The 144,179-nt window shown below is 36.2% G+C and overlaps 13 protein-coding genes across 24 annotated transcripts in view; 9 read left to right on the top strand and 4 right to left on the bottom strand.

Moving 5' to 3' along the window:
* Positions 1–1,343, top strand: part of RB195_025907 (uncharacterized protein) — a gene marked incomplete at both ends in the record, with an annotated part of 4,183 nt that extends 2,840 nt beyond the window's left edge. The window contains 7 exons of the mRNA XM_064214248.1: positions 1–97; positions 168–313; positions 387–470; positions 605–705; positions 872–1,037; positions 1,099–1,209; positions 1,299–1,343. The exon at positions 1–97 is cut by the window's left edge and continues 29 nt beyond it. Of these exons, the coding sequence (XP_064070129.1) occupies positions 1–97; positions 168–313; positions 387–470; positions 605–705; positions 872–1,037; positions 1,099–1,209; positions 1,299–1,343 (750 nt within the window). The remainder of the gene's footprint in view (positions 98–167; positions 314–386; positions 471–604; positions 706–871; positions 1,038–1,098; positions 1,210–1,298) is intronic.
* Positions 1,344–24,641: 23,298 nt separating this feature from the next.
* RB195_025906 (uncharacterized protein) lies at positions 24,642–43,689 on the top strand (the record flags this gene model as incomplete). 2 transcript variants are annotated; one of them, XM_064214247.1, is made up of 13 exons in its annotated part: positions 24,642–24,669; positions 31,104–31,237; positions 33,159–33,317; positions 33,398–33,489; positions 34,567–34,730; positions 35,243–35,440; positions 38,553–38,637; positions 38,695–38,819; positions 39,625–39,750; positions 40,133–40,188; positions 40,255–40,290; positions 42,649–42,706; positions 43,505–43,689. In XM_064214247.1, the coding sequence occupies 13 exons, from the start codon at positions 24,642–24,644 to the stop codon at positions 43,687–43,689; spliced, it is 1,446 nt and encodes a 481-aa protein (XP_064070127.1). The 2 variants fall into 2 exon arrangements, with proteins under 2 accessions (XP_064070127.1, XP_064070128.1); XM_064214246.1 differs by lacking the exons at positions 42,649–42,706; positions 43,505–43,689 and having other exon boundaries at positions 40,255–40,326.
* Positions 43,690–50,953: 7,264 nt separating this feature from the next.
* Positions 50,954–56,217, top strand: RB195_025905 (uncharacterized protein; the record flags this gene model as incomplete). Of its 2 annotated transcripts, XM_064214245.1 has the most annotated exons (14): positions 50,954–50,971; positions 51,038–51,115; positions 51,438–51,491; positions 51,897–51,994; positions 52,054–52,183; positions 52,298–52,445; positions 53,093–53,234; positions 53,536–53,623; positions 53,684–53,809; positions 53,867–53,999; positions 54,055–54,206; positions 56,022–56,060; positions 56,138–56,150; positions 56,213–56,217. In XM_064214245.1, the coding sequence occupies 14 exons, from the start codon at positions 50,954–50,956 to the stop codon at positions 56,215–56,217; spliced, it is 1,224 nt and encodes a 407-aa protein (XP_064070125.1). The 2 variants fall into 2 exon arrangements, with proteins under 2 accessions (XP_064070125.1, XP_064070126.1); XM_064214244.1 differs by lacking the exon at positions 56,213–56,217 and having other exon boundaries at positions 56,022–56,144.
* A 623-nt stretch (positions 56,218–56,840) lies between these two features.
* Positions 56,841–65,183, bottom strand: RB195_025904 (uncharacterized protein; the record flags this gene model as incomplete). 2 transcript variants are annotated; one of them, XM_064214243.1, is made up of 7 exons in its annotated part: positions 56,841–56,884; positions 58,131–58,152; positions 58,206–58,217; positions 60,131–60,241; positions 60,607–60,735; positions 62,083–62,130; positions 65,124–65,183. In XM_064214243.1, 7 exons carry the CDS (start codon positions 65,181–65,183, stop codon positions 56,841–56,843), a joined length of 426 nt encoding a protein of 141 aa, XP_064070124.1. The 2 variants fall into 2 exon arrangements, with proteins under 2 accessions (XP_064070124.1, XP_013309537.2); XM_013454083.2 differs by lacking the exon at positions 56,841–56,884 and having other exon boundaries at positions 58,134–58,217.
* An 11,898-nt stretch (positions 65,184–77,081) lies between these two features.
* Positions 77,082–104,728, bottom strand: RB195_025903 (uncharacterized protein; the record flags this gene model as incomplete). 4 transcript variants are annotated; one of them, XM_064214241.1, is made up of 22 exons in its annotated part: positions 77,082–78,196; positions 78,695–78,824; positions 79,161–79,246; positions 80,142–80,250; positions 80,793–80,846; positions 81,042–81,126; positions 81,534–81,708; positions 82,676–82,802; positions 84,047–84,160; positions 85,868–85,946; positions 86,462–86,640; positions 95,214–95,334; positions 95,875–96,039; positions 98,205–98,302; positions 98,662–98,764; positions 101,437–101,522; positions 101,588–101,683; positions 101,763–101,858; positions 101,941–102,012; positions 102,310–102,419; positions 104,489–104,588; positions 104,657–104,728. In XM_064214241.1, 22 exons carry the CDS (start codon positions 104,726–104,728, stop codon positions 77,082–77,084), a joined length of 3,372 nt encoding a protein of 1,123 aa, XP_064070121.1. The 4 variants fall into 4 exon arrangements, with proteins under 4 accessions (XP_064070121.1, XP_064070123.1, XP_013309535.2 ...); XM_064214242.1 differs by lacking the exons at positions 95,214–95,334; positions 95,875–96,039; positions 98,205–98,302; ... (6 more) ...; positions 104,489–104,588; positions 104,657–104,728 and adding exons at positions 87,537–87,741; positions 88,434–88,824; positions 89,825–90,602; XM_064214240.1 differs by lacking the exons at positions 77,082–78,196; positions 78,695–78,824; positions 79,161–79,246; ... (6 more) ...; positions 85,868–85,946; positions 86,462–86,640 and adding an exon at positions 90,725–90,739.
* A 286-nt stretch (positions 104,729–105,014) lies between these two features.
* Positions 105,015–113,932, top strand: RB195_025902 (uncharacterized protein; the record flags this gene model as incomplete). 2 transcript variants are annotated; one of them, XM_064214239.1, is made up of 11 exons in its annotated part: positions 105,015–105,104; positions 108,327–108,610; positions 109,857–109,993; positions 110,519–110,663; positions 110,719–110,845; positions 111,506–111,620; positions 112,055–112,165; positions 112,303–112,462; positions 113,255–113,403; positions 113,675–113,741; positions 113,803–113,932. In XM_064214239.1, the coding sequence occupies 11 exons, from the start codon at positions 105,015–105,017 to the stop codon at positions 113,930–113,932; spliced, it is 1,515 nt and encodes a 504-aa protein (XP_064070120.1). The 2 variants fall into 2 exon arrangements, with proteins under 2 accessions (XP_064070120.1, XP_013309533.2); XM_013454079.2 differs by lacking the exon at positions 105,015–105,104 and having other exon boundaries at positions 108,549–108,610.
* A 987-nt stretch (positions 113,933–114,919) lies between these two features.
* Positions 114,920–123,128, top strand: RB195_025901 (uncharacterized protein; the record flags this gene model as incomplete). 2 transcript variants are annotated; one of them, XM_064214237.1, is made up of 23 exons in its annotated part: positions 114,920–114,982; positions 115,178–115,214; positions 115,283–115,371; positions 116,039–116,142; positions 116,209–116,292; positions 117,644–117,765; positions 117,888–118,013; positions 118,163–118,309; positions 118,776–118,897; positions 118,974–119,171; positions 119,237–119,344; positions 119,445–119,537; positions 119,610–119,741; positions 120,165–120,296; positions 120,811–120,938; positions 121,014–121,113; positions 121,528–121,606; positions 121,819–121,914; positions 122,091–122,185; positions 122,314–122,405; positions 122,466–122,604; positions 122,814–122,915; positions 122,994–123,128. In XM_064214237.1, the coding sequence occupies 23 exons, from the start codon at positions 114,920–114,922 to the stop codon at positions 123,126–123,128; spliced, it is 2,523 nt and encodes an 840-aa protein (XP_064070118.1). The 2 variants fall into 2 exon arrangements, with proteins under 2 accessions (XP_064070118.1, XP_064070119.1); XM_064214238.1 differs by having other exon boundaries at positions 114,966–114,982; positions 115,135–115,214.
* A 610-nt stretch (positions 123,129–123,738) lies between these two features.
* On the bottom strand, positions 123,739–128,570 carry RB195_025900 (uncharacterized protein; the record flags this gene model as incomplete). 2 transcript variants are annotated; one of them, XM_064214236.1, is made up of 5 exons in its annotated part: positions 123,739–123,840; positions 124,117–124,242; positions 125,426–125,524; positions 127,700–127,848; positions 128,324–128,570. In XM_064214236.1, 5 exons carry the CDS (start codon positions 128,568–128,570, stop codon positions 123,739–123,741), a joined length of 723 nt encoding a protein of 240 aa, XP_064070117.1. The 2 variants fall into 2 exon arrangements, with proteins under 2 accessions (XP_064070117.1, XP_013309531.2); XM_013454077.2 differs by having other exon boundaries at positions 128,324–128,399.
* A 3,101-nt stretch (positions 128,571–131,671) lies between these two features.
* On the top strand, positions 131,672–132,262 carry RB195_025899 (uncharacterized protein; the record flags this gene model as incomplete). The annotated part of the gene is made up of 1 exon (XM_064214235.1): positions 131,672–132,262. The coding sequence occupies one exon, from the start codon at positions 131,672–131,674 to the stop codon at positions 132,260–132,262; it is 591 nt and encodes a 196-aa protein (XP_064070116.1).
* Positions 132,263–132,532: 270 nt separating this feature from the next.
* RB195_025898 (uncharacterized protein) lies at positions 132,533–133,451 on the top strand (the record flags this gene model as incomplete). Of its 2 annotated transcripts, XM_064214234.1 has the most annotated exons (2): positions 132,533–133,218; positions 133,286–133,451. In XM_064214234.1, the coding sequence occupies 2 exons, from the start codon at positions 132,533–132,535 to the stop codon at positions 133,449–133,451; spliced, it is 852 nt and encodes a 283-aa protein (XP_064070114.1). The 2 variants fall into 2 exon arrangements, with proteins under 2 accessions (XP_064070114.1, XP_064070115.1); XM_064214233.1 differs by lacking the exon at positions 133,286–133,451 and having other exon boundaries at positions 132,533–133,219.
* Positions 133,452–133,591: 140 nt separating this feature from the next.
* RB195_025897 (uncharacterized protein) lies at positions 133,592–134,134 on the top strand (the record flags this gene model as incomplete). Its single annotated transcript, XM_064214232.1, has 1 exon — positions 133,592–134,134. One exon carries the CDS (start codon positions 133,592–133,594, stop codon positions 134,132–134,134), a length of 543 nt encoding a protein of 180 aa, XP_064070113.1.
* A 63-nt stretch (positions 134,135–134,197) lies between these two features.
* On the top strand, positions 134,198–134,449 carry RB195_025896 (uncharacterized protein; the record flags this gene model as incomplete). The annotated part of the gene is made up of 1 exon (XM_064214231.1): positions 134,198–134,449. One exon carries the CDS (start codon positions 134,198–134,200, stop codon positions 134,447–134,449), a length of 252 nt encoding a protein of 83 aa, XP_064070112.1.
* Positions 134,450–138,164: 3,715 nt separating this feature from the next.
* RB195_025895 (uncharacterized protein) overlaps positions 138,165–144,179 on the bottom strand; it is a gene marked incomplete at both ends in the record, with an annotated part of 8,611 nt that continues 2,596 nt past the window's right edge. Inside the window, 9 exons of one of the 2 annotated variants that reach the window (XM_064214229.1) lie at positions 138,165–138,235; positions 138,981–139,142; positions 139,200–139,349; positions 140,922–140,994; positions 141,080–141,172; positions 141,305–141,435; positions 143,071–143,094; positions 143,641–143,785; positions 144,067–144,179. The exon at positions 144,067–144,179 is cut by the window's right edge and continues 12 nt beyond it. In XM_064214229.1, the coding sequence (XP_064070110.1) occupies positions 138,165–138,235; positions 138,981–139,142; positions 139,200–139,349; positions 140,922–140,994; positions 141,080–141,172; positions 141,305–141,435; positions 143,071–143,094; positions 143,641–143,785; positions 144,067–144,179 (962 nt within the window). The remainder of the gene's footprint in view (positions 138,236–138,980; positions 139,143–139,199; positions 139,350–140,921; positions 140,995–141,079; positions 141,173–141,304; positions 141,436–143,070; positions 143,095–143,640; positions 143,786–144,066) is intronic. The other variant, XM_064214230.1, reaches the window with a different exon arrangement.

Below are 144,179 nucleotides of genomic sequence, written 5' to 3'. Positions count from 1 at the left end.
AAAGGTCCTATATTTGCATTGAAATGGAATGCCAAAGGAGATTATATTCTCTCAGCTGGGGTAGACAAGTCAACCATAGTTTGGGATGCAGTGAAAGGTTTGCTTTGCTTTTTCGAAATTCTCTCTTACCAGCTTTCTTTTGTTTATCTGTAATCTTTGTTGTTAAGGTCAACAAGTGCAACAGTTCCACTTTCATACTGCATCTGCGCTGGACGTAGATTGGATTACAAACGATACATTTGCATCGTGTTCTACGGATAAGTCAATCCACGTCAGTCGTTTGGGTTGCGACAAACCTATTCGTACCTATCTCGTAAGTAGCTCAATTTTTTTTTCGGTGGTATCCCACTTGCTACATGATTAGCTGTGATTAAATGTCAATTTAGGGTCATCGAAATGAAGTAAATGCTATCAAGTACGATCAACATTCGAATAGGTTGGCTTCGTGTTCGGATGACATGTCGTTAAAGGTGATCACATTTTCACTATTACTACAGTACTGCAATTCTCAAGTTTTTCTCTATTGTTTCGATGAATTACTATTTTACTTGAACTTGAATTACTATTAGAATTATTTTGCATTGTCAGCTTCTTTCTTCTTTAGATTTGGTCTCTCCAAGAGGATCAACCCGTGTATGACTGGAAGGCGCACGAAAAGGAAATCTATACGATCAGATGGAGTCCTCTAGGACATATGCTTGCTAGGTAAGTGATAGAAGGTAAACTCGTAAGAAGATAATTAGTAAAAAAAAAAACATAATTCTGTTTTCTACTGTAAAAGCTGCGTAGGGTTTCGAACTTCGTTAAATCTTCGTAGTCATTATGTAGCTTATGATGTAGCCTTAATTCCTCTGCTATATTGGTTCTCTAGTGCTTCATTTGATCACACCGTACGTCTCTGGGATGTTCGTCGTGGAGAACTTGTTAGGACCCTTTCGCGTCACAACGATCCAGTGTATTCTGTTTCCTTCTCCCCTGATGGCCGATATGTTGCATCGGGATGTTTCGATCGATCTGTGTTCATCTGGGATATACAGGTTCAACCTACCCTTCTATTTTATATCTGCTGATTCTCTCTCTTTAAGTGAATTTTTCCAGACCGGTAAACTACTTCAAAGTTATGTAGGGGAGAAACGTAAAGGTGGTATTTTTGAAGTGAGTTGGAATTCCCGAGGTGAAAAAGTAGCAGCAAGTGCCAGTGACGGAACAGTGAGTTTAAATCTATTCATATATTTCCGTACCTCCGTTCCCTTTCGATTAGTGATTCTCAAAAACATGTGAATAATGACTAATTAAAGGTGATTCTCCTGGATGTGCGTCATATCAAAAACCGTCTTGCCTAGTCTTCTATACCAATCCGTCATAAATTAGGTGGTCGCGAGTTCGAAAGTTCCTCAGAGTCAGTCGTCCTGTTTTCTCCGTATGTTGGTGAAAATTTCGCTGGTTCTTTTCCTGAGACCTCCCTTCTCCATCAAGATCTAGCGCTCATCCGTGAATCTTGCGAGCAAATGTTCTGTGAATGTTTTATTCAAAAGTCACATTGTTGTCATGGTTTTAGACATTGTTTATTTATTTGTTTTGAACTTTAATTTATTCGATATATGCGTATAGATTTAGCCTTTGAGCTCGAGCCTGGCGTGTTGTCAGCGTTTTTATCGGGTTATTCTGTATAACTTACATGTTCTTCTTAAATTGCTGTGGGTTAGTAGTATGCAAACCTGTCATGTCGTATCTCTTGTTGCAAATTTTGATTATTTACGACTAGTTCATGCTCGTGTTCATATTTTTGTTTTAACTGATTTATTTGAAATTAAGCCCGCGTTATTTTGTAGTTTTATAATGAAATCGTGTCTCATAGTTACTTTCAGTCGTACCTTTCATTCATTATTGTCCTTTTTTTAGAACATGAGACCCAGCAGAACTAGACTCAGTGCAGATGTCATTCATTGTACGATTTTTGTTCACCTTCTCATCTTTCCTATATCTTACTGGACTATTTGAGTGTTGGTTGTGTTACTAACGTACTGGCACTTTTACATCCTTTTCCTATTTTCAACTTTTTTGTGTTCGACTATTCGTTTTCTTCCCGTTTTTTTTTTCTGATGGTCTTCTGTCAAAATAGTTCATGTCATAATGGGTTTCCAAAATGCCTATGATGTATCTTGAGCTCAGCTCTAGATTCCTGTGAATTCTATCTAATCTAAATAAAAAGGAAAACATTGATCAACATCTGGATTGCCTTCGTTGTTATCTCACAAATGGTAATGGATGTCAGACGTTCGTTCACGCATCCATTAATTTTTCACAGCTTAGAGGATTCACACTCCACGAAGTAACATTGTTTTCCAACTCGGGACACGCAACCTCCTGCTCTGCTCCAATCGAACCAGCATCGCTTCTAACCGGTTGAACACATTCTGCGCCGAATAGATGTATGAGGGGAATGGGTGGTGCACCGTGTTTCGACCAGAATTCTTAAAGGCATCACCTCACGAATCTGAGGTGGTACAAATTTCAGGTTTAGTGTTCGTATAGAGGAGAGGTGGGTGATTTCGTCCATTTCTTGCTAATTTGCGTAAAAAACGGCCCGGAAGATACGGCTTCAGGCGTTCTGGCGCACTATTTTCTACAGGGAGTTCGTATGGAGCGCGCTAGCCTTATACGACGCCGCATCTTCCGGTCCGTTTTTTACGGCAGTTAGGAAGAAATGGACGGAATCACTCCCTTTTGCATAGTCTACTATCCCTTATAAGAATACACTACCTGAAATCCACCTCAGATTCGTGGTGTGATGCCTTTAAGAAACGCGGCGGTGTAGCGTAGTTGGTAAGAGGGTCCGCAGTGGCTGCTCGATGTCAATCGAATTTTCGAATCCTCCCTAGTGCAAACCAAGCTTTTCATCCCATCCTCAGTTGGCAAATCGGCTGGCGCTCCCAAGTCATTGTAAGGCTGAACACGCGATCATAAACCGCAAACGAAGTCTGAGTTGAAGTTGAGCGCGTAGGCAGATCCCCTGAGGGATTGATGAACGCTGTGCACTTTATTCTTTATCCTTTATCCGAGAAAAAGGCTTGGAATAGAAGCTGAAGGGACTTCCAAGGTCTAAAATCCGTGCAATGTGGTTTTCAATGGGAGTTGAAACGCCTCTTTTATAGGTATTCAGAGGCTGCTGCTTGATATGAAGGGATCTGATGCTGCCCTTTTTTAGATGTGCAGGTATCTTTGGGAAGTCGTCAACATATAGTTAAGAAGGAAAACAAAGTTTCACAACCTTCACTTGCAATAGTGCTCGAATTAGAAAGAGTGGTGTGAATTCCAGTCATGATATTTTTCTGGATTCACTTGATTTACTGTACTAGCAGGTGTTGAATCAAAAATGGGCAACAATTATCGAATGGTTGACATTGTTTTTCAGAATTGCTCGAAACCGCATTCGTAACTTTTTTCACAGGAAGAAGTAAGTTATGGAACGCTGTAAATGCGTTGGGTCCAACCATCCTTGTGATCTGTTGGTACACCTCGGATTCTTTCCATGATATCCGGGTGGTGAGGCAAGTGATAAAAATCACTTGCGTAAGATTTTGGTACCTGATCGTTATAAGTTGTTTTCGAGTCACTTTTTTTTGGGAAACTCGTGACATGTTTGATTTAATGCTTGACTGATTTTGTTATGGAAATGTGTTTTCATAAATTTCTTTTCATTGATCCTTGGAATTATTTGTGACAAAACTACTATTCGTTGCATTTATTCGCCCATTCTTTTTCCAACCATTTTTTTTTCATTGTGTGAAAATTAAAAAAAGACTTGTGCTCAGTCATTTTATATGTATAAAGTGTAACAGTTTTGTCAGTGTTATTGCTTCAAGATTACTGTAGAATGAGAGAAGAGAGAGAGAGACTTAGTCTGCCCTATACTAACGATAGGCTCCTTTTTTTTGGCGGAAGGCAGTCAAGATATATTTCTTGAAGCTATATGATCATTTCTGAGGTTCTGGATTTTCATATCCGAGCAGAAGCTACTATGAGGAAAATGGTGGTCTAAATTTCCGCATAAACTGCAGTAATCCTTGAACCAATCAACCAACGTCGAAGCGTTCCTCTATCTTAACGAAAACAGGACGATTGCTGAATGTTCACGATGTTTCTGCTTGCCGAAGTATAATTTCTAGGAGAATGTGCATAAATTGTAATTTGACTAAATATATATATATATATATATTCGTAAAATGTAAACCCTCGATTTACTCGTACAGCTTAGCTTTTTTTCTGAAAGATAACGGAGGTAGTAGGTAGGTCAAGGTATAACTTTGGTGGTTCAGCTGATAAGTTATTATTTATGCTTATCGTAAGTTACAAAATTAAGAAAAGGCCGACCAAATGCCAAAATGGAATAGTAACCTGTGGACTTTGTTTTTATTTCTCTGGTTCTGAAATATTCCTATATTGAATGTCCTGAATATCTACGAATGTGCTATAAACATGTATTTCCGTCTAATTTTACTAGTTAACCCTTTGGATTACAGTCTATCCAGACATATTGAACACCAACAACTCCAGCACTTTTTCATTACAAACGCTGTCCTAATCCTAAGTCACGTATTTTATAATGTAGAAAATACAGTTATTGTAATACTATTTATTTGTTGTAAATATCATTACTAGCTAACTTTAGTTCACATAATAGTAACAAGATCAGTTGTTTATAATATGAAATTTCTCAGAGTATGTTATTTTTGAAAGCAGTCATCCATTCGAGGTTTTCCAGGAAAATTATCACAAACATTCGCTAGTTTCTCGTCATTTTCCCTTTTCGTGTCTGTTTGAACATACGACACAATCTGTTTTCTTTCATTTTCGTAATATGCGAAGTAAAAAAAAAACAAGCAGAAAAGTAGAAATGCAGTGCAGAAAATTGCAAAATTGCTGGAAAAATGTGTTTTATTTTTTTTTGTCTGGAAGTGCTGAAATGAGCTGAACAAACGTGTGGCCGCAACGAGAAAAGTTAATTTAAGGAACGTATTTTAAATTTTCCCCACGTACATCGGCAAAAGAGTTGGAAGGCTTAGATAAATCGCTTAACCATCTACTACTATGTATTGTGATTGGAACACACGATTTGATTTGGAACAAATCGATTTCTTTTAAATCAGAAATTCCTGAACTATTCGAATAATTCTTTTAGCTTATAATGTCCAAAAAAACGTCTCGAAGTTTGGCTTAGTTGTATAATACTTGGTTTTTTTTTAAAATCCATACAACTCAATGGTATTGTTGAGTCATAAGGCAAATATTATCTCCTCATAATATTTGCTAGCGTTAGTTGCTTCTGAAATCTACTATTTTCATCATTTCTGTACAAAACTGCTAACTTTGTCGGTAATCTAGTGATGAAAGCCTTTATTTATCATTCTTTCTGGATTTGGAATTCTGTTACTGTTAGATGGAATTGTTACTTTTGAGAAGCAGAGTTAGAGTAGTGAGTAGTTAGAATAGTAAGTAGTGCGTCATGTTATCCTTAAAAGAACTCTAAATTTTGGTTTTTCCTCATTAATTCCATTTTTAAAGATTATAAGTGTTAAAAACGGTGCAGAAGCACAGAAATATTAAACTGGTTCAAAAAAAGAATTGTCTGTCGCAAAAAATTACTGGTATATGAAGCTACATATCGTAAAAGAACGCTGTATTTTGTTAATAAAACACTTAATGTTGTTCTATTTCGTTTGTTGTGATTTTGTTTTTTTTTTCTCGACATAAACTGCTTATTAACATATTTTTTTATTCGAGAAGATTTCAATTTGTCGTAACATTATGCCAGAAAAATTCGTTGGAATTGTTTTTCCTGTAGTGGCCATTGCTGATTCCATTTCCGAATCTTAGCGAAAAACACAAAGAGAAGCGAATTTCTTCTCGGTAATGAACATGAATAGCATCGAGAGCAGTAATATTCTACGGATTTAGTCAGCTTCGTGGAATTCGCCGGCGGCGGTAGCGTTGTAATTGTCGCCTTCTCATGCATAATAGACTTCTGGACAGTGACGCAAATTCTTTGCAGAATCTCATTACACTACATGGAATCGGCTGTGTTCTTACTTGACAAATTAGTGTTTGAACAGATGTACTTTCTCATGGGTTTTCTTTAAGAGAAAAACCCATGAGCAAAACTTTTCCTAAACATTCATCTCATTTCTGTTCTCTTCAAGATGTCTATGGTTACGGTAGAAGTTCTTCGTTGCTATTTCTCTCTCAAAAAAAAAATATCTAGCTGGAATTATAGCAAAAAATGCAAATATAGAATTTTGCAGCATTTTGGCCTATCTCAACAGAAACTAGAAATATATTGAAACTTTTCCTTCTTAAAATTTCGAACTTATTAACAAAAAGTACAGTCTTCCTGTGCTATGCTGACATGTAATTAAAGTATGCAATCATGTCCAGAGATCATTTTTTTAAATCCACGATGCCCTTCAAGGAACATCAAGAATGTAGCGTCTCGCTTATATTCATACGCTTTCCCTTCGTCTTGATTTTTTTTTTACTTTCAGTATTCTCGCGTTTTTGTAAACAATTTTTTAACAACCATATGTATGTGTTCGGTTAACAAGGACAATCAAGGAAAAAAGAAAAATAGAAAGAAGTGAACCTCAATATACTATACCGCATTTCGTGACGATTATTCTTTTTCTCTTCTTCATTGCAGCGGCCAGGGATTATTTTTTTAAAAACAGTTTTTCATTGTCCTCAACTGATGTCAATATTACAAAATTTCAAAATTTGAATGCTCCTAAGAATTGTTGTAGGGAATTGTAGGGTGAATTGTTTGCTTCTTTCATGAAGTCCGCATTCGTTGCCACGAATATCTCAAACACTTGAAATACTATGTACACATTGATGTTTTTTTTTGAAGGAATTTTAGCGAGGAGAAATATGTTTTTTCAAAAAAAAATTCAGTCAGGAGAAATAATGATATTCTTCAAAGAAGTGTGCCGAATGTTTGCTTTTTGTTTATCGTTGCAACTTTTGGGTCATTTACTAGGGACTTTCCGAACTATCATCTCGTTCATTCATCTGATATTCCGGGAAACAAATGTCCATATCATCGTTTTTTTTCCGTGCGGGAAGTTGCTTTGGGAACTCTCCGTGCAGCTAAGCGAGTCTTTTTTTATCTGGTTAACTCACTTTCATCTTTTCACATCGCTGCTGTCTTGATCTGTGAGGACTGTAGACAGTCTCCACCATAGATTATTTTCTGCTCCCTTCTGCCTTACAGCCATTGTACGTGACTGGACTGAGTGCATGGTTAAATACGCCGATCGATAGTGTTTAACGCTATCGATCAATAACTGTGGGAGCCTATAATTACAGTGGATTTCCCACTGGAGCAAGAATTTGTGTAATTCCGGATAAAAGAAGCCTGAGAGTTGGACTATTAAATAATTTGCAAAAATCAACGAATCTGCTCTGCTCATTTATCACCTCAACGTAGTTCTTTACCACGTGGCACTGAACTAGAAAGTATAAACACTCGCGATTTACATAAAAACGAGGAAATGTAGGAAAATATGGAAGTTCCCAGTGAATTATTAATCTTATTACTACTTTTTTCATTTCGAAAAAGTGCTTCACAGTTGTCAGGTAGCTGAGCGGCAAATGTTATATTGAACTGAACGATTTACGAAGTGTAGTGTCCGTCGTCAATCTGGGTAAAAACTGCAATAAAATTTCTTGTACCTCATATGCAGCAATACAGAAGCATTATATTCAGAAACCTTGCTTTATTCAAGCAGTTACTAAAAAAGTCGAATACAATTTTGTTTTCTTCTTCTTTGAAAACTTATCTGAACAGTTTTGGCAACTGTTGCAGTTCAATTGAGATGAAGTTGCTCGAATACTGACCAAAAACTGTGGATTTCTGTAAATTAGCCTGTTTTCTGTAATAAAAATCTTTCTTTCTTTCTACTCATTCTAACCGAACGAAGTCGAATTTGTATCAACTTCCAGCTCCTCCAACATCCAGTGAATCAGTAAAAATGTTTGTGGACAGAACTTTGGTTCTTTCCTGAACCTTTAGTAAACATCTCGACCAGCTATCACCTCTATCATCTTTAGATGTGGTCATAGAGAATTTTTATGTCTATTAACGATCATGGCACAACAGCTGTAGCTTGTGTTTTCCGTACTGCTTTGAAGATAAAAGTATTGATTATTATATTTCCGTTTGCTACGTATTCCTTTAGTTACCATTTTTTTTTAAGAACAAGTAATGACGATTTTCTGGTGTATCTCTAGTAACAGTAGAACTTTTATATCTGATATTGTGCTTCCGGATCAATAATTTAGTAATCAACTCGTGAAAGCCGATTTTTTGTTGTTTGAATGTTGTTGACTACCGCGACACTGCATATTTGATATGATGACAGTCCATGGACAACCAATCAACCCTTTGGATTCATCGTTTACTCATATCTTACTTATATTTCACATTACTTCCCAAAGCTATGCAATATTCGTGTCAATCTGTTTAAATATCAACTGTTCAATCCTAGAAGAAAAAACAGGAATGTATTGAAAAAGAAATATTCCCATTGCTGCAAATTGAATATTGTTTTTTTTTCTCGTGTGAAATCGTACAAGAATTTTCCAATGCTAGAAACATTTCTACTTCTAGCACCGATCTTATTTTTCTCTTATGATCGAGATTTTCGCTTGTACACGCTTACGTTTTGCTTTTATTCAAAATTACTGTTTCCAGGAATAGAAATAATGAGATTCTACTTGCCACGAAACTGTATAGCTTCACTTTCCTTATAGAGTATTCTCTTATAAATATGTTGTTCCTATATGTTATATGCCACCTTTTAAAAACAGGTCCGTCTGAAGAAAAAAATTGTGATGAAAGAAATTTTGTCTAGACGACTGGACTTTACAGCTCATTACATTTTCACAGAAAAAAAACGATATCGTTGCTAATAACATTGCTGTTGATATATTTGGTGTAATTTCTTCTGCTTATAACGTTGCAGAGCGATAATAATTATTTTCGAATATTTTCTGAAGTATTTTATGGTCTAGGAATTAGTATTGGATTGAAATACGTTGTGCAAGAGATTGTATGTGGATGTTTCATCATATCCTACTATTTTCATCCGGTCTTGACCGATCTTGATGATTTTATCGTTTTCCCTTTCATTTTTCCTTTTTTTTTTCTCTTTTTTTTTGTAGTAAGGGGACAGACAAAAGGATACTGCCAACCATTGATTTTGGCCCACATCAGACCGACCTCCCACTTCGATTTATTTTGATCTACCAACCTCATATGTATGAAGATCAATGTTTGGTAAATTGAGTACACCATGTGGTGTGATGCTTCCAGAAAGTTGAGAATAAGTACTACAATGAGGTGTAGACTTATCCGGACGGAATTTATATGTGCCAATATTATCCCTACAAAACAACCTTTTGACTGATCAAAACCCGATCGATATATGGTGACGGTGATCGCATTGAACATCCACTTCTCTCGAAACGTTCCACCTCAATTTAGCTAATGTTCTGCTGCTATCGTTACTTATGCAAATTAGTTTGCTTTATGTTCTCATTCCGGAGAAGGCGACGAGTATCTTATTCTTGGTATATATTTTTTGAAAAATATCCTTTCATTCGCAGTACAGCTATATCTTTTTTCATCGGTATCTTGACGATACATTCTTTTTTTTTTCTACTGAATTTCCTTCTTTTTTCCCTTCTCTTTGTGCGAGAATCTTTCTATTCATTGTGATCGCTTTTATTCTAGCCAAACAACAGAGCTCAGTTTTTGCTTTTGCCCTTCTGCAAATTTAATTGTGACGACGCAGCCGGTCCTACAGTATCATCTGCAATATAATCACAGCCTAATTTCAGCTGCATTTGCCTTTTTACGAGTTCAAATAGTGAATTCAAAATTAAATAGTGATTTGTGGGCAACACTTACGGACAAAACCATTCAAATGGGTTATTACGGTTTTCTAAATGATGGTGCTACATGTTATAACGTGCACTAGTTGAACATAAATCAAATAGACATAGGTTTTATACGCTTTGATTAAATTTCGTTGAAAAATAAATGTAACATTATTATTTTGCATGAGTTTTACGCCTGCAATATTTTAGATCAAAGTCAATATAAGCACAGGTAATTGTTTTTGCATACACATCTAGCAAAGAAGGTGCAATTGAAATTGAATCCAATGCAACGCGGTTAATCGATTAAACATAAGTACGGATACTGTTAAAATTATTCTCATTTTGTGGAAAATGTTCTATAGCAACTAGAACAACTTAAACAGTACTAGAATTTATCAGCAGAGTTTATTTTTCACGAAATGAATATAATTAAGGTGATTAATTACGTGGAAGTCTTAATTAAGTCGAAATTGGTCGTCGCTGAATCAAGTCACGCTCATCCTGTCACATCCTCGTGGTGCGTTGCAGAGAAAAATTCAAACTCGTCCAACCTCATTGAATTGCACGCAATGGAAAAAATCGTGCATGTCATGAAACATTCACCATTTCACATAGTTGCTTCCATTTATTTGCTTATTTCTATTCGAGTTGATTTTTTTTCTGGAATGCTAACTTTCCCAGAAATGGACAAGCACTAGCTCATTTTCGTTTTAATTAAATGTCTCTCCTTAACTCGATGTTTTCTCGAATTTTTACTGTTCTCATCAATTTCTCTTTATATTTCCGTTTCAGCTTTGATATTGTTTTAAATCAATATGTCTTATATTGTCAATTTCTTTTCTTTAACGGAGATTAAATTGAATGACTGGAGTAAAGTAGTTTGAAGTAAGTTAAATTGGAAGAACTTTTCTTCTTCAGAGGTGAAATCTCTTATTCGTGACTGGATCGACGCTAGAAAATTTCTTATAAAGGAATGTAGATTTCCAGGATGGCCCTTGTTTGCAGGTACAACGACGTGAAAATGTCCACTTATGTACCTGAGAGTTTCACACCGGACTTTTGTGCTTTCCTCATCTGGTGTGAATCTTTCTCAAAATATTAGGTTATACAAAAAAAAGAAAGAAAAAAGTGGAGATCACCAACAGATTTTTTGATTACCAGATTTTTTTCTCCTGATGAACACGTTACTAATCTTTTGTACTTAATTTAACTTAATTACTTACTATACTATCAATACTTAATTACTAATTTTCCACTACTTAATTTTACTTAATTTTAATTACTGCTACCTAATTGTTCTTAATTTGCAGTCTAAAAAATTATCTCTTCAAAGGTACGTTACGAACATGACGATTTTAAGATCAAAGGCGAGATGTAGATCACAAGTTCAATTCTCTCTAGTAATCCAGAAAAGATGTGTTCAGTAGCTTTGTGTGATTTCGCCTCCCGATATCCCCTAACGATGCAACTTATCACGCGATAGAATGTGAGGAAGTGGGTAAGTCCGTCGTCGCGATTCAGCTAATGCGGATCAGAGAAACAGTGCACTAATTTGCGCAATCGTTGACGCGTTGACGAGTATTGGCTATGGCGTAAAAAGTTGTACCGTTTGGCAAAAAGATCACAAGGATCACAGAAGAATTTTTCACATGCTTTTTTCCTGAATTACTAGGGAACACTAACATGCTCATATTTTTGAACTATACTCCACTTCTGTATTTTCGTGGCAAGATTCTAGCACCGTAAGTAACGTTGCGTCTAGGACGGTGCCAAATTTTTATACGTGATTCAAAGATGTAAATCCTGGTCTTCAGATCCGGGATTTCTAAGTGCACTCTATAGCACCGAAGATCTCAAGCGTTCGCGATAAAATCCCTACTAAGATCGAGTCGAAATCCAAATCTTTCCTCTACTTGCCCTCCCTCTTGTCCTCATCTCATCTTTTTTTCCTGGTAAAGAATGACATGGCGAACTAATTGGCGCAGCTAGTATCGAGTGCTCTCATTGCCCGTTGCCTTCACGGACACTTAATGTCTCAGGGATAAGCAAATTATCTTCACCAGCGATTGATTCTCGGACTCTTTGGTGTTCCAGTATCACGGATCCATTCACAAGTTTGTTCTCACAAGAAATCCACACATATGACGCTTTGGTGCGAGGAAAAAAAGTAGTTCCTCTAGTTCTCCCACCCTACAATAAAGCTAGCAAAATTTCCCAAATCACAAAACATGCTGTAAAGATTTTGTTAATTAATTCGGCTTTCTTCAGAAAATTCTACTGGTAGTTCAGTTTCTCACCAACAAGACGTTTTTTTTATTATGGCTACTATTGTATGCTACAAAAAGAAGCTTTGTCAGCCATATTTTTATTTTTTTTTCAGAACGAAGCTCTTTCCCTATTTCACCAATATAGATCTCTGATGTTCCAGAAATATTCATAATTTTCTTGATTCTCACGCAGAAGAAGGCTTCTCTGCAAAGAACAATAGATATAAATCATCACCGGATAAATGATGTAGGACTGCATCCTGAAATTTTTTTTGTAACGTCATCTACAGCTGCGTCACTAGTTTAATATTTTTGGCGGAATTTCCAGTAAGCAAAATCTTTCCCTGATATATACAGCAAAAAAAAAATCAGCGTTTGTAAGTGTAAAGGAACCGAATGAAATGAAAGCCAATCTTATGTTCGCACTAAGAAACAGTGCACTATTTTTAACTACCAACTATAAATCAAATTATTATTTCTTACTAAAAATTATGTCAGAGGTTTACTTTGTTGTAAATTATTTCTGTTTAGTTTCTACAAAGCATAAACTTAAAAAAAAAACTTAAAAAGCAGAATTGTTTATTTGCAAACATTACAGTTCTTTCTTCAAATTCAAATTTATTTTCTTATTTAAGCTGTCTTCCAAGTCAATATTTTCTAGGAAGGAAGAAATTAAAATTTTAACCTTATTTGGTGCAGTATTACTATATAGGATAATAGTATTAGTAACCTGGTAAAGGATAGAGAATCTGCAGTCTGTTTTGGCACTGTTTCAGGAAAGATCTACAGCCCGACAGTTGATTCCCAATGGATTACCTGGCTTTCTCTTTAAATATTCAAAAATATGAGTTTCTTTTAAGAAACAGTATTATTCCAGGCTGAATATATAGTATATATATATATATATATATATATATATATACAGTATTTGGTTACTGATGTATTTTTATTTTTGCACCAATATTCCCTTAACTTCATCGACTTCCGTGTCACAGAAAATCTTTAATCTCCGTTGTTTTTATTCAGAGCATATGTATTCATTTCCGCATCTTTGATTCTTAAAAGGAGGAAATCTACGCGGATATTACTCTATAGAAACTTCATAGAGAGCTATTATCTCATGCATTCGAGACTTATAGAATGATCTTTTCGTCTTTTTCCATGTAACGTGGATATTCTGTACAATCAAATCTTTTTAGCACTTCCTTTAGTCTTTTTTGGTTTTTTTAGTCTCTGCTACTTGTTTTTTTTTGCGAGTTTTCAAGATTTTGTTTTATGTAAGCAATTTCATGGATACGGAGGTGAGATCAACTTAAAGTGAATCAAAAATAGTTTTTTTTTCCAAACAATCTGGAACAGAGAAGAAAAGTTTGGTGTAGTATAAGGAAAGGAGAAAGTTCAAATAACAGTCCTGTGGTAACGTTTTTGTACATTTTATTCAAAATTTTGACAGATGCTTAAAAATATGTGGAAGTACAGTGCAGCCAGCTTGTTTGTGCTTGAAACAGCAAGAAAATTGTAAGGAAACACATAATATGTATGTGTCCCAAAAATTTGGATTTTTTTTTGGGAAAACATAAATTGGGAAGAAAATTTGCATTTGGTATTTCACGTGATGCACATTGAGTTTGTCAATTTTTCCTTTTTTTCTGAACTCATTTACTGTTGCAATCCAATTTTTCTCTTTTTTTTATGATTGAAGATTGAATCTCTTTCCTAAAATACACATCCAAGGTTATTACGGGATACTTCATCCTCCCACAATTTTTCCTAACAAAGCTTTGCTAAGGAGGATATGCCAAAGATTCATTCACTTCATCAGGATTTAACTCCCTAAGGAAATGTGGTGAACACGTCGCTCTCTTCGGCACTATTCTTCAATCGTTGAGTTTGAGCGAAAGTTAAACGTCAATGGAACATTCTTGAAAAGAATTGCAAATGCCGTTTCATGACGTTATTTCGGCTGAATCTCCAACCTTTTTCTCCTGGGAATTGACTGTGGATAAAGTGTGGTTTTGTCTTCTTTCTAAATATGGATTCAGGCTACAAAAAAGCGCTTGCGTTGGGAATTTTCATGACTGAAAAATGCGATGTTATCCTGATTCAATAAGATGAGCTGATAACGTTGCTGCTTCGCTGCTCATCTTTTGATACATGAATTTTTTATTTCTCAATGCTTGGAGCAATTAAGGATGTGTACGAGATCGCTAGCTTAGCCACACTCTCCGTCCAAAGAATCACTGCCTTGCTAAAGCGTCTGTTTGCTTGTTCCGTGATCGTTAGCCTTGTTGATACTATTGCTAGCTTAGTACTGGTACGCAATGGTACAAAATTTATTATATACATAGTGGAAATCTTACCAATTGCTCATCAATTGGTACCAATCATACCACACAACTTCATTTTTAAGTTAAAAAATTTGTTCTACTAAAAATTCATTGTATTGAGCCAATTCCGAGATCATAAAGTAACTAGTTCCTAACTAACACTTATTTTTTTAAAACCTAATTCTAAGACTCTAACTGGGTCACATGAAAACTTCTTCTAATTGGATTTCCCCAAAAAATCAAGTGTTTCTGTTTTTTTCTGTCTTTAGTCGATGTGGGACGAGACGGTTTAGCGTAGTTGGTAAGAAACTTCGCTGCGAACGGATAGTCGATGGTTCGAAACCGCCCTAGTGCTAACCAACCCATTCATGCCCCAAGGGTCAATAAGTTGGTACCAGACTTGTTTGAGAGGAAGAAAACTGGCTTAACCCATTGATTTTCTCCTACAGGTCATTGTGTAGGATAGGTACCTCGTAAACCTTCAACGATTCTGAATTGAAGTAAACGCGTTGCCACATCCAGACGGATTGATAACTTTGATCTTTTAGGTTGAAGTGGGAGACTATCAGCAAAAATATTTGATGCAGATCGTGGAAAACTCCAGAAAATCTAATCTATCTAATTAGATTTCTCCTTATAACCTCTGACCATACAGCACATTTATCGTCACAGCTTGATAAGGTACGTAATTCAATGTGTGGTACCAGCACAGTTAAAGAAACTTATCCAGAATCTTCTGTGAAAAGTTTTTAACTCTGAGAAGTAGCCCATCTACATTTAGTTGTATCGCGAGTCTCTGTGAGTTAAAAATTTGGTCCTCTATTGTACCATTTAGAAAATATACTTGTCTCATGAGGGTTTCCAGAAGCAGTCCACGAAGCGGATCATGCTTTTCGTTAACTCCCTACTGCATGGGTTTGGATGTTGGCGAAGCTTATAAGCATAGCTTTTTTTTGAAAATTTGCATTAATTGTTATTTTTCTAAGAGAGTAGGGAAAGATATTGAATGAAAGAAAAAGGCCAGAGTGTGGAAATTCTTTTTCTTTCATTCCTTTCTTAATTTTCTTTTTAAGATTTCTTAATTCTTTTCTGAAATATCAGAGGCTTAGTTCTCTACAAATTTCGTGGAAACCCTTATCTCTATTTTCATCTTAATAATACGAACGTTTCTCTCTGCTTCATAGCACTTATATGAATTTATAATGGTCCCATCAGGATCATTTTAATACCCTCGGAAAGTTTTATTTTATCGAGTGCCATCAGCTGTTTTGGCACGAAATCCATATGATACAGATACATTAATATGTGGCCGCTAACGGGTTGGTATAAATGCGATTGAATAGCATTTCACGCAACACAATGTTAAACTTTTTAGAGTTAATCTTTTTAGAGTTAATTTTCTTTGCGTCAAGCAAGGTTTAATATCCCATTATAATTTCCCTTGAGAGATATGCTCAAAGATTGCTCATCTATTTTGATATCATTAATTTTCTTGTTGAATAAAGGCTTAAATAGGTCCACGTACCTGTGGTTTTTTTTTGAATTTGAAAAAAAAAACAGGAAAATGTGTAATTTTTTTGCTGATAATTGTGGACACGACTAATTCAGAGGAAATTATTATGTCAAAAATATTCTTACCATTAAATTGTCAACTAGTAGTCAATAGTATACACGTGAAAGCTGTTATTCAATAATTTCAATCATAATTAAATATCGAGTTAAAGATATGGTTGAGCCGAAGTTTTTACTTGATGTGTACACATTTTGGGTGCTTTGTAGTGATAGTAATAACAAGTTTACTAAAAAAACTAAGTGATTTTTTCTTGTTTTTGCGTTATTTCTAAACTAATCCTATCTCATTATGAACAAAGGAGTAGTTTTTAGTAAACATGTTTTTGTGAAATGATATTCATATGACGTTGTTGCTATGCAAATAATGGTCTTTTCATGCGAAACGAAATGCCATTCTATTTTTTTCAGTTATTTACATAATAAAATGGCTAATAATAGGAAGGCTTTATCTCCTTTGAAAAACCTGCAATTTTGCAAAGGTGGTTCGTTCGTAGTATCTCGCCTTATTTAAATCTTATTCTGTCAGAATTATGTTATAATACCGTAACCGATGTGGTTCTGACACTTTTTAGAAGAATGTAGGCTGTGAGAAGACTTATATATCTGTATGTATCTTTTGATCTGAAATATCTGTATGTAAATTTTGATTTTAAATTCTATTATTGTATAATGGGACAGAGGATCATTCCGGCAAGAATAGGTTTTTTTTGTGCTTCTTTTACCAGTTTTTCTTTGTTTTTAAATGATATAGAGTGTTTTCATACTTTTTTTAAAGGTAACTCTACTAATTCCAACTAAAAATTTGTCTAAGTGAGGATTTATACAGTATTCGGATAACCGCCGTGTTAAATAATTTTTGATTGAGCGATGTGTCACGCTTTCTTTTTTTTTCTTAAAGTTTAAGAGGTGCACAAATCAGTTTTGGAAGAATTCTACCTCACAAAAAAACAAGGACAAGTTTTGATGGATATAGCAACTTTTAAAGGAACACCGACACTACTAGTTACCTTTTTTAATTCTAAGCAAATTCTTAGTGAAATAAACATATATAATTCTCCTTATCCTCACACTTACTTTCTTTTCTAGTAAAGCTTGCCAGCGTTCTGTGTTGCTTTGTATTGTGTTTATAATATATACAGAAAGGTGAGGTTTTTTTAAAACTCTTCCATGTCTTGAGGATTTCGTGACTCAGATTGGGACTTTCCGCAAAGGTTTCAGTGAACTATCGACAACCGCTTCGAAAGTGAGTATTCAACCTCATGAAATTTCCCCATCAAGGTTTTTTTTCTCTTCACTTCTTCAGTACGGTTTCATAACATATGAAAAAGCAAAGAAAGAAAAATCAGTAATGTTCACGCATCCTTTCAATTTTCCTTGGATATCCATCCCTCCACAATGTTATTTCCATCCAGAACCTTCATTATAGCTTTCAGCCCTTGAAAAGGATTAGAGCTTCCCAATTCTTAACCGTGCTACTACCGCCCATTTCTATGCAAATATTGTTTTTTTAAAATCATAACACTCTGTCCCAGGAAAAAAATACGTATTTTTTTGTGACGATGTCGACATGAAAGCGAGATTTTACATAGTCTTCGTCCAGAATTGCTACTTTCAGGCAAGTTATTTCGTTATGTAATAGAATGACTGCATGTACGTGATCACATGTAGATGTTCTCCTCATCTTTCTATGACTGATTTTAAATGCTATACTAGGAAAACAATAGGCGACATACGCAATTACCTCCTATTGCTTCCGTACAATTCCTGAAACGATCACAATTCCATAGTTTCTTCACATATGAATTCCTTAGACGTCGACTAACGGCTTATATCCTCACCGTGTGTGTGTCGAATTTTATTTGAATGCGCTCCATCGAAGCGGATCCGAGATTTTTGATCTTTCTCCTTTTTGCGCCACATTGAACTTGTTAAAGTTCACATCAACCAAAAGTGAGCTGAGCTGACATCCACTATGAGCCGCTGATGTAGAAATCCATAAAATCCCATCAGGCTTGAAAGTCCTCTTTAAAATGTTCGTTTAGTATTTCTAGATTTCTATTTCTGAATACTGTTGGCTGCTTTCGAATCATCACAGGGTGCAGTTCAGAGAATTTCTAATGGAAAATCTTTTCTTCCCTGTGAAATCTACATAGAAAATGCTTTAAAAATTGAGAACTTTACTCACATATTCTATTTATTCATTGCTAGTATTTGCTATCCTGAGGGAAAGAGTTGACGTGGAAGAGCAGACCAATGGAAGATTTTAATTTTCTGCTTCTGTAAACATTTCATTCTTGGAACAAAACGCTGCAACATATTGAAACGCAACTGGTAATTTTTGTCACTGGTGTGGTGAATTTCATGTTTAGTATTCAAGTGAATTTCATTCAATTTCTCAATGTACTCACTTCTAACATAGTGGTAATCGATAGAGGAAATGATTTAATTTTTAACGGTCTTCATAGGTTTGAGTCTGAAGGTGTAGCTAAAGTTCTTATTTGAAGTCCTTTTAAAATTTCACAAAATTTCACGAACTTTCTCAATTCTTCAGCCTCCGTTAGTGACATGAGAATGCATTGCATTACTCACAAATGCGATGACAAAAAATAATGACAGGATTATTTAATTTCGGTACTCATGTCAAAAATTCCCATCTTTCTATAGAGCATTTTAACCATTTAAAATTCTTTAGTTATCAAAATAAGACAGAGGAAAATGAAAGCTAAAGAGCAGTAAGAAATGAAAAATGAGGGCAAGTGAGAAGATGTGTGTCCAGAGGGAAAAGTCCTCGAATCATTCCATCATTGTCCAAGTTTTTTAAAATCTTTTTTTATACATTCCAGTAAGTGTAAACGGTTTTTCCCTCTATTTCAGTTTAGTTTTTGATTGATGGCCTTGCACATTTCTGCTGCATATCCAGAACGCCCAAACAAAGCCATTTTTGAATTCCACATTTGAGGAACGCTAAAATTTTACCCGGTACCATATCGATGTAAATAAATAAATAAATAAATAAATATATATGCGAACTAAACGCAGATTTTTTTCTGGGCTAAATTCCATAATGTATCTTGGTTTCGTGAAGGGTCCGGATATCGGGCTGCAGCGACATTATGACGTTTAACCTTTCTATTTTTGAAGGTATAAAATGTCCTTTTCTAAAAATACTGCTTCTTCTGGAACAAAAAAAGTGGATAAAGTTTCCTTGGTTATATGAAACCTTAATGGTATTTACTCATTTCATTAATGTGCATACGAGTACGGTATATCAAGTTGCAGTAGATCTTCGAAAATTTTTTGTTTACATGTTTCTATGCTACCGTAATAAGAGTGGAAATTAATTATGCAGTGTGAAAACGGTGAAGTGATGCATGTTATTTTTTTTTTCTTGAGAAAAAATCTACTTGAATTTTTCTAGACCGTGCGTGTGTGCGAGTAATCAGCCTCACTCTCTATTCATCACTAATACATATCTTGCTTTGTTTTGTGACGCGAGACCTCATTTCCTCACGCTATCCACACATTGTGTTCAGCATACATTCGACCACGTTGTAAATAAACGCCCATGGGCTTGTTTGATCATCAACTTCTGTGTTGTTGCTGTTCTGAACTTTATTAAATGTTTTTTTTTCTATAAGGGAAATAAAGGAAGGTATAAGCAGTTCAATTCATGAAATATGTTCGACGTGATTGAAATATGATTGACAATAAATGCTCAACTTAAACGTATATTTTTAAATGAAAATAACCGAGACAAATATGTTCGACTGACGTGGGACAGCATTAAATGTTTGTCCCATCACTTCAATGGTGTCAACACATGGAACTGATGACGCATGAATATCTTTGGAAAGGCTCGTATATAAAATAGTAGAAATTTTAACTAATAAAATAATTATAAATAACAGCAATAATTTAAATAAAATAATAGAAATTTAACAAAAAAAGATATGGATTGAGGATAACCTCAAGCTCCAGTCATGCCAGAGTTTCGTTTCTGCTGATCCACAAAATCTTTCACGATTGTTTGCTGCTAAGATTTTGGGAATTCTCAATGCTGGTTTTATAAAGCTTGTCCTCAGCTGCATTTTCAATTTTTTATATTTTTCAATTAGCTATAATATTATCCATTAACATTGTGGATATCACAGTTCTGGAATGGACTAAAAATGATGATGGTCACACTTCTGCTCTTTGCTCTACTCCATAATCGTGGTCGTTCTCTTCCCTCATCTATATGGAACTCATCACTCACGTTATTTTACTTCTTGCCTTTCTAAAATTTGTTATCCAGGAATTTCTTTTGAAGGTCTATTATAGTTTGGGATTCATGTGTAGTGTGAAGAACTTTGGATAGAGGAGTTATAATTGGATTATTTTGGAGTAGTATTTTTAGTTTTTGCACTGTTTTTTCTGCCACTGCTATTCTTTTTGGGGAAAAATCAGCTCTTAGTAAAAATCCAGTTGAGAGCGTAATTACTGTGGACATGATTAAAGGTACCTAATTATTATTTGAATATTCATCGTCAAAAGTGTGCTATCATTAAGTAAATAAGCCCCGCCCATCGTCCCTTGTTAACATGGCCACGCCCACAAAGGATATAATTTAAACTACATCTACTCGTTATAATTCCCTGATATTTTTTATGTCTCGTCTCACTTTCAAATATTTGTTTTAAAATTACATCCACGAAAATCAATATTCATAAGGGGGAATGTTTTTTTTCATGACATTTTTCGTGGTCCTGTATTGTTACTTCGACTTACGTGAAATTTAAATTTTCTGCCATCCACCATTGTCGCATTTCTGGAATTTCCAAGAAAGTTTGTTTGTTGGTCTTTTGGTGTACCTCCTGCGCATAGATATTGATTTGGTCAACAATCTTCGTATGGTCAATTTTCCTCAAAAACTCATAATTGATCAGTAATGCAGATCAACGTCCGGAAAAAAGAATAGGTTACAATTAATCGTTCTACGTATGTAGACTGAATAATTACAGTAATTATAATCATTACAACCTAACTCTGTTTTCGAATAAAATTATGGGGAATAACTGAGGCGTATAACCAACTTGTAATAATAATCTGGCAGTAAATACATAATTATAAATAACAGGAACATCTAGAACTGAACCTGTACTTGTACAGGGATCGTTCTATGCTTTTTTTTGATAAATTTAATGTTTGTGTATAGCAATTCGTATCCTGTACTACTTATGTCTCGTATTCTTCGAAAACATCAATTTTTGTGTAGTTACGGACTATTTGTGACTCCTCTGAATTTTTTCTTAAGTAAAGGACCGTCTTCTTTACGTCTTTTTCCTACTTTCAGTCGAAGTGCTGAGTTAATTTAACGGTTACATTACTCCAACGTCCACCCTAAGGTTTTCGGGAAGAGATCAAAATGATCGGTGACTAGCATCCATAAGAAACATTGCGCAAAATGTCGTAAATGTTTTTGGATTCTGGAGTCGAAATCTTCGTAGTATGAGAGACAAGAACGCCGTATTATTATTTGTGAGTTAAACAAAAACAATACTTTCTTACTTCATACATCCATGAATCAAATCGGGTGAGAATTTAAGAAAATATTTTCACACCGTCTACCTGCCTTCACTACTACCGTTCTAGATCATTATTAAGATGTTGAAGCCGAATATATTTTTAGAATTTTTGTTTCCTTCACGAATGGATTTTTTTCGTCCAGAAATCGTTCAAACACATACTAATAAAAATCGCAGGAATGAGAAAAAAATCAATAAATCAGTAATTTTATGTGGTTGCTTTAAACAATTTTTTGATTTCTCATGAAATATGAGGATGTGAGTTACTGAGCACTACTTCTGCTAACCTCAACCCATGCTGAGTTCCACCTGTTGCTTTTTGGGGAATATTCGACAGTATCTTGCTCTTTTCTCAGCGGTAGAACAATTTTTGGATAGATTTCAAAGAGAGGAATCTGATAATGTAGAAGTTTTTTTTTCTGAAATTTTTATTCTACAATAAGTTAGAAGCGAGCTACAAGGCCCTACGGTGCCGCACAGTCAATTACCTCAGTTTTTCAGTGTTTATGCATAGTTTTGTATGGATGGATGTATATTCCTCGATTTTGATGGAATCAATAGGATGATTCAGCTGTTCTAAAGATAAACATGTAAATAATCCTCCAGTTGCTTGAAGACTTTCTTTGTTTTTCTTATTTCCGTAGTGCTTCGGATCTGCTACGTGGCTCCATATGCTTTCAATGTAATGCGAACGTTCTATAAATCCTAATAGTCGCGATCCCCATCTGCGCCCTATCGTTACTGAAACAATTTCAAAGGTTTTTTTTCGCAAGAATTTTCAATACAATTTCCTTCTTTCGAATATTCCCAGTTTATTTTTGTTTTGTTCCGTGTCTCCTCTTTACTGTGTTGAGCTACTTCGGATTTTGATGAGTAAAAGAAAAAAAAAGTAAGCAGTACTGTCTTCCTTAAATAAGGTGGTAACAGAGGAGGTAGAAATTCTATAAAACTCTAGAACTCTATAAAAATTCAATTGTAATCTTTTGCCTTCTAGATTTAAAATTTTTCTGATCTTGTAGAATTGAACTGCACCGACATATTTAGGCTACTTTCTCCGTTATGAGAACATCTATGCGCTGGGAGAGAGAAAAGAAGAATGTGATCCTTGTTTGATTCCCTAATTTCTACTTATTCCGTCCATTACCCATTCCTGAAATTCGGAATCATTTTGATCCCGTCTCTTAACATTTGCGTAGTCTTGCGTAAAACAATCTAATTTTTATATTTGTCTTTACTAAAAACGTTTAAGATTCATGAACATTTATGGACAATTCTATGATGATATCTCTATGAAAGTGGTACCTCGCCTTCGTCTACTAACTCCGCCCTCATAAAAATGTGCATAGGTAATGATTGTGTGAAAACCACATATACACTCATCAAAAATAATGCTTTTCTCCTCGAATTTCTTTGTGCATGCGATAATTGGAATCCTTTTATGCTCCGGTTTGTTGTTCACAATATTCGTTGGGAATCCTCGCTAAATGAAGTTTAGTCCGGAAACTTTTTTGCTCTTCTAGAAGAAGAGCCGAGTAAATTTATTACTATTTACGCGCACTGTTCCAAGTGTTGATTTGTACTATTCTCAGGAAATCTTTTCATTTGTAACTCCAACCCTGGATATTTGACGGTTTGATTGAAAACGAACCCAAGGAATGGCTGTTGATGGTACACATTTCGATAAAGCACTTTTTAGCGGTTGAATCTTTGCCTCAAATTGTGAAAAAAATAATTTTCACTTCTTATTGTTCTGTACTAAATTTTGTTACTTATTTAATTATTTTTTGTAAGCACTGCTCTAAAAATGTAGACGAAACTTCTGAACAGGTCACTCACTAATTACGCTTATTTTTTTTTATTTCGCCTGTGTTTTTCACCGCTTTCATTCTCTTAATCCTAATGTATCAATGAACATCCTGAAGTTTTTCAAGTTGTGGAACTATATGTGCAATCACACATTTATTTTCCAGAAACTCGAATAATACGTCTTATAGAGAAAAACATGGAATATTCCTACATTACTTCAAATATATTAGTTGGATCGTCCTCGTCGAAACTTTCCTCTTAAGTAGATTGTGCCAGGTGCAAATTTCGAGCCATAAAGTTTTTTTTTCATCGCACATTGAAGTCTTATCGTCTTCTTTTTATCGCTACACTGATAGAAAAAAAATCTCCTGAATTCGTACTCGGTTTTGAGTGACAACGAATGAATGTGAACTAAGCAAGTATTAATAGCTGGGTACACGTTTCTTGTTGATTGTTCTGACTCCTCCGTAATTGACGTTAAGGACTACGTCTAAGCACCAGATCGCTATCACCAGAATAATAGAGTGTTTCAGTTTCGGTTTCGACGTCATTCAACTCTATCGCATTTCTCATCGCTGCACAATTTTCCATTAAATGATTGAATACGTTCATTAGGATACTTTTAAAAATGTTTTATAGGTGCTCTTTTTGTATCCATGAATTCATTACATTCTAATTCATCGCCCATCTCATCATTTGACGTTTCTTTTGTAGATAAAATGTCTATAAATAAGTAAACGCCTACACTTTATTTACATAACATCATTTTCCAGTCTTTTTTCCGCTACATCATTCCTCTCATGTGGGGTCTTCATCATTGCTGTAAAGTTCGCAATTTTTGTTTTAAAGTGTAAAGTAGTAACTTTTTTGCTAATGATCCTGAATGGTAATGCTCGCTGCTACCCTTATAACACAGCGCAAACCTATTTCACTCCTTAATTAAACTCCTGTAAACTTCCGTAGCTATCCATAGAATTCAGCCGGTATTTTAGTGAATTTTCCATCAAAAGTCATCGGAAAACATCCAAAATCTGTAGCGCCGACAGCGACTTTTAGAAGGAGATTAATTTACAGTTAAGATGAAACATTTTTTTTCCCGTGAAAGATGAGCTTTTGACATTTTAGATGAGGCGAACGAACTTTTTCGCTGCCCGCCCGGAAATGAAATGAATCCCTTCCGTAATGCGAAGAAAGGTTCGTTTTTATTAGATAAAATAAAAATGCGACTTTTCATGATACTTTCAAAATATCACACAAAAGCACAACATATCAACATTTCATTCCATGATATATCTTCCACGGCTATCGATCCCACTTCGTCAACGTCCACGCAGAAAGTGGATGCGTTTCTTGTAGAACTGAGCCGACTTCGTGTCAAAAAATTTGCTCACCCACGCATTACGCGCTTCGTTGAAGTTGTTGAACTTCTTCTCTGCCAGTGTGCGATGATCAATCGAATGGATCCAATCCACTGCTGTTGACGCGTAATTACTCGCTTTGTTTTTGAAAACTGCATTTTATTTCGATATTCAGTAATGAAAGTGCATTAGAAAAGGTCCATAAAAATGTCATTCCTCCATTTTTGTCACGTCATTAGCATTCCATTCATACATACATTTTGTGCGTTCAGCTCTGTAAGGAGAGAATTCTGGCAGCGTATGAATTAGACGTACACAGCTGCCTCTCTCTTTCGCCCTTATTATAATTGAGAAAAAAATGGAGAAAATCGTCATGTTTCGTCAGATCCTGTAATTGAGTAAAACATTTCCATTGCTCTCCTCCCACCACACCACACAAATAAGCGATCTCCGGAGATTGCGCACGTGCTTTTAGGCGTCAGATTACACGATATCGTTGCGCACGTACATATATGAATAATTAGATGATGAGGCGCTGAATATATAGTTTACAGAACATCAATAAGTAAGATAAGAACCCAACAAATCATGAGGTGTTCTATTCTATGAGAGCGAAATTTTCTTCATATGGTTTTTTTTACCTAAGACAAGCTAATTTTCCGACAACTCATGACGTAGTTCTCGGATATGCACACGAAAGTATGAAAATAACCTGGAGCCGGGCATAAAATTGGATTATTTTTAGATGAATATTTTCGATTTTGCTTTGAAAAATATACTATCCCACACTACTGTAACGAGTAATAATTTAAAGAAGCAAAGCGGATAGCAAGGAGTAATCCAGAAAGAATCTATTAGTATTTACAAACCAACGTATTATTCCTATAATACTAATCGTTTCTAGTATCTATATAGTAACCCTGGCCATCGCAATAGCTTATACAATATCCTGGAAACAAAATCGAGCATTCATGTGGGACTTCCAAAAAAAAAACAAAAAAACACTCATCGCATGGTGAGAAAGTGTTGGACTCCTTTTTGCAATTATTCACCCAAGCATGAGGGAGAATTCTTCATTGGAAATACGATAATCAAAGAGATCTAAAGAATTCGAGTATATTTCGACCAATCAACAAAACTAACAAATTTATTTTTTATTTTTCTATTTAAATGCATGGTTAAATAAGACCAACTTCTTTTTTCTTATCATATATCTTATTATTCCGGAGGGTACAGCGCAGCCGGCAAGAGGTTTGGCTGCGACTGGACCATTAAAGGTATCACCCCACGAATCTGAGGTGGTACGGATTTCAGGTGGAGTATTCTCATACGGGATAGTAGATTATGGAGAGGGTGGTGATTTCGTCCATTTCTTCCAAATTATCCTAAAAAACGGCCCGGAAGATGCGGCCCCGCACAAGGCTGGCGCGCTCTAATCGAACTCCTTGTAGAAAATAGCGAGCCGGAACGCTCGAAGCCGTATCTTCCGGGACCGTTTTTTACGGCAATTAGGAAGAAATGGGCGGAATCACCCCCCCCCCCCCCTCCTCTTCATAAACTACTATCCCATAAACGAATACTCCACCTGGAATCCGTACCACCTCAGATTCGTGGGATGATGCCTTTAACGGTATCGAAGCACCCCTAGTTTAATCTGAACGAACCTTTCATTCCTCCATAGCATTAAGTTGATGTCTTCCCATCTGGGAGGACGAAAACACTGATAGGACACATCGGCTAACGTCTTCAAGTCATTATACACGCTACACACTTCAAACGATAACCTCAAACGTTTCTGAATACAAGTGAACGCGTTGGCGCATCCCATGCGGATTGATTGAAGCTGTGCATTTTATACTTCTTTCTTTAGTAATGTTCATTTCGCAAGAGGCACAGGAATGATTTCCCAGAAGATGGCGAAAGGATTTTTTTCCCTTCGAAACGAACGGACGTTGATATCTATTCGATTTCCCATCTAGGGCTCAAATTTTCTCCATTGTCTCAGGGTGCTTTTTCCAAAGTCGAGAATACAGATTTTGCCGCAAAATTCGTGTAATTTGCTGCTGTAGGAAAAATTTCTTGTGCACACTTGTGCATTTTTCTTTAATTTCTTTAAATTCTCACTTTGATGAGTTTGATATTTGCTTGGAATAACCTTCAATTACTCGAAATAAAGACGTTTCAGTCATTATTTGTTTGTTAATTAATATCGCTAACTAACAGGAACACTGTTAGCGTAATCCCGCTCTGTCTCCACGACAAAGCTGTTGTAGTTTTTTTTTTGAAATATTTTTAAAATACGATTCTATTGTAGACAGAGAGCTCCCATACAATATCTTTTCTAGCACTTTACCCTCAGTTCCGAAGTTTTGTTCAGAACTCCAATTCAATTTAGAAGGATAGAAAAAAGAGAAAAGTTTCTGGCTTATCAATCCATGTGAAATGCACTATCGCGTTTTTGCTTCAATTCGCAATCGTTGAGGTTTTGGAGCGCGTGTTGAGCTAAAAAATGATTCGCGAGGCCGAGCCGATGTGTCAAGTCAGTGTTTCTATCCTCACAGACAAATCTGGTACCAATTTATCAATTTCGGAGGGGCAGAAGGGTTGGTTGGCTGTGGGACGGTTTTGAACCATCGACCCTGTGGGTCCAGCGGACCTCTAGTCGACTAATCCAACTGTATGGTCAGCCGATGGTTTGAAATTGTCCTAGGCTTTTCCGACCAAGCTTTTCATCCGTACTGAGTCGATAAATTGCTACCAGACTTGTCTGGGAGGATAAAACACTGAATTGACTGTTCGGTTAGCCTCTACAAGACATTGTATGAGTTACACACGAGTTCGTTGACGGGGGTTGGGGTGGGGGGTTTGCGCATCACAAGTGGATTCATTAATGCCAAACGCATTGCACTTACCTTTTTTAATGCTGTTGCGAGTCTCATTTATCTAAATCTAAAAAGATTTTTTTACTGGATTGTCGTTCCTACTAAGTGGTTTCATAAGGTTAGACTAGAAAAAATAACGTGTTTCTTCTTCGTTATCTTCATTTTTATCCTTTCCTTCATCCTCCTCTCTTTTATCCCTCCTGTACATAAAACAGAGAAGTCTTTAACATAGATATCAAATTTTCTGGAAGAGAAGAAACGGTTGATATGAAGGTTTGCTGATTACATTTTGTCACTGAAAAGATTTCACTTTTCGCCAAAGTGGGCTTTTCCTGTTTCTGTGAGCCAAAATTTTCGCGCAAAGACGCAAAAAAAAAATGTTTCTAAAGATTATACACACCCATTTACTCTAAATATCCTCAAATAGACAAATAATATAAACAGTAGCTATTTACTCTTATCTTCGTCAAGTAACAGAATTTTTTAACTGCCTTTGAATTCTGTGGATTTTGTGCTTCGTTTTTCAGTGATTTTCTTTATGTTTAATTTTCGGAATCTCTCCATTCGTCAAACGGGAAATTTCTATTTGTGAGTATGCGAACCGGAATAAAAAAAAAACAGTGTGTCCGTGACAAGGAAACGTATGCGGACAGCAACAAACCTCCCATTGCTATCAAACACTTTAGCAACAGATTTGACTCTTTTAGGAACTCACAAGTTCTAAAACTCTCCGAAAAAAAGTTTTTTTTTGAAGTTCAAGAATTCCCATTCTTTCACTAAAAACTCTGCTTTCTTTCTGTTGTTTTGAACGATTTTTATGGATTCGTAAACAAAAAAGAACAGGAACTCGTAAGAATTTATGTATACGTTGGCCATATAGATTTGCATAATTACTGATATGTCATACTCAGAACTAGTTATAACTAGTTATTGGTTGTCTCATCCATTCCGCCCTTTCTCATTCTTTAATGTAGAGTATCTTGACCTTATTTAACGTGAGTTAACGAGTTCATCCAGCTATTATTAGCATTCCACAAACACTATTTTACTTCTTTCATCTCACGTGTTTCCAGCGGATCCATGCTTATTCGTTTTCGTTCTAGGATTAGTATTGTCTTATGACTTCCAAACAATTCCATTAAAGAGAGTATTACACCATTTGTGATTATTAACAGATCCAGAGTTTTTTTTTCTTACTCTGTTGTGTTTTCTTAGCTTAGTTATTTTAATCCTCATCTTGCGTAGTTGTGGCCCCAATACAGCATTTCATAAAAATTCAAGTTTCAGGGAAAAGTGACTTTGAGAACGGGCTATTATGTTATATGAAGTCCCTTCGCATTAAATTAATATTAATAGAATAAAAGTTATAATTTAATATTACGAAACTAAAAAAATAAAGTAGACGAAATAATTTAGAAAAACAATTCTTAAATAAATGACCAACTCCGATATCCTGGATAAAAAAGTAACCTATCCTACATTTAGAAGAGAAAGGATAGGGTAACGCTTGTTCGGAATGTTTGGAAGTATGTGCACACGGATATGAGTGATTCTGGTCTTCGGTGTTCCTCAATGAAGTGTGTGTACGGTCATTTGTTGGTAAAAATTTGGTAAATTTGTTAAGTGTGAATGTTCTACACTTATAAACGATTATTATTGGATCAGATCTAGTGCAGTCGCTGCTGAAAAAATATTGTACAATCTATCCAAATATTGAAAAAATTCCATGAAGTAGATAATTAAATACCTTAAATTTTGTCGTTGAAGAATTTCTAGTAGTAATAACATTAAACTGAGTAGTAGAAATGAAATGACCAGATGATTTCTTTCCATAATCAAAAAATCTCCAAGAATCGTTCGTAGCAATCCTTAAATGCTTATTTCACGTAAATGCGGAGATAAAGCAATTGTGTAGCATCTGTCCATTGTCCAGAAAAATTACATACACATTATGCTATGGATTGTCACGCTTAACACAAAATTTAAAAATAAATTTATTTCAGAAATAGTATCTTTCACACTGTGTATCTCGTGAAAAAGAAATTCCATGATTATAGAACAACAGTTATGGTATTCGAATAGTTTCTCTTCGAGAGCTTTTCCAGAAACTTCTTGTTCATCGAAAAACTATGCATTCTATTGCATTGGAAATTCTATACTGTGTCAAGTGTGGTGGGCTTATATTAATTTCAAATTTTAATAACGTACACTTTCCATCCTGTTACATTCACGTTATAATATTACTATTCGTCGTCTCAGAAGAACATCATTATAATTTTATTATTATACTCATATTTTTCATCAGAATATTGAAAAAACATCAGCTACATACCTGTACTTATGGATTCTTCTTTTAAAAAAACAATCTAAGCAAACTTCTATGGAGGCACTTCAATTCTCTCTTGTTTCGCCAAACTTTAAGAATTTTTTTATAATTTTTCTATAAATATGCATTTCCTACCTGTTTGGTAAATTTGAGGGTGTGGCTTCAGAATAAGAAAATTCTACTCGTATTGGATCGAGAATTTCCTTTATACTGATGTTTAGCTGTCAGAATATCAGCAAAAAAATACAAAATAGGATAAGCACAATCCCAGTCACATATGATCCTTACAGCTTAAATGACTTACTTGACTTCAGAGAACGCAGGTGTCGTTTTAGGGGGGTTGGTTGCGTCTTCGTCGAGGCGTGCCATCCTCGAGAACACATCTGCCCACTTCCTTCTGTCTACAGCAAGAGCTCGCACAAAATTCGTCACTGGTCCATATCCTGCTGGACTTAGACTCTTGCATGAACTGCAAATTGCCCCCGAGTGACCCGCGTACCTCAAATCAGCAGAACAGAGAGTTGGTCCCAAAAATTCCACATTCCCTCTAGGTATTCGACCTAAACTGGTTGGGCTTTGGCAGTGTGCTGCACAACAACACCTTTTTGCAATATCCAGACAACTTCCGCTATAAAACTGTGCATGTTATATAGCTCACACATGACCAGAGCGTATTCTCATAAGCCTGATTGAATTTTCTAAAGAACAAAAACAGGGCCACCAGGTAGCAGTCTGACTCGTAAACTCGTCCTCATACCTCAAATAGATCTTATAATATCCAACATGGTTTAAAAATGAAAATACAACTTTAATGGTAGTTCTCCAATTTTTTTTCGTCTCTATGCATGTGTAGATCCTTAATCCTCATACTTGTTCTAATCATTTTTTTCTCATTCCGTTCTGGAAAGTTTCGTAGGATGTATATGCATTCATTTTTGCATTTTTACATTTTCCTTCAAACTCCGTCTTTTAATTATTCATGAACCATTTGTTATGCGATCTATGGGTTCCGAGTTTCTTTTCTTTTTCCATGGTTACGGAATTATTTTTTCTATTGTTCAGAATACGTTCCTGAAATGAATATTACAATATCGGAAGAGGAAGAATTGTTCTTCATTAAATCATCCTTCTACTCATCCATTCTGCTTACCATGGTCTCGATTGTTGCATTGGCTGTGAACCTCTATTTACTCAATGTGAGTTTTATTTATAACATAATACGAGACACATTTTTTCCAGTTATTATGTTACTCTTTGAACTGTGTACATGTGAAATGAGAAAATTTACCATTAGAAAAAAATCTGTCAACGAAAAGTTTGGAAGCGATAGCCCTATCAAACGATATTTATCAGAATGCCAGCCTTTTTTTCTTATAGTATAAACATAAATGATTCTTAATAACGTAAATTGAAAAGAAGTACATTGTTAGCAAAGTTTACAGTATTGCTGATCTTTAACCAATGAAAATGTTCTGCTGGGACATCCATGAAAACGTAAAGCTATGTACTAATTGCAAAGTACAATTTTTTTCTTACAAAAATAAATTTGTTACATGTGGAGCGATTTTTTCTACTTACTTCAATTTACTTGTTATTGGTTTAAATTTGGTGTAGCTATGTTAGGTGCTTTTTTGTTGTTAATAAGTTCTTAATTAGTTGAGTTTGTCGCGGCAAAACCTTCTACCAAATCCTCGAAATCTTCTTCCTGAAGTCGATAAGGTTATGGTAATAAAAACACAATAAGTAGAGACAATCAAAAGTAGTTGAAGAAAGTAATGGGTGATTTTGACGATTCCCAAATACACTGCAGACAGATTATACAAAAAAGTGGTTTTTTTTGCTCATTTTCAAGTCTGTGTATAAGGTGCTAATAATAAATAAATAAATAAATATATATGTATATATATCATACTCGAACATTTTTCTGTCCTCTAGGGGATTATACAGGTCTACATTACCTCAATTTCTAAATGGATAGTTTATCCTTAATACTGTACCGAGTACCTTTTACATTTTTTTCTGCGGATAATATGAAGTAATGCTAGAACTTTGAGTAGTGCTCAAAATTACCACAGCACAAATAACTTGAGAAAAACTAAAGTAAAATAGAAAAAATCTTGTCGAGACGTCGTTGACGATACCCGTATTTTCGCTTATGTGCGATTTAAATGTAATTTGATGCTCTGCTTTAGCGTTTTTGTCTCATTTTTCGACCGATTGTCGTAAGCATCGCAAAAAGGGTTTTTTTTTAGAATTTAAAACTGCACAAAATTCTTCACAAAAAGCTTATTTGCTATTTTAATCACGAATGCGTCATCTATTCTGCTTGATATAACTAAAACATGCCCACCATGGAACAGGCACATCTTCTGAATTCGCTTTAACCATAGTATAAAAAGACAATTTGGTTTGTTTTTTTGTGAATTCCACATAATTATCCAGAATGTACTAAAGATGTTCGGACACGCTAACAATTTCCAATGTCGTCTGTATGCTGTGAATACGCAATAGTGTAGAACTGGTAAAAACTACCTGCTTAGTTCTAATGTGTTCTACTGACACTTTTTTGGATAATGAAATGATCTGAAGATCCGAGAGGATTAATTGACTTAAAAATAACCGACTTTGCTGCAATTCATAACTATCAGGAAATTTTTTATAACTGCTTTTCATTTAAATGAATTTAATTTTTGCAGTTTCTCTATCATTATAACTTGATTGATGATAGAATAAATAGACGGGTTAGAGGTCCCGTAAGTTCCTGTGACCTATTTATTTTAAATCTTCTCTACAACGTCAGTAGTAAAACATCCAGAAAACACTTGCACGGAAGTACGTAGTCGATCAGGTTTTTCAGTCTAATTTTTGAACTTTTTAGCTAGTCTTGGAAGTGACTTCTGTTGAGTGAACAATTTTGTCGCTGTTTGTTTTTTATTTAATTCTTTCCCATTGGAGGAGTTCGTCTCTTTGGGAAAATTTACATACAAAGTTATTTTTATAAGACTGCAGATTCACTAAAAAAAGGAAAAAAGAAATACGACAGTGTTTTTCTGTTTATTTTTTTTTCGGGTTAGATAAGAAATAATTGGTGTTCGAGTAGATTTGATTGAATTTCAGTGTTCTCGGTACCTTCGTAGACCGATTGGTGTGAATTTACGTTTGTGCGTAAGTCTGACTGCGTCAGACGCCCTATGCGCATTCTTCTATATCCTCACCTACATGATTAATGTGATCCTACCGAATATACTTTCCAATTGCTGGTCATTACTACTCGAGGTAAGCTATAATTTTTTAAATTTTAGAAATATATTAGTTTGTTTTAGAGATGTTTTTTTTTCAAATTCTCATAGTTTCAGGTGTTCAAATTGGCCACATTTTTTGCGTCCGTCTTCACGTTGTTAGCGTTAGCGTTGAATCATTACATAGGGATTGTTTATCCATTACATCGGTTAGTAAATTCCCGAATTTCAATTAATAACGAAATGAGAAAGTGATGAAGTGAGCGAGTTGTGAGATATCTTAGTCATGGAATATTTCCTACCTCATTCTAAACATTAAGACCAACCCAACAATAAGAAAATACTGAAAATAAACTTCTCAAATTGCTAGTGGGCTGAAAAAAAGCCAAAAATGAAATTCCCTCCCTAGATATTTGAAATTTGAAAGTGTCTTCATCACTCCATTGTCTTCTGTGCATTTCAGTTAATAAAAAAATAAAGGAGTGATGAAATAGGTTTTTTTTAACTATTTGAATTTAGAATTTCCCTACAAAATTCAAAGTTTAGCCAGAAATGGGCCCCATATCATATTTTGTACGTGGAAATCTACAGTGTACTTGATTTCTGAAGATATTCTTCCAAATATCCTATGCTGGACAATGTTATACGCAATTCATACTTCACATCTTTTGAAATCGATTGCTTTTGTTTTTAAGCGTAAAATTTTTTTTAGCAGATATGAAAGTGCTTGGAAAAATGGAGAAATTAAACAAGGATTTCTTTCGAGAAGGGAAAACTTCCGTTCAGTCACATGCATTACGCCTTTTACATTTCCGGATGCGTTCATGACAGACAGAAAGAATGCAGTCATGTTTTTGAAAACTGCACTATTTTAATCACAGTTTTCAATCTAACTAAAATATACGAATATAGAGTTGGAATGGGAATTTTTCTTAAAATAAAACCGCATATACTCTGTATTAGTACATGTAGACTAGAAAAAATGGGGCAATTACGTACATAATGCTAGCTTACATAGGCGCCCGTTCCTCAAATCAATCAGCAAAGATTAGAGGTAATCCTCAGTAATTTTTAAGATTTGAAAAAAAAGAACAGTTAAAAATGATAGCGCTGATATCTGCCGACCATGTGAGAAATATTAATTTTGTTAATTTTGTGTTCATTGCTGGAACTAATTCTTTCTAACGACAAATATTCTGGAGAGAATTGCAATTTCTGTAGTAGAGATTTTCGTTCAATTCCGATATTTAACATCTTCCTGGATAATCTCTTACCGACTATTCCAGACATGTGATAACTCCAAGAAGTGTTCGTTGTGCAATTGCACTAGCATATTTTATACCGTCTACCGTATTTTTGGTGATGTTCTGTACGGTACCAGGTGGATTTCGTGCTCCGGTTCCATTTGCATTTTTCTCGAAAGATGGCTGCAATGGAGGAGGGATTCTTCGTAAGTTTGATCTTTTTTCGCAATACCATTCATTTACATTTTTGAATAACTATTATCTCTAACTCTACTGCACACTAAATAAACCATCCTGAAACTGCCATTGTTCCGCGAAGAGAATGCAGAAATACCGTAACTGTGCTGCGCGTTTGCTATGACATCAGCATATTAAATTACGGTAATTATTTATAGGATTCTAGAGGGATATTCAACGCGGGAAAATTATATGTGTTATGTCTCCGCTCTTCTGCAGAAAATTTAATTACTCCTAGGAAACGACTAGAAATCTTTAAGAGATGTTTTGTAAAATTATAGTTTTTACTTTGAAAAATAAAACGTAGTGAAAGAAATGATCGTCTGAAAGTATGATGGTCGAGAAAAAGACAAACTGAATTATGAGGATTTTTGAAGAGGTCGAGCTAAACTGTAACAGGTTAAAAATTGAAATATCCACAGCATACTTTTTTGTGTTGACTGAATTGTTGACCCCAAAAAAATCATTTATTTTATTTCAGGAAATGTTGTGGTCCGATGGGTGCTTGTGGCACCATTTATTCTTTTTATACTACTGATATCATTCCTATATCTTCATATTCTTGTCCATATGCGTCGAGTTTCAAAGGATCCACTTTTAGCAACAAAAAAGACGAAAAGAACAAAAAATCGCAAACTTCTCGTCACATTAATGCTTCTCGCTGGATCTGCTTGTCTAGGTACGTGTTGTTCTGGACACGTTCAAAGTCATCATATTGTGTTTTTCATTATGAGGCTCTGACAAGGTTCATTTCACCTGATGAGGAAGAAAATATCGTCATAAAATGAACTACCTCTTGTTATGCCCAGAATTTTCCATTGTCAAACAAATTTAATAAGACAGCGAGCACTTTTCTTAGAATTGTGTCTGATAATTCAAAGTATGGAAATAATTTTAGTGGTTGTCCTGGCGTTCATTTGTATTCAGTTGTTCACGTAGTGAAGTACTAGGAAAAGTGTCGTGAGTGTCCTCGTCTACGTAATCCTCTGCTTTGAGTATTTTCGTTGAGAAAGGGGTTGAGATGAAAAGAACGAACGATGTTGCACTTTTTCTGGAATCGGAATCTTCCGAAGAAGCTAAAAAAGTTAGCTAAGTTCCGGGAATATGTCAACATCAACTGATTTTTAAACTTTTATTTGGTTCAGAAGATACCTGTTCAGGGGCATTGCATGTTGTAATTATTCGAGCATTTGTTCAATTTTAATTAAGTGGGCAACTTCGACCATCACCATAATTTGCTTAACTTTTCCATTCTCCATACTAAGCTTAAAAATTACAAATGAAGAAATTCACAGGACATGAAAGAATGAATATGTTGTTAAGTGCAAGAATGCTACCACATAAATGTAATCATTTTGACAGTAAGAAATTCGCACAACCCTCACAGTAGCCAAAAAAAGTTTCTCGTATTGTTTTGTTGGCTCAGGCGGTATTTCTTCTAGCTCTTAGTAAAAAAAATATTAAAAAAAAAACGTTTTCTCCCGGATGCTAGATCTAGGCTTGTCTTTTTTTTTCTAACAAGAACTAGTGAGTGCCAAGTGCTGAGTGAGAGGCAGTGTATCATGGGAAATTTTCGATATTTGATTTTTTTTTTGAGGACAATATAGAGTTCAGGATGTAGATTATGATGACCATGGTTAACTTCCTCGAGTCGTCCTGAAAAACAAAGGGAAGGGGGCGGGGAACGTTTGTTGCTACGAGGCGCATGAAAATGCTCTTTGTACACGTTCCAGTTCCCTCTCCAGCCTATTTATTGGTTTCGCTTGAATAGGTTGCTGAGGAACCCCATCGATCTTCGACAACTCGCTAGCGGATGCGGCGCGTGTGCAACGATGGTGCACTTCATTCGCACGTAATAACGTAGTTCGTATTAACTGAGGCCGCTTCCCCTTTTCTCAAGACAAATAGGAAAAGTTGAGCGTGACACCGCCCATATTTGTAACATACATCCCAAACACTCTATTGTCCACAAAACCCCAATAATCGGAAATCTCATGATACACAACTTTTAACAGATTAACAAGCGAGATTTCGTTCTGTAACAATAGACTGGACGGATGCTCTCTCCCTAAAACTTATTTTCTTTTTTACGTTTTGCATGATGTGCCACTAATACAAAACAGTGAACAAATACATGAACCTAGAAAACTAGAAAAGAAAAGTATAACTAAAAAATATTTCTCTACAGTGCAAATGGCAAAAAAAGAATGCAAAGAATGCAATAAAAGGTTTTTTTTATAGAGGAAGAGGGGTGTAGTGTAGCGGTTAGGGGTTCCGCCTCCTGCGCAATCAATCGGAGGTTCGAATCCACCCTAGTGTTCACCAAGCCTATCATTCCTCCGGGGTCGATAAATTGGTACCAAACTAGCCTGAGAGGATAAAAACACTGACTTGACACATTGGCTAGCCCCCGCAAGTCATTGTATAGGCCAGTTACACGTTCGTAAACCTCAAACGATTCTGAATTGAAGTGAACGTGGTGGCGCATCCTAAGCGGATTGATTAACGCGAGAAACGTTATCCTTTATCATTAAAAGTGGGATGTTGATGAGGAACGGACAGGAACTGATCTCATCTAATTTGCAGGGTGCGGAGAAATGAGATCTGAGAATTAAAATAATGTGAATGTCCAAACCTTGGTTTAGTTCGGAATATGAGAATGGAAATCATTGTTCAACATCCGAACATCTTTTTTCTGGTTTCTTTGTCGCGGAAGCAAAAAAAAAAAGAATTTCCAACAATTGGTTTTTTTTTACAACAGTCGAAATAAGCCATTTTTGTAGAGTGTTGCTGTTATATTCAGGCTAAACTCCAAATATCAAGCTGTAATTACTTACAAAAATTATTTATTCTCCTATATTTATGACTAAACAGTGGTAGGCTAGCCGCTTCTCTCAAGTTGCTCCTTTTTCTGAAAGGATTCATCCCGGTTTCGTAAAATGCTGCTTGTTAATTTTTATGATATTTACATTAGGTACGAGAAGATTGAATACTGTATCTATAAAAATACGAATACATATCTGCATTGGCCACTTCTAAACGTTATTTATATAATGCGAGTACTTAAATTGAATTAAATGAAATTACTGCTGCCACTGATCCGATTGCGTAAGCGGTGTAATGTTTCTAATATCTCAAATTACAGGCGAAAAAATACTAAATTGCTAGGATACAATTATGGGGTCGATTTTTTTTTCTCACTAAAATTTCTTAGTGATACTTTGAATGTTATACCGTACTACACTGCATTATCTTCCCGTTATTTTCTATTTTGTATGTTTACGTTAAAATTAATTTTACGTATTTTCTAGGGTTTAAATGAAGTCATCATGTTTCGTATATATCTATAATATCCACATATAAACAATAAGGAGAAATAATTTAATAAGATGTGTTGTAGCCGTGTTGCGCCTGCGCTGTATCCGTGAGACAATAGATTCGTTAAGAAGCGAATCATTGGAGTAGAAAAGAAAATTAATACGTGAGAAAAAAATTCGACCGCTGTGAGTAAATACTAATACATGATAAACAAGTAAATATTAGCAACAGTAATGAGGGAATGTTTTCCCTATCAAGCTCAACATATCGCTTTGAAAAACTTTCCTATGCTTCACTTCTGACCCTTTAACTTTCTAAAAAAATTCAAAGTCGCCTCATGTTTGCTACAAAAATAACGTTTTTTTTTCCAAAATGCTGCATTTTACACATTAAAAGTTTAGAAAAGTTACTCTCCTTAAGAAAAAAGGATAAGATGAACGATAGAGTATTTTACAACATCTGCAAAATTTCAGGATGGCTCCCAACCACTGTGCTTTTTGTACTTACCTGTGATAGTTGTCTTATTCAACTTCCTTTACGAGCAACGATGTATTTGCGGTGAGTGTTGCATATGTAACGATGATTCCCGCATTGATTGTGATTCAAGGATTTCAGGATACTAAGTCACTTGCTCAACGTATTGAAATTGATCACTGATGCATTTATTTATGCTAGTCGACTTGTTGAAATTCGTTACGCTATGTGGATATTTCACTCACATATTAGTCATCGTTTTTGCAGTGAGTTTCCAGATATCCTTATCCTTATGTTAGAACTCTTATGTATGATACCGGTGAATATAAAATACAAAAAACATAAATTATATATAAAAGGTAACGTGTACACCCTATCAGTTTAAAGTTAAAGTTAAAGTTTCTGGCGTTAATCAATCCGCTTGGGATGCGCCCCCACGTTCACTTCAATTCAGAATCGTTTGAGGTTTACGAACGTGTATCTGGCCTATACAATGACTTGCGGTGGCTAGCCGATGTGTCAAGTCAGTGTTTTTATCCTCCCAGACAAGTCTGGTACCAATTTATCGACCCCGGAGGGATGAAAGGCTTGGTGAGCACTAGGGCGGATTCGAACCTCCGATCGATCGTGCAGGAAGCGGAACCTCTAACCGCTACACTACACCCGCCCACCCTATCAGTATCGTTAGAAAATCTGACAATTAGAAAAACTCAAAAAAAAATCAAGGCATTTACAAGTCGACAGAACTTGATTATTCGTGAATTGTTCGGATTGAACTGATCAGTATGCGGATATTTCCTGGATATCACATATTCAAGCCGCGTCATACATACTGGTATAAACTAGGGAACTTCAAATGTTTTGCTATTAAATTATTCAATTACATGCGTTTTTTTTTCCACGAAAGTGTGTAAAAATAACTTTCTTCTTTTGACTTTCTTGAAGAACTCATATTTTTGAAAATATATTTGTGCATCAAGATAATTTTTACAGCATTTTCTACTTTTTCGCTAGTATGAAACAGTAATTCAACGAATTTTGAGGACTCACTCTCTCTCTCTCTCGGTTCAGGTGTTTTTGGTTGGAAACCTTTGCCAAGGACGATCCCTACGGAGTTTTCAAAATATCTTAGTGAAACGAAAGAACATCGTTCAGTACGGAGCAGAAGAGAAAATTTCCTCCATAAAACCGTATCAGGTATGTGGATTTAACGGATATTCATTCTTTTCTATTAGAAAAACAGAATCTATCGTTGGAGACAGCAAATGTTGAATCACTTCTCAAAAGGGATTATTTGTTTGACAGTTTACGAGAGATTATTAAATTTTCTCTACCCAATCAGTAACAGAAACAGTAAGTACGTTGAAAAATCCACTTAACAAATTTTTACGAAGAAGTTAAGAAGAAGCTCAGATCTGAAGTTTTTTTTTGGACAACATTTTCACATTAAGATGACGATCCTTTAAAACGCTCTCAAGAGGATGATCAAATTAAGAAACATTCCCTTAAAGTAGTGGTTTAGAAGTGTTAAAAAATTTCTTAAAACTCGAGGCGTACTGTCTCATATTAAAATTTACAGGAGGTACTTCATTCCGTAAAAATTCGTTGATTTCACGCGATGTGAATTCAGCTAGTGTAAGTTTCACATGTACATAATTTTCTTCTGCAATAAAATTTTTCAATAAACTTCTTTTTTTTCAGCCCCCTACACATCGTTGTTCCGTTGACGCAAAATCGGTATTGATCAAATCTGCTAATGCAGAATCGTTATGAAAGTGATTCTTCCTGACGTTATAGCGCTCAGGATATCCTACAGCTAACTCATTCGAGTAAAGCGAAATCTACTGACCACACGAAAGATCTAGCTAAAACAGTCCAGGATCTGACGAATCAAAATTCTTCTTTCTCGTGGAGCATTTCTGAAAAATACACTAAACAATTTGAAATCTTCTAAAAGATTATGGTTTCTAATCCATAATTTTTGTTTGTCTGCGAGGAAAGTCCAAGTTTCCGGAGATCTTCCAAATCTGCAGCTGTTGAAATCTCATGATTCGATTGTAATTTAAATTAGGTATATTTTATGTGAAAAATTACAACATTGTTATCGTATTAATATGCAGTTCTTTATTTCTTAAAAAGTGATGAAGAAATAATTGTTTGGAGTGTTAATGTGCAATTCTAACCAAAAAACCGTTATTGTCATACATCACGAGTAAGAACTGACTACCGTAATCCTTGGTGTTTATATGTATAAAATGTTTTAAATAAATGTTATAATGTGTGATGTTCAATGTTGTTTTCTTATCGATAGGATCAATATCCCATGAAAGTTATGTACTTTTGAAGGATTCTAACTTAGCTAATAATTTCTGTGCACCCAATTGGAAAAATTCCTTTATGAAACTTTTTCCATGCTTTCTTTACTATAACCTCAGATTTAAAAGAGGAAAAAATGTAAGTCAACAATTAACTCAGAGTCTATAGGTGCTGGTTCATCTCGATAACAAATGAACTGCTGTTGATTGACATCCGTGATTCCGCAGGTAACAGATAGAAGTTCTGGGAAGTTCAATATAAGTGTATATTTTTACATGCGTTAAATCTTTTTTGTGTAATTACTGATGGAAGTTTCCGCAAAAAATCAAAGCTATTTGAAAAAAAAAACGTGATAGCCCAGTCACTCTTTTCGACTAGTTTTAAATTTTGTTTTGTTGAGAAACTAATGTTATAACACCACCTATCTGCCTACCACCTACGGTATTCTTGATATTTATGAATTTTCTCAACTAATAATTCAAATATCATTCATATGAATGTTGTAAAAATTGAAAAAAGAAGAATTGTTCTGATAAAAATGTAAAAAATTTTATATTCGGTTTTAAATTCACCTTTGTTTTGGGAGCATTGAAATAGTCACAGGAGGGATGAACGTGGTGTATGTATTGATTGATTTCTGGCCTCATAAATATTTAATGAAATATTTTTACATTTTCACAAAATGGTTTGAAATGTATTGAATTTCAGGCATTTTTCAGTAATTATCCTAGAGATAATCCACTAAAATGACATATCACCAGTTGAAGAGCAGTTTTCTCTTTCTTGAGAGTGAAATATTAAGGATAATCACAGAAGTATCCTTATATAGTGATATTTATAGCACCCATAATAGGCCGAAATTGCATCGAATATACATGAGTTTGTACTCAAGGACAAGTACAAGTTGCCAAGTTACCAGTTAACTCTCTTACTATGTTACTATGAAATTACTAAGTGTTGTAGTGTAGCCATTGCAAAGTGTATCGAGCGATATTGCTATCATACCCTTTGTTTCCTTTATCAGTTAGCATTTCTCGGTGTATTTGGCATCAAACTCGTAGCTCTATGTGTTTGGAAATTTCCTCATTTGTACTTTTACATGTGGATGAAAACTTGCTATTTTAATTCTGGAAAGTACATAGGATTATCCATTCTTCATCATTAATTATACATTCAAGCACTTCGTCTGTTGTGATTTTAGTCTTTTTCCCCTATGGTTGTAGAGAAGAGTAGAGTGACTTGTCACATAACATTACTTTTTTTACTAAGTAGAAAAAACAGTTTAAAAAAGAAATCCACACAAAAAAATAAACTCAAAACACGTACAGGGCATGTTTATGTTGCTCAATAACAGCGAATTCTTAATAGTGATAAAATATCCCTATGGCCAACTTCATAACTACATATTTCTGGCTTTGCCTGTCTGATCTGGAAAGGTCAAAAGAAAAATCGAAGAAGAGGAGGATCCGAGATTGTCATGCGGCAGTCCACGGATCTCTCTTCACCCTGCATCACTTTGCTCAAATCAGCTTGTAGATTTGAAAAAAAAATAATACTTTAAAGTTATATTCTCGAAATCCTCAGTTTCTTCCAGGGGAATTCTCGAAGCACGTTAATCCTTTCATTCAGGATGCAACGTCTCATTAGATCGATTTCATTTTAAGGATCCACTCTAATAGCACTCCACCTTCGTGGAAACATGGGGACCGAACTGCTTCATCTGCTTATAAATTACCTTTGATTGCCTAATTCTTGTTTCCTAGAGATTATTATATCCAGGTTCTTGTACAAGGTCCATATGCTTCGTTCCATAGTGGATATTGCCTAAGATACGCTAGTTTGCTTTTCCGGATGAGTTACAAGACAATAAAATCATGTTTGGGGTGACTTTATTGACAATTTGTCAATTTTTCCGTATCTTGCAAAGAAAAATATCTACATAAATGGTGTTTTTCTTTCTTGGACCTCAAATTATACTATGAATATAGTTCTTTCTTCAGAGGGAAACTTTTTGTTAGGAGTTGCAGTGAATTTAGCAAGTAGTAGAATTCTATTCTATTCATATTTCTATTAATTATATACAAATACATGCGTCGCTCGTATGGCTCATTCTTTTATTATCGAATGATATCAAAAATGCGGTTGCGATGCTGATTTTGCGTGTGGTCGCACTTTACGTCCTTGATCACGCCATTTCCCATCGTTTCCACCCCTGCATATTGCTAGGATTTCCAACATATTCAATTCATTCATAAACCTCTATTATAGACTCGAAATTACTTACATAGGGGTTTTTTCTTCTGATTTAATTAAATGTTGATTCATTGTTGATTGTTTTTTTTCTTATTGAGAGGAATTTTTATTTATTATATTACTTATTATTATTTTATTGTCATTGATATATTATTTATTAGTTATTATTTAGGTCATTATTTATCATATTTTAAAATATCTATTCTGTTTTTAAGACGATGATTTTGTGCAGTTATGATATCTGTGTTTATCGATTGACTGCAGGGTGTCGTGCAATGATTTCTTTTTGGTTCCCTTCGGATACATCTATGTAGTTCCATGAAAAATTGACTAGTAATTATTGTCATTAACTGGTTATTAGTTACGATCACTTATTAATTAGTTATCATACTATTATTATTATTATTATTATTATTATTATTATTATTATTATTATTATTATTATTATTATTATTATTATTATTATTATTATTATTATTATTATTATTATTATTATTATTATTATTATTATTATTATTATTATTATTTACTAACTGCATGTATCAAGTCCCGAATGAAGTGAAGTAAAAATATGTCCTTTCACTCTACTGAACCACCGATCACAACTGGAATCATTGCCAGAAATTCATTTTCTCCACTTTTTTACTTCTCATTTTCAGGATTCGATTCTATGAATTATTTTTCTCCTTTTTATGTTCAATATAATCTTATTCTCATATTCCTTCTATTACGCATAGCCATATATTCTCCAATCATTAAATAAATTTTTTTGTTCTTAATTTATCGAAATAGTTAGAACTAAAATAGTCACCTTCGGAGTGACTCTTGTCAGGATTGTTGCGTGGGATTGAATTGATGGGAATAGCGAGGCTGTGCTGACTAACACATTTTGACAGCAATGTTCATTTGTTTTATTTCCTATCAGTCAGTTTTTTTCATGTGGTGCCAGTCAAGACATAAATGAATCTAACGCTTTCTAAAATAATTTTTTTTTATTTTTTGCACCTTCCTTATTCTTCTATTAATTTAAAACGTTTGTGCCCTGTATTAGGTTACCTAAGCTGACATCATTCTTAACTTCCTGAAAATATACGCATTCGAACTGGAGTTCAAATTTAAATGTGGACACGAGGAATGAAAGATAGTGTAGAAGAGCGGAGAAAATTCCACATAGCTATGGAATTTATGTAAATATAATACCGTAACACGTCTCTTTTTTGACATTTGTCAGCTTCTAAAGCCACAGTCTCTTCTATTTGTCGAAGGAATTAAAATCAGCGTTAGCGATGGACGAATTTTTTTGAGTGTTATAGTGACTACATTATTGATTGAAATATCTTTCTTATTGGAAAAAGATGCTGAGTAGAGGCAGAAAAAAAACCATGACATGATTTGATAGAAAGAAACCGTGGGAAGTTATTCGAACCGTGTTGAAACGCACCAATTGTTCGGAATGAATTACATATTTGAAGCGTATAGTTAGGTCAGAAAGATCTTGACTATTGTTGCATCGGTTACGATCGAGGTGGGACCTTCGCTAGTTCGAATGAGACTGTAATGATCGAGGAAAGTCCCACACTGCTATTTCTCTCTTCTTACCCTATTGCATCAGTCTTCGGTTCATTTTGATCCAACTATAACTTCCTCATTTTTAAAATTGTTTTATCTTCAATTAAACGCTCAGAATAGATTCGTTCTAATGGGAATTCGGGAAAATTGTAGTTGGTGGGCGGAGGACAATCAGTGGCGTCCTTATTTCTGGAAGTAAGTAAACGAATCGATCGGGTTGTTGCTTCGGTTACGATCAGGGTGGGACCTTCACCCTCAATCGGGTCCATAAAATCTAAGGAATAGTATTAGAGATTAGACTATGACATGTAAGCTAAAGTTACTAAGAAAGAAATAAAAATGGAGCGTCAAAAAATAAGGGCCCCGCTGAGTCCTCCCCAACCTGCATTTTCCCCGCGAATTCTCTGCCCTATTAGTCCTCGGAAGCATGTGGATTGGATTTAGTGTTTCTCTGATAGGCTGTTTGTTCTCGGAACAGCCAGGAACATTTATTGCTGTCGAACACTTCCAAAAAACTCGTATTTTCGTTATGGATTTTACGAACACAGAAGAACCGTTAGTCATCGATGCGGAAACCTTTCGAACCTGTCATATTCGCACGTCATTTGACGAATGTTTTGTGGGTTATTCTCGGCGACCTTCGCTTTGCAGCCGGGAACAACCGTACCAGACATACCGATTGATGTTTTTTCTGGCGCATCCACGATTTGATAAGATCATTGTTTGAGTTCCTTTGTCTTTGATGTCGCTCTCTCCCACTGTACATCGGCTTTACAATTTGAATATGATAGTACTGTAATGATGAAGAATTATTTGTGAATCATTCTTGAATTTCTAACGAAAAGTAGGGATAAAAAGTAGTTGAAAGGAGGTCGGCGACTCAATCGCACTTTTATTTCTGGAAGTAAATAATTAAGTCAGTCGGTGCTCTAGGACCTAAGCGTTACTCTTAGAGTACCTACAACATGTGGGCTAAAGCTACATAGAGAAAAGAGGATAGAGCTTCCAGAAATAAGAGCGCAGTTGAACGCGTTCCTTCAAATAAATTTTTTCCGAATGTAGTACCTCTTCTTTGCGAAACTCTAAGTGGATTTCTTAGCTATCCAGAAAATTTTAACGCTGTTTTCCTCCTAAAAAAGACACAAAACAAGCAGTGCTAGACATCCTCCGGAAAGAGATCCAGTCTAAATTTCTCTCTTCATGTCGTTAAATAGAAAGATCGGTGCACATAAACAACCTGTAGAAACGAAGAACACAAAAATAATTAATAAATCAAAAAATTTAAAAGATGAATTAAACAATCCAAAAGTTAATCAATCAATACTTCTCGTAACGAACGTCTTCTTCCGTTTTCTAAATAGATTTACATTTATCTCTTTACATAATAAAGTTTAGAAAAAAAGTGTGGAACTAAATGTAACACAGAATAATAATAGTACATAATAAGGAGCTAAAAAAGACAGTGACGATTGAAAAAAAAGGTCGTCAAACAAAGAAACAAAGAAACAGATCATTTCCACAGCATCTTCCTGGGACTATCCTCATCGGGAAACAGTCGATATTTAAGAAACGATCTGCTGGTAAAAATTAGTTGAGGCCCCTAAAAAAACATAATGTGTACAAAATTACTGTATTGGTTTCGCATAGCTCCCTGACTGGTTCTCTGATAAATGCCACCCCTTGGTTTAGTCACTCGTGTACTCGAACATGTCTCACCTATCATTGATTCGAATTGTTCCTCCTTTATATTATTGTCACTAGTGTATTTTTTTCCCTCGGTACTTACTAATATAACTATTATTCGTTCACTCATTTTTTTTCTCAATTCTATCAATTTAATATGGAATAATTTGATCTGATCGACGGACGAGCCACTCGTAAAAAAATCAATGCACGATGCGTGAACCATTGATCACACTTGAGACCGATGTCTGATCTAGGTATATCAAATAGACGTCGGTCTTCGTTGCACTTGCGATGTTTTTCTTCGTTCCTGCAATCGATAACACGTGATGTTTCACGGAAAGCATAATAAATCTTCTGGATTTCTTCATCATGTTTTTGTTCCTGGACCGTCTACATACACATTGGTATCACTTGTTTCGTTCTAAAAATATATTATAATTTTTCTTCGTAGTAAATGTGCATTAACAATATCCTAATAATTATAACAATTCGTTTGCTACTGAGAATCAATAATTAATCAGAATGTTTTATTTGACGTTTAACGTTTATGTTTTAACGTACAATCGTAAGGAAACTGTACATTGTAAGTGCTTGTAGATCAAAATGATCTACAACGATCGGCATTATTGACGTGTGCGGCCGTCTTAAAGGCCGGGTGGTCCGATCATTTCCTTCTCGTTCTTTCTTTTTTTATGTTTTCACTTGTCTTTTTCAACTGGAAACGGTTTTTATCTCAAAGACAATCTCTGAGTCTTTTTCTGAACGTCTGGCCTTTTCCGAATGTTTATACTTGTGGAATGTATTCAGAACGAGAATAGAGAAGCCAACAGTGCTCATTTCCCAGAAACCGGGTGATTTCCCGCAAGACTTGTTTCACATTTTTTTCTCGCTTCTTTTTCCTTTTTGCAGATTTCCATGCATGAATGGCATTGAATGTGTATGACTTCGATTAGCTTCACTAAACTCCACAATGAGTTACGAGTCAACTATGATTTTAGTGAAAATTTGGGCGAACGTAGCGATCATCTCCTATTGTATTTCCGCGTGTTTTGCACCTCAACTGCACCGGTTCTCCAACTTTAGCTTATTGATCGTTTTCGGGTGGAATTCACTGCCGCCAGCACACTTGCGAACACTCGTTGATTCATTAAACTATGTAGGCACTTTCCATTTTCACGATTTCTGGAATATCTGGTCCTCCAATGTTATAGAGGTCATCTCGTTTTTCTCCCTCAATTGTTTTGTTACCACCTGCACGTGATTGGGAAAATGTTCGCTTCATAAATTCTATTTCTTCATTTACAACAAATTCTTACCAGCCAAATAGTGTTTGTGATTGAAGTCAGGATTATTTATTTTATTTAATTCTCTACAAGATTATTAGGAAATGACGTTGTGTATGTAGTTCGAGTACATTCTACGCGCACTTTATTGCAAGGAAAACCTGTCCTTATCACGTCATGTGAACTAATCACTGGTATTTTTATCATATCGGAGATCCTTGGTCTTATCAAGGACCTTTTCGATAACACAGTTGCCTGATTTCTGAAATAAAGTTAGTTATCGCTTCTACCATTAGCAAATCTTAAGATTAATGATCAACAGCCGGCCCAATCCTGCATTAATCCACATTGAGTCATCCCCTTCTTATCCATTCCAACACTTTTCAATTTTTCTCGTGTTTAGATTCCTAGGCACAGTAGAATTGTGGATTTTTGAAATTGCTGTCGCACTGATTTCTTTCAGAAGGAAAAGCACATAATACATGAGTTAAAGTAACGCTCTACAAAATTTTCAAAAAGAAAAAGAAAAAGAATTGTTTAACTTGATATTGTTATACCACTATTTTTGAAACTCTCCCATATTTTTTTAAGGTAAAATTGATGAAATTATTTCTCTTTTAAAAAGAATATCTTTGGCGCGAAAAAGAGGTGTTGGCTCCACGGTTAAATATTCAGGTTTAAATCTTTTCGCTCGTACTGCTCTGATATCTTTCCAGTCCTCCAAAAATTTACTGGAATGCTTTACTGACCGGAAAATGTGTGCTTTCTTTAAATTTCTTCAAGACGATGACGCACATCTCTCAAGCAATCCCCCATCCTTGACGTGCAGTCTCCTCGAGGCAATTTTTCTCCTTTCTTCATCCCAAGCAATGGAGTAGCTGCAGTGGCTGTTGCTTCCGAGTTCCATTTTTTTTTCATTCCTGGATTGCGTTCGTGTGTGTTGATTGCGCTGACATTTATTAGAGTCCCTCTCATATTGTTGTTTTATTTGTTGAATTCTGTTGTTTACTAGGTTCCTTTGCCTTTGCAGAATGATTAAAAAGGAGAACTTAGAAAGATCTACTAAAGAATTCGCTTTTTCCTTCGCTAATGACTTACCTTACTCATACGGCGAGCGAATGTTACGCAGATATCCGCTTCTTGGCCGGTGTGTAACGTCCTTAAAAATACCTGAGTCCATCCTGTTCGAGGTCTTCAGCTAAAACTCGCGTAGAATCTATCCGTCTAATGTCCTCGAATCTTCTTTTGTCTTGCAGAACATTCTTTTACGACTGGTAGGTTTTCTCCGGCTTTAGTTCGAGGGCATCCTAATAAAACTTGGAAAAGCGATCTGACGGTCTCCTTATAACGTGACCAAAGAAGGAAAGATGGTTTTCTGCCTCTTCAGAATACCGAGCAAGACGCTGCTACCGCGACGGCATAACATCAAGCAAAAAAATCCTCTTTCTGTTTTAATAGAGCTATTAGTTATGCCTCCGTTTTCACCATGATAGCGAAAGGAAGAAGAATCATAAGGAAACCGTACTGTAGTAACTGAAAGAAATGCGCAAATATAACTCAAGGTCTCAAATTTATGTAGTGTAGTCCAGAAATCGCAATCCAGAAATCAGAAATGAAGTGTTGGACCGCTCAAATGCTTGCAAATCTCTAACATTTACCAGTAAGAAATTACAACTATTTTCTGTTTAGCGAGATCGTTTAGCTATTTGGTGGATTTTCCGCAGAGAACTTATGTAGTAATGTTTCCGAACACTTATATTGTATATTGAACGAATTTGTAACACTTTGTTTTTGCATTTTGATTTCCGATTCTGATTTTCTGGAGGAATTCACATGACGCTATGCTTGGTTTTTTTTTCTATCTGAGGGGAAATTGTTTCATTTTACATATCTTATTTCCTTCCTTTAAACACTTATTTTTCTTATTATATTACGTAGAATACCGCATATTACGAAAGCATTTCCATATTATAGGAGGAGGAAGTCGGCTCAATCGCAGTTTTACTTCCAGACGTAAATAACTAAATCATTGGTGCCCTAAGACCTAAGCATTAGTCTTAGAGGATCTATGACATGAAAGTTAATGTAACTAAGAGAAAAAAAACAAATATAACCCTTCGAGAAATAAGAGAGCGGTTGATTGTCGCCTCGTCCTCCCAATTACATTTTCCCCGTTTTCGCTGCCATTCCTCTGTTTCCATTTCAATTGATGAATAGATAATTGGGACATGGAAGAATCCCACAACTTTTGTAACGCGATCAATCCTCAATTTGATTGCTAGATGTCTACCAAAATATTCCCTCTACTATCGTGCTCTCTTTGTGAACTCCAGATCTTATGCGAGCTAAACGGAATCGACTGCACATACAGTTTTTTTTTTTTCGCTTTTTTTTGACTTCTACTGGTGTTTCACGTTTCCGATCACCATTTTTTTGGAATGAATGGATGGGATTTTTCATATGATGAAATGTGACTGCTCTTTGTTTACTGTATCGACTTCTGTTGCAGTCCCGAACAGTTTGATTAATTACAGTGACAACATGAGAGGGCTGGATTAAAAGGATGGTTATTGATTATTTCTAAGGCGAATCAAAGAAGTAGCAATGAGAAATGGTTCTGTCAAAGTACGAAATTTATTACCTGCGTCTACTATATGGCAACCGTAAAAATATCAGTGTGATATTTTTTGATGCTCTGCAAGGCTACGTGGACTGAAGGGTCCCACGGCTGGATTTGTACTGATCTCAGATATCGCTTCTTTGTGTGTGTTAGTCGTACTAGTTGTTTTTGCAACTCGATATGTCCTAGATCTGAAATCTTTCCATCGCGTCCTGCTATGAAGAACTGTAGTTTTTTTCTCTCTAACCATTCTGGAGATCAAAAACGTTGTTAGGGTTTGGTTTCATATAATCCTCACAGAAGATATAGATATCCTGGGTCTTTTTTTTTTGAAAGTAGAGTGAGGTCTTTTAAAATAAGGCTTGCTTTTATCGTGAACCAGACTCGTAATGAAACTAAAAGTGCTTAGAATGCGAGCGTTGAATCATTTGTACCGTCAAAAATTCAAAATTTGAGAATATCGGAAATTTCTCGAAACTAATGAATGCATTTTCCGATGAAGCGATGCAGGGAATTTAAATGGGAAAAAATCGCCTGATTTTCGTTACCAAATCTGTTTGAAACCAGCTGTTCATACAAAGTGATAGAGATTAAACGAGAACCCCCTGTTTGTGTGCTGGTTGCTATTCATGAAATTTTGCTGTTTTAATTTTTGCTGTCCAACTTTAAATTGATGGCTGAATCCAGAACGGTATGATTTTGAAAGATTTGAGATGTTGACGCGAAAGTTTCACCTCTGCCACGAATGTGATTACAGATTTCTCAAGCGCATACGGATCCTGCTTGGATAAGCGTTGTCGTTGAATATGTTGAGAGAATTTGGTTGATGATGAAGGTAAAAATTGAGGAATGCAGTAGGAAGCTCCTCTCTAGCAAATATTGTTTCTTTCTCTTATTTTCTTTCTGTGCTCCATTTTTCCACACTTCGACGGAGATTTAAATTTTACACATTTTGAAAATGTTGTGGTCTGTCGTAAATATTACATTGTCATATATCTTTTTCTACACAAATGAATAAGTGTAAAAAGAAAATTTTCGTAGTAATTCTCTTTGATCCTCTTTTTTCCATTTCTTTTTGCAATATTTTGTATGCTCTATAGGAAATGCGTACAAATTTACGTCTTTTCTATTTTTAGACCATTTTTTTCTCATTTTAGATGGGATGCAGCCCTGGATCGCGCTTGTATGCATTTTGGTCGTGGTATATTGAGGTGAGGTGGTAGTTTTCCTGGTATTTTGTTCTTCTTCTTGGGATTTCATCTTTAAAATGTTTTAATAATAAGAACATTGTAACAGATTTCCACCTATTTTCTATTCAAGAGCATTAGGTGAGAAAAATTGATCGTATGATTGACTTGATTGATTCAGTTTATTACGGGCTCGTGTACATTAAATATTCGCTTTGTATTAGCAAAGTGAAATAATCGATTTTCTGACTGCAAGCTATCCACAGAGCAATCCATTGGTTGATCCAACATAATGTAATGGAAAAAATCCAGACAATTCTCATTGCCTCAGAGCTGGAATTCCTATAGTGTTTTCTCTCTGGAAATTTCTCTAGAAGTACTTTTTTCCTTTAAGAATTATTAATATTTGTTTGACACGTAATTTTTCAGGCGGACTCCCTTGCCACCGAACAAGAATTAAAACGTCTTGGAGAGCACAAATATTCGGCAGTGGATAATAGTTGGCTGGATGAATTGTGTATGAAAAGGTGAGCATTGTTATTTGCACTTTTTGGAGTCTAGATTGATAAATTTGTCAGGATTTCAGGTGGTGGGAATATGTGGTGACATGGTGTCCTTTGTGGTTGGCTCCAAATTTAATAACGTTAATTGGACTAGTAATAAATTTAATAACAGTATTAATATTGTCATCATTTTCCTACTCAGCTACTGAACCGGTGAGTGAATACCGTTCTACACATTGATAAATGTCGTATTAAAGAAGTCTCCTGGTGATTTTTAGTTTTATTTTTTGTTATTTATCAGGAACAAATTTTTCTTTGCTTGCTTAGGCCCCAGCATGGGCATATGCACAAGCCGCTCTGGGATTATTCTTCTATCAGACTCTGGACGCAATTGACGGGAAACAAGCTCGACGCACTGGATCAAGTAGTCCGTTGGGGGAGCTGTTCGATCATGGATGTGACAGTATGACACAAGGTATCTTCGTACCATTAAGGATGTTATGTATAAAAAAGTAATATTGGGCAGGTAATTGGTTGGAATCTCAATTTCTTCTTTCTAGAATAAAAATCTGATGTAATCTGGAAACAGGGTATTAGACTAGTTTGGCAGGGCGGTCTTTAATGAATTTTCAACGCTACCATTGGCTGGACATGTCAACCAATGGACGTGCTTGAGATCCACCCCAGTGAGAAAACTGCGCCGCAAAGAGAAAAGAAGAAAAAAAAAAGAAGAAAGTTGCAGTAGAAATGATAGTTTGTCCGCTCAAGTGAACGTCTGTAGATTTAATTATTGCAAAAGCTATGAGTCCAATCTCATTGGTCCTTTGAAAATATGAAAAGGAGGGAACAGTTTTCAAAAATTTGGTTTGATATATTTCGTGAAAAAAATTGCCGTATAGTCACTCAATTGCCCAACATTTTCCTCAAAAAAGATTTTTCAAAATTATATAGTGTAGACTGTCTTATGAAAAATACAGTCAATGATTTTCATAATGGATATTATAAGTGGAATAATAAATTAAGAACTAAATATTAAAAATTCGTTAATCATAGATGGCATAAAATAATTTAAAAAATGATAAAATGAAAAAAAAAACAAAATAAAAGAATAAATAATTACAGTATTCGTCACTTTGAATATTTGCTACGCTATGTCATTGGGACATATGCCAAATGGTGTCATGTTCGTGTCCATCATCTCAGTGGTGATGTTCTACGCCGCTCATTGGTCAACGTATTGCACCGGCCAATTACGGTTTTCAAAGTAAGCGTTGTCATGTCTTTTCAAAAAGAATCTTTTCCTTGTTCAAATATTAAATTATTCCCTCGTTGAATTATTAATCACTATTTATTTACTTATTTATTAGTTTAAAAAGGTTTCTTAGACACGCATTAGTATGTAAATGTTAAGAGAGTATAGTTTTTTTTCTGGAAAAATTATTCGATGCTAACATTTTCATCAAAAAATTATATGGAGAATTTTCTTATTCAATTACTATGTTTACTTTTAGAAATAGTAATTAACTAAGAAAAATCGTGTTTTGCATCAAAGATATGATATTCAGGTTCGATGTCACCGAGGCTCAAATGTCCGTAATTGCGGTTCTGCTCGCAACGTGTCTTTTTGGTAATTCGTTTTGGGACACAAATCTGGTAAGCGAAGCAGTATTTAACGAAAAAAAAATCGCCAGCAGTTAACGAAATTATTTATAGGTGGGTGGATGGAAGCTACGTCATGTTGTGCTCGGATCATCAATGATTGGGACGTGCTATCAAATTTTTGGCTACGTAAATGTGATTATCCATGGAGGAGTTGGAAAAAATGGTTCCACTATTGCTGTAAGAATCTTTCCTTGATAGAATGCGTGGTTATCATGCAGAAATACTTGTTTGTAGGGTACATCAGTGATATTTCCACTATTTCCTCTTCTCATGGTTGTGGTCCCATTCTGTATGATTTATTCGAGAGCAGAATCGTTAGTATACGATGAGCATATAACATTATTTATGCTTTGCTTTGGTGCAGTAGGTTAGTTACGGTAATTCTATTGTAATACTAGTCGAAATATTTGAAATTTTTCTAGGCGCAAAAGCGACAAATCGATTAGTAATCGCTCACATGAGTAAAAGTGAGCTACGATTATGGGACTGGATCTATATGGGTCCTCTAACATTGATGTTAAATCAGTACTATAATACTGTATTTGATGAGCTTATACTTTTACGGATAGTCACGGTGAGTTTAATTTCATATCCGATCGATTGAGAACAGTCGAAGAAAATGGATTATTTTATTGATTATTGAATTATTCTGAATTCGTCTCAAAATATTAAAGGATTCAGAAAATCTTCAACTTGGATTTTTCTCATCTCTTACCAAACATTGATCTCTTAACCGAACTCCTGTCTAAGGAAGACTTTTTGTGGGGAAAAATTGAAGAACTATTATTTCATCAGAAAAGCTTTTCTATGCATACATAGACGAAATCTACAAGTACAAGAGTTCTTTTTATATTATATTATATATATATATATATATATATATATATATGATATAATTACGTTATATATAACACAATTTCCTTCCCTTCCTTATCTTTCTTCTCTCCATTCATTCCACTTCATCACAAGATATACCTGTTACTGCTAGTCTTCAATTCTTTTTCTTTTGCATTTTTCCTACATTTCAATAACATATTTATTAACAAATGTTTTTTTTTCTTATTTCTTTCTCAGGCAATTTAAAAACTCGCTTTTAATGTCAAAGAGAACTTTTAAAAAATATCCCTCTATGTAACTGAAACAAGTATTCGGACAGAAAAGCTGAACTAAGCTCTTAAATTCGATGAGAACTCGCAAAAACCTTCAGAGCGCACTCATTCAAAGTAAATGTGGCCACTTAAGGGTCACCCTTTATTATTTCTGTTAGCAAGGTTTACGTAATTGGCCTTCTTTGCACCGACGCATCTCAGCTGTAGAGCAAGGCTGAGATTTTCCACCTACGTCGTTTTTTACCTGCAATATCTTTTTACGTTTTGTAAAAATTTTTGATGTGAGAAAATGATGGGAGGAATAAACAAAAAACTGTGATAGAATAAATATGTGTGGCGTACCTGCAAAAAGATGGGGACTCATTTGAAAATTAGTTCGAAGGTAGAATAAAATATATCAAAAAAATGCCGAAAATAAACGTGTTGACTTAAGCGAGGATACGTACCGTAGTCTAAAAGCACGTAGTCTGAAAGCAGGTCAGCTGCAAATGTTTAATTTAAAACGAACAGTAATTGTATGAATATGATGAAATATGTTGTAGAATTTTTGTGAACTACAAATTTATCGAGAAAGAAAAAACAAAATCGCAGCGGAATTATATATTTCCACTATTTATAAATTAAGGTGGAAAAGGTAAATTCTTCACAATTATCGTGTATTGAAACCTAGTAAACACCACCGACCTTCTTAATCATTTCGTTTCATTCCAAATCCAAGCGCAGTTGTTGATTAAGATAATTAGAGGATACCAACATAGTCATCGATAAGTTCTTTTTTTTAATTTTTGAAGTTCTTTGATACTTAGAACATCCTGAGAATGGGTGCAATGGAATTTGTAAAGATTCTGGTAATCGAATCATCATCAATCAATCATCAATCATCATCAAGCATCAATTCTCTCTGTTCGATGTTATAACGGGGATTTTCGTAAAGTTCGATAAGAAAACCATTCTTTGGATGTGTAAAAAAATAACGGATTATGAATACCTGAAAATAAAAAAAAAACAATTGGACCACACTGTATTATCTATTTACTTATTATAATTGAATTGTTATTCCTCCTTTTGTAAGATTTTGCGATATTTTGCCCAACATTTCTCCTTATCATGCATTATTCTGATTTTATTAATTCTCCAGTTTTTCGTGCTCTCTATGTTGTTTCATTTCATTCATTTAAAAAGAAAAATTCTACTAAAAATAAACAACTGGTTCCGATTTCTCGGAAATTTTTGAACGTTTTCTTTTTGCCAACAAATCTATAGTACACATTGTTTCTCAGATTTACTGCTATGTTTCATTACTGGTATATTGTACGGTGGTTTGTCGGCAATTTTGTGAATTCTTCAATATTTACTGTTTCACTCTTGGCGCTCGTAATCCACCGGCTAAGAAGAGCACGTGACTACTGGTCGGTTATCCTTTTTTTTGTGGTTGTCAAAATCCATGAAATAACGTTCGTTTCATTTTAAGAGTGAAGAAGAGATCATCTGACGATAACAGACGACCTCATCACACCTAACCTCATTTTGAATGCTATTCAACGATGGAGATTCTTTTCAGCTGAAAAGTGATAGCATTTTGCAAATTTGATGGGGAACTGTTATTGCAAAGGTCGTATGAATTCTTGTTGAGATGTTTTCTTCTTTTTTTCCTCATTTCTGGTCCCAAGAACCATGACCTCATCTCGTTTTTACTTCTTTAAATTTAAACTTGCATTGCAGTCATATACAGGGTGTTTCTTTCGTTTTATTCCACCCTTTACTCGCGTTCGCTTCAGGAATGAATTCTTTCTAGGTTTAATGGTTATTTAAATGTGTGATCATTGTTATTTCGAAGATGTCTGTTTGAGGCAGTATTTGTTAATGATTTCCAACGGGCTTACATAGTAATTGACTGCTTGTATGAAATTTTCTATTTAGTTTCACAGACTAGTTTACGGACATTCACAGAGTCACTACCAGAACAGCTGAATTACTTTTTTCTTTGTTATTTCTGAATTCTATTTTTATTGGAGAACAGATAAATCTGCAACTAGTTACCGTAGATTGTTTTCACTATCAAACGAATTTATTGCAACCATTACGAGAATCAGACGGTTTCACGGATAAATTCCCACACATTTGGAATGACCAGGGTTGGAGCCTGAAAATGTGGAATTATACTGTTAATTCATTTAGGAAGCTTCTGAAAAGATTGACAAGGAATATAGAACTCTCGTATTTCTCCTCCAGTAGTCCTATTTATGAAAAAGAATGAAAATATGAAAAATAAAAAATAAAAATCCTATTTTTAGGTGCTGCGCGGAATAAGCATTAAGGGGTTCCCACTTTCTCATCGATTAAGTGGCTATATCGTAAAGGCAGCATACCACGAATCTGACGTGGTGATGGGAAAACTAAGGATGGAGTTGTAGATTCCCGAATCAGGGGTGGTTCCGCTCATCTTTCCCCGATCGTCGTAAGTAATGACATGGGAACCACTTTGTTTACTTGTTTAGGTACCTTAAAACGCCCCTTTATGCACACATTCCAGGCCTCTTAGTGGCTCATTCATTGGTTTTATTTGAATATGCTGGTGAGAAGACATCATTGATCTTTGACCGCTCGCACGTGGATGCGACGCGTGCACAAAGGTGCCGCGTGGAAACTGAAATCGTATTAAAAACGTCGACTTCCACGTCGTTTCTTACGACAAGTAGGGAGAGATGAACGGAACCATCGCTGATTCCGAGATCTACAACCTTAACACTGGATTTCCCCGCGGATTCCTTCACCACGTCAGATTTGTGGTATGCTGCCTTTAAACTGAGTGAGATTTACACTCGCTACGTCCGCAAATCAATAATTTGTGACGTCCCTTATCAGTTTTTACATGTGTGAAAAGCGTTAAAGGTATGATTTTTTGTTTTCGTTTTTTTTTTGCCCACATACTAACTCCATGAACAAGTATATATGTAATGCCATTATGAGACAGGAGCCTGGACACCTCCTAAATCCCAAATAATGTTCGTAATTTCAATTTTGAGGTATCAAACTTCATAGACTGGGACATTGTGGAATATTGATTCGTATCAATGTACATACACACATATGTGTACATACCAGATACGTACGTTTTTCAAAAGTACAGCTACAATTACAGAGCGTTACACCTAATTTTTCCAAAATATAATGGAAAAAACTCTGAAAACACTTTCTACTCCTGAAAAGAAGAGGGTTTGAACGATTTTCATTTTTTATTTTTTGATTTTGATTTTTTGCAACGGAGAGAAATTATTCATGTAATTATTCATGCGCGAGTAAAAATCAACGAAGTCGTCCGCATTGCGAAACTTCTTTATTCTTTTTTTTTCTGAGGAATTTCTATCGCATGTATGTAGATGGCTTACCTTTCAACGTCCCCAAAGGCGACTGGATAACGCTAATTTTGGACGAATATTTGCAGCTTTTGCTACACGAAGTACGGGTTCGTCATCCTAGAAGAATTATATACATGACCTCAATGTATATTTTTTTGTGTTTCATTGAGTTATTTGCAATAATAAAGAGGACTTAGAGCTCACGACAATTCATATTCGTAGTTTTTTGTAGTCTTCAGTTTTTATAAAATACAAATATGTTTTTTTTCATTAGATCAGCGGAAACAAATCACAAAATTTATTTGGAACAAATTTCGTTTACAAACGTTGACATCCCTTTTTGGTTTTTTTTTTCGTTCCTTTTCTTCAAAGATAAGCATCTTGCAATTTTCAGCTTTTTTGATTTCTTCGAAAACGCTGGAGCATTTGAAAGGAATTTCACGTTTGAAAAGCAAAATATACTAAATTGTCATCAATTAAATTTTGAAGCATAGAATAAAGTAATATCATCATGTTTCAGAAAATCCTCAACAGCTGAAAAATTTCATCGGTTTCGATGTTTACTCATCCAAACAATTTTTAATTTGCGTTGAATTGAAATGGGAGCAGAACGCAGAGAATACCAATTGAAATAATCGTATTGGTATTCTTGATAGGTTCATTTTTATTCTTAACATGTTTATTTTATCTTTTATTATCTATGACAAAGTGTATAAAATTGCGTGAGGTATAAATGAGATTAGTTCAATGAGAATTTCGAGATGATGAGATTTAAGAATAGTTCTGAATCTAGTTCGGATTTTATTTCATATGCGGTAGGATAACCCAAGAAAGATACTATTTTTTTATCAGAGAAAATCGTGCTTAATTTTTTTCACCTCTTTTTCTCGCTTCATCTGTCCAGCTCATTATTTATAATCGTCTAAGAAGGAAATAAGAGTTGAAATGAGTTATCATTACCGCAAATCGTGGTTAGGAAGCATGCCTAAATAACCTTTTCCAGCACTAATTCCTATAAGACTTTTCCAGGTTGAATAGTTTGCCAAAATAAGGATAGAAACTTATACTAATCGAGCTAGCAGTTATAATTTCGAAAGGTTACAAAAGAAACAAATTTTCATTCGATAGTCGAGAGTAACACTTGATTTTTTTTATGTGAGGATTTATTATAATGAAAAACAATTACTATTTTGTCTTCCATTGATCATAAATTACTCGTTTTGGAATTTGTTGATCTGAGAAAATCTTTGAAGGCTTTTTCGTCTTTTATCAACATGTTTACATGATTACTAAATAGTTCATAGATCAACCTAGAAATGAGTGATTAATTATGGAAAGAAGAGAGTAAGGAGAATTTGAACGTAGTTGATTTCAGAGGAATGCGAAATAAATAGTTCCATAACGATATTTGATCATCTATTTTACTTTTATTATTATTATTATTATTATTATTATTATTATTATTATTGTTATTATTATTATTATTATTATTATTATTATTATTATTATTATTATTATTGTTATTATTCCAACCATTATTATTATGGGGGAAGTGCAGCGCAATCGGTAAGAGGTCCAGCTACTGGACGACCGATGGTTCGAAACCGCCCCAATGATACCCAAGCCTTTCCTCCCTCCGGAGCCAATGACTTGATACTAGACTCATCCGGGAGGATAAAAACATTGACGTGATATATCGGCTGGCCCCCGCAAGTCATTGTTTAGGTTAGAGAAGCGTTCATAAAACCTCAGTTATTCCGAATTGCAGTCAAATACGTTGGTGGATCCCAAGCAGATTGATACGTCAGCAATTATTACTATCTATATAGGAAAGGCTTCTACTGTATTTACAGAATTATGGAAAGAAAGAAGAAAAAAATAAGAGAATAGAAGGAATTTATGGTAATAGTAGAGTTTTCTTCTCCAATATGAATTTACTCTCATATCATCACGTGAACATTTTAAATTTTTGGTTGAGTACGTTTCAAATGATACGGTTTTTTTCTCGGAATCCAAAGAATATCCCATACCTCCTGCATCTGAGCTGATACATCCGGAACATGCTGCGTTTTCACTATCGGCGTCCATTTTGTCGCAATATTTGTCGGGCGCAGCAGTTCCGCATACATTTGTCGCCATGCCTAGAAGCATTATAAGTCAAAACTATTATCAAAATTCATATGGTTCTGTTTCTTGTTTTATTTAGTATCCCAAGAATCCTGGATATAGCACTACGACACTTACGTCATGTTTATTTTTTCTTTACTTGGGTTGTCATTAATATTAATAATCGAAGTATAGTAATACAATTTGATGGATTACGTTATTAATAGAATATCGCCGACCCAATCAAAATTACTCCATAAAAATTCGAAAAAATATTATGGCAACTGTCAAAGTGGCGAACTCAGTGAAAATCAATGAATTTCTACATGTTACGTTGGCAATGACATCACTATTGTGAATGCAAACGTAATACTGTAAATCCAGACAAGAGTTCACATACCTTCGCATCCCATCGTTTTCCCCATCGAATGCTTGCTCGTCGTAGCTCATCCGGGAACGCTCGTTTACCCCAGAAACGACTTGAAGCCATTATTTTGTTTTTAATCACAGGTTCCGAGTCGAGCGGGTCCTAAAAGGAAATGTTATTGTAGAGTGGATAAGAATTCGGATATAACTTTTTGGGTGTGAACAATCCGGAGAAGATCTGATAATGCATTTCATTTCATCATTTTAAGGCTAGAAGAGAGAATCAGTTTCTGGATAGAAGAAAAAATTATGGGAGACCATAGCTGATTTAGTATATTCATGCTAGTTAACGTTCCGTTGGGAGCCCTTCCTCGGAACTATTCCAGAAAATATTAGTTACTGAATTCACTTCCTACTTTACTGGATGGAGAGAATGATCTATCGGAAATCCGTGTACGACGTATCCGTAAAGCACCATAATTGCACTTTCTGGATGATTGACTTCAGAATATTCTTGTCTTTTCCAGAATTGATATAATTGGTTTTGAGCTTGTTTAAAGCCAATTTATCCACAGCATCGCAAAAACGGTAGGAAAAAAAGAAAATAGAAATATTGTGAAAAGTGTGGCCACCCCGGTCATCTGTGGGGTTTAGGTTTAGGTGGAAAAATCCGTGTTAATACTTTAAATAAATGAATAATGTTTTATATTTAGTTGTAAACAAGGATTTTAGTTACATTCTTTCTTGCTGTTATGTTCCCTAGAGAACTGTTAGCAAACCACAAACAGAGCAACGGTTAAATTCTATGGGTTTCTTTTTTCTGGAGGAATCCTCCAAAAAATTACACCAATATCATTAATTCTGCACTGGAAAATGATGTTACTCTAGAGGTTTAAAGAACTTTATTCATAAATTGATGAAAATACAGTATATTCACATCCAGAAGAGATGACATCATGAACTGCAACGAATTTCTCGGACATAATTTCATTCGATCATAAACATTATTTTCTATTTTTTTAACTTGGTGATGTCCTGATGCATATTTATTGATGCATATTTTTGGCGTCGTAAGAACTACCATATGACGATAATTAAATATGACTCAGTACCGTAAACTATGAAGCTGATAAAATTAGAACTAAAGTCATATCCTGAAGTAAAAGTTCAAAAAAATGTTTTTTTAGCTCAGCAATGCTTTTATTTTTAGTACATAGAAAAGCGGACCCACATATGTACACATATTTGTATACAGAAGGAAAACTGTTTTTTTTTCAAATTTTAGGCCTTAACTTTTAGGCCTTTATTTACGACATTGAGAACTGTATTAATTATTATTGAAAAGAATAAATGTCGAATATTTGATGTTATGGACCTTTGGAGAAATTTCATTTCTAAAATTATTCCCTTCATTTATACGAAATTAAGTTGAAAAGAAGTGTCTAGAATTTCAGCAAATAAATGAATTTTTTTTACATGCCTTTAAAAAGAGAATTGAAAACATACAAACCTCTAAATGTCTCGTTTTGATAACAAATCCTGCAGTATCGCAACGATCCTGAAATTTTAAGGAATTTATGATGGATCGGGGAAGGAGTTTGTCATTGCGTTTTAATGCTGGAAACTTTTACAAGTTGTATAGGAAGTTTAATAATCAAGCAATGTAGAAATTCTACAAATTTTTTTACACCGTTGAGTCTGTCATAAACAACTGCGAATTTTGAGGAATTCTAGGATTCTTTCAGTTTATCATATTCTACATGCCCTCTTTTACCTCCACTATCAGTTTATAAGGATCTTAACTTGATGAAAATTTTTGAAATGAATAATGAACTACTTGAAAGAGGTTTTGAAAGGAAACTAAATGATTAATTTATGAGCACTGTCATTTTTATACCCATATGTGAAGGATTTTTCTTTCAATTTAAACAACCTTAGAAGTGTAAAGAAAATTTAATTGTCACCCTGTTAGGGCTCAACGTTTTCGCATTTTTGTTTTTATTTATTTCTTGTTTTGTTTCTGGAGCTTTGCAGTAATCCTTCTAAAAAAATCAAAAATTGATGAGAGAAGTGAGTATGAAAGAGTTTGAATGAGTATGAAAAAAAAAATTCATGCTATTCCTACGTTTGTTTTTGTGTCGTGTGGCTTCACTCCGAGATAAGGGACGTTTTTGTACCGTATATTTTTTTTGCTAAGAAAATGAAATATGAGCGTTGAATAAAGAAGTCGACCATATCAATTACTTAGCTTAAAAAAAATGCTTGTGATTTATATCAAGTAACTTCTATGCTATTTTCGTCAAGGTTTCCAATATGTCGTAAATATAATTTTTTTTTGTTCACGAATATTTTGCCGGCTTGTTGTTCTCTTTCAACTTTGAGTTGAAACCTTTAATTTGTCGACTTGTTGTGAGCGTTGTGCAACTTGCAATCGATATTTTCTTCTGCGATAATTTTAAAAGTAGATTAAAAGTAGGTTATTTTATTGTAACTACTAGAAAAAAACATCAAATTAAAAAAAAAAACGAAAATAAGAATTGTGGTACGCATGTTAAACCCCTACAATTACCCTTATTAACCACCAGTTGGAGAAAAAGTATAACAGCTATGTTGGACGGTCTATCCTAGAATAATTTCTGACCTTGTAATACTTCCTAACATAATCGAATTATTAACGGATCTAAAAATAATTTTAAAAAAAATTACTTAGACAACTCAATGAAGGTTTTTGGGATTTTACAATTTCCTCTCACTGTTACATTATTTAAAGAGTTTATACAGCTCGCTCAAGGATTTGACGTGCGTCAGATTTTGTTGAGAAATTTAGGATAAACTCTTTGAGGAATGCTGACGACATCTGAGCATTTGCGGATTTTCTTTCATATGTTTTTCAACAACAAGACGAAAAAAGCTGTATATCATAAGTATTGAAGGCATTGGTAATTAGGGAAGCTAGTAAATCGGACAGCAATTAGTTTGATTGAATAAGTTGGTTATAAGTTATAAGTGACTAGTATTACTCATACTGCAATGCGTTACCTCATGACTCATTTTGTTTTTTTTTTTTTGAAAAGATAAGAATTTTTTAAAATTTATTGGAGTTCGCCGAAGTACGAATAGGTTTAGAGAGAACGTAAAGAATGAGAATTTTCCTTGCGACTGAAATGATTTCCAAAAGTTTATTAACGTCCCCATTGTGATCTCTTAACAAATTTCTAAGGTGTCCTGGAAGTGCATCAGTTTGAAAATCGAACATTTTAAAGATACACATTTTTTTATAGGAAATACATTAGTAAGAAATGAAGGCCATAAGGATCAGAATCAGGATTCGTTGGTGAAGCAGAGGAATCGTTTCAAAGCTTTTTTTTATTCTTTAAATTAATCTTCTGAAATAATGAATACGACAATGATGTCAAATATTTGTGTATGGTAACTTTAAATGAATAAATCCTCAAAAATTCCCTCAAAATCCTTAAAGTGAAATTATCGTACGACGAGACACCACGTGTATGAGCTGGATTATTTTTTATTTTTAACTTATATATTACTATTTAGTATATTATATTATATTATATATTAGTAGAATATATTTTAGAGAATATTTTATTGAGAAATAAATGAATAAATGAATAATTGAATAAATTTGACTTCAAATGTAGGACTCAAGAATTTGATAGAATCGCGTTAGCAAAGTCTAATTCATTGTGTATGGCTTAGATTCCTTTGTTTACCGATTACTCTCCCTCAAAACACCTCAACGTGCTATCAAAGGAGAAAATCGTAAACAAAAGGATTGCTAAAAAATTTTTCATACGGTCCCATTGTCTTCAGAATGCGGATTTTCAATCTACGATCATCTTGCATGGGAGCCACAGTATTTTATTTCCCTATTTTAGAAGGAAAATTCGTTGCCACGACACAATATTGGATTTCGTAGGATTTTGGCCTGTTTTATTTTTTTTATTTACCTAATACCGCTACAGTTTTTTTCCATTTTTCTTGACTTGTAAGATCAGGTTGAGACATGGATTATTTCCACGATCAATTTATGTCAGCTTACTGTAGAATCTTCTGAGGACTCAAAACAATGTAAAAGATGAAAGTGTGGAATTTTATTCAGTAAATTGGTAATATTTGTGAATAGACCGTTTTCGGAAGTCGGAATTAGAAGGCTCCATTAGTACATCTAAGAACTTTGGTTCCTTCATAAATAGCTCTCTATAGGAATTTATGAAAAATTCACAGTAAGAAGTTGTAAAAGAAGTGAGAACCTATAGAATGGGAAGGTGAGAACCTGCGCTGACATTGAAATTACTTCGTATTTTTCCGCTTTTTAATAACTTATTATCATTTATTATATTATATTATTATCATCTTTAAAATCTCAATATTTTATTTCTGCAACATTTTACCACTCTCTTGTCATAATTTCTAATTAATCAGCAATAAACTCATAATTTTGACAGAAACTTGGGAGAAAATTGAAATTTAAGAATATGAATACATAAAGAAACAGAAAATAAGCAAAAATTCGTGAAAATAGTTGCTTACCGATGTACAGGTTGCAGTAGCAGCTGTTAGTGATGTGATTAGAATAAGAAGATGCCTCATCGTTGTCTATATATGTGTATTTATGTGTGTGTGAGCCCGTCCGGTTTTGAATTTCTATGAGAATGAAGTGGTTCGTTCGTTCACAGACAGCTTTCCCCGCCTTGTTGAATATGAAACGGGGCGGAGCGTGGATGACTCCTGAGTACAACGTTCAGCACTGAAATCCTGCCACCTCAATCATATCATATAAGTTTTCAAATAGCGATAGTACAGAAATTATTATCAATGAAAGCAACAATTTTTCAAAAATTCTAGTTACTCTTAAAAATCTACGTTGAAGTACGCGAATACGAAAGTAATTTCGAAGGTATTCAATCCTGTTCAGTGGGATGGGAAAAAGATGGAAATTTTTCAAGGTAATTTTCTAAAGTTCAAATTTGGAAAAAAAAAGTGCTTCCCAGTCTTTCCTTAAGAAATGTGGTTAGCTAAAAATATTAGGCTGTCAACTAATCTCTGTCGCCTCTAGAAATTTTGCTCTAGAAATCCATTTAGCGGATCTGTTAATCCAGTACTATTGGTTAGTAATCTCTCCTAAGTTCTATCCTCAACCCTCTCCTTTGATGGCTGCTTCTGGTGGTTCTCTTCCTCTATCTCCTGAAGGAAGTGTCAACGCACTGACCGGAGTTCAAGAAGATCTGAAGATTTGCTGGTGGAATGTCAAGGGAGTCATACGCTCCAGCTTCTACCAGAGGTTCTACTATCGATCCTGAGAGGTACTTCAACCGGTTGGACCGGATGGCTACGAGGCTCAGAGGAATAGTGTAGGGGAAAGTCTTCTTCCTGCATGGCAACGCGCGTCCATATGTCGCAACGTTAGCTCAGATGAAGCAGAGAAATCTCGACAGGACAATCCCTTCCCATCTGTCATACAGTCCAAGGATTGCCCCATCCGACTACCGCGTGTTCCCATCTCTGGCTTATCACCTGAAAGGACACCACTTCGTTGATGAGAATGAACTCAAAAGGGACGTTCAGTGATTCTTTGGTCTCAAGTTCCCGGATTTCTACAAGGAGGGGATCTGTAAATTTCCTGGGCATTGGTAACATGTCGTCGATACCCATGGATGATACGTCAGTCATTGAAATGTTGATGAGTGAGAATAGACAGTAAATAAATAAACTATGTGAAATCTTGCAAACTGTAGCAGAAATTAGCTGCCAGCCTAATAGTATTCCACGGCACCAAAATTCGTAAGAAAGAGAGAAGGAGAAAAAAAAATAGAAGAAGAGTAAATGATTTCAAATACTTGTGTCAGTATATAACGTAATAGATTAAGAACAATAAACAACAAAATATGGATCGATAACTAGGGATTTTTTTTTGGGAGGGAAAGGGGGTGAAAATGAAACCAATAAGCACAGTTCTAATGAACATCATAACGTTCATTTATGGCATCACTGTACCTTATATCCGTAAAGATGTCCTAGCATAAGATCATACAAATGCAATAAATGATCCATGAAAAAATGCAATTGTATAAGGCGAAATGAGAATGAAAAAAATTTAATTTAAGGGCAACAGAAAATTATGGATCCATCCATGCATATTTAATCGGATTACTTCTATCGACATTACTACCAAATTTATTAATAAGCTAATTCTAGTTGTAAAAATGAGTCTTCTATTCGGGAAAGAAAAAATTTGCAATTTTTCCCTGAAAACTGAAAGCTAGAGGTTCAAAACTATGTTTGGGTCCCTCGTTATTATTTTTCCAGTGTCGAATACCTTTTTCGCATCGATCATTTTCTAATGAAATTCCTTTCTGAAAATTTTTAAAGACTTTTTCAGTTAATGGTACGATTTGTTTAATTTCTAATGAATAGGCATTTCTAAAAAATTTTAAAAGCATCTTCAGTTAATGGTGCGCTTCTCCGGTGACGTATTTATTTATGTTTGAGTAATTTCTAAACCCTATTAGTTTAGTCTTGTTAGAATAAATCGATAGATAAGCTAAACTCTTCCTTGTTTTGAAAACACATTTACGTCACACCTACAAAATATTTACATATTTATAAATATGACAATTCCAGGAAATTATGTTTGTTTGTTTGGAGACAAACAAAATTGTTCATGTTAAAAGAGGAGATAAAGTCATGATCCTAGTGAAGAATCAAGCAATCCACGTACATGTACACAAAGCCGTGGCAACGTCACACAAAAAAAAAGCATTTCTGCAAAACAACCAATCTAACCATTACAGTCATACGAATTACGAATTATTTGTAGGAAAAATTTATGAAAAATAACTACCAAATTAGTGAATTGCTTGGTTAGTGAGGGATTCATGGAAATGATGCCAAATATCATGATGTTAATAACAAAAAACAATCAAATTTGAAAATATTTTTCCTTGTAGATTAACGAAGAAGCAAAGAATGGTATCCCGCTTGCTATTCATGAAATTTTTTCTCTTTTTTCCGCCTAAAAAAATGGAAGGGTACTTTCTTTCGACTTCTAATTACTTATTTCATTCATTGTTATTATTTTTTTGTTTTCTTAATCGTAGTATTAAAATGGGCTGTGATCTGGGAACTACAATGAAAAGTATGATGAGGTTGTAGATACATAATTGAGAACAAATATATATCTTGCTGGATACTACAAGAGTAGTAGTAAAAAGTAATGTGTAATTTTTATTGAGGTTCGCATTTTGAAAATAAACTTATCTGTACCCTTTCCATAGATAATAAACTGTCGAAAATATATGGATGTTGTTTTTTGTTCGTAGAATTTTGTGAAAGGAATTCAAGTTGAGGATAGAAATATTTATAAATGAAGCAAAAGTTATTGATCTCAGAATAGATTTTGAGAACCTTGGAAAAACTGGTTAAGAAATTCTTGGAATGCTCTGTTAATTTTAATCATATGGACCACGTATGGATAATTTTTGAAATCGCGAAGTAGGCGGAACCTTAAGAAAATCCCTTCGTGCGATCGATTCCATAAAAATACCGAGACAAACATCTTTCAAAAATCCATTCGTCCTAATCACCCAGTAAGAGCCAGAATCTAATCTGCTCATCTTCTCTTCTGTTGGATCATGGGAATTTGTTGTGTAAATTATATAAAACCACCACCTGGATGCAAAATATTCGTCTCATATCCTTACACCTTCAAGTTGTTGACGTAATGATACACAAATTTGTGAATTCATAACCGATATCGGAACAAAGAGCTAGGATTCGTGGTCCATTTTTGGTTTGAGTGAGGTATTTGGGGTGTAGAACGCCATATTTAACGCATTTCTATGAATCATATGCAGTTTATGACTATCCAACGGAATTTGAAGTAATTTCCTCAGCAAAAAAAAATAATTTTGTTGTGGGTGACGTTGCGAATTCTCCTATATAATTATATGCATGTCGAAACAGTGAAAATAATGGATACTGTAAATTCGTCCTATTCTTCTAAAAATTTGCACATTTCCATCACACTGTTTGTGATTAATCTTCATATTTTCGTAGATTTTTGGAATGTTTATGGTTGTCTTTGGATTATATCGGAGCTCATTGGTATCCGTGAAAATTATCGTTGCGTGGGTGCGAATGTCGGCGGAGTTTCCAGTGATGATAATCGAAAACAAGCAATTAGCTCATTATTCTTGGTCTTCACGAGGATTCCACGTATACAAGCAAGCTATTAATGCCTTCTAATCTGCATAATTTTCCCAATATATGCATATTTGCATCGGTCCCTAAACAACATAGTGGCAAGGGGAAAAAACGTTATTGAGAGCACTTTATTAACTGAATGATTTCCAGGAAATTCCCCTTATTCAATCATAAAAAGTTCTATCAGGAATCGTATAAAAATAATTAACTCAGATAGTCCATAAGAAATAATACCTATAGAAAGAGTTTCCATAAATCATGCTCTTTGAAATATAACATGAACAGTTATTGATCTGTGAAAAACAAATTATACGCTTGGTATTCCCATTTTTTTTTTCAGACATTTTTATTTAAACTCTGGAAAAGTTCGGAAAAAGAAAACAAACTTGGCGCTGTGTATATTCACATGAACTGGTTTTCAAAGGACGAACTTGACATGCATATAAAATGACATTTACGTGTGTTCGTAAAATTTTATCCTTAAAAAACTTCAAAGATCCTAGAAATTTCTTATGGATTTGAATTAGGTGATCAGTATAGATGAAAATACCAAGTTGCTGCTGAGATGAAACACAGCTCACGCAGAAACGTCGTGACGTTATCCAGCGACATGGCATGGATTTTTCCAAAATATTTTTATGAGCTTACATCAGCCAGAAAGATTTAAATCGAAATAATTTGTCTAGTAGCTGGAAAAACTCAATTTTTTTGAATCTTTGTTTATTGCAAAACAGTTACAGGGAAAATCCGTGGTTTAGATACGCTTACGGTTATATTAGGTGCAGAGCTCTTGGAAAATTCACTAAAAGTTGATTGAAAGTAAGAGCAACTGATTTAATACTACTCTGTATGTTTAGTATAATTTTAACTAGAATTAATTGCTTATAAGAACTCATTTGTTTCCTTGAGCTTGTTTGAATAGTGCTATTAGCTTTTTTATTCAATTTTTTATTACGTGATGATTTCATACATATCGCAATGATTCTAATTAATGAAAAAATAATATTAAAATAACAAATAAAATCATGACAATTCACGCAAAAAATCCAGCATTTCCCACAGATGTTAACGTCTGGCGAATGTGTAAATCAGTTAATCTAATTTGTAATTCAAACTAATCATCTTCGTATATTTTAAATTAATATTTTAATATTGCTGGATACTTCTATGTACAACAACAACTTTGATTGTTTCCATAATAGTAAAACTTTCCTAAGTGTTTTGTTGTGACAAACCAAATTGCCGTTATAACAATGCTTTTGATGATTCGAAATAGAAAAACAAATGAGCGAAAGGAGAGCAAATAATAAACTGCTATGAGCAACTACTGAAGCAATGGAAACACAAAATAGTATGGAAAAGAAAAATTATTAATTTTATCTTAGCTGATCACTCTACAGTTTTAAGATATATAACTTGTTTACAAATACCTTGAAAGTTCTAAAAGATCTAGAATTATGCTTGTTTACTTCTTTTATTATTGAGAATTTGAATTTGAATGAAATCACTTTAAATCTAACAATCTACAGAAGTTTATCAAAAAGTAAGTTATAGTTAAAATAACGCTGAGTTCCATCAAATTTTGTCTTTTTTAAGCTTCACTGAGTTTTCATTATTGTGACTTTATTAAGTTTAAATTCTTAATTCAAGATGGCTTTAAAATATGATGGGGTGAAGAGAAAAACAACTTGTGGAAGAAAATATGAAGCCGACGTTTGATTTCAATGTTTAGTCACTTCTTAATGAAAAGAATTCATTTTCATATTATATTATATTATATTATTATATTTATTATTTCGAGAAACTTCGACGGATGGTAGCAAAACTTTTCTTCTTCCTATTTTCAGGACTAGCTACTAGCATATCAGTGCATGAAATGATTTCAAAAACATGCAAAACAACAAACAAATAAACATGACGGCTTCTATAGTATTTCTCCTTTAGAAATTCATGTTTTCCTATTTCTTGCTTGTTCTTTTTCAATTTAGGTACAATTCTTTAGAACGTTTAGAATTACTCCTACCCAAACAATTTTCCTCCTTCCCTCCCCCCCCCCCCCCCCCGGAAAATTGCATTTGTTGTTGGTTTTTTGAGGATTTGTTTCTGGAATTTTGACGAAAAGAAATCTAATGTTGTACTCAGTTTTTCCATCATCAAAAACTTCTCTAGAACTTCACAAATCCACTGCGATTTCTTTAGGAAGCTGGTCTTTTGTCATGATCTCGTCACATTTTTCTTTCCTTCGCGTCCCATATGTAATTTTTTCTATACCCATTATCGTGTCACTTTAGGCATCCTATAAAAATAAAATATGGGGACCCATTTTATGTGCTACAACGCTACGACTTAAAGTGTACATACCTATCTAACAATAATAACGAGGATTTTTCTTTCTGAATTTACGACAAAATAGTTCCATATCTGCTGCAAATATCCATAAAAATCATAATCGACAGTGTGATATTTGTTATATATTGTCCCTGGAAAAATTTCTTTCTGGAATTTCTGGAATTTCTAGAAAATTCTAGTAAGAAATTAGGAAATTTTCATGAGAATCAAATAAATGACGCGGAAAAACAGGTTTTCCTCATTACTTTGATCGTATGCTGTTACAAATTTTTTCTATTTTATCCATTTCTGGAAAAGTTCATATTTGTGATTCTCTATGTGTTTTGGGCAATGAAGAAAGATTTTAAGAAATATTCATTTTCAGTAATAATTTATGAGCAGATTTTTTTAAAATGTGAACCATTATGAACATACTGCCCTTTTCTAATTTTTGTTTTTGGATTTTTTAATTTTTTTTCTAAACATTTCAAGATTGTAAGCGGTAGGATTCTATCCTTAATCGTTCCTCGTTGGAGCTGCTGTCGGGGAGGTTAACTTTCATTTTTGCACGTTTAAAATTCCAATTTCACGGTTCATGCAGCGATTTTATCAAATTACTGGTGACAGAATTAAATCTAGCGGAAATTCCGCACGAATTAACACTTTGTGGGCAAAAATCATTTAGAAGCAATTTTTAGGCTTCTTAGTATTTTATCATAAAAACTTATTTGAAAAAAGACATTCTGGACTCTAAGATCAGAAACGTTTTAAGATTATCCAAGTGTTCCATTTCTTTCTGCTTCATTTTCTCTTACACGCTAATTTTAACCTGCTCGGTCATTTAAATTTAGAATTTATCTCCTGATCTTCACATGAGGCTAGGCAGCTTGAGATCAAGAAAACAGCAAAATATCATGGGAAGCAGCTGCAAGATGTGTTAGAATACGAAAACCTGTGACTAAAGACTACTACTTCAGTATTCTCGTAGGTCCAGGTGAAATTTTGCTCGAATAATGTCTCCGAATGCTGTCAATCTAATCAGTTACTGTTTGCAAAAAATCACATCACTTTGATTTTCTAAGAAAACTCTCGATTTGGAAAGAATAATGAAGTTCCTTATTCGCAGAACAAATACGTATGTCATGAAAACTGTTCCAGTAAGTCCGAGAAGATCTTGGCGAAGAGAAAAATGAGAAAGAAATGTTCATTTTTTTGCATTATAGAAGTATTCAAAGCCTTGAAAACGTAGCGATTTTGAACGTGTCTAAAAAATTTCTGATCATCCCTTTATGTATTGTCCATGTTCGACTGCCTTTGAATCTTGGCATGTTGAAACGTAGCTCTTTTTTCTTGAGCTGTAGCCAAGAAAATCCCTTTATGTACGCTTGTTAGGATTTCCGGAGAAGAAAGGCGTAGAGTGAAATTATCCTTCACTGGTTTTTTTTTTTTGAAAAAAAAAAACATCCACATCGTTCGCTTTACGAAGAAATCTCTTTATTCCATTTTTTTCCATTTTCAATGTAGAGTAACTCTCCTGGTTCAAGAAAAAGGACGTGCCAACGATAACTGACAGGAGAACCAAAAAATCATTGGGCACAATTATGGTTTATGCTCATTTTTATTGTAAATCTACGTCTCTTTTTGAATTCACTTCAAATACAGTAGGATCGGACTTTCTTATTCCTCTAACTCATTGACATGTTCGGTTTTTAGTGCTCCGACCTAATTTTAAAAAATTAAAGCGTTTAGTCAAACTTAAACGAAAAATTTCTCCATTCGGAAATTTCGAAGTATCCCTTATTCGGGGATAATGAGCCCATGTGTTCGAAAATTCAGCGTAATGGGAAATTCACTTGTTAAGATATTCAAGACTTGTGGGAAAATCCATATTTCAATTATTTGAGGACTTGTAGCTACGATAATCAGACTTGATAAACTAATTAGTGAAGAGTCGAGATAATAGCAAGGAAAAAAAAGGTTCGGTGACAATGTTGAGGAATTTACCAATTTTAAAAGGAATTGGATAGGAATTAGCAGTGTTTTAGCGAAGATACGAGCGAAAGAATTTTGCTGCTCCACACTTAATTTAAGTTCCTTCAGATGGAGAAATTTGAAGGTAATTTCAGAGATTTTTCGATACCATTTTTGAAGAAAAAAGATTCAAAGGAACTAGAATGAATGATTTCTTCCATTTCACGAGGAGAAAACTGATATCGGATCATTTTTTTACGACGAACAAAGAACCAAGGCGACAATATCAGTCTATCTTGATGGAAATCATTGGACATGAAGAAAATGCCCGAGGAATGACGTCTATGTATACGTTACATATCTTAAAGACATCACCCCATGAATCTCAGGTGGTATGGATTTCAGGTAGAATATTCTCATATAGGATCGTAGATTATGGAGAGGGGGGTGATTCCGTCCATTTCTTCCTAATTGCCGTAAAAAACGACCCGGAAGATGCGACGCGTGCACAAGACTGGCGCGCTCAAATCGAACTCTCTGTAGAAAATAGTGCGCCAGAATGCCTGAAGCGGTATCTTCCGGGCCGTTTATTACGGTAATTAGGAAGAAATGAACGGATTCACCCTCCTCCCCATAATCTACTATCCCGTATATGAATACTCCACCGGAAATCCGTACCACTCCAGATTCGTGGTGTGATGCCTTTAAGGAAACTATTCCATTTACATATTGCTAACGAAACAAACGCTCATTTTCTGAGGGAAATTAAAAAGGTTGCAGCCCCATAAAAAATCTAATAAAAATGTAAACTGACTGATGAAAAAGGCTGCTATGAGGAAAAAGAATTAAAAAATAATTGCGAGGAAGAAAATCATTTTAAAGAGCAAAGTGAGGAGGAAATTATTCGGAACAATGAACAATTGGGAACGGTTGGCTAGGATGTTGGGCGATTAATTAACGGCGCTTGTTTGTCTCAGTTCGCACTTGGATGGCTTAACGCAAAATTATTAAGCTTGTCGTTTCTCTTCAAATATTATAGAATGGAACTGATTAAGTGTCAGAAAAGCGTGTCCCCCGGAAACAGACATTTTATTTCATATAAAAAATGTTTGGAGCCTATAGGGGTGTTTGAAATTATTTAACTCGTTTTTTTTCACATTTTTTAATTCTTATTGTGTCTCTTATTATCTCATTTTTTTCAAGCTGTGAAAGAAAATACTACATTATATTCTAGAATTTTTTTTTCGAAAGCAGTATTTATACATGCAAAAACTATCGACAGGTGTTGAACAAAAATGACTTCTTTTACGAACGCAATTTTCATTATTTTAATTTATTTTTAAGTTGGAATGTTGAACTGTTACGGAACTTCTGCGATTCTAAAAGATGTACTCAGGATAATGGGTTTTCTTTTCACAATTCGATCCTCAAGAACAAATGAAAGCAAATCGCAAAAGGAATCTGGTGAAAAATTGCCGCTCTTCCAGTTGTGGGTTTCAATTATTTAATTTTTTTTCTGACCACCGTCTTCATTCGCTTTTTTTCCCCTTTCGTTTACAGTAGTCGTAACAATAAGACTTATCACTCGTAAAAAATATATTTTATTCCAAATACTGGTTTGTTTTCTGGCTGTGTTTTGATGGATTCATGGAAATTGACGCGATATTGCGGACATTGAATGTGAAATAAATGCAGCAATGGGAAAAGTTACCATATGAGTGAGAGCGCATTTATTTGCGCCTGTCCACAACTGACGACCTCATCCTCTACACTAGGTTTTTCGCTTCCATTCTCTGAAGTTCTAGAATCCAGAAGAATTAGACGGGTAAACTGCTGTTAACTGTGCAATCTGCTCTGATCTAGTAGTATCCTTACCAATTACTATCCACAAATTATGAATATAGACGACAAAACCAATTTTTTGAGTTTGAGCACTATCTCTAAGATATTCTAGAATTCCTTTAATTGTTTTCTCTGAGCCTCTTTTCTAGGGTTCCTCAGTTCAGTAATAGTCGGTTCTGATAACTTTTCAGGATCGAGAACATGACGATTAAAATAGAAGGCTTTGCCGACCATACCTGCTGTCGTAGAGCTACTGCAATCTAAAGTTTATGCATGTAAATACCTGCCCTCTTTGTTACAACTGTCAAATGCAGTATGTCGTATAGAGTACTTTTTCAAAATGACATGTATTTAGAGGCAATGCCTCACAAAACTGACGTTGTTTGAGTTACTGAGAACAAAATAGGGGTTCCGGAGTGTAGATTATGAGTAGGAGCGTGGCTTCGCTCAATTCCCCATTATCCTTCTCAAAAACGGCGTGAGAAATGGCGTTTGATTCCACTCTGGCTCCACTCCCCTTTCCCAAATTGCTTGCGAATTGGGTACAATCGATCCTGACTTCAATTTTATGGATGAAAATGCGCGACCATATCGAACAGTGCCAACTAAAGTAAGTCCCTTCTTGCCTGTTGCACAAGGTAGTGGTCATTTTCTCCTTCAATCCACGGATACATTGTGCAACAGACAGGAAGGGAAGAGACGCGGTCGACCTCCTCCTGCGCACTGCAGTGCACATGGTCTAGAAAGCTCCCCATACACGTGAAACGATACTGTGAGTAATACCAAAAACCCAGGATACACTCGTCACACTTTGCCATTCTTCCAGTTTACCGATGATTCTTACCCGCGCGAAGTCGTCCAGGTATCGTTTCCGGACCACGTTGTAATGGAGCACCTCACCACAGTGCACCGTAACGGCTCGCTACTTGACACACACTGCCTTTTCCCTTTTCTTCAACTGTCTCGTGTTACTTTCCCTAATACGGATAGATCACAGTAATCCGAAGCATACTTCCTGCTCCGAACTATGGTTCAACAACCTAGCCAATTCGCAAGCACGAGGAAAATGCAGTGTGTGTTACTGAACGTTCAGTCGAAGGGCTGATACTAAGAGTTCTGTCTGGTCGTACTGTACGAAGTTTCCTACGAGACACGTCATGACGGGCTATTGCTCGACGCGCGTCGCGTCTGCGAGCGGGCTATAACCAATGAAGTTTCTCCAGTGACGCATTCAAGTGATGGATAAATAGATAGGCTGCTGAAAAAGGTGTCTTGTAGGAAAATTTGTACAAGAAAGCCGTGTTTTAGGACGATAGGGGGAATTGCCTGAAGTTTATGTTGAGGAATTGGTGTAGTGAACTCGGTAAGAGGTTCCTCTGTGACAGCACAATTGATCGATTTGGTTTGAAACCGCCTCGGTTCCAGTATATTTTTCCATCCCTCCGGGTTCGATAAATTTGTGTCAGACTTGTCTGCGAGGATAAAAACACTTATTTGATGTATTAACTCTATCTTCTGTCCTTTAAATGATAAGGATAAAGCTTCTGGCGTTAATCAGTCCGTTTGGGATGCGCCACCACGTTCACTTCAATTCAGAATCGTTCAGGTTTACGAAAGTGTAAATGGTTTATACAGTGACTTGCGGGGGTAGCCGATGTGTTACGTCAGTGTGTTTATCCTCCCAGACAAGTCTGGTACCAATTTATCGACCCCAGAGGGATGAAAGGCTTGGTGAGCACTAGGGTGGATTCGAACCTCCGATCGATCGTGCAGGAAGCGGAACCTCTAACCGCTACACTAAATCTAATCCGCTACACTATTTATATAGATATAAGTAATGCAAAAATATACATACAATGATATATAGTAAACACTATAATAATAAAAACAAATAATATATGAAATAAATAAAATAATCTATAGAAAAACGCATGTAGTAGAACATAACAATATAATATACTAACAAATAAATATATATATATATATACAATGAAATCAAAAAAGGTTGCATTTTTTTCGAAAATGTTTGGTACAGGCCAATCCAACATTTTATGCTGGATTTCCATCTTCGGACGTATACAGCTTCGGTCCGGGTAAAGTGACCACTCCTCCGTATAGAGCTTCGGTCCGGGTAAAGTGACCACCCTAGCGTACAGAGCTTCGGTCCGGGTAAAGTGACCACCCTCGCGTATAGAGCTTCGGTCCGGGTAAAGTGACCACCCTCGCGTATAGAGCTTCGGTCCGGGTAAAGTGACCACCCTTGCGTATAGAGCTTCGGTCCGGGTAAAGTGACCACCCTCGCGTATAGAGCTTCGGCCCGAGAAAACCGACCACTCCTCCGTATAGAGCTTCGGTCCGGGTAAAGTGACCACCCTCGCGTATAGAGCTTCGGTCCGGGTAAAGTGACCACTCCTCCGTATAGAGCTTCGGTCCGGGTAAAGTGACCACCCTAGCGTACAGAGCTTCGGTCCGGGTAAAGTGACCACCCTCGCGTATAGAGCTTCGGTCCGGGTAAAGTGACCACCCTCGCGTATAGAGCTTCGGTCCGGGTAAAGTGACCACCCTTGCGTATAGAGCTTCGGTCCGGGTAAAGTGACCACCCTCGCGTATAGAGCTTCGGCCCGAGAAAACCGACCACTCCTCCGTATAGAGCTTCGGTCCGGGTAAAGTGACCACCCTCGCGTATAGAGCTTCGGTCCGGGTAAAGTGACCACCCTCGCGTATAGAGCTTCGGTCCGGGTAAAGTGACCACCCTCGCGTATAGAGCTTCGGTCCGAGAAAACTGACCACTCCTCCGTGTAGAGCTTCGGTCCAGGTAAAGTGACCACCCTCGCGTATAGAGCTTCGGTCCGGGTAAAGTGACCACCCTTGCGTACAGAGCTTCGGTCCGGGTAAAGTGACCACTCCTCCGTGTAGAGCTTCGGTCCGAGAAAACTGACCACTCCTCCGTGTAGAGCTTCGGTCCGGGTAAAGTGACCACTCCTCCGTATAGAGCTTCGGTCCGGGTAAAGTGACCACCCTAGCGTACAGAGCTTCGGTCCGGGTAAAGTGACCACCCTCGCGTATAGAGCTTCGGTCCGGGTAAAGTGACCACCCTTGCGTACAGAGCTTCGGTCCGGGTAAAGTGACCACCCTAGCGTACAGAGCTTCGGTCCGGGTAAAGTGACCACCCTCGCGTATAGAGCTTCGGTCCGGGTAAAGTGACCACCCTTGCGTACAGAGCTTCGGTCCGGGTAAAGTGACCACTCCTCCGTGTAGAGCTTCGGTCCGAGAAAAGTGAACTCGTATGTGTTCACGATGATAGCGCTTTTTTTGATAAGGTGGCCATTATTTCACTTAAATTCTCTCCTCTACTCGATAATAACTCCTTTGTTTTTCTTCGTTACCTCCTGACCCAATCGTCCCTCGCAACCCATTGACAGCATAAAGGGTGACTGCTGACTCGTTCCTCGGGACCTTTTCAATGACGATATGCCCCGTCGTCACCACGAAGATGGGATTTTTTTTTCCTGCATCTCCACCACCGCCTCATCTCGACAAGCTACGAGAACTGCCACGATGCGTCACTCGCGTCTTTGGGAAAAGTGCTGGCAGCTTAAAGGCAGCATACCAGGAATCTGGTGAGGAAATCCGTGGTAAAATCTAGATATTAGGTTGTAGATTGCGGGATCACGCTTGGTTCCCACCTCTTCCTTGTCGTCGCAAGAAACGGATTGGGAATCGCCTTAGTTCCTATGAAATACGTTAGAACGCTTCACTATGCACACGTTCCGGTCCCCTTAGCAGCCTATTCATTGGTTTTACTTGAATAGGCTGATGAGAAGGCATAGCTGATCCTAGACCGCTCGCACGTGGACGCGACGCGTACACAACGTTGGCACGGTGCAGCTGAAATTGTCTTAAATAGCGTCGACTTTCGCGTTGTTTCTTACGGTAATCAGAGAGAGAGATGAAGGGAACTATCACTAATGCCGCAATCTTAAGCTCTAGATATTCCCACGGATTCCTTCACCACGTCAGATTCGTGGTATCCCGCCTTTAAATTTAAATGTTTTAAATGTCGAGCCGTTACCATTATGAAGCCACATATGGGCAGAACGTCGTCACCATGGTCCCTTCGTTGAACAACATACGCAGTGAGGATTTTATTCATACGTAACTATCCTGTCAGTCTTACTACGTATTATCGAAAAAGCTCAAACAGTTCATCCTTCAGGAAATAACCTTCAAACGTTTCTTCATGCTCAGTCCTGGACCTAACCAGCTGTCAGCACGTTCATAGAACTCATAAATATCATGTGTTACTTTGTCTGAAATTACATATCTCAAAAAACTCTAGACAATACAAAAACATAGCATCATCGGTTTGATCGTGTCCAATTCAATCAATTATTCGACGGAGAGGTCCAAAACCCACTTACCTTTCTCACGAAAATTATCAGGAAATTATTTGTTTTGATAAATAAAAACAAAATAATGATTATTTTATGGCTTGGAATACAACGACCAACCTTCGTAACTCAATTCCGATGCATCAGCTTTAAGAAAACCCAGCACTTGTGAATGAACTTATTAAACTTCTAATAGCTTCCAAATAACTCTACTTTGCAATTTTCCAAAGAGAAATTTTTATTCACTAACTGCTAAACTCCCGTCAAAGAAATTTAAAATTAAATTATAAATACTTAAATTCATAAAGCACCAAACGAACCGATGGCACACTCTATACAGATCAGCTTGAAGCAGTGTAATATATGGTAACGATGTTAGATTACGGTGTAAAACCATCATATCTTCGTTTAATACTACACCACACACAAAAATCGCTAGAAAAAAAAACACGATTTCTGCGGGCACGTCATTCATCTACCCGAAGGATCGGTTACTTACTGACATAGATTCTGTACTAACTATTTCACAAACAATGAAATTATATTTCCATGTTGAGCTTACAATGGTCATTCCGTATGTCATGCAGTTCACATGGTAGGCAAAAGATTCACAGGTAAATGCAGACTAACTCTTAAAAAGGCAACCACCACCGAGTAATTTGAAATTGAGCTACGCTGGTGAAAAACTAATCCAGCATTTTCTAACACTACTATAATTATGACCTATACAAAAGTACACTAGAACCCTATTACACCACGATTAACTCTGCTTATTTTTCATTCCATAGTTGTTGTTCATATTCATCCTGTTCACTGTCATCTTCGCTGTCCGACTCATGTGGTGTCGTTGGTCCGGATACAGAAGGCGTTCCTGGTGCGGAAATCGGACGTGGCATGAATGTAACTGCATCCGACAAACGCATCTATAATTTGAATATTATCGGTAAATATTAACACCTGGTAATATCAACTTCATTTGTAGGATGATTAGATGCCTGTCTAATGTGAGGGTACACTTCGTCGTACCTCGCCTGATGAATCAGCGAGTTACATTTGAGTTCCAGTAACTGATTTAAGGTCAATCTGTGGAGTGCAGAGACATTTTCATGTACAAAGCCTTTTAATTTCTTTAAAAGACTTCACGTCAAACAGTCTAGGATAAATCTGAAAAGCCAACAATTTTTTAGACGGTGTTTCCGAAGACAGCTTAAGGGAAGACATAAAACAGGTCCGTGACGTTAATCTTCATTGAACATGCTACACTAGAAAAACATCTCGAAACCCTTGCAATCGTTTTGCGATAAACATTCTTCTAACGAGAATTATTCAATCGCAAATTTTCACGTAGCACAAGAAAAAATGCAATAAAATATTCATCCTGAATCTCTAATCCAACGTAATAAAAGGAGAACTCCATCACCTCAATCATTCAGTATGTACATAAAAAAATCGAAAATAATCTCACCTCAAGATCTGGATGTGTTTTCTTTAACGCCATTCTTCTTGCATCCCGATAGAACTAAAACGTACTATTTCAATACTACCTTATTTTCACGTAATATATAACCACTGGAGTTAATCTCTCTAGATTGTAGTCGTTAAGAGATCCGAAAGATTACTTCGTGGATACGTATTAGCGACTATATCTCACGTATTTACAATTCTGCTTATTCTGGATATTTCAAGAAAGTTCGGAGAAAAATTTCAAACGTACTATTGAAAGTGTCTTCCAATCCAACAATTCACTAAGACGTTCCGTTCGATTACGTACAATAATACGCTGACGACGGGACAGACATCTGAAATTAAAATCTTAAAACTCCTATAAATTGAATGAGCATCCCTAGGTTTTTCCTAAAATAACACTAATCTCTCCCACACTTGTCTCGGAGAATTAGCGACTGGTTCGAGTGCACTGACTGCGTCTGGGATTTTTTAAGCAATAGGTGGGTGTGGGTGAGGTCGTAGCATATTCATGACTCTCTCGGACACATTCGCAAGTTTCCGTGGCCCTCTTGAAAGAATAAAGAGAAACTCTCCATAGCTGTAGTAAAAATCAAACTGAACCACCTGTGCTTCCTATCCGACCACTTATATAAAAAGGATATAAAGACATTTTTTTTAAAGAGTTATCTACACAGCGCAACTTAATGTACAATCTTCGCCAAAGAATAAGAATAAAAAAAGAGAAAATTCATACACTTACGTGAACTCATATAACCCATCGGCCAGCTCATTGATAGACTCATCTGCTCCTTTGAAACGACGATCTACTACATGGATACCGTAGCTTTTTGCATCCGTCACATGTTCGTTGATAAAACAGCCGAATCCACTGAGATTTGTCGTCACCGATGGCACACCCATTACAGTGCATTCAGCTGCAAAAAAATGGAGCCTGTAATCTAATTGTAAACCCATAGGAATAGAATTCCATAAACACTCCAGGAATTTTCTGGGATGAGCGTGTAACGCTTATAGTATTTATGTTCTGTGAGAGCTCTGCAAATGCGTTCAACTAGTGCGACAGCAGAAATGATCCCAAATTTTTTTAGATCGATACCGTACAGGAATTAGCAGAGAGTTTATGGATACTTCATAGATAAATCTACATTGCAACCAAATTTTATTATTTTTTTGGCATAAGACACTTTCTTCTCCAAAAAAAATCCGGGACAACAATTGGTGCGACCTCCGTCTTTTAACAATATACGTAGAACAATTTTAGGCAATGGACGATAAAAGATACCAACAATATAACATATGTGCAATTTAAAATAGTACGAACAGGCATAGCAAACCTTAGAACACATAAAAGCCTCTTACAAAATCCCAAGGCAAGTTTTCAACATGAAAATCAGTTAGAGCGGATAATATTAGAAAAAAAAGGATCATTATAAAAAATCGTATATCACTAAACCCTTCAAGGTTAAATTTTCAAATTCACGCCCTCTACAAATTTAGCCTTCTTTTGAGAAAATTTTCGCATTTCCAATTCTATTAATTCATGTTTTTCATAATTCTGAACGGATAAACACACTGAACCTCAAAAGTATAAGTTACAAACACTTCGCTACTGACATTAACGATGTCCTAACCCGAATTCGCCCAAATTTAAACAAAAGAGATCCACGTTTATATCGTTATTCCTTATTCCAATATTTCGTGCGCATATAACAATAAATAGGGCAGCTCTGAAGACAACAACAAAAAAAACACGCAACGCAAAGCAAATAAAAATGTGGGAACGAACAAATTTTTACCCTCATCCATGATTAAAAGCTGATGGAATCACTAATTGCAGAGGTAATTACAGGAAGTTAACGCCATTAACATTGATGAATATACCTGGTGTGTATCCCCATGGCTCATAGTAGCTTGGGAACACTCCAAGATGGCACCCACGCACAAAATCCTCATAATCCAAGCCGATCAGCGGTGAGACGGAAGACAAGAATTCCGGATGGAAAATCACCTATAAAGTGTGAATCATATAGGAATACGCCGAGAAAAAAAAAAGCTGAATATCTGAAGGCAGAGCGGACGAAAAAATAGCAGCATGTTTTCTTTTTCCAAAAATTGTTTTAAAACGAAAATTGGCAGAAATTTTTCTCTTGCTCTCAGACAATCATTGCACATCACAGAACTGTAATCTGAAATGGAAATATTAAATAAAAGCCGAATATGGGACCTACTTATGTATCTAGCTTCAGATCATTTCCAGTTATGCACGCCTATGCTAGGAAGCGTTAAACTATTTTCCACAAAACAGAACCCGCTGATGTGAACAACAAGTTCATTACGTAGTCCACCATCTCGTCAATTGCTGCCGATTATTACGAGGAACTCCGCGGCGGAACGGCATCGATAATCTCACAGATAATCCTCTAATATGTCTACCTTCATACTTTTGTTCATAATGGCTTGTTAATCTTGAAACTTCGTCCTTCACGGAAGATGATAATCACACTTAAATCACTTTCCAACTACTGAATAACAGTTTTCGAAAAAAAAACTATCAAAATATTAGAAACGCCAATCATATCTCCTACTGTAATTTAGTTTTTTTTTTTCTCGTATCCTGTGCTCCAGCAAAAATACCTTCGCAAAGTAATTTCCGTTCAAAAAATACAGCCCGTTAGAGCGCATTATAAGAAATCTTATAAGCATCCAGGCTGTAACAAAAAAAGTCATCTTATAGAGCTGTAGCAACAAATGTAGTCCGAGCTCCATTTGAAACAACTGTAGCGGAAAATCTATATGTGTGTTAGTCTCGTGCTGTTGTAGACGATCAAATAAGAAAAATTTTCGACTGCTCTACTTTCTTCAGCATGTACTCACATAACTTTTTTTTTCAATTGAAAATGTAGATTTTTCCGAATGGGTACTTTAATCTATTTTTTATTTACTCTAAGAAGAATACATGAGGGAGTGTGGAGAGAAGCAGAATAAGTCGAAGTGATTAGATGAATGTTTTTTTTTTCTTGCTAATGATTAGATTATTGGATAGAAATCCAGATTTAACTTATATGCAGTTGCGTGATCAATTCGGAAACGAAGGTGACTAATATACAAAAATTCGGGACGTACTGTTGTTTTCGTTCATGAAATTGTTTTCACAGCCATGTACACATTCGTTCACCCGACTACGTACGTGCCTCCTCCTCCTCCTCCTCCTCCGTATTACGACCACCACCAAAATGGGAGCTTCACGCTCACCTTCACTCGATCATAATCATGATTGAACAGCTGCACACGACGTAACGCTTGTAGTACTGGATCATTGGCGCTATCCAACATGTTATGTGTACATATCGGTGGTAGTGAATTACGCTGAAAAATAGAATGTAAGGCAGAGTTCAGCACAGCTTCGTACAGCTTCACTAATCTGATCGTGAACTCGTTCTCATCTCTTTTTTTTTTACCTTTTCAAGAAAAAAATCAAATCTACACCACATTTTCCTCTCAGCCATATTACATATCCGTATATTATGTAGAATAGCCGCATTGTGGTTGTGACAGATTTGCAATCGCAATACATGCGCACACAATAGGTTTCCATTCTTTCCCTACTCGAATACTCATAGCTACACATCCATTAAACATGTTCGGATCCCCTTCGTTTGTATTTCGGCAACATCTGTGCAAACTCTGCTCGTTTCTGAGCAGAGCCTAGACCGATAGGATTTTCCACAACATCTGCTTGTAGATTCCTGCAGTGAGTTTATTCGAAGACAAGCTGCAGATGTGATGTTATGCCTCACTGCTTTTTTTTCGAGTACAAAAAATAGTCGTAAAACATTTTTAAAAAATATCGTTTACATACATATGTATACACACACTTGAATACATTTACAATTTAGAAGCTCAAACATCTTTGCACGTTTATCGCTTGTTAGTGTCGTATTTCATGCACGAGATAGAGGATTGATGAGAATCTTCCACATTTCCCCCTCAATAATTTCGATCAACCAGTATCTACGAGAGCCATGACACTCATAAAATTAGCTTCTGCGGGATGAATCACAACCGGATTGCGCATCCACTCTTCCTCAATAGACTGAGGCGTAATGTGCGCGAGAGAGAGACAGAGATCTGGAGGGTGGAACCTGTTCGTTGTGGTTCCAACGCTTCACAGATACTCACTTAAATCCCACTCATCCATATATGCAAGACTTGTCAACAACAATGTGATCTACTCAAAATATGACATCGATAATTATGACCACATGGATGTCAGAGTGCAGGATATTGGACTGGGTTTTGTATAGATGAAAGCAGTTTCAATGATCCTCCTATAGAAGGGCAGTAATCAAAAATTCGTTTCACAAAATACAACATACATATTTCAAAAGCTTCTAAGTAAATGTAAAAATAGAAGTACGTATTCAGCTGTTTACCAGTAATTTCATTACTTCATGTGATAGACATGAATAATGGATGTATAAGCTTCTCTGCAAAAGCAATGGCTAATGTCTAGAAGAATTTAATCACCTAAAGTAGTCAGCCTACCACCTAGAGATAATCTTACGGCTACGGACAGTTATGCGCATAGGAAACAACATGCGACAAAGCACGGCTCCACACAAGTCGCCGATGCCTGCTTATAACATTTGGAATTCCGCGCCCGAATAATTTCTGAGCTGTTCGCTTCTTGAAAGATTAGAATTCCTGGGAAAAAAAGGATGCGATGATCACTCTCACGGCATCACCAAAAACAGACAGCCGTAAATGATCGCGGGCACTTTTCCGTCTCCATCCCCCATTCTCCGCTGTGAGCAAAGCACAAACAAAAATTCCGTAAAACTCAGTGAGATCACCCAGACTGTCTTTAATCCTAATCCACTAAACAAACACGGATTTCGTGATTCAACTCCCATCCAGAAACATCAAAACATGCGAAGCACCGTACACAACACACAGAACTGGAAATGAGAATTTTCGTATGCGAAGGCACACTCTATTCATTTCAACGCCTCTTTCACTGCTCTTCCACATGAAAAATTGTGGGAAAAAGCGGATAAGTGCAACGGATAATACCTTCGCCGCCAGAATACAACGTTTGAGTTGAACCTTCTCAGCTGGTAATAGCAAGTCTTCCGGATCCGGCACTTTTCCACTGAAATGGAAACATTAGCACTTCCATGTAACTACAAAAACATGTTGGATTGGTAGCAGTGAAACGGTTTGTCCTAGCGCTCTCGACACTCGATTACTGGAACAAATTTAAGCGATTAATGTTTTTTTTTTTTGAAATAAAGTAGCACCCGTTGTTAAGTGTGATGAACGTGACCCATTCCTTAGTCCTTTGCTCCCATAACAACCGACATTGACGTCAGCTCGACTCGTCGCGCTGGGATTGCTCTTGGATCCTCTTTTCTCATCGTTCCTCATAAGATAAAGAAGTGTCTATCGTCTGGTTGGCGGCGAGAGGTGATTGAGGGTGCCAATAATTGTCCCATTAGATTCATCCGTTAACCAATGCTACGCGCTCAGTAAACAGTTGATCGCGAGGAAATTGAACTCGTAAAGTACCAACATTGCAGAGATATACCAAAAACCAATCTCAATCAGCAACCCATCGGTCTTACACGGAAAAATCGTGACAGACAGAAAAAAACACCGCGCACTTACCGAACTGACTCTTCAAACATACGATTTGCGACATTTTCCTTGATTTTGGCTATGGTATCCTTGAGCTGTTTGCAGACCGCTTGTCCTCGAAGTGAGTCCACATTGAAAGAGTTCGCTGCTGCTGGATAGATAATGAACGCTATGACGGTTACGTCCTTGCATCTTGGATCTGTAGAGACCTAAAAGAGTTCCACAACAATTAGCAAACTTGAGAGAGTTAAATAGAATGGATAATACGTGAGGGAAATGAAACCTGCCATCTCTTCTGAAAATTATTTCTCCAACTTCCCTGTTAACCACATTTCAGGATTATGACAACGCATATTTCCAACTTTCCTCAAACATACCCGTTCTATCAAGGCCAATAACAAAAACACAGCTTAAATCAACGCTCTCAGGTCACAAACCCCTTCACGAGGATCGGACGGACACAATGCGCGACAATAGCCGAAAGCGGATACTGTGTAAACAGACGAGGAAGGTGCCGAAACCTCGTTATTTTCTGCGTTATAATTAGACAATAACAACTCTTTCGTACGGTGAAAAAGTTGATTTTAACTAAATCACTGCTACATTCATATTATAACAAATAATTTATCCTTAACGAAATCATGAGATCGAAACGGTACACTGGTGTAAGGGAAAAGAATATAAGGAAAGAATAATAGATTTACGGCGATAGACTTCACATTAATACACATCGATTTAGTTCATCAGCCATAGAGGCGATCGTCAAACACGCACAAAAAAAAAACCTCATAAATTTTCATAAATATGTACAAAAACTGGAAGGTTAAATCCTAGACATAAACAGAACACGGAACATTTGGTATATATTAAACAATATGTATACTGGCATTGTATGTACCCATTATTGCACTTCTTTCTCCAAAACAGAAACAGTGCAAGTAGAACTAAGGAGAACTGATCTCATAGCACAATATGCGAAGTGATAAAGAACGATATAAGGAAAAGAAAAAATGTGCACGTACCATGAGTACAAAAGGATTTGAATAACAAAAACATGTTGACGGCATCGTCATCACAACCACTCAACGGAAGAGCTCTCGGATACCGCCGATGGCGTTGGTTCTCTTGGCTTCTCGATCAGATGAGAATGGGGAAGGTCAGAAAACGACAAGGCTTTTCCGACTAACGACGGCTCCTGACGTGGAATAAGCGTTGACGCACGTTTTTGTAGATCTAGTAAAGATGAGGTCGTCATTGGTGGTGGGGGCACAAGGTGGTCCAGATATGCCGAATCCAGATACGTTGAACTCCTAGAAGATATACAAAAATAATCATGAGATAACTGGACAAAGATTTGAACGAGTAGGAAAGCAATTCTTCCATTCTCATGCTGGAACCACAAATGATGTATACCTATAAACAACGTATTTTGCTTCAGTGGATTTTTTAGTGCCGTAGTACGAAATGAAATGTACAAAAAAGTAACAGCGTTAATCCAGTAAGGTTATAGTAAATCATGAGCAAATTCAATCTATTAGTTTCAAAAAAAAAAAACTTGCAGTAATTCACTTGTCTAAAGGGTGATATTTGAGGTAGAAACTGTAATTAGATATGGATACGTGTTTTTTTTTCTCGAATTTAATTTTGACAACGAGGGGACGACGCAGGAGGTAAAAATATTAAGAAAATCTTTCAGTGAAAAAATCTGAAGACGAGGAAACTATATTCAAATAGGACAAAATCTAAATGCAAATTTCGTTTCGAAAGTTTCTCAATCAGAAGTGAACAAAATTTGTGGAATAACTCGTGAATGTTTACATGCATTGCTGTGGACAATGAATTTCTGAACGACAGGAAAACGTAATAGTAAGCAAAATATTGAAGGGCGAGGCCAAATGGAACACGACAAGATTGCGGCGACAAATGGTGCTAGAAAAGCAGCAACGAGAGCAATAATGGCAAATTCAAGCTGCGCGAAAAAAAAAAAGACGTGGCGTCCCACCTTGACTGGATCCTTGAACGTGTACGAAACGGTGACATTTTCAACAAAGCATTTCCCGTATCAATACTGGCCGTTTTCAATTGAGTACCAACATGCTGAAGATTCTTCCATAATGGTGTCAATCCACTTGCCGAACTTGCACCGTTCTCGATAATTGTGCTCGTCATCGGGACCGAACGCACACCATTACCACATCGTCCAGACGAGTTTCGCAGATTCCGGTTAAGAAATGCATAGAATAACCAGTTGAAAGCACTCTGAGCATACGGAAGTGAATGCATCAGGTACATGATGAATATTCCATTTCCAGGTGCTCCTTTTTCTTCCATTATTTCCTCAACGTCTTCTAATGTGTCATTTCCAAACGTGACGCCCACGTTCTTTTCCGCTTCTGTAAAGCATAGCACATTTCAGCGTGATGATTTCTTTTGCAATTAAATGTCTAACAGATAACCCGAGTCACGTCATGTGATAAGTGTTTTATAGATTAGACAACCAGACCTAAAAGACACTTGTCAATGAATTCCGGTTGTGAACTCAAGCGATAACGTTTAAGCAATATCATGGAAAAAAATTCGCTTTCAAACAATACTCCTACAAAGTTATTTTTCTTCTATGTAGGTTATTATATGAGCCACTGAATTCACGTGCAAACAACGGCTCCATGAAGCTTTCATCCGGCGCACCCCACGTTCATCTCAGGTTTCAAAAGCTCGTCTCAACTATTACACGAAATGTTGGATGGAGAACGAAAGAATAAAATATTTGAATGAATGCGTTGAGGCGTTAGAAACGACTCATGGTCACTGGTGATGCGGATTTGTAATTCATTCATTCACTTCTACTCATTTCTAGATGAAGTCACGCATCAGAAGCCATAAACTCAAGAACGCATAAGGGCACGGCGTTCATATTTCCGTCACACTCAAAAAAATAACCCAATTCTGACTACTACTCGGACATTTGATAAATTCCTGGACTAAGACAAAACACGTATATAGCAGTGCTTTATTCCCAAATTAGACAAATTTAATAGTGCCAACAAGTTTAGTACGAGAGTGAATTATATCAGTGTAACGATGAAAGTAGTCTGAAGTTAGAGAGCCGTTCGACGTCAAATAGAGTGTTCAAAGGGGCGCAAAAATTAATGGTACAAGGATTTTAGTGTTACTACTTCAAAAATAAAATAAGTTCCTATCGATGAATGTCTTTTAACAGCATCTTTACTTTATCTTCATAGGAAAATGGGAAGGCCAAGAGAAATCAGATAATGAATTCAGTTTTTTTTTCCTCGAGTAATTTTAAATTCGACTGCGTGACTTCTCGACAAAAGAAAAAGGTTTAGGCGTTTTTACGACTAATTCGGATACGATACATAAAAAGGCACCCACCGTTGGCTAAAGCCTGAATTCGCATCGTCCAATATGGCGTCCAGCAAATAAAATAAAAAGCGACCACAAGCACTGAGCACTTGACCACTCTGGATAGAGAGATGCTCGTCTTTCGACCGACGGTAGAAAATCGTGTATGTCGGAATAGTTTGGCGAGAATCACTATATAGACAGAGAATATCAGTACTAATGGTGCCACATAGCAAGTGAGCGTGTGAACCAAGTCAAACCATAGATTCTCGCCTAATGTGCACTTTCTGTACACCATTCCGTTGAAATCCTCCATGTCCGCTATCTTCGCTTGTGCTGTGATAGGAGCGATGAAGAGCAGAGACGCCATGATGCAGACAGAGACCACAAAAACAGCAAACTTCGTCTGTCTCATCCAGATGAGTGCTGGTTTGCAGACGGCTATGTACCGATCTATGGACAAGGCGGTGAGAATCATCGGCGACAAGGTCTTGTTGGTGCCTTCGCTGAACCACAGCAGTTTACACAATGCGATTCCGAATATGAACTCGTTCTCTTGTAAATCCGCTACTAGCATTGGTACCGGAATCAAAGATACTAGATCAACAACAGAAAGTAATAGTAGGTAAATGTATGCTGAACTTTGCGTATTCGGCTTCATAACTCGTCCACGATGTCCTGACGATCCGCAACAGCCGAGTAGTTGTGATGAGACGGTGATCAGCACCCAGATATTGCCTAATAGGCCGGTTACCGCTAACGTTGAATAAAGTACGATCAGTACGATGATGTTCAGGCCGACGTCCATGGCGTGCTGGCATCGCACTGTCAAGGAGGGCGTGGCCTAAGCTGAGCGCACGCCCGGAAGGGTCACTCCTGGCGTAATCTACGCAGATGTTGCAGTTCCCAGATTCTGCTGCTCTAGCAGAATCAGAAAATGAAAATCTGAAAGTAATCGGTTTTCATCGAGTCCAGCTAATCAAGAAGACGCCATATAAATCAGTGAAAGGCATGTAATTACATTGTGTACTGCAAAAGAGAAACATGTACAACACACATAACGGAAAACTGCTATGACTTGGCGATTGTTCGTACACGGCAACATCCAAGTAATCTCTTGATTTCGTGGAACATGTATGTTCACCCAAACTTGATAAGTTTCAAATAAAACCTTGAACAGAATAGAAATCGTATGCGCTGTTCAAATTCGGAAAATACGGATAGGAATGAAAAACCTCCGCTCTAACCTATTTGACATAAACTTCCACAATATCCTAAAAGATGGGCAGGGCATAGATTTCACAAGCTAAAGCATCTTTCAAAAAATGAGCACGAAACTGCATACGACTTCGAGAAGATCCTTGAAAATGTGCACGAAAAAATGTGTGGCTGTTCCTCAAGAAAACAATATAACTTTCCGAAGAGGATCAAAACAATTCAGCCTGAGCTAGAGGAACTCAGATAGAGAAAGATGGGGTTTTGATTTGAGGAGCGTTTACATTATTAGTTTACAAAGTAATTACTATGAAGTAATTTTCCCGAGCAAATGTAAACTTTTTCATAAAGGATATGATTAGTGAGTTTTTAATTTCTCGCTCACCGTCACTCATCCCGTCACTCACGTTTAAAATTAGTGAACTTATTTTGGTATCTAATTGAAAGAAAAAATGAGTGAGCAAACAGAGTGTATATCATTTAAAACGCAAATCTATCCACATCAGATCTAAAATATCAAGTGAAGAGGAGGCGATTATTCCAAGCTGTTTATTTAAAGAGAAAGCGATTAGCGAAACGGTAAGCGAGTTTTTTTTTTATCTTCAAGTAAAAACGATAGAGAAGCTTCAACACGTGATACACTCCGCAAATGTTAAATCGTTCCTCAAATATGGTGCGTTCCAAAGAAGAAAACAAGCATGGCAATAACTAAAATACACTAGTATCACCTCTACTAAATTACGTATAGAAGAGGATGCTTCTTTTTCCTTTTGCCAACTGCACAAATGTAATTATACTTGCTTTGGGCGGTAGAATTGGCGAGAAACAGATAATCAAGTGCAAAAAGTGCACTGCAGTGTTCGTTTTATGGATGATCATCGTGTCGCCTAAGAGATTCCTCGATCCTGATCTGCGGTCACTTTTCAACACGTTAGCAAGCATTTTTGATGCCCAACAAAACAAAAAAATTCCATCCCACGCATAAGTGACCACAACTGATACAAAAGAGTGGATCCCATGACGGCAATGGATATCCCAAACGGAAACCAGAGACGGCACTATTCCTCAGACAAATGTATACTTCTGAAATTTCTTCGCACGAAAACATTCACGCGCACTCTCAGCCCATAGTATAAAATCTATTCTTAGCTTAGCCTTCTGAAAAGAATGGGAATTTTTAATTAAACCTATCCAATTAAATAACAACAACGATATATGGATTTGGAATGCGCTGAACTGGAACTAGTTAGGAGTGAACAAAAAAGCCTAGAAGTGCCACGCATTGATTAGCTTCCTCTGGAAAAAGGCAGCCGTCTTGATCAGTGAGACAATGGCATTTAAATCTACACAACGGACCCTTGTTGCTAGGTATTGACTAGCATACAATTCCCAAATGATGTCGGTGATAGTTGCTAAAGGTTTTCATGGGATCCAAGAGTAATACAGACAAGAGAGGACAAAAGAGGGAAAAGGATACGCACGTCACAGATTGTTTTTCTTCCGATTAGTTATTGTCAAAAGGATCATGAAACAAATGGAAAATAACCGGGAAAGGACTCTTTATTTCTTACTAGACAACTAAAAAAAGAAGAGAAAAGGAGAGAAAAAGAAGCGCAGAAACTAAAATATCCTCGTTCCTTTCAGAGAAAAATCCTTGTGTTCTTTCTTCTACAAATTTACAGTTGTCTGTTTAAAGCATCATTTATTCAAGAATACTCGAATCTATCTTGACTATGAAATCCGAGTCCATTACGTCAACCATCCTCAAGGAGGTCCTACTTTATACGAGATGGTCAAGAATCCTGCATTTTGATCCCACAAGTCAACAGACATGTGATATATGGTTGGCCTTCGGGTGGACACCCAGCGAAAAACAAAACAATGACGCGCACGTTCGCTGATGAGACCAATTTATATGCACACATAAACTGTACGATGCGTACACGTGCACATCATATTGCGTTGGATTATTCCGTAAATTTAGGTTCAAGAAAACTTGTGGCAACGACATCTAGAATCCTAGTAATTGATGAGATTAGGACGAGATGTAGACGTAGGATGTGTTCGATAAGCTACAGTAGTTTTTTTCCACTTCACTGTGTGCACGAAAGCATGCTGGGAATCTGAATAAACGAAAGGGAAGCACCTAGGCTGTCATTAAATATGACTCAAACTAGTCATAATAATGGTTTGGAATACGCCTCGCCTATAAAGGTATGTTGTTTGTTTATCCTTATGCATCCACGCCTATCTCCCACACTGAAGCAAAAGAAAATAATGACAAGAGGCGTGCTCAGCTTTTCGCAAGTGTCATTTGTCCTCAGGGGGTTTCTCAACTGAACAATCGCCAAACACCGATCTTACATACACTTTTACTGCAGTATAGAAATTAAAATGTATAGACAGTATAAAAACTTAATAATAGTGGTTAGTCGTTGAGAGTACGACATAATCTACTCGTTAGTAGAAGAGTTGCTAATCAATGAGAGTTAAACAGGGCAAATGAGCCAAATGAGGACACCTTGCGTCAATATGAATGAATCTCTTAATAGCTGCACTCAGTACAGCTTTCATAAAGATGCGATGAAAAAAAAAACCGAGAAACGCGTCTGGAGCAGGTGGCAACGGACCCGGATTACAACTATCACCACCATCATCACACAGACCTGCTTGCAGACACCGATTGGTAACAAAACAATAAACAACCACACATACATAAAAAAAGAGCAAATCTTCCCATGGTGTGACGAGGATTACACATTGGAACACAACCCCCATTCCCTATACATACAACGCTAAACGTAACCAGTAATTGCCGTGTGAACCACGCCCATCCTAAAATGACTCGCTCATCCACGCTCTCGCCACACTCCGCTGCCGTACGTTCATTAGATATTCGTACCAGAAAGAGCATGGCGATTGTATAGCTAATCAAGAAAACAACAGAAAACAACGAAAAAGTAACAATAGATGTACGAGATAATATTAAAATAGGGTTTTTGAAAAAAAAGGACGGACAAACAACAAAGAACACTGGAACAAAGGAGCTGGATCAGCTGAACCAGCTCATGTTCAGTTGAAAACAATCGCGCATCTACACGAAAACATACACAGCGATTGCGGGTGAATGTTATGCGCAAGCGCGATCATTTCGTTGTTGACGCCGACCGATTTACAACTTGTGACTATCCCTCAGTAACCAGTTTTGATTATTTTCTAGGAGGAAAAGTGAAGCGAAACAGTAATCCTTGCATATCTTTTCGGAACCATCACATGTTGATAATCAAAAATAGTACAGAAAAACAATTCAAATAAAATCCCGTCAAGAATAACATTTCGATGTTAAAAACTCAATCACGAGCTATATTTTTCACATAAGACAAAAGAATTAAAAACCCTTCAAATAGCACGAATTTCTCCGGCAGTACTCTTAGAATTTAATGCACCTTCAGAAGCTGTGCTATACTATATCTCTCTAGTAATATTATACGAAGAGTCTTGAAAACTCTAGAAATTCGAAACAATCCACATTCGCACGGACTTCAGGCTTTACACTTAAACCTCTTATAGATTTTTTTACTGAAACATTTGAGACTGAGAAATGTGATAACTTCTTCGTTTTAAGACGTAGATGTCAAATTTCTCTAATATTTTCCTCATACACAAAAAGTCTGCACTATGATACTCTGGATATATCACTGCTCGAGATCTGGGTAATCTTAAAGTCGTTCCGTTGAATTCTGCTAATAGATAATCGCCACTTTTTCTTTTACACAAAATAGGAGTAGCTAATTTGCATCTAAAAAGCTTTTTTTTCTGGCAGGAGCTTCCCCGTTGTAAGAAATTAGCACGGATTTTGAGAGATTTCTCGAATAATTGTATGCCAAATGTAAATATCAATAACGTCTAAGCGCTACTGCAACTTTCTAAAGAATGAATCTAATCAATTTCTGGGTTATTCTTCACGACCTAATTCCTTTTGCCTGAAACACCATTACTTCACAGTACAAATAAAATTACGTCGTTCTCGTGGAGGTATAAAAATGAATCAGCCGACATCCCGCAATTCCATGAAAAGAACTAGAGTATAGTGACAAAAGGCGAAATTATAAAGAAGTTAAGCGATATTTCAGGAACCATACCTTTCATGTGAATGTAAACGAATACATTCATTTTTCATGGCATTCATCGACAATGAACGAACCTGTAGCTTATAGTTGAGCCGTGCTAAGGCTTCAATGAAAAAGTCGCCGCCTTTATTCGTGAATTCATAACGTCCAGCTGTGAAGAAGTAGAGTGTTTTGTCCAAGTCGAAATTCAGATTTCTGAAGGAAGAAAGACAACTTTCAATACAAATGAAAACAAAGAGTGACGTTTTTGAGCATCACAACAATCAACAAACGGCTGTTTTTTTTTTTTGAGATTAAGTTGAAAGACTTAACGTAGATTCACATGGAAAACAACAAAAAACAAGTGCACAGGACCTTTACGTCTCTCTGGAATAAACAAAGAGTCCTTAGCTGAGATTACTTAGTAAAATCACACCTACATTTTTCGAAACGATTTTTGCAACCCATTTTTGAAGGAAAGGAAAAACACATGCAGTTATCTAATTTTAAAAGGTGTGAAACATCCTTTTTTTTTCTTCTTTGAAAAACATCTGTGTAACATCGATGGTAACAGATGCAGAGCTACCCCACTATCTTTAATTACGCCTGATAACGCGATTGATGTCTTTTGTTCTTTTAGACTATGGCTCTCAGAAACATGAAGTAATGGCATTGCATTTTCATCACCTATCGACATATTTGATGTAGAAAATAAAACATAGGAAAGTTAAATTAAACATGAAAACGCAAACTAACCCATAAAAATGACCTCTGATGAAATCATGTATTTTTTCTTTTGCTATGGCGTGCAGATTTTGGAATTCATGAATTGCAGAGAACTTCACTACGTTTAATCCATTTGGTGTCAGAATGTCAGGCTTTCGGCCAAGAAGGTGTTCAGCTTCGAGACCAGTGACTTCACTAAAATCAAATCATAGAGAAAAAAAGATGGCACAACAGTAAATTGTATGGAGAAGATCATCAAGAAGATTTTTGCAATTGAATGACGATCCAGAGAGCATTGGAAGCGGGGACATTCTTCTTCTTCTTCCCCTTCTCTTGAGAAAATTCGTTTAGCAACAAAGAAAGGAAAGAATGCGTAATTTATTGAGGAGCGCAGAGCCATCGGCAAGGATATTCAATGTTGACTGGTTAGCAAGTAAATTTAGAAAAAAAACAAGTTTACATCCTTCTTCCATTAGAGTAGGGTTCCAGAAAATCAGAAGGGAAGAAAATCTGAGGAAAACAACTGCTGGAAATAAAAACCAAATTTTCGCAACTGAAGAAAATTTGCATTCTCTTAATACTTCGAGTTTTATTAACGTGTAGATGAAGAACTCCTGACCAGGAAACACGTATCAAAAATGATTTTTGATAGATAATTTCCCCTTAGTAATGTTTGCATTCAAAAAAAAAAAGAAACGAAAAACCACATTTCTGCAAAGAATTTCCTGTGAAGTTTCCAAAATATTCTTCAAAAATTCTGAGATCCAAAATAAAATCTGAAATGGTTAATTGGAGAGATCCGCAAGGCATAACAAATGCTAGAACTTTCCTAGCGGCGATCATGTCGAACGCGACTTCTGAAACTGCTTGGAAACCGGCGGAACTCAATACGGTTCCAAAAAAAAAATGCAGAAAACTGCAACTTCAGTATTCTACCAGCCTGAATTTCCAAAAATTCCAACTTAATAAGCTCTAAATGTCGCAAGGTAAAGATTTTACACAGAATACGATAAATATGTATCAAGGATAAAGGACTGTTTTTGTAGTGGACCTTTAAGCTGCGCTCGGTAGAACTTTCTATGTAGCATTCCAGTAGTAGATAGAGTAGTAGATTCAGAATGCGGTTTTCAAGTCTCAGAAAAAGATGCGAAACACCCCTTCAAATCCAGGAAATAAAAACATAAATCTATCCAACGGCGAAACAGTTTACAAGAATAGGATTGAAATGAAATTGCGTAACATAGATTTTTACTCGTAAGGGGACGGATTGGTTTTATTAAGTAATCTCACAAACCACTTTACGCGATTTCATTTCGTAAATATTAAAAGTATGAAGTGTTGTGCCGTTGTTTAAACTGACGCCTCTGATTTCATAATTTGGAGGTCTTTAGAATTTTTTTGTAGAGATTCATGGTCATCGAAACTCAATGTGCTAACAAAAAAATAAAAATCAAAAACCTCCCGAACAATGCCTTCAAAGTGAATTTGAACAAGTGAAAAGATCAAAAAGTTGAAGGTTAAGAAAATCAATCAGGTCGCATAGGAAGAGAGGAAATCGGTGCTTTGAAATTGAAAAAATAAATATCCAATTCCGTACAATCAGATAAAATTGTCGGTTTCATTAAGGATTTTTTTCTCTTGTAATACTCTAATTAGGTCTGTTTAACGAAAAACAGCATCTCGAAAAAACGTAAATGAAGTCCGTGTGTAGTAGATTCTGTAATGTGGATTATTCTGTCCTAAGAGGGAACCAAGAGAAAATGATAAACAGACGAAAATTAAAAGTGAAACCAGTAACACAAAATGATAATGAGCGAAAAAAAATACTATCAACAAAGACAACGCTATCAGAGAAAATGGGGAAAAAAAATGAAAGAGTAAGAAATGAGGAAAAAAGTACGTAAATACTATTAAAATGCTTATTTTACGGATCAGCTGAGCTCCATTCAACCGCGACAAAATAATGATAGCGCAGCGGTCCAAAGTAATCTCAAATCACAATATTTTTACATCGTCTAGAAAAATGACGTAGACTGTAGGACAAAGTACTTCGGGGTGAGCTAGAACTAGTTTCAGAAGGAAGAACTGGTTACTTTCAGGCATCTGCGAAACCGCGAGCAAAAACACTGCCTAGTTCCAAATTTTTGTTTTTGAAATGTAGAAAATGCATTGTAGTATACGTAAGAGAGATTTCTGAAATATGTAGGAGGCGAAAAAACCAAGTAAATATTTTTTTAATCTATTCGAAATTGCAAAATTCGAAACGACAAGTTCAGGGAAGGGTACAGAGTTAGAAAATGAGGGCGATACAATTAAACAATGTGACACTGTAATCAGAAATAGTATTTAGATAGACTGACCTGACCGTAGTAAAAACATGTGCTAAGTGAACGGCAGCTCTCTCAATGCAATAGCGATGGTAAATTTGTCGTTCACCAGCTTCACGATCCACATCGATCTTTAAAAAAAAAAGTGAATACTGTAAGCTGATCAAGAAGAATACCATGAAACTATAATATCTGAGGTATTTATGCTGCCATAGAGTTTATGGGGATAAAATGACGTAAAACATCAATCGTTTACACATTTTATTGTTTTTCGCAAGCACTTCATCAACTTGGAAAGACTTTCATAAACACTCCTCCAGATACATTTTTCCTCCTTTTTTTTAAACAAATGAATCTTTTCGTCGAATTCGCGAGACGGGGATTTTTCAGTTCAGTAAAAACATATTTTCATGCGAGAATAGGCTAAAGTAAAGAATGAATAATCACTCAAATTTCTGTCTAATGCATATATATGAACAACAAAACTCACCTTGGACAAATTATTGTAAAGGTCAACACCACCAGCGCAAAGATGACGTCCAATAAGAGTAGCGTGTGTAGTGAAAACCAACGAGATATTAAGCTTCCATAATCTGTAAAATCACATTTCTAGTGAATATCCTATGCTTATGCTTACCGGAACTGTCCGTTAATTTTCCACAAAGCAACTACTACATAGCTGCGAGAATCGCTACAAAGTTGCATTGCCCTATAATGTAGTAAAATTTCTTCAACCAAAGAAGGCCTCTGAATCGTTCATCCTTTCGGCAACATGAGGGGTTTATAGTTTTTCTGATGATGGAGGGTACAAGACTTTACTGCCATCCGTTATTTGATGGAACTGTCATCAAACTAGGTCAGGAAAATTCTGTGCATTGTTCAATACTACTTCCAGTAGGCCTGACTTTTTCCTTTTTTTCTACTTGATTCCATTTTATTCATTACATTTTATTCCCCTCATTGAGTACGTGAATTCAAAATAAGTGAAAATAATGCATTTCGACTTTTTTTAGGACATCCCCTTGATGCTCTTTCAATCACCCTCGCGAAAGAAAAGTCGCAGCAATATGGGAGGCTAAAAGAATCCCAACTGTTGGAACAATGTTTTTACGGATTATCCGGACGAATGGAACAGTTGCTTTGTACTGGGTCGAACATCACTATTAGTTTTGAAACTATGGGAACAGTTTCAGGCAATAGGTGAGTTTATCCAAGAGGACAGACCAAATGCTCGCTTTCATGTTCTTCAGATAAGCAAGAATAAGTAAAAGTATCAAAAAAGTTCCTACAAAATCTAAAGCATTTCGAATAACCCTCAGAAAACTCGAGTTAGTAGTTATAGTAGTCAGTCAGTTTATAGTAAGGTCAAAACGACATGAAGCACGGTGCAATTGCGTCAAATGCGTAAGCGGCTGCGGACGAAACAGCGCGGTGTAGCGTTACGCTTAAGATCGCGAGAGGACCCTTGCTAACACCATCCATCGCTGCATTTCCCGATGGTCCCACGTCGATTTCAACCGGCATCTCCACCCCGCTGCTTCGAGCGCAACCGCTTACGCAACGGCACCGCGCTTCGTATCGTTTTGACCCGACTATGTGTCCTGTACAATATGGAATAAACATCAAATTCAAAATGACATAACCCTGCACGGTTCTAGTGATGCCTGTGGGTAACTGGCGAACACCTAACCTCAAAAGTCTGGACAATAGGGATCTCTCCAGCGTCACTGCAATATCACTATACCATAGATTTGAAGATATAACTATTGCGCTAGAAAGTGTGGTAGTAGCACTGACTATGGCTCCTGATAGAATTCGAAGATGCGTAATCTGGTGATTATTGATCGAGCGTTGTGGCATGGCAGCTGTTGGTCGATGATCACCAATTGTTAGTGACGAGTATACGCTACGCCGTAATGTCTGTGAACTATTCTGGGAGCCTACATCAATGTTGCTAATTTGCCACACATGACAATGATATAGAGCAAGGAAAAAACTGCAAAAAAAAAAACAAAAGAAAAATGCGAAAAACATTAATCTCGGAAGAAATGAGGTTAGATAATCTGCATTGATAGCTGTGTTTTCAATTACTCTACAGGCAACAGACCAGATGGGAGCGAAAATGTTGGTGGGAAGAGACTGAAGAAACTGGACACTGTTTAACTGAAAAAATTAAAAAATTGACTACTGGAATGAATCCAAATAAAATTGACAAATAGAAATTAAAAAAAGAAATAGAAAGAACAATGTCAAGAAGGAAAATAACAACTTGGATCGTGAATATTCACGAAAGATCCAGTAAATGGATACGACACAAATTTTCGCCTTGAATCTTACACAATAGAAAAATTGCAGCCTAAAAATCTTTGCTAAACCCACCGTTCGCTTTGACAGCATTTCGATGGGTTGGAATTAAGAGATTAACTGATGGTGGAAAGCTTCGGTACTTTTCAAAGCAGAAAGATAACTTAATACCCGAAAAAAACACGTTGTATCTTGATAAGACTTTGTGCTGGACTAAATAGCCATATTGGATATTTCTTGAAGGGTGCAAGAATTAGAAACTAAACACAGATGTACATTGTAAAAAAACCTGAATATTTCCTCTAACTCTGATATCCAGTAAATTAAGCAAATTTTGAACAGCCTAGTTGTATATTAAGTGTCATCACCAATTACCTAATCCATAGTTACATCCTAAAACTCTCGGATGGGTCCGTGAACCATTAGGAAGAAAAGAACGTTCATGACTGAAATGTTCAATTTCTAAACTAACTTACTAATTCCGTGACAGGATCACTTCCTTGTTGTAAGAACAAATAACAAGCACATAAATGTCTGAGTTGAAGAGAAAGACCTTGATTACTAAGTGCAATTCATATATTTTAATTCAACCGCGATAAATATTGGTGCGTTTTTGGTGATTTTCAAGTGTATATAAATTAAAGGAGGAGGTAATTACTAAGTGCATCAATTGCATCCATCAATTGAGTAAAGAGATGAACAGAAAAAGAGACAAAAAATAAGAGAGTTCTTGGCAAGTGTGTATTTTGCTAGTTCTAACGTTCTGGAAACAAAAGAACTAAGCAAAGCCGTACCAAGTACCAATTTAAGATCAAGCTTTATCAATATAATATCAATTTATGTTATAATAATTAGTAGTTGGTGGATTTGATACAGCCTGTATCAAATCCACCAACTACTAATTATTATAACATCAGTAAAAAAAGTACAGTACAGAAAGTACAGTAACTTTGACTATTACCTGCTCATAATTAGACCTGCAGCTGACTGCCATTCGTGAAAATGTGCAACGATCAACGGTTCGCTTGATGCTATTGCTTCAGCAAACTAAAATTTGTACTTGTAACTATTTAGCTAAAATATCCCGAAAGTAGGAACTTCTTCTTACCTACCTTTTGTAAGAATATAGCAACCATAAAACCGAGAATTACGCAGTCGTTCGCTTCACGATCGTGCCATGGTATCCCCACTTTTGTCACCGACCACATCTATACGGATACATGCAAGTTGAGCGAAACAAGAAAAAACCAAAAAAAAACAAAAAAAAAGATCGAAGAAAAAATGTACTTCATGCTTCCATTGATCAAGTTTCCAAGCAGCTGAGCCTATATCGAACAGGACTACTTTTGGATATCCATCGATAAGCCAGCGGCCATATACAAGCTATAACTCAAATCCAGGACTTCAAAAACTCAAGTAAAGAACAATATCAAATAATTTCGACTGTGTAGAACTTCTTGCTGACCTTGAATCCGCAATCTCGAGCATGTTCTAGTGCATATTTCATAGCAGCATTGTCCGGTTCTAGCACTTCTACCTAAAATAAACTATAAAACATAAGAAAACCATCAATTTCCAAACGTATATCTGGAGATCTATCAATCCTATGCGGTATGTGTTTCTTGAATTATTTCAGGGACGTTGCAAGCGAATGATAACAACCAGTTTCCAACGAAAAAAGCACTGATTTTTTGTACAGCCGCGTCACTTTCTACCAGAAGACAATTCCATTCAACTTAAAACAAATGAACGTCCATTTCGAAGCGTACAAAGGACATATCGTGAAGGGCACAAAGTGCGGCCACTCACAAAAAAATCGACATCCTGAACTCGCCTCGAGTTTAACACGATCTTCATTGTACGGCCCAAGCATGCAGTACTGATCCCCAAGTTCTTCAGTGGATATGGGAGCTTTTGTACGGAGTACCGTATAAATTCCGCCGACTAAAAAGAGCAAAGCGATAGCGAGACCAATAACCACAGAGGAAATTATTTGTTACTGGTGACTGCAGCCCTTGAAACGTTTCCGAAAAATAGGAAAAAAAAACTCCGAAATACTAACAGATGCCTCAAATTTCTTCTCTAAAAAGCACTTAGAAAGAAGATCTTTGACCAGAATTTTAACATAAAAATGAAGGGAAATGGAAAACAAGCAAAATTTAATGGATGAAGGGGGGGAAGGTGCATCAAGAGGTACCAAGAGCTAACTGGGTACAGCCAACAAGACAAGACAGGACTAGTTAAAGGCATCACCCCACGAGTCTGGGGTGGTTCGCATTTCAGGTGGAGAGTTCCTATACGGGTCGTAGATTATGGAGAGGAGGGTGATTCCGCCCACTTCTTCCTAAATGCCGTAAAAAAAACGGTCCGAAAGATGCGGCGCATACACAAGGCTGGCGCGCTCCAATCGAACTCGTTGTGGAAAATAGCGCGCCGGAACGCCTGCAGCCGTATCTTTCGAGCCGCTTTTTACAGCAATTAGTATGAAACGGACGGAATCACCCTTCTCTCTATAATCTACGACTCCGTATAGGCATAACTCACCTTAAACTCGCACCACCCCAGATTCGTGGGATGATGCCTTTAAGGCAAGTTATGACACAAAGCTTTACTAGTGTTCTAGGAACACTAAAATGTTATGAAATGAGTAACCGGAGAACAGCTTGAAGCCAAACTTTCACTCTTACGACAAGAAAAAATATATAATATATTTATTATAAACATATTTCTTATTCTTTTTGTAGTCTTCTCCATAACAAAGCGAAACATTTCACGGCGGCACTCGTTGACAGTGATTGTGGTGACATAACTACTAGATTCCAATTCTTTTTTGGAATCCGCCATTGTGTCGTTGATCCTTCGTTCTGTTCCTCCTTCGCGCGTGTTTTAAAGCATTTATGTATTTATATGTATTATATTATTTATGTTTTTATATGTATTATATATGAGCAAACTTTGGAGTGTGTTAACTGGTTTGTGTCAGAATAAAAAGGATAAAGTCACTAGCGTATCAATCCACTTAGGATGCGTTAATGCCTTTTACTGGAATTCGTATCATTGAGGTTATTAGAACGCGTGTTGGCCTCCACAATGGGGAGAGCCGATGATCAAGTCAGTGTTTTTATCCTACCATACAAGGTATGGTACCAATTTATCGACCCCGGTGGGATGAAAGGTTTGGTTTACACTAAGGCGGTTTCGAACCCTCGACCGTGTGGCTACAACGGACCTCTAACCGACTGCGCCACACCCGCCCTGGTTTGAGTTAACTTGTCTTAATTTGTCTTGTTTTTTCTTGTAGGCTGCACCCAATTAACTCGGATACCTCCTGAGCGTCTCCTATTGACAGGTGGCTTCAAGATAACCCATAGGAACGCGAAATAATTCCAACTATGAGAATGGTGTAGATTCCCAGAATTTTCAACAGTTTTTCATCTAAATGATCGCATTACTTTGCCCTATTTTCGCCAGTAACACAGCCATTTGACAAACTAGTGCAAATCTAGGACGCAAAAACGACGAAAACACGTTAAGCTGCTAGCAGCTGTTCAGATTCTGCAGGTAGCACATAGTTCGTGGCTAAGCTGTTGTCGCAGAAACTCGTCAAAAGAAGCAACTAAAAATAAATCGATAAAAGGAAAGATCAGTAGTTTAGTCCCAAAATCATTGTAGAAAAGCTAACGAAATCAGTACGTTTAAAAGCTCAGCATCTAGTGTTAGTACCTAACAACCACCTGAAAAGTGCTCTATTCATCTCTACATAGTTGAACCAGAAATTTCATAAGACAAATAAACAGTGCTAAAATAGTCAGTGACAGATGGAGCACTTTCACATTCCAGTGGAGTTTTTTTTTTTCGAAAGCAAACATTATCTCATTGTCATCACTCTCTTCTAATTCACCATTCATCGTTCCTCAATCCAGCAGCAGCGGTTAAATTTCCATGAGCGCAGGAAAAAAAAAACAGAGAAACAATGCTAGCACTCAAAACAACCAGAAAATTCAAGCAAATACCTTTGTTTGCCACCTCCCAACTACACTCAAACACGAAGCGTCCTTCATGGCGAGCCGTATCGCCTTGATCCATAATATCGTCAGATCGTAGGCTAAGGCCCTGGAATGCACATCTGTAAGGTCAAATACTGGGCTACCAGAACAACGAAGAGGAGATGAAGCACTTACAGCTAATTGCTTAGCAATTTTCGTACTGGAAAGTCTGCGGGAAATGCGTGCCGGTGATGTCGAGCCTGACATCCTTGAAAGAAGTGGAGCTGAAGAAGAGCATCTTCATACGGTATTACAGTAAAATATGACGGAAGAATCACGAAACATTTCAGAATATAAAAACTGCATGCAAAATATGAAAAAGGAAATATGAGTGATATCGAAATCCAGCAGAATGAAACGAAGCGAACGATTCAGCTCGGTAACCGAACTGGGAAGCGACAACAGCAACGAACGGACGGCTGTGTCCGCCTACGTGCCGCCATGAGGACGAGACGTGCCGTAGGTGAACAGAGGCCTCGCGAGCAGTTGCCACATGCTACGTGTCCTCGATGAGGGCACAGGACTGGTCTGTGACGAAGTTGACGTCATCACTTGGGCCGGACGGCATTACTGGTTCACTAAGGTGCGAGGACACCCTGCGAAGAAGCGCAGATGGCGAAAAAATTCTAAAAGTTACTCTCCGAAGGATAGCATAACGCATAATAATGGGTCACAAAAAATTCAAACAACATCTGCGAGAGAGGGCAAACTTCCCTAGAATACAGCGGATCCAAAAAACTAGGCATTATTTTACCTGAAAGAATGAGGATGCTTATAAATAATGAAGTGGAAGACGTTGAAAACTGATACATCGAAGAGAAATCCACTTCGTTTTTTGTTCATTTTTCCTTTTATTTGGTCAAATACTAAGGTCACTATTCCCAAGTACCCTAATATCCTTCATTTTGAATGCTGTGCGACTAAGAAATCCTTCTCATTGCTAAAATCTGGTTCTCGTCAGCTACAGTCCGCTGTTTGTACTCCCATTAAAATCTGTTTTCAAATCCATGCATGAATGTACATGACATGAGAAGTTTGAAAAACTTGAAAAAAAAACTCGAAATTTTGAAAAACTTGAGAGGTTCATCTCCAAGAAAATCTCGAAATAGCTCCACCGAGCACTACGCGTTAATTTAACGGTGGCAGTAGTCGAAAATAATCCTTGAAGCACTTGCATTCAGCTCTACACTCGAAAACAGAGATAGAAATTCTGACAGAATATCTATGGATGAATATTGCCATGCCTCAGGACATATGTAAATGAGACACAGAGAGAAGCAAGCAAAAACGCAGCCACCAAACAATTCCATGGATTCAGTCATTCACGAAGGATTGTGTGGTTGTGGCACAACTTGCTAACATTGTAAGTTAGTAGCTCCAAAAGCGATGAATGAGTTCTCTGGAAACTATCCGTTAACAAAATGCCCATTTCCACGAATAGAATCAAAATATATAGAAGAAAATATGATTGTCAGTGGAGAATGCCAGTGTAGCAACAGGAGATAGATAAATATGCGTGGATGATTGATGAATAATTGAAAAGAAGTTTATTCGAAATGGCAGATGTCAGGTTTGCCATTAATCACTAGGAGACGACAAGGCAAATGCTGTCTGAAGGTTCAAATTGGAAAAAAAAGTGAGAAGGAAAAAATAGCTCTTATCCAACCATTTATGGAGATGTTCGCTAGAAATTTTAGTACCAGCGCTCCTTCATATCGATCTTATAATCATCATTTACCACTGACAATACTCATTCTATTAGTCATTTCCGAACGTTTCTCTTTGATTTCTGGATCCACAATCTTTTTACTGAGCGGATGACTAGAGTTTACTAATTTTAACCTAGTGGGACTTGTGAGAATTAACAATCAACCACTATAAAAATTGCTTGTTGCAAATATCTCTTGCAAAATTAAAAGGTACTTGAACTTTTTTGTTGATTATGAGCAAATCACGAAATTCCTTGAACGTGGGGGCGCATCCGAAGCGGATTGATTAACGCCAGAAACATTAACTTTATCCTTTAGACACAAATAAATTATTAGAAATAATCAACATTAGTTTGAAACCTCCTGTAAACGTACAATTGGTTTCCTCAAAACAATCTAAATCTTAGACATTATGAGAAAAAATGTGGACAAACTAGCACGGCTGCATATATATCAACATAGGATACTGTACGGAAATTGTCGGAGACTTAAAAAATTTTCGGTACAAGTCTACTCATCAACAGCGCATTAAAATTACTCAGTGAACAGTTACATCACGTGACTATAGAAGAAATTCAAATCATGGGGGAAATTTGATGGATTTGTTAAGAGGCTTGGATTAAAAAAATGCAGAAGTAACATGACTGTACTCTATATATATATATATATATATATATATATATATATATATATATATATATATATATATATATATATATATATATATATATATATCCTCAAATAAGAGTTGGGTATGAAAACTTCATTAACTAAATATGAGTAGTTTCTTATTCATAATTATGGGAAAAGGCTGATATGTCCCTGTTGAACATCTTCCAAGAATTAGATTTGTCCAGGATGGGTAGAACTGCAATAGAGTTATGAGTGCCATTAACAAAAATGTTAGCACAATTTATTTCTCAAGTTTCAATCATTTTGAGAGGTCGACGCTACCCCTAATAGAGTCCTAAAAGGAGTCCTAAAATTGCAAATACAGAAGAAAAATATATTTGGGGATTATTCGAAACCCCCTACAGTATGACCTCCCTTCACACACAACTAACAAAATCGCAGATTTTCGTCTGCTAATTCAAAACCAGCTGCACCTTCAATGCAGAAGAGGGTCTGACTTGAGCAAAACGTAGAAACCGGAAAAGGTAAACATAAAAACATGAATTGGACGCTGAGAGAAAAAAAAGAAGTCAAAGTCATTTCATTTCCCATGAAGAAGAAGAAATCGCGGAATTTTTAGGTTAACTACCTCAGTTGTGCACTTTCGTAGAAATGTGGAAGGTTGCACGAAACAAAGGGCAGGATATGATAAATTAGAGCTGCTTCTTTGACAATTCTGCATTTTTTGGCAACGTAAACGTGCAATAGCGTACGATTTAAAACCAGGAACAATTGGATAAAAAAAACAAGCAACACCGTATTAGGCCCATTAAAAATACCAAAGAGAAAATCTAGCGGAATAGAAGGGAAACAAATAAAACGTGTAACAGTATTAAATCAAGTGGCTGTATTGAGAACAAAGACACTGGAATGAACGAAGAGCGGAACTAATTTATGGAACGGAGAAATCGTAAGAAATGCAACAATATTTCCGATACCGTTCACTTCTTGAACGTAGATAATGAGGAATTCCTAGTGATTATCCAAAACTCGAGATTTCATCCAAGCCCTTGTTATCCTCCATTGTAAAAAAATCAATAGGCCTAAGGGGCCCGACATCCACAACCACGAAGAAAAACCGTTGTCCACGAAAAACTCCAATGAACTAGCTCATAACATACAATTTCTATCGTGTGAAAAGCTCAGTGAGGCGTTTATGTGCTGCACTTTGCGCGGAAGTGTACGTGATGTTGCACAGTCGTAAAAGTGCACACAACTATGCGACCACACTATGAATTCCACCGTCTCCACACATATCATACTGTGTACGTAATCCGGACTTTTTTGAATTATTTATTCAGTTGATAGTGGCTCTATTTGCCCATAGAACATTCAGAAGCATGCGCTCAGCCGTGGTCCCATGCAGAATCGCTGAATTTCATATCGATTTGTAACTAGGCGCCTTTGACAGTTGTTTTTTTTAGTATACTCTCCAATGCTTATTCTTATGCATTGATTCTGTTGTGGTACCATTGCTGTTTTTATTAGCTCTTCACCAGAGAAACTCTACTGAAATGAGGTTATGTGCTGGACATTATCTACTGATCGGTTTCTTCGTTATTACGCAATGTTTGCTGATTATTTTGCGCTACTCTCTGCGTGGAGTCGATTACTATCGTCTGAGACGTATTCATAACTTGGTGAATATGGAATTTTTGATGGTGATCGGATCGATGTTTATCTGGAAGAAAGTTACGGAAGCTTTGAAGTGAGTTTATCGCTAGATTGAAGTATTGGATGATATAATTTCAATCAAGTAAAAGAACTACCAAACGCCTTCGCAAACAGCTAAAGTGCAAGGAGAAAGTGTGTCTTAACTTAACGTCATCGAACATTTACGTGCACTTTTAAACTGACCACATTTTTACGGGCACTATACGAACATATATGGATGGAACTTCTCAGGAGAAACGTCCTCTACGTAGATAGTCATATTTCATCCGTAAAAACGTCGGTATTCCTTTGCGGAATCAGTAATAAGAGAAGAAGAACAAGAAATTATGATGATAGGTAGAGAAGAAAATCGAAAAGAAACTCAGCATAAAACTAGTGCGACCGGTATACCTTGGTATCGATTCGAATGTGGTCGTGATTTTTGGGAACATTTGACCTAACCTCGTGATCTGATTCTCGAACTACACGATGTTTATTTCCAAAACAGACGTCAGCATGAGTTTCAAGTTATCACTTAAATGCTGTCACATGTTTGCGTTACCGAATAATGACAGCCCTCGTGAACTTCTTAAATTAAAACCACGTGGTAATGTCCAGAGAACAATCACAATTCTTTCGATTCTCTCAAACATGCCTTCAAGAGGTCATTCCGTAGTTTTTTTCATTCCGTATATCCGCGCAGAAGTAGACCGTAATAGGTGTAGGGATACTGCTTTAGAACTACTTTTTTCTTATTTACTACAATTTTAATGCGATTTTGTCTGAATCTGATTCGTCATATACGTGGGAAATTTTGTGTTGACTTGTCCATACATCCAAATCTCGTAATTGTTTTGTAAACTAGATATTTTGCCCTGTATTCCCTATCAAGATTTTCGAGGGAAAAATAGAAACATAAACTGTAAGATAGTGCTGCTTTTTCCGTGCGCTATTTTTTCAATGGAAAATAAATGCACACTTTTCCCTACAGAGCTGTTTGTTTCCACTTTTTCTATTTATATAATGATTTATATAATCGATTTCACAAGTTTTTGTTAGCAGTCGGCTTACCGGGCTTCAGCTGCTCCTGCGCAGTATGTTTAAGGTTTTTAAAGTACTTCTTTGTTACTGGATTTTCCATATCTGTCGTAGAACAGCTGCTGATTTGTTGAGCATACATCAATTTCTGTTTCTTTTTTCTTTTTTTCTTTATTTTCTTTTTCTTAGCTTTTTAGCTTAGTAGTCTCTCTGGAGGGTTCTGGGATGTGAAATGTCATATTCATTATTAGTTTGTTTTTCAGCCATTTGGACCCGGACAAAATCACTCCGGCACGATTCCGTTGGCGAACAATTTGTTTCCAGGATGTCGCACGTGCAACACTTTTTATATTGTTGGGACTGTCGCAATTATCTTTTCTTTTTTACTTCTTTTTGCTTGGTAAGATTTTGCCTGCTATATCACTCTTCACAGAATTTTGCTTTCACTTTTTATTCTGCAAACTTTCCAAATATTAAATTCGATACACTGGTTTATCTTAGGTTTCTGAATCCATGACTGAGGGAGAACTCATTCAGAAACGCTGAGGGAGCACTGCACTTTTAGTTATTCGTACAAAAAAGTGAAACTGTATTGGAATTCTTCTGATTGGGTTCAAGTTTTGAAAGCTCGGTTGGAGTCCTCTGTAGTCGCTTTTCCTTCAGATTTCCATTGATTACGAATACTTCGGGCATTTGTTTCTCTTGATGATGTTTTTGCTAGTCACTTTCCCATATTTTCTTCGTCTGGAAGAATTAGAGTTGTTCCCATGAAATGGATACTTTCGTGCAAAATCCATCCCATAGTCATCCTCAACAGTGAGGCACAAATTTTTTAAAGAACTTTAGGTGCCACTTTACTGTACATGCATCCAAATCTACTCCACACAAGATCTCATTCTGGTTCATGTATCGTGTATTCTTTCAGGAACTGAGCCTCATATCCTAGCGCAAATTAGCCTTATTGGTTTGGCAACATATCTACACGCGGTAGTTTTTCTGGTCATCGCAGAGTTGGTTCATTTTTTCTGTACGGTCTCGTTCAAATGCGGTGTTTTTAAGCCCCAGTGCAGGTATGACCACCTTCTCTTCGTCTTCTTTTTTCTTTCCATTTAATTTATGTTTTAGGTACATAATTGATAGTCGTCACGTGTACACATATTTATCGCTGTTTTGTTCTCTGCTGTTCATTCTTGGAGGTCTCTACGCTACTTTCTCTGATCCTGTATACACGAAGGTGTCGATTCCGTTGAGAGTAAGTGCTCATCATTTATTTGCTGTTTCTTTTTTTGCTCAGTGCATACAGTACGGAGCAACCTTTTTAACTGTGCGAAGAGGATGACTACCGTCCTCTTCTCGAGCTTTGATTCTTTTCAATTTTGCTTTTGATTTCATTCGTTTTCCTGTATATTAGCAAGGTTTTCGAGGTTTCTTGTCTTATCAACAGCAAGTTGAGAAATATCTGCTTTTTGCTCAAAGAAAAATTCATAATTAGTGTAGCGCTTAAGTTACACCAAGTGTAATCAATGTTCTAATCGTCTAGGAGTGGAACCGATAGTTTGATCATCGTAAGACCTCCGTCTTTGAATCATATTTGAAATTCTTTGCGCTCTCAATCTAGTTCTCGTTGCATGCACATTCAATGAGAGTAAGAACACGGAGTTCACCACAAATAGTTCTATTCCTAGAAGTGCAAATAAACTGGTTCTATTCACTATCAGCGTACTAAAGACATTTTCAATGTCGTGATCCTGTTTCACACAGCGATCTCAAATTATTGCCAACATTCTATTTGAAATGTTAGTTGTTATAGCTAAATTAGCTCTTTAAGAGGCTGTTCGAGAAAATTTAAAAAGATGAAATGATATACGCAACGTGAAAAATTTCACTGACAACTATTGAGTTTGTTTTCTAGAATTTACATAATGGCGATTTGAGAGTAGCTCTTCTTACGGATCTTCACATTGGTCCAACTGTTGGACAAAAACGAATGGAAACAATTGTAAGGCTCACGAATAAATTGGAACCAGGTTTGATGGATTATCGTTTCTACTATTTTGTTCTTTACTTGAACGTTTTTCCGATATTCTGTAACAGATTAGCAATATTCTGCTATGGTTAGTAAGTTCACTTGCCAGGGAGTAGAATTTTCTGAAACCTGTGAACTGCTTTGCTAATCTAATTCTTCATTTCGTTGATTGAAAGTAGTTCTAATGCTTATTTCCAGAAAGAAAAACCTCACCTCTAAGAAGATTTTGATAGTATCGTACGAAAACGCCCACTGTGTTTTCTGCCTGTGTACTGCTTTGTATTTCAGCTTATTTCCTGACATTGCAGTTCGCATTTCCCAAACAAATATGGCATCATTTTGTTGTTCTATCATTGACCTGGTGCACTGTATTATTTTTCGAGATTGTTTTCTCGATGTGTTCCTCATTCCTTCATTTCTTGCTTGAATTTCCAGACATTGTGGCAATATCTGGGGATCTGGCGGATGGTTTTGTCAGGGATTTTAAAGGAGCAGCGAGCCCTTTATGCTCGCTGAAAAGCAAGCTTGGAGTATATTTTGCTACAGGTGATTTTCAAAGGAGAATCTTATTATTTGTTTCTTCGTCTTTTTCAATTTTCTTGATTTATTCCGCTACCTTTTCGTCATAATTTCGTTTAATTAATTTGTCACAAGTTTTTAACGAGTCGTACTATATTTTTAAGGTAATCATGAATACATGCATGGAGATATCGAGGAATGGTTTGCCTATCTTAAGGCCTGTAATATTACTGTACTTCATAATGACCAAAAACGATTGTTGTTGGGAAATGGAGATAATATTTGTATTGCTGGAGCTGACGATCTTTACGCAGCCAAAGCTAAGTGGGTTTTTTCCCATCAATTTACTATTAAGGTACATTTGCCTCTTCGATTTTTTTATCCCCTGTTTACTTTTTGCCACAGTGACATTTTTGTGTAGGTTTTCTTTCTCACATTGCCGCACTGTAATTATTATGTGCGGATTTGTAGTCTCTTGCTCACACAAACCTTTTGTAAAATTTGATGAATGGTGGCGTGAATGCTGTTCTCCCTGTTAGTTTAGTTTCTCTTTTGTATCCAGGCTATCACCTTTTAGATTTGCGGTTATAACTGATGAAGGATTAGGCATAATTTTAAGTACACGGACATTTTAAAGCTCCAGAGATCGTGAAACCGTCAAAACTCGGGCATCAACGAGGAAACGTCTGAGTTTGCAAGTGTTTGGCATAGTTGGGGAAAACCGTAATTTTTTAAACGATACAAAAGGGTGAATTCAGATATTTTTGTTTGTTCCCAACAAAAATCAAACATCATTCAGTCTAAATGGAAATTTTCCTGTTGGGCAAAGGGGGAATCTTTTAGCTGAGTCATATTTAGTGCTAAATCCATGCACTCATCAGAAAACAAACAAAAACTTATGTTTTTTTAAAAGTATTATTGAAAATTCTTTCTGCTGTCGTTTCTTTTCCTTTCTCGGCTCTAACGAAAATTCCATCCTGCTGCATTGCAGCCACTTGCAGTCGTATCGCGGTAATCTGTGTATTTTGTACGAAGTACATTTCTGTTAATAGTTGTGATTTTGTTATTAATTGTTATAGTCTTTCACAATATCTAGTCTTATGGTAATCGTTTTAGTTACCCTGGACATGGTATGGATGCGCAAAAAGCAGTTATTGGGTGTAATCCTGGTGATGCGGTTATTATGCTCGCTCATCAACCAAATGCAGCTCATCTGATGCTCAGTGATCCAATAGTGAATAAAAGAGTGGATCTCATTTTGTCAGGTAAAATTGTGTTGCACAATCCGTTTTTTTTCTCTTATCAGTTTACGGTAACTCTCTGTTTAGAATAGGTTATCGTAGCGATTTTAGACTAGACATATTTGTTTTGTTAGAAATTCATGGCAGAGAATTGCTACAGTTTAAAGCCCGATACTTCATTAATTTGTAGAAAAACTCAAGTTAGGAATGTAGTAGTGAATAGCTGTAAAACAACTCCTATTCCTTGCGCTACAAGCATCTTTTTCCTGATGGTACATGTATTACCTACTTTTAGGGCATACTCATGGTGGTCAGATGTACTTTTTTGTTCCTGTTATTTATCTTGTGAATGCTTTTGCAAGGTTAGTAATTTTCAACTTCACTGTTCGTGAAGTTGAAAAACTGAGTGATTTTTGTTTTCAGAGGTCTCTATTACAACGAACCAACAGGTGTTTATGTTTATGTCTCTGCCGGTGTGAACTTTTTTGGTCCTCCTATCAAGATGTTTGGTGCATGTGAAATCATAGATATCACTCTGAAACCTATGATCTAAACGCTATAGCTCTCATATATAGTATATTGAAGATTTTAGTTGTTGGTAATTTATATTTCCGTAATAAAGCTAGTATAGTAGTTCTCTTTATTATTACGTGTATATTTACCGTTTCGAAACTGTTGTGATTGTTTCCTGTAAATGCTTTAATGAATTGTATTAAATTGTTCCATGATTTTGCCTGATAAAAAATGAACAAAGACTTTTATGTGTGAGATGAGAGCTCCTGTAAGATTAGGGTCCGTAGAGTCACAGCAGCTGAGGTGATTGGATGGAAGATAACTGGAGGTTCTCTACTTGTTGCTTTGGTGTTTACTTGGAAGCCACCGAATTTCTTATGTAAAGTCCTTAAATTCCTTGGAAAATTACTGATAATGAAATAAATGAACTAAAGTAACAATATTCTTGATAACTAATGCGTTGACATTTTTATGCAGCCTCTCGCAAAGATGTCAGGCGTTGTGAGTGCACTCTGGCAACTTTGTCAGCCCATTTTTTGCCGTTTCAATCAGAAATTAATCACCAACCATATTTTGCTACCCTATATTTTTTTTTTGGCAAAAACGGCTATAACAATTGTTGGTGTTGGTTAGATTCTTTCTTTCTTGGGATTTCTTGAAGAAGAATTATGGATGTAAGTACTTTGAATCCTTCAGCGACTACGTTCTACACCGCTTTCCACACAACTGAGTTTGACGATCTGGATTTGAATTATGCTAATGCATAGTACTGTCGGCTTGTAGACGGCAGACTTCGATTCACCCTATGCTCATCCATTATTGCTACCATTAATCCTTTAATTTAATGAGAACCCTATGAAAACCTACCATTTAGCTGTAGTAGACATTTCTGGATGAATTTCAACTCACATCTCACAGGATGATGCATGATTATTCCATTATATTCGAATAGTGAATGAACAAGGTTAAGTTAATAGCTAGGCTATATTAGTGCATGATGTCATCCTTGTTGTGACTCGATCCATAAATGGTGCCAACAACGGCTGCATGCTTATCGACGTCCAGCTGGGCAGATGCTGGCTGCGAGCGTGTAGGCGTCGCGTTCAGAAGATTATTGCTTCAGCTGACGAGGACGTTTCCAAACAGATGACGTCAAATTTGAATTTTCCTAGTTCTGGATATCATTCCAATAAACATTTTGTTTTATTGATTCTATTCGTTACTCTTATAGTTCGATTAAAGGGCACTTTTATCGCAAGCATCCATAGTAAATGTGCATTTGCAGGTCATTACCGATAAGTATATGGCAAAATATAAGCAAGGTGAGAGATTTTTTTCTGGAAAGAGCATAAAGAATTTCATTACTTCTCCTCTCACATTATTTTTAAAGGGAAAAATGCCAAATATGCTGAGAACGTGGTCGACGATGACGATGACGTGCCTGTATTCGCCAGGAAAGTTTGCGAGACCACTAAAGAGGTATAGATTGAGGCAAATTTTTTTTTCATCAGCGCTCGCTTACATGGTGATTCCACCAAGAGATCATTCGACGAGGTTTTTTTAGACACTTCCACGTTTTTTTTTTAAATAACAGTGCTGCTTTTTACGATACTTTCCGATTTACTCAGCTGGAACCGTGGACTTGTACTTTTTTATTTATTTTGTTGCAAAAAATGGTGATGTTTTGGTATCAACCCTGATCTTCAGCCAGGTCCAGTTCGAATATTGTAATGTCTATTTGCTCATTATTATATCTTCCTGGGTTTTCTTTTGTGTAATATTTAGTTTATTAGTAATCAGTCACATCGCAAAATCTGTAATTACTTAAAATGCAACAAATAAGACTGATCCAAGGACTCCTGACGCTTTATAAGATTTAAAAAAAAAACCGGGCTTGTGCAATCCTACTCTTTTGCCTTTACCCATTCCAGAAAACAATTAGTTTCGGAATAAATAAATATTTATTTGTCCATACGAATATGCTTATTGCTGATAAACTCCAGGTCATTGCTGTAGTATCACTCACTCCTGAATAGAATTTAAAAAAATATTTTTTCCTGTTTTTTATCACTCTCTTTTTTATGGGACTTGAAAACACTTCAAATCTTTCTCAAAACGTTTATCGAACTCATCCAAACTTTTCCAGATCGACCAACCAATCCACGCTTCTACGTTTCCACTTGATAATAAGCCGTTCAGTGCTATCAATGCTGACCTTGTACCAGCTTTTATAGACGATCCTAAAGAATTGTGAGCTGTTCCTTACTATTATCGATAGTTTCCTTCTGAAGTTGAAAAACACTAAACCATTTTCAGTTTCGATGAGTTTGGTTTCCGGAAAAAAGATGACTCTCCATCCTCGTCTGACAATAGAAGCGATATCGAGGATAGTGCACATAGGTGTGAAAAGAGTGTTTTCACTCAACATGTTTTTTCTTCGCAAAATCTCTTCTATTTCTTTCCGTAATTTCTTTTTTTTCATTAATATGTATGAATGATGAGATTCAAAGAAAATTAGTTTTTGTGATTAATTTTCAACAGTATTGTTACTTACATATTGTCGTGAATTTTGTAGAAATTCCCGTTCCAGACATTAGGCGATAGAGGATTGCGATGATGCAGGTCGGTATCTTTCACATGTCTTCGGATTCTCTGCAGCATTCTCGAAATCCTTATGTCGAAATACAACTTTTTCACTTCCCATTTTAAGGACTCTTACTTACTAATCCCCTTCAAATACTGCATTTCCTGGATTTTTTTTTCTACTTAATTACTCCAAAAATATTTGTCTTTTTTTCTAAACATAAGATCGCAAGTGGTGCTTATGTAACATTTGATTATGGTTGAGATACATGTTTCAGTTTTGGTTTATTTTTTAAAAGCTTTGTTTTAGCAAAAATTACCACTGTTATTAGTCCCAACCGATCGATCGTCATCTTCGAGAACAAAATCTCTTTTTTTAGTCTGTGCTATAAATTATTAACCCATCGTTTCTATCTAGCAATTACTATCTGAAGTCTTTCTTAGATAAATGTAATTTTTTCTGGAGAGACGACTTTGATTTTCTACGACTCCTACATTGTAGGGCTGACCTTCATTGATTTCATGGAATTAAAATAGCTAAACATGAATAAATGAATGTGAATTTGTGCTGGAAGTATCCGGAAACGATCGTTGAAAAATTGTTGAGAACGGGATGTTATTCTTATTTCTGTTTTATGACACACCAATGAATGCTTTCAAATAAATAAATAAATAAATAATCCCTTTCCCGTTCTAGTTCCACTTTTTTCCACTTGCAAATACCGAAGGATCTTTTCTAGGGTGCTACAAGCCTTGTTATAAAACAAAGCGTTTTGTCATACTAAATAAACTCCTGCTAACGGAAAATAATGATGCCCGAAATTAAAGGAGACATTTGTACGGTAACATCTAACAAATAAAGTTTTTCAGTTACTATCTTCGTGGATAACGAAGTGTCAGCATAAAACACATTCCCGGTTGTCGTTTAGATGTAAATGTAGATGAACGACGAAAAAAGATTTTCTAAAAAAAAATTCTAAAATCATCATCTCATTCGGAAAAAAAAGAACCCTAAGGTTTTTTTTTCCGAATGAGATTTTTCGACTTTTTATCCGAGAATTCCTTCAAATCTACCTAGATTTTTTATCCATCATCGGGTTCCGCCAAGGTTCTACTAGCCCGTTTTACCTCCTGTTCTGTTCTTTATTTAAATTTCTCGTCTTTTCAGGATGAAATTCGTAGCTGCACTAGAACATGCACATGCGAATCTTAAGGAGGAACTAACCTGGTCTAAAGTCGACGTGGATTCATTGCGTTCCGATAAAATTGAGGAACTCATTAAAGCAGGAGGTTTCAATACTTTAACATTTTATTTATTCGCTGTAATTTTGAATACCTCGACGTTTTAAACTAATCTATCATTTTTTAGCGGAATGAGCGAAATACTGCAATTTAATTTTAAAAGAATCCAGGTGTTCCCCATTCGATGCGACCCTATTTATGGCCGAGATTCGCCGGCGCTACGAATAAGCGCATCGCCGCGGGCTATTCTTATGAGGAAGTTCTTCGGCAATCCGCTCAGGATAAACCTTCCATAGGTTAGCGGAAGAATTCCTGAATAGTTTTCGAGAGTAAAAATTTATTGTATTGTTTTATTCGCTCTAGCAAAATTTTCTTTCGAAATTTTCTAGTTTTTTTTTAAATTTTTTCTCTATTTTTGTTTCAAAAATTTGTCAACTTGTTGCAGGGGTCCAAATTGAAAGAAGTCTATTGCGTACTTTGCCTAACAATATCTGTTTCTGGAAGAAGAATGGCGCTGGCGTTGATGCATTAAGGAGAGTTTTAAAAGCAGTGGCTTTTATATATCCAGACCTTGGATACTGTGAGGGGATGGGTAAGTCGGTTTTTTTTCCCTTGAGAAGTTTATATGGATCGTAAAAATTTCACTATTTTTTTACATTTATTTCCGTTTACCAATGCACTTATTTACCTTTTTATTCTTCAGTATGTCTATAAAATATTATCCAAGGATTGTCTAATAGATGGGGTGATTTTGTCTATTTATTGGATGAGGATTACAATTGTTCCATGATAACTCCAGAAAAATTGTTTAATATTATTTTTTTTACTCACGCACTCTTTCATTAAGTCCAGTAAGATCCGAGGTAGTTCCAATAAATCCTGAATCTTATTTTCTAAGCAAAAGAATGTTCTATATTAACACTAGAGATAGAAATGAGTTGAAATGAGTTTAAAAATGTTAACGTGAAGAAAGATGTTTAAAAAAGTTTAATTTAATTGAAAATTTAATTAATGAATTAATGAGTATTCCTATTAATTTAGAAAATCCACTGATTAAGGTGTCATTGTGGCCATCCTGCTATTATTCTGCTCCGAGGAAACTACATTCTGGATGATGACAGCTCTAATCGAAGATATTCTACCACCTAACTACTACAGTCAAACATTGTTGGGTGTTCAGGTGCAAAAATTGCATCCATTAGTTTTTTTTATACACAATAATAAACCTGTAAATCACATAAAACTAAAAATTTTAGGCAGATGAGCGAGCTACAAGACATTTAATGAAATCACATGTACCTGATCTCAATAAAATTCTGGATGAATTAGATGTTGAGGTGTCATTGGTGACCGTTAACTGGTTATTAACACTGTTTGCATCGGTTTTTCCAACACGGACCTTATTACGTGTCTGGGATTTCGTTTTCTTTACAGGAAGCGTTAGTATATTTCGGGTACGGAAATGCCTTTTTTTATGGGATTTTCTGAGAAGATTTTCTAAACTACTGTTACTGTTCAGATTATAATTTCAATAATGAAAATGAAAGAGGATGAGATAGTAGAATTGGGAAGAAGTTCCAAATCCTCAGCTGACCTCTTCAATGCCATCAGTCAACTCCCACAATCGGTAAATGTTCGATTTTTGTATTTTTTACTGATTACTGGTAATACTTTGCACAGATATCTGGCTATCATTCGTGCTCATCGTTCATAACAACGAATTTCAGGTAGTTGAGGTCGATAAACTCATCGAATACATGACATCGTTTGAGTTCACAATTACTGAACACCTTATCAATGAGTTACGCAAAAAGTACCAGGTAAAGAAATTATTTACTTGTTGATTTTAATATCAATAAGTACAAAGTAATGCTATAATATTTCGTTTTAAGGCTATTCTAATGGCTGATCAAGGTATGATTGTAAATACGACCACAGATACAAATTTACCAAAACAAAAGGTTCAAAGAAGAAAACTGGCCCGATCAAAAAGTATTATCCAACAGATTTTTCATTCGAAAGATGTGAGTTTGTTTCTTCATCCAGTCCTCCTCTTTCCTCTTGCCTCGTATTCATTTTTTTATTTCTGAACTGTGCAAAATAAACACTTGTTTTGATTTGAGCTTCTTTTAAATTTGTCTCACTTCGCCATAGTGTGAGCACGGATTTCTTCGAAGATCTGACGGAAATCCTGGGATTTCTATGAACAGTTAGTTTTTTTCTCTCCATTCATCGAAGAAGGATGCCATTATGCTACTCATCATTGTGAAAAACTGTGTCCTACATTGAGCTTTATAAATTTCTGGAAATAAGTCCAGTGCTGTTTCATCATTCTCAGAAACACATCCATTGCTACATTTTAAATTATTCCAGCGATCTCTCATAGTACTTTGTGGAAATTCCAATCCATCAATGTAAAAAGTAACCGAATACAAAATATATTCCAGGGAGAAAATGATCCAAAGCTGAAAAACGTCCGTCAAACAGAAATTCTTGTCGATTTGAAGGATTCCGTGCTACAGATTTGTCGATACTTCATTAGCTGCGACGAGAAAATGGAAATGAATATTTCGACGAAGGTTTATAGCTTTCATTTACTTTTGTTACCACTGGTAACTCAAATTTTATTTTCTTTATTTTTTATTTTGATAAAATTCATTATTCTCATTAAATTCTTTTTTTTCTGCCTCCTAAAATTATTTTCATAAAAATGTTAGGCTTTAAGTTGCTATTCCGTCAAATTTTTTAAATATTCTCCTTTCAACGAATTGGATCACTCTAATGCCATCGGAGTGAAGCAGTTTATGTCTTACATATTTTCTAAAATTAGTTGGATTCTCTTCCAAAAGAATCCTGAAGAACGAATATCGATACATCGATGGAAATTTCACTACACTATTGTACGGTTATTCATATTATTTTTAACACAGAAAATTTTACAGCAATTTAAAATGAGGTATTTTTTTCTGGCGGAGTCAAATCTAAAAGAGTAGAAGTTATTGCTTTTAATTTCTATGGTTTTAATTTCTATGGTGGTCAGTTTTGTTCGATGTATTTCAGGATCGGCAAGTATCTGTCTTCTCTACATTTCAGGCTGATTACAGTCCAGAATCGCATGCTCACGATATCGATAACTTCTTGGCTGGACGCCGTGAAGGACATAAAAGAGCCAGGGCTCTTCTGGACTTCGCAAGGCAAGACGAAGATGAACTTGGGTTCAGGTAAATTTTTACAACTTACTTTCCCATTAATTTTCCCATTTAACTTTTCTCCGTCATTTCTATGCTAATTTCCAGAAAAAATGACATCATAACAATAATTTGTGAAAAAGACGAGCATTGTTGGGTTGGTGAAGTGAACGGCCTTCGTGGATGGTTCCCAGCAAAATTTGTTGAGGTAATAAATTTGAATTCTTCTGATTTTTTTTACTTACTCTATCTGTAAGGGTATTATGGAGCGGTTTTAGGATATTCTTTCGGAAGAGAAGTAAGTTTTCTCGTCTCCGAACAAGTTAAAACAAAGAGTTTTAATTGATTTGTGCGTGGAACTGCTTTTTTGCTTTTACAAAAACTAATTTCATTTTTGAAAATTTAAAAACCAGAACGAAATGGCTGCGCGATAATTTGATCTGCTCATTTTTATCGGTAATATCTTTCAGTGAGTATACTTTCATTTCCAGAAACTTGCGTAATCTTTTTTCACCAGGAATGATAATTTTTGTACATTTTCCTGTCTAATTTTTTTTTTGTTTTTGAAGATAAGAAATGTATGGTCTGTTCCAAAAAACGAAAAGTTGAAAAATCCTTTCAGATAGTCGATGAGAGAGGAAAAAATTATACTGTTTACGGAGATGAAGCAGTTTCACCGGAAATCACTGAGTATATCAGAGGTAATTAGCGTTGCTTTGTTTACAGTAAACTTTTCATTAGGATATTCGATTTCTCTTTAATTATTGACATTTATTCGAGTGTTTTTTTTTAATTTTGCTTTGATCTAAGATCCTAATATTCGAAGAAAGTTAAATAAAACTATAAGCAGTAGTTCCAGCTGTAAGGAAATAATCTATGCTTTCAAAACTCAAGAAAGTCCTCCCATTTACAGGTCGTCTAGCGAACAGTTTTCGACAAGTTATGGATCATGGAATCATGGAAAGTGTACTCTATCCGTCAACAGCGTATCATCCATGGTCATTCATTGGTAGGAGCCTTCTTCTTGATCCTGCAAATGTTTTTCTTCGCGTTTTTGAATCTTTCTCCTTTGGAGTTTTCCTTCTGATATCATGAAGGTCATTCTCTCACTTTAAGTGCTTGTGGAAACTGCATGTAGTTAGGATTTCATGTTTTTTTACCTGGTACTGGTTTTCCAAATTGCAGAGGACATTGCCTATTACTCTGTGGAGAAGCACTTCAACTCGGTGTACTCTCGTCTAACATTGTGCAACACTTTCAAACTGGATCAGGACGGAAAAGTATGTTTGTAGTGATTTCTGGAAGAGAAAACTGGTTACTTCACATTCTATAACAGTAATTCTATTTGACAGCAGTAGTATTTCGTCACATGACGTCATTATTCTAGCAAGATTTTTATCCCTTACAGATTCTTACTCCAGAAGAGTTATTATTTCGATCCGTTCAACTAATCAATGATTCACATAATGCTGCTAATGCTCATCCTGACGTTAAATTAAGGTTGTACTCTGTGTCGATCAGTACTACAGTAATCCTCTGCGAATATTTCAAACAATTTAGATCGTTATTAGTGCTTGGCGTAAATGAGCAATGTCTTCATTTATGGTTTGATCTATTCTGCTCATCTGAACATCAAGAAGCGATACGCAGCAAATACTATCATCCGTGGGCATTTATACGTACACCCGCATGGCGACAGGTGGGCGTGGATGAATTTGGTGTCGTCATTTCCGAATGTTTCGTACTGGATGACCTTGTCGGGAAGGTTACTGTTGATAAAGAAAGGATAAATTTTCGCAGCTTTCATTCCATAGAGAGTAACTATTTGCTTAGTTAGCCTTGCTACTATATAGACGATTTGTAACAATTTTTTTTCCTGAAAAATATGGAAGTTTGTGAAATTTTCAGATAAAATGTGATTTGCGACTACTCAGTCAATTCTCCTTCAATCTAAGTGTTGACTTCGAAATCGAAGGAATTGAGAAAAAAAAGAAAAAATCGAGCACAGGGGTGAGAACTCACTAGAAAATCGTATTGATGAGGTTATTTTTCTAACAAAATGTCATCTTTTATTTTTCTACTGCTTAGATGATGACAAGTACAAAAAAGAAGATGTTATCCACAGTTATGGCTGGTGAACTGAAACAAAATGGTGAAGAACCGTTGAAGAAAGGTGTCACGGATATGCTAATCAAACATCATTTATTTAGCTGGGATTTGTAGTTGTGAGTTAATTACTGGATTATTTGTAATTGCTCATCATTAACTTATTCATTGTGCACCTTTTAATATTTTTATTCTGTGATCATCGTTATATGTAAGTTATAAGTAAGAGCTACTTTACGTTCTTCTCTTTCTTTCTTTTTTTCGCATTTTTTTCTCTTTGCCTTCCTTTCCTGTCTGTGTCCATAATATTATACACTTTCGCCCCAGTTATTAGATCGTGCTTTCCTTCAAGATCCCCTAGTAATAAGCTTTTAGCAGTACATATTCTTTTAAGTATGGATTTGTATAGTTAATTCCTGGAAGAAACTTTCTCAGCTAACATATTCGGGTTGAAGTACTCTATTTTCCTTTTGAAAAAGTATTTTATGAGATTTTTTCGTATTAATTGTCAATATTTGCTGCAAAAGCTGCAAAGATTTTTATTGTGACTTGATAAGTCGCCTGATAAAGTCATTGACAACAGTCATTTATCAAATGTACATACACCATGATGACGTCATCAAAACAAATTTCTAGGACATTCAAACCACATTGAGACGTTGCAACGCCTTATGTTTATACTCAACCCATAATTTTAATTTATCTACTATTGATCGATGTTTCTATTTTAAATTCGACATTCATCAATGCAGACGGTTCGATGTACTGGTCTCATCATGTGATGGTGCTGCTCACCACGAGGACCCATACGATTAAGACCGACCAGGAACTGAAAATAGAACTATTAGAGCTTGAAAAATGAAAAATCACAAAGTAAAGAACGTAGAAGATTAAGGATTTTTCAATGATGAATTATACTTGCAATTAAACTGAATTTTTCATCTTTATAGGCTCTTATGAACAGGAAAATGCGTCACAGTGAACCGAGAAAAGAAATGTTTTCGTAATTCGAAAATTTTTGGGACCTACTACTAGCAGGAGGAAAAAATAAGTTTAACCTGGATGAAAAAAAACTAAGAAAACAATGATAATGAATTCATCCCACCTGCCATGGCTGACATCCAAGAAGTGAACTGTCATATGGATATTCCATAGCGTTCACAGGTCTTGAGAATGTTACTGAGAGTACACCGTTGTTCAGTTTGCTACTGTGCACCACCACATTATTGATCTGAACGAAAATGATTTTAGTCAATCATTTGTCTTTATTTCGATTTTTTCTTTTGAAAATTTGTTGAATTTCCCACATTTTGGTCTGCGTATATAAAAAAAAACTATTCTAGGAGAAAAAAAAGTAAAGATTAAGAAAGTTTTGTACCTACCTTTCTCTTCAATTAAACTTTCCAAACATTCACGTGATTTCAAGGAAGCGGCAAATATCGAATAACTTCCACCTATTCTGTGTAACAATTGGAAATATTTGCAATAATTGGTAATAATAATGTAATAATTAATTGATTGGTTGTGAAACTGTGACCAACAGTAGCAACACGAAAATCAATAGAAATGAGGCTACAAGTGTCGAAGTAATCATTTTAAGTGTTCAATTATAATACTACAGTGAAGGAAAAATCGCCGAAAGAATTTGCAGTTTGCAAGCTTAAGTGAATATTTGCAGGGATTCCAGAGAGTTCTCTTCATTGCTGGTGAGCGCCACGTTCACCTTTTGCTTTTCTACAACGCTATAAAAGATAATTTCTTCCTACTCACATCACTTCCTCATTTCCGAAAATCCTGTTCACGTAGGGAAAGAAGCTGACAAAAACCACTATCCTATTTGATATCTTGCTATTGAAAAAGTTCTTAGTTCTGAGTGCAATGTACCGGAAAATAGGGAATTATACATGTGCGAATTCCGGTTTATGGAAGTGGTCACCTCCGAAGAATGTGCATCAATCAAGGAGAGTTCTGCAAATGCAGAGCTTACGGTTTAAAAGTTGACTGCTGCTAGGATGTCTTGTGAAATCGCCGAAGTTTGTGTAAATTTGCGTGGCTTCAAAGGAGAAGAAAACCTTTCAATTTTTTGGTCTCCTTCTTATTTTTGACGGAAATCAACAACAAATGTAATGTTTGACGATGAAGCGTTTAAGGATCGCTTCTGTTCCATTGTTGAGGTCATATGTTTTCCTTACGTAAACGATGTCATACCGTTTCTCGCTAACATCAATCATTTACGCACAATACGTTGATGCTGCTATGGTCGAGTTTTCACCGTAACGCACTTTAAACATTATTGTTATCGTAAACGTATTGAAAACCACAATAGATTACAACGTAATGATTCCGAAGGTTATTGGAAGAGTTTACCGATGCGATTAGAAGTGTTCGTCTTTTTTTTGCTACGCAACACTTACCCTGTCTGGTGAGGAGGAGGTATAACCTCGGACGTACTCATCCGTAACGCTTATACGGCCATTGGAAAGTCGAACGATGATCGTATCGAGACCATCAGTCTAAAAGTCGGAGATCATACCTATTCTCAACTATTTAGCAATGTTTCGTAGTGAAGGACCTATGATATTTAATTAAAGTAATTCCGAAGGAGTAATGAGTTAATTTTTACAAAAAATAACACAATTGCAGCAAAATGAATACTAAACCCAGGAAACACGCAAATAACTGCGTGTACAAGCCAAATGTGTAGGGCAGATATCTGGCTAGGGGAATGTCCAGTCTATATTGAAAAAAAAACATAGGTCAACAAAAGAAAAATGGATCAAAAAGTTGATCCAAGTAGAATCCTTTGATTACACTCCCTACAAATACTGTCACAATTTACTCTTGATGGTCTTTATTTGACCGTAAACAACACTAAGTGACCTCTCAAGTTTCCCTCTTAATGGTGGGAAATAAGTAAGAGAACAGGTTGTTTGCAGGTATTTAGTCTTCCTTAGAAGAGAATTAGAGTACTACTGTATTGTACAATAATCTGCTAAGGTTTAAGAATGTTAAAATTTACATTTTTATAGTTTATCATCAACATTTAAGGTGATGTTAACCGTGCAGATCTTTGCAACGTGCTCCGCCTACACTGCTCGCGCCAATCAAAACCGTGCCACGGCCAGTAGCGGGGATTTTGTTTTTTTTTTTTTTAAAGTTGCATAATTCTCATAAAATCTTATACAACAGTTACAATGCTATTATTTTTTTAAATTACAATGTGATTAATTCTCGAAATTTATACCCAAGACGAAATTAGATTTAATACTTATGGAAACACCTACCGTATAGGAATTCTACTGTGGAATCTCTAACTTTTGAAAGCTTAAAAAGAATATTATCGATGTAATCAAGTAATTTTAGATTAAATCTGAGTCCATATCCAACTATGGGCTTAGACTTTTCTTGGAATAGTTCTGGATGCTGTAGTAATGGGGTCAAACAAAGGCATTTTAGATCTTGAGTTAAGAATAACAAAGCCACATAAGCACAGCACCTGATGCATGCATATTTTCGATTTTTCGTCTAAAACCCCTTCTGTTCTTCGAAGTATACGATTATTTATGACGGCGCGATAGTGCTAGTGTTGTTCGCCGGGGAATTTCATGGCCATTCTGAGCAACCGACATTGTGACATTGATTTCTCTGCAAAGCAACTGAACTCATAAAGGTATTTATTTTTGAACTATTGTCGCCGTATCATAAAAGACATTCAGAACCAGTTTGGTTGGATTCTTAAGAATTATTTTTACGCTTTACAAAGGTATCCGCTTTTATTTGCGTGTAACCGTTGTTCTGCTGTTGCATGAACGAGGTGAAAAATTCATTTGATTGATGAGTCGTTGACTTGAATGATTTTTTCTTCTTCATCCAAGAATTGAAGGAAAAGTAGATCAGTATGTCATCTATCTAATTAGAAACAATTTAGCACGGAAATTTCAAAATAGTCTAATAATATTATCAAGTATAATAGTATAATCATAATAATCTCTGCATGACTAAGGTAGGGTTGAGGGTGTAATCCAAAGGTACGAGAGGATAACATTCAATCCTCCCTCTACAAATGCAGAAAAACGCGTACATAGTCGCCTTGTCTGTTCTAGTCCTCACAACGATGCAACTTATTACGCGCTAAAAAGCAGGAAACTGCGCTATTATCCATCGTCTATGATCCTATTAATAGAACTCAAAATACAACACTTCCACAATCGCAGACGTGTTGCGGATCGCCTGCTTTTTATCACCCGTAATAAGTTGCATCGTTGGAGAGAGCAATACAGACAAGACACACATATACACATTTTTTTCTGGTTTTCTGGAGAGAGTTGAATATGATTCCTATCATAGTCTGTACTACATACTATGTGAGCCACATCTCATCTTTCGTGCAGAAGTCGCAACATCGTAAATTTCGTGATAAATTCGATTTTGTGATAATTTTCCGGCAATTGACGTTTATTCGTGGATGCAATGGCAATATGAAGTGATTTTTTACTTTGTTAAAGAAAATTTCCACTGAAACCAAGAAAATCTCGTTTTCATTTTCAGTTCACGAATTCATGTTTTTACACGAAAAATGGCAACCCATTATGGTCACACTACGACCGCTGAAATTTGTCGTATTACCAGTTCCACTATTTTTTGACAGAAAATTCATAGTTCTTGTTGAAAACGGTCGAATTTCTCACCATTCCATTTCCAAATCCGATACCCGTCCATCCTGATGCCATTTGTGGTACTCCTCGAATTATTATACGAAAATGTACAATACCATTTCGTATCCCATAGATTACTTGATGTGGTCCTTCGCGGAAAATACATGGACCAGCGGATGAACCTGAAAGGTGCAAAAGAACGTAACTTATTCGGTGTATGAGGTTCATTGTAGCGATTCTAGAAATAAATAGTAAATCTGTTCGTTACCATACCTTGTGACAACTTCAAGCACCCTCTTTTTCTACTACTTAATCTTAACAGATTTCAATTTTCTATTAATATTTTTACATAGGGTCACCTAACGTAACCATAGTGTCAGAACAAGACATTTTTTTTGAACTACAGCCTGTATATTTTCACTATAATTAATACTACTTCAATTAGATAGTTTCTACTTTAATCAAGTTATATAGTCAAGAAAGATCTAAAATTTCGTCCATTCCGGACTTTAATGCTGAGTTTGTGGAGTGCATAAATCAAGAGCATACGCCTTTTCACAGGAGAACTAAAGAAATCCGTCGACTTAGCCCAATGTTGCGCAGAAGTTAAAAATTTTCTACAGTATACATAGTGGAGTTGTAGTTTTTAAATTTTACCTGCTATGAGGGAAAATAAGGCAAGAATGGTAAGGAGCAACGAGGAGGAGGGGGTGGTGGTGATCGGTGCCATCATGGCCGTAGTGGATGGTTTGGGTAGTGGATGGCCGAATGTGGAGAGGAAGCACCGGGCACCTTTTACGTACAAGCGCCTCGCGACCGCCCCTCTGTTACACCCGCCGTCGCCGCCACCGCCGCCGCTGCAACCATGGCCAGTCGTCATCATCGCATCATCGTTGAAACTCATCGTGCAACATGTTTACGCACATCCAGAAAGATGTTTTTGCCCCGAAAAATGTGCACAAGCGTTCAAACGTACTCGAACTTGTTACTTGTAGTTCGTCAAACATTTTATGTACGTCCAAACAGTTCAGCTTTTTTTTTCTTTCTTCACTAATGGAACGTGTAGAAAATTCATAGAAACTGACCTCTATTGCTGGAACCAAAATCGCAGTAAGTAACATGGATGGGTAAAATTATACTGCCTCATAGGAAACACCAAGGAAAAAAAAGCCTGTTCCTATTTGACCGAACTAAAACCGCTGATTTTACGAAATTTGGAATTCTCCATTACCTTGATTTAAATGGGAACAATCTCTACGCTTATTTTTTGGTGTGTTCCTCAAGAGTGAGATGAAAGAGTTGGCGCAAATTATCCTGAATCGCTCTACTTTTGAGGAGTTAAAAGTTTTCTCTTCACTTTTGTTCGTCTTTATTCGTTTTCAAGAAATTCCTGTAGATGACTGATATCATTATCATTTACTCAATCATGTAGATATCACATACCCTTCAAAAATCATGAATAGAAGTTGGAGACTTTTAATTTAATAAAGTTTTAATAAAATTTGATTTCTCAAAAGTTAATGAGAGCTCAATATAGGAGAGGGGAAATTCTTTCTAATAGAGGATAATACATAATATAATATAATATTTAATATAATCATTCACTAATCTAAGCAAAACTTAACTAAAAAATATTGAGGTATTTTGGTAGCCTTTCATTATCAACATATTGTTTATGCTAAATATGTTTTAACATTTTTCTAAATACCTAGAATTCAGGCGGGTACTATTGACGAAACCTCTGTTACATATAAGTTACAAGTTAAATATGGTAAGGTTAATAAAGTGAATAAATTAAAGGGTCCTGGAATTGGAATCAGGCATATGTACGGTCCTATACGGCGAAGATATGTCAACAGTTAACATGAATACAGTGTTATTTCAAGTTTGAAGGAGAAAATGTCAGGAGGATCCTGTATTCAGCGATCCTGTATTCTTGTAGTGTTCATTCCTTGTCGACCTTAGTTCGATCAATTCACACTTCTCAGATGGTTGGAATAAGATTTTCGCATATATACCAATTAAATCCAAGTCTCTTGTAAGAAATAATCACTTCATCACAATTTTATCATGCTTTGATCAAAATTAACTAAATTCTCTTTGTTTCTCTGGAAGTTTTGGAGCAACATAGGTACATTACAAAGAAATCCATAGAAGTACTCCCAAAATGTCAATTTCAGTGAAACTTCTGCAGCTTGAGGCCTATAATTAGTATTAAAGCTATTAAAACAGAAGAACACTTACAAATAACAGTTGTTTTTCTTGTTTACACGCTAGAAAATTTTTCTTAAAATGATTTTTAAACGATGCTTTTTGAAGTGGCGCTTTGCATGTGGTTATCACCAATTTTTGGTGAGATATATAAATTTCTACGGGGAATTTTCGTGTTTCGATCAGTAGCTTTTTTTTTTCCTTGAAGACTCTTTTGCTCGCCTTTTCAATCAGAATAACCTAGTTTTTGCGTTTTTTTTTTTTAAATTCCAGTAACCAGAATTGTTTCACCTGTAGAAAAGAAGTAGTGGCTTCTTTTGTAGTAAGAATAGTAGGAGATTTTTCTGTTTACTAAAAAAAGTTTTCGTTTATATCTTAGACGGAGAAAAATCATGTTAAAAAATCCTATGAATGATTCTAGCTTTTGTGCACAAACTGTGCTTTCATTTTCTCAAACAATATTCTACAATTTATCAAACGAATAACTGATTTTTATTAAAAGTTCAGTTACAGAACCAAAGTGCATTCAATCTTTCATTGGTTTGGAGGCTGGTTGCCATGAATTGATGATTTTTACAATGGCGAATTCTTTTTTTTTCGCTAAATTCAATGATAGCATTTCGTAGTAATGCCGGTTTTCCATTTTTTTCTTTTCTTTTTTTTCTTTTCTCTTGCAGCAATGTATTCGGATTCTTTGGAATGTTTACTTAGGTACATTACTAAATTAGTGAAGTACCTTTTTATGCGTTTACCGTATCGTTGTAAAGTGTGTGCGTGACGAGTGTATTCTTATGTACGAATAAGTGTTGATGAGGTTTTTGATTACTGCTCCGATTTCTGAGGAGATATTCTTTCAGTGCTGAGCGGTTAGTAAAGGAAATTTACCAATTTAGTTTATTTTTATTTCATACTAAGAAAAAAAGCAATGAAATTTATGTATAAATCAGCATTGCTATAATAATCGAATTTTTCTAGAAAGAAAGAGAAGGAAAATTTGAAGTTGCCTGATGTTAAGGCAGCCCGACAACAATAAAACCAAAAGATTTCATAGAATTGATCCGAATAATAATAATAATAATAATAAAACAAAAGTTTCAAAGCAGCTCATTTTTAATATTTTAAACAGTTTTACGATCATCCTTACCTGGAACTACTAGTTTCTGCTCACGTCCTTCCTTCTAGATCTGACTGGATCTTTGTGCTCAACAAATGATTTAAAATATCTTCGACTCAACAATAATAGAAGCTATTTCCCCATATTTTATGAAATTTATTTGTTATATCATTATTATGTTATAATTACTATTTTCCACGGATCTCCCTCACTAGAGGGATCACAGCCGGTTAGTCGCGAGGCTACGTGGCGCGTCCCCGAGTGGCGGATAGGGGGCTAATCGCGTACCAAAAGCGACCTTGTGCTTGCCCAGAGACGCAGGTGGATTCAGGGGATGGACTCCCTGTTTCTGCTGAGCGAGGACTGACTCATGACATCCTTGTATCCCGCACGTCGGTCCGGCTAAAAGCCTGCAATCAAGTGACTGGGAGGTGCAAGGGAGGCGGTTTGGAGTCGCCTCCATCAAATAAGCTCCACATGTCTACTCCGGGAGAACGGAATTTCTCCCAGAAACTCATGGGACTAGAGGCTTGCAACCTGCCCATGGTTTTTAAAATTTTTACGCAAAATACAGTAATAGAAAAGAGTCTCCTGATTCCGGAGGAAAGCCTGGTACGGTAGCGCCAGGTAGGACGGGGTTGCAGGAGTCATGTAGGCTACCAAAACGGAAAAGGACTATTATGGCGATCTGTACTTATAACGCACGTACGCTTGCATCGAAAGCGGCCATCGAAGATCTGATGATGCAAGCCAAGAAGATCAAGTACGACGTCATCGGACTGACCGAGACGAGGCGACGTCACCCTCTCAATGCCGTATGTGAAACTGGAGAAGAACTGTTGTTAGGAACATGCAACAGTAGAGCTGTTGGTGGAGTTGGCGTCCTCGTCAACACGAGTATGGCAAAGAATATCGACTCTTTCGAACAACTTACGACCCGAATCGGACATCTGTGGATGAGAAGATGTGGTCCAACACCTGCTTTCACTTTCTTTGTCGCTTACGCTCCAACATCAAGCTACGAAGAAGAAGAAGTCGAAGATTTCTTCATGGACCTGGAGAAGTTCTACCGAGAAGATCACGCCTTCTACAAGGTCATAGTTGGCGATTTCAACGCCAAAGTTGGCCCAAGAAGAATGCCGGAGGAACTTCGCATCGGGACCCATGGTCTACAATGGAATGACCAGGGGGAGAGGCTCTCCGAGTTCATCATGACGACTAAGACCATCCATGGGAACTCGCAATTCCAAAAGCTCTCCTCTCTACGCTGACGTGGGAGTCACACGGCGGAGGGTACCGTAATGAAATAGACCACATCATCGTCAATAAAAGGTTCTGCCTGACGGACGTCGCTGTTGTACCAAACTTCTATACGGGATCGGACCATCGCCTCCCCCGAGGAAGATTTTCCTTTACTAGAAGAGCAGAGAAAGCCGCCGAGTTCAGAGAGAGAAATTCCAGGACTATCATTGACTGGGATCTCTTCGCTACGCTAGCCGGCTTTTGGGAAGATTCCGCAATGGACAACATTGACGAGGAATATGATCGGCTTTGTTGAACACCTTCACGACTGCGCGAAGAAGGCTGAGAGTTTTAAAACCACCAAGGGGCGCCTGTCTCTTGAAACTCTTGAGCTGATACGCCAGCGTGGAGCAGCACGAGCCGCAGGGAACCAAGAACTCACGTTCGAGCTCACAAGGCTTTGCAGAGAGGCGATAAAGAAAGACCTTAAAGGGAGAAGAGCAGAAGTGCTGGCTGAAGATGCAGAGGCGGGGAAAAGCATCCGCCATGCCCGTCGAGACTTCGCCAGTCACAAGACTGCTCTCCGGTACCCAAAGGGAACAGCCATTGCATTGAGAAGGAGGATGGAGAAAATCATCTACGATTTCTACTCTGATCTCTTCGACAGCCATGTCCACTTGCCTCCTCACCATCTGAGGGAAGACGGACGAGTCATTCCAGAGATTCTCCCGTCCGAAATACGACATGCTATCATGTCGATAAGAAATCGTACGGCACTCGGTCTCGACAGAATAAGACCAGAACACCTGAAGAGCTTTTCGCCAGTACTCATCAACACTCTGGCGAGGCTCTTCACACGTTATCTGTCGGAATGCAAGGTTCCTAAACAGTGGAAGACCAGCAAGACCGTGTTGTTGTATAAAAAGGGAGATCCACATCTGCCTACTATCCGTCATCTACAAGCTCTTTACAAGAGTGATTCTTAGTAGGATTGAAAAAGTCTTGGATGAAGGATAGCCATGGGAGCAAGCAGGGTTTCGAAAAAGATTCAGCACGATTGACCAGATTCACACTGTTCCAAAACTCATCGAGGTATCACGAGAGTACAAGATGCCGCTCTGTCTCACCTTCATCGACTTGAAGAAGGCCTTCGGCTCAGTTGAGACGGAAACGGTCGTGGAAGCCTTCGACAAACAGGCATCCCTACTCAGTACATAAAGGTACTTCGAGAGTTGTACAGTAACTTCGCGACCGGAATTTCGCCATTCTACAAGAACATCATCATTGACGTGAAGAGGGGGGTCCGACAGGGTGATATAATTTCACCCAAAATTTTCACAGCCACCCTCGAGAACGCAATGCGAAAGTTGGAATGGGACCACATGGGAGTGAAGGTTGATGGTCGGCAGCTACACCATTTGCGCTTTGCTGACGACATCGTACTGATAACACCTAGCACCAGCCAAGCGGAACGAATGCTGACCGAGTTCGACGAAACATGTGGATGCATCGGTCTTCAGCTGAATCTACAAAAGACGATGTTCATGCGGAACGGATGGGTCTCGGATGCCCTATTCACCCTCAACGGAACGAACATATCCGAATGCACCAGCTACGTTTATCTGGGTCGGGAACTGAACATGATGAACGACCTGACCCCCGAGCTGGGCAGGAGGAGACGAGCGGCTTGGGGAGCGCACAAGAGCATCGAAGATGTAGTGAAGAAGACCAGGAACACCCGGTTTCCTGCTTTGACCTATGCTTCGGAAGCCTGGGCATTTCGCAAGCAGGAAGAAAACGCGGTGAGCGTCATTGAACGCGGAATTGAGAGAGTGATGCTAGGAGTATCCCGTTTCACGCAAGCGAGGGACGGGATTCGAAGTTCTCTCCTACGTCAATGATCGAAGATTAGAGACGCCGCCGCGTTTGCTAAGGAAAGTAAAATAAGGTGGGCCGGACACGTGATGCGCTTTAATGACGACCGTTGGACCAGAGCCGTGAGCGACTGGGCCCCCCGTGATATTAGGCGCACCACAGGAAGACCGCCGACCCGATGGTCAGATTTCTTCACGAAGTCCTTCAAAGAAAAATATGATGCTCTTCGTGTCCCATGCGAAAGGAGGAACCACTGGGCTACTCTGGCACTCGATCGGGACAAATGGAAGGATTACTGGCGCCCGCTCGACCAGTTCGAAGATCGACGGGAGTCAAGGTGATCAAGGTGAAGGTGAATTACTATTTTGCTTATATGTAGGAGTTGTTCTAGATATCGTTTCAGGAGAATGAGGTAATTATTCCTCGTTTATTGTGGTTACACAAATTATGACTTTGAACAAATCATAATAGTATTTGCTACGGATAATGTCGTCTAATACAAATATTATTTTCTTTTTTATTAAGTAAAGCATTGAAAACATGTAAAAGAAGGGAGGAGCCTCACTTGTACAGACAATTTTTTATCTTTTCCATAAATTTAGCTGAATTATTTCGAAACTTTTCTTATCCTTTCAGACATAATAATTTTACAGTTTTACAATTTTTTGAATTTTTTAATTCCAGTGCAGTTTTGTAAAACATTCTAAATTCTAATCTTATGTGAATTTTATTCAATGATATTATTCAGTAAATTTTATTGGCATACATTTTCGGTGAGTGAAAAACGTACGCTCATAATAAAACACTTTTTTAAGTTGTTTTTTAGAAATTTATTCAGATCTCAAGTGATAAAGTGATTGCACTTCGAGGATTGTACAATGGAGTGTCAGGCTAGCATTTACAACTTTTTTTGGTCTTGGAACGAAGACAGAAATGATGAACGTATAAGATTTCTCTCATGTTCTTTCGTATACTTCGACAGCATATTTTTCTGAAGATTGAAGAGCGTACGCTCGCAGTATGTCAGATTTCTCATTTTTTTGCAAACCATTTGGATCAAAAATGATAAATTGATTGCACTTCCACGATGACAACGGACCCATGCTCACATGTACAGTGGTTTTCGGACAATATCCTGTGTATTGAAGAACATTTGTCCGAGAAAATGAGGCATTTAAATGAGGCAACAAATCTTTCCAAATAATTGGAACTTCCGCGAACTGGCACAGGATTTTTGCTTAGAATACCTGCGATAGGTACCGGAATGGCATCACGAAATACACTGAGAAGGATCCGCAAAAATTCTGTGCATCACCATTAACGATGACGTTTCCAATCGTGGTATAATGTGCTCCAGATCAGAAATTCCAGAATACCGAGCTTCAGATACAAAAATGGGCTACCCTCTTGATCATATTTTATCGTAAATAGTGTTTCCTATCGAAATGTTTGACAAATTCGACATTATCCTTAAAATTTGTTGGAAAAGCGATTTGTAAAGTGTAAGTAAGTAAATGCACGTAAAGTTGCTTCACTGACAGAACATTTCCATAAGAAAGTTCAAAAATACTTGATTTTTAATTCTTTTTTTTTTGAAATGTAACGTGTGCAGATAATAATATAGAACTACTCGCATAATTAAAGAAAAAAGTGCAAATTTGTTGAATTTTCTTCAAGAGGCCCAAAATTCAAATTTAAAGAGAAAAAATGTGAACGCTTAAGTATTGGAGGTGCTTTATGTGTGTATGGTCGACAGCTCAGACAATCGCGTATTTTTGAGTGGAGATTCTGGTTATTCCACGAAAATATCCTATAGTATCCTAGTATGTGACAGTTATTTATTCCCATTATTTTATGGATATGCATCACTACAAATTCCATTCGTAAGACTTCGATGTCTGGAGAAACATGTAAGGATTTTCGTCCGAAAAAAGATTCGTTCAGTTGCCATTTGCCATTTTGAAGGTCACCTCTGCAGCGTTTTATTGAATGCTTTTCAATATTTTTTGAAGTTGTATTTACTTTTTTAGGGCAGATTTTTTTTACACAATACCACACCAACGACCCATTACAACCAGTTTTTATTAGAGTTTGCCCTGGTCCACTTGAAAGGTCTTCTGCGCGAATGAAAAAGTATAGAACAAGGGAATAACCTTGATCATGCTTTTTTTTTAACTTCACATGTTCCTCCTGCTAAATAGGTAGGCGAGCGGAAGAGGAAGAGAAAAGTATTGTGGGGAGTTTTGAGGGAGTGGTCGACGTTTAGGGGAAACACGAATCCCATACGCGCTTTGTTATCCCATTGTTTGTAAACACAAAATTCTTTTCGAGATTCATAACCCTAAGGATACCTTAAATTACCATATTCCAAAAAAAAAGACAACAGCTACAATGGAGGTGTAAGCGATATCCGCTTCACGTTTCATAAAACACAATTAAATGAAACATCTACTGCTTCCTGAAAAAAATAGAGACCAAGTTTTTGAAAAATTTCTTTTTCTTTCCTCAAAAAACGTTAATTTCAGTTGTTCGCTTTTCTTTTCCTTCTTTCATTCATTCCTTTTTTCCGACTATACGGTTTTAGTTTAACTTCTTTTGCAGAAGCTACGAGAATAACTTGAAGAAATAGGAAAATAAGAAGAAAATTCTTAGTCAAATATTTCTTTACAGTATATTCTTCATCTGGTCTATGTCTCTTGCAGTTTCGGTTCACTGTGAAAATACTCAGAACAGCTTCTCTTCAGTCTGCACACTATGGCACCGTTACTTGTATTCGAATTTTTCAAACTTTTTAAATAATATTGGAAGATGTGCAGAAATAATACAAAAAATCAATACTTGACAAAGTTTTATATTTCTCGTATTTTATTTATTGAGAGGTTTTAAAGGTCGTTTTGAGAAGTTGGTCCCTTCATATTTCAAGGTGTAATTAAAGGAGGATTATTTTAAACAGCAGCACGAGAATCGAACAATTTTATTGCAATATCGAGTATTCAATGAACATAAACATGAAATAAAAGGAATCTCTCACAACAAGGAGGCATGCGATCCAGAAAAAAAATGACACTAGTTAGAGTCAAATATGATTGCATGTTGTGCATACGCAAGCCACCAAGTGTTAAAAATATTAAATTTATATGTGAATAATTGAGAAAATAAACACACAAGAAAAAAAACGACAGATCACAAGGGCAAGATACAAAACACACCGAATGAAAGAATGGATCTAGTAAATGTATGGATTTTCATGAACAAAAAAAAAAAGATGAACAATCATGCACATAAGAATTTTACAATTACTCATCACTAGTTAGTGTTACAAACAAAAACTAGTCGCAGATGTTTTTTTCAACTTTCCATGCATTTAACAGAACCTAATGTGAATTAAAGTAAGTAGCAATTGAAAAAAAAAACGTAACACCCGGTATGCGTATATGACGCTGGGAAGTAATAATTTCGACAATATTCGTGAAATTCTACGGAACAAAGCAATGGGAAAGCGCTAAGAAGCACAGAATAATTTGAAAATAATTCGTTTTTTTTTTAAACTCAAGCGAAGAGAATAGCCAACTATGTAAACTAAAGTGAAAGCGTACGGGTAAAAGTGACTGTGTGAAAACGGGTGACGACAAGAAAAAAATATTCGAGAATATTATTAAAAGCACAGAATCGGCGACACAATGTCGACTATAAGTTCGTACACATACATAAGTCTAATTTACTGCAAAGTACCTTAAAAAAAATTTCACGAGCGCTATGAATTAACTAATTTTGTAATTTGACTCTAATTCCTGATCAAATACGGAGGTACTCTTCACATGGCAGCTTGTAGAAGGCAATAAATTTGGTAAGAAAAAATATGTCTCGTTAAATGGATTACGTGTTCAGCACGTATAGTGAAGTGAATCCTCTGAATTCATGGAAGAGGACTCATTATGTGTACGTTATTTGGGCATAATTTTAATCATATATACGGTTATGCCTCATAATCGCCTCTTGCTACAGTTGAACCAGCCACAGAGCACCATTACATTACTAGTAAGTAATGTGAAGATGTTACTGCCTTAGTACCAATGTCATCAATAGAACTAGAAGTGATGAACAGATCCGGGCAGATGACGTCTTCTCTGAAAATTAATATTACCATACTCGTTGTAATATAAGGTATTATTCAGAGTTTTAAATTGAACAAAAGCCGAGGATGAGTCCAGAATTCCTGATTTCACTGAAATCGTGATGCGAAGCACTTTAATACGGTGACTTTAATGTAATTTTGTTTAAATTTGATTTTATTTTATTCTATTGTAATTTTTTGTCATTTAGTGTAAACCTTTTCTATCCTTTTTTGCGCGTTTTTAATTTTAATTTAACCTAGCCGTTTATTTTCTAAAAAATATGTAGTTAGGGGTTTTGAGATAAACATAGGTTTCAAAGGGAAGATCCTGCAAGGGGAAAGGAATACGTAGCGTTTTACTTGTTATTATAGTAGATCCTGCAAAGAAATGTGAACAGGGTTGGGTCCATTGAGTAACATTAAATATTTTGATTAGGTGATTTTTGTTATCCCAGAAAATCTATTTAAATACGCTCTAAATGGTGGAATTTCTTTGCTAGCATCTGAAAAACGCGAAGTTATCTTCAAAATTTGTGCCTATAACTTTATGTGGTCATCAGAATTCGGTGATTTCCCTACTTAGATGAAATATGTTTCATACCACCTGTACGTTTCCCGTAGAATGCTTCGAGAAGCTGAAATTACTAGAAATTTCAGGTAATTAGGCGACACGTAGCCCAATTTCTTTCCACATCTTTGCACCATTAATTAATTGTATTGATTTACTGCTTTTATACATGTGTAAGTAATTCACTTACCTTGTCTGTCAGCAGGAATTTCAATTAGCAAGTTTTCTCGTGCAAATGAACCCCATCCAAGCGCATTTCGTGCTTTTACCGTCACCTCATATCGTACACCAGCTTCAAGATATGGTAGTAACGATACGCTGTGTTCCCAAATATCATCACCATCGTTATCACCTATATTGAAATTTTTTTAAGAAGTGCAAGAAAAAAATTTGCAAAAACCCACGATACCTTTACTGGCACGAATACTCTCGTATTTGTTCCATTCGTCAGCTTTTTCAGGCCTGTAATAAATTCGATACTCAATTACAGGTTCATACGCTCGTACGGACCACGAAATGTCGGAACCATCAGCAGTGACTGTAGGTGGTCCAGGACGACCTGAAAATAAATTTTAAAGAAATAAAATAGGGTCTAGGTAACGAAGATCGAGAGTTTCCGCATTTATTAGATAAGTATATTATACATTCATATATATTCTCAACTATTCCTGTTTCGTATTATGTGTTCCACGCTTTTGGAACGCACTCAAATCGGACTTCACCTCCATAAGTCAAATAAATGTAGAGTGAGATTGCACGAGTGCAAGTGACATTTTATAAAAAGTAGTCAAGCAATGATATTTTGATATAAAATATAAACTTTTAGTTTTTGACTCCTGAGTTTTAGGTTAAATTTAGTGTGCTTGAAGTAAATTACAAAAAAAAATTCCTGAGGATTCTTCAAGAATTACATCATTATAATCTGTAATTATTTAGTCCACCAATTTTGAATTCGTAAACTGCTACTTGTACGGAAGTATTATATCTGTACATCCCACATTCGATTGGAACAGATTCCCCATTCACTTCCAGAAATCCATCACAAAAAGGGAACCTTGGAAAAAAAAACACTTGGAAAAAATAGAGGAATTTCTAATGTTTGGACATAAAGACATAGAAAAAAAGTTAGTTTACAACGGAGAAGGGATCATTTGGGTGTACGTTGCGAAAAACATCACTACTCTTTATAAACAACAAGAGACTTTTTCTAAGATCTTTTTTTTTTCTTTAAGGAAACTTGCCTAGAAACTTTTAGACAACGCAGAGTTTGGATGTCGATATTTTTTTGAAATTCCTGTATAAAAGTATTCAAGTACTGAAAACTAAAGTGTACTATTGTATTCTATTTACAGTTTTGTATATAAGCAATTCTAATTATTCAGTACAAAGCGAAGAGAAATTTCGCCCGAAAAAATTCAAAGCACGAAAATAACCAGTAATTTTTTTTCGTCTCACATTGTGTTCTGCAAATCTACAAAAACCTGAACAGAACAGTTGCGCTCAGATTGCGCAAGCAACTTCTTTTTCTTTTTCTGGATGTTAAAAAAGAGAAAAGAAAAAATGAACCACAAAAAGAGACTCAAAGAATAGAATTCTGCGATTACTCATTCAAGCTGAAAAAAAACATTCCTAGAAGATATGTTAAGATTCTGGGAATTTTTCTTCTTCATATTTCATTGTGTTGACTATCCCTGCGGGCAATTCCCTCACCTAAATTCGAATCCATGAACAGCTCCAGCTGTATATATATTTTGTTGTTTTCAGTAACCCTCTAGCACGAACAGATGTGCGCTGAGGTGTGAAAACGCACACCTTTGTTTACGAATCGTAGATGGAAGCATTGTGTCAAATAATACATTCAATAGGTAAAATTCACTGAAAATTCACTGTCCTCAATCCCTCATGAGGTTTGTCTGATCGGAGAGATCCGACAAACCTCATGCAACTTATTCACATCTCTATTCAAAGGTGTTGACATTTAGCGCCGCATGTGTGAACGTTTAGTGCATGAAAAATTCTTTTGTATTGCCATAATAGGTAGTTTGTCCAACCCTCCATACATTATTTATACAGTTCAGGCTCGTTTGAGGTGAGGAGGTTCGATGCGAGCACAAAACCAACAAGAACTCACCGCTGACGTGAATCACAGCGAATGCGGTACCCAAATTGTTTGATATTCGACACATGTAGTCACCAAAGGAATCCTGAATTTTTGCATTGTTAACAAATCGATTTCAATGGAAAAACTCCCTTGATTTTATGGGTGATTACAGATAGAAAAAAACATACTTCATTTATTCCTACTACTGCGAGAATAGCATTTGTGTGGTTGGCACGGCGTTGAGCGTATTGTGCTGTGTTACGGAATCTTTCTTCAGAGAACTATAAATAAATTATTTTTATTTATTATTTATTGTTCTCTCTATGAGATTATTTCAATAATTAATTGATTGATTAAATCCTTTCACTAAATTTGAAATTCTCCAAAAGTTAATGAATCCAAACAAAACTTACATTAATTTTATACCCGTTAAAGAACCATTCAGCTTGAGGAGAAGGTGTGCCATCGTAAGAACACGAAATATTCACGTCAGCATTCTTTTTCACAGGAACGAAGGAGAATTCAGTTTTTACCCAAGGCGCTTCTGAAACCGGAAAAAATTGTGCAAATTCTGAACATTCACTCTTAAATACATAGTCGTGCGTCAGTGCATTTTACGAAAGAAAATCATAACAGTAGTAGAAATCAAAGCTTCTTTCCTAGACTGTATTAGTTCATCAATCCCAACTAGTTACTATTATCAAATACGTACGATGACTATGTACATATCAGGAACGGAACTTAATTGAAGGAACTACGTTAAAACAAACTCAAATTGAGGGGAATATGGGGTAAAGAACTGAGGAAAAAGCGTTACTTGGTTACTACGACGTTTCTATAATACAAATTGTTTTAAAAAATTTAAAATATAAAACGAACGAACACTTTTTAGGGCAATGAAACCGATAAAACTATTATTTTGATTGAGGTCTTCTTGTGGGTTCCAGAAATTGCTGTCCTTGAAGATGTTTGGAAGCATTTTGTAAAGGGAAAAGTTTGATTTCTGAATTCTAGAATTTTCTGAAGGTGTTCAGATCTCAATGACGCCAAAATTTTGTAGTGAACCGGATTTCTTGGGTATCTTTTTGAGCGACGTTTCCTGCCAACTCCAATCTTTCTGCTAACTCCATGGCCGAAATTTCCGCCGAAAATTTCCCTCATTTTTCTCCTTCCGAAAGATCACTATAAATTTTCTAGTAATTTTAATCGAGGGATTTTCTAGTCTTTCTCCATCCCAAGAAGAATTCTAAAAATAAATTGCATTTCTAACTTCCGATCCTCGTTTTCACGGAAATCAAACTCCTTGCTACATTTCGAGGCGGTGAAATCCTACAAGGAAAAATACAATCAAAATTTTGGACCACTTTTTGAATCATCTGGGTTGAGCGCTAAGTATATATTCTTCTTTGTAAGGTATAAATTGTTACTCTTTTAGTACCATATGTTTTAGGAGATATGGAAGTCAGTCATACTTTCAGATATAGGGATGAATATGGTAAGATTAACTTAGTTAGGCCTTCAAGTATCATCTAGAAGAAGATCACTTTCTGGATTGAGATATGCATTCTTTTTTAGTGCGATCAAATCCTTTTCGGAACCTCTTCGTGTCGCTCCTTTTTATCTCAGCTTTTTCATTATTTCAAAACATAGTTTTGTCTACGTCAATTTAATTGTACAATAGCATTCGGTACTGTAAATTTGAAAATATACGACGTTACGGTTAGCGATTTGTAAACGAAGGCGATGGTAATTAATCGAACGAAGGTCACCACTACCAGGTTTATTCCAGCTATTTATGGATGATGCAGCTGCATATGTGGATCGGCCCATTGTCTCGTAGCGACATCGCACACTTCGCCGTTTCGACCACCGCAATCACGAACGTGTATTCGCGCGCGCGAAATACGCGTCAGTTATTCGCACGAGCAGCTGGCTGACTTCTTCGTACCCCTTACTTACCAATAATTCCATTTAATTGTTATTTACTGTTCGAGACGTCAACTTTACCATATAACAATCCCATTAACTAAGATATACAGTGTAATCAAGTAATAATTTTTGAAGACATTGGGCATGTGATTGAAATTTTTGTGCAACAAAAAATAGTAAGAAAAAAAAGGACGTGTAGAGGAATGTTAGAACAACACATGCACTGTACGGTATTCATGCAAAAACTCACCGTGTTTTGCCGCATCTTCACGTTCTGTAATAGAGTTTCGAATCAACAGCACATCAAATCGATCATGCTTTACATATGGGACAAACATCTGATATTGATCAGATACAATGGATTGATTCTATTCTAATGGAGCAAAGCAACTATGTAGGCCGGAATTTTTACAACGTACATAATTGATTCTACATTATTAAACAAAGCGTCTAGACCTATGCTATGCAAAATAATCGTTGTACCACGTTCCGTTCACGCTTAAAACGCTAAATGAAATAAACACATCGGAAACTGAAAACAACTTAATTTTCAAAGAATAACTACGATATGTACTGTGCAAAAAAAATCCCATTTACTTGAGAGAGAGAAAAAAAAACCAAGTTAAGCTGTTAAAACACGCTTAAATTGTGAGAAAATTTTCAGCTGGGTATTAGTTCATCGATGGATATAGCACTCCCTAAAATAACACAGCAAGGTGGCACTCAAAAAATACAGCAAGGTGTTTTAAGCATGCTACGTGGACAGAGGGAGGAGAGCAAAGTATTTAAAATTTCTAAAGAAAAATTCTCAATAACCTACCATTTACTTGAATTTTCAACATAGCCGAATCACTTCCAGCGGCATTATTTGCAATACATTCATATTCTCCAGAATGTTCTTTTTTCACTTTCGAAATGACCAGTTGAGGTCCACGAACAGTGATATCCGAAGGCATCTTGCCGTCCTAAAATTAAGAAGCCACTTATGTCGAAGTTGAATTATCGAAATCCTCGTGAGAGCAACTGGACACCCTACGGCGCCAACCGTTCGCGCCAATTATACGCTAATAAGGGTGATTGGCCTAATCTCTGGATCCGGATTATCATCCAGACCGAATGGTACGATTGGCTGTGATTAGCCGGCTGACTCATTAGGAACCACTAGTACAAGTGAGAGTACACCAGTTGAATAACGAACTCTTGTCGAACAAGGTCAATAAACATGAGGCACAGAATTGGAACTCACTTTTTTTGTCCATTTTATTGTTGGTGTTGGATTACCCTTCGCTAAACATCTGACAATAACCTGTTCATCACCCACAGAGAGCAAGTACTCCGGCTCATCCGGCGATATCACAA

Source organism: Necator americanus, chromosome X (assembly GCF_031761385.1).
Source record: "Necator americanus strain Aroian chromosome X, whole genome shotgun sequence".
In the NCBI taxonomy this organism is placed as follows: Eukaryota; Metazoa; Nematoda; class Chromadorea; order Rhabditida; family Ancylostomatidae; genus Necator; species Necator americanus.
This window is presented reverse-complemented; position numbering and strand designations above follow the sequence as displayed.